This window comes from Ornithorhynchus anatinus, chromosome 7 (genome assembly GCF_004115215.2).
Source record: "Ornithorhynchus anatinus isolate Pmale09 chromosome 7, mOrnAna1.pri.v4, whole genome shotgun sequence".
NCBI classification, from domain to species: Eukaryota; Metazoa; Chordata; class Mammalia; order Monotremata; family Ornithorhynchidae; genus Ornithorhynchus; species Ornithorhynchus anatinus.
The window spans coordinates 8084014-8222244 of NC_041734.1; the positions used below are offsets into that span (position 1 = coordinate 8084014).

Below are 138231 nucleotides of genomic sequence, written 5' to 3' on the forward strand. Positions count from 1 at the left end.
TTCTGTGCTAAACCCTGGGTAGATACAAAACGATCAGATCCGATTTAGTCCCTGTCCCATATGTGGCTCACAGTTTCGGGGAAGAACAGTTTTAAATCTTTTAATCCCCATTTTACAGATGAGGAAACTGAGGCACAGAGTAGTCAAGTGACTTGTCCAAGGCCCCACAGCAGGCAAGGGACCTCAGAGTTTGCCACACTAAGCGGGTATTTCAAACTGAATCCCTCAGGGGTTGAGGGGAGAGTTTCTTCAGGCCAGGAAATCAGCAGACAATGACTCTCCCCACCTAAAAAGCCTTAGTGAAGGCACATCTCCTTCAAGAGGCCTTCCTCTTTTCCTTTTCTTCAGCTCCATTCTGCATTCCCTTCTGCATTGCCCCGATTTGCTCCCTTTATTCATCACCCCCTCAGCCCCATAGTACTTATGTGCATATTTGTCATTTATTTATTTATATTACTGTCTGTCTCCCCCTCTAGACTGTAAGCTTGTTTTGGGCAGGGAATGTGTCTGTTAATCATTGTATTGTACTCTCCCGAGCCCTTAGTACAGTGCTCTGGATACCATAAACGCTCAATAAATACAATTGACTAACTGAATGACAAAGCAGGTCATGTCAGAGCTGTGGGATTAGTGTGAGCAGGCCATGTCAGAGCTGTGGGATTAGTGTGCTATCATTTGGTTCTCACTTGGAAGAGGTGTCAAGAGCCCGGGCCTGAGAGCTAGGAGACTTAGGTTCCAATCCAGACTCTGCCACTTGTCTGCTGTGTGACCTTGGGCAAGTTACTAAACTTCTCTCTGCCTCAATTTTCACATCTGTAAAATGGGGATTAAATACTTGTTCTCCCTCTCCCTCCGACCGTGAGCTCAGTGTGGGACAGGATTGTGCCCAGACTGATTATCCTGTACTTAGCACAGTCTTTGGCACATAGTAAGCATGAATACCACAGTTATTATCATGGCTATTATCCTTATATTCTACTATTTTCCCCTAGCTGTCATTTATTTTAATAATCTGTCTGAATGCCCTGTGTGTCATCCCTTCCCTAGTCTCCCTTCAGAAACGGAATTCGTGGCTTCCTTGAAAACCTCCTCTCAACCTGGCACAAAAACAAGAAAGAAGCTTGAAAAACAGATCGTGAACAGACAGCCTCCCCCCCAGATTTCAACCCCCCGCCCCATCCGACCTTCAGTGTCCTTCTCGACGTTTCAGCGAGGCATCCTGAAACCAGGAGTCCTGATGGCCATCCCAGCTATGGGGCTGGGATGGGGGATGAATAAAGAGAGCAAATCAAGGCAATGGAGGGAGTGAGAGAAGATGAAAGGAGGGTTTAGTCAGGGAAGCCTTCTTGGAGGAGATGTGCCTTCAATAAGGCTTTGAAAGTGGAGAGAGTCATTGTCTGTCAGATGTGAAGAGGGAGGGCCATCCAGGCCAGAGACAGGATGTGGCCGAGCGGTCGGCGACTAAACCGAACAAGACGGACGTCCAGGGAGAAGTCTGGCGTTAGAGGAGTGAAGTGTGCAGTCTGGGTCTTAGTAGGAGAACACTGTAAGTGCTCAGTATATTGCTTTGTACACAGCAGGTATTTGGCAAGTAGCCCTGATTGACTGAAGCCATTAGTCACTGAAGCCAGTGGATAGAGCACGAGCCTGGAAGTCAGAAGGTCACGGGTTCTACTCCCGGCTCTGCCACTTGTCTGCCGTGTGACCTGGGGCAAGTCTGGTCTGGATGGCTCAGCTCTGGGCCTCATTTACCCCAATCTGTAAAATGGGGATTAAGACCGTGAGCAGACGGTGAGCCTCACACGGGACAGGGACTGTGTCCAGCCTGATTTGCACTCCTGGCTCTGCCACTTGTCTGCAGCGTGACCCTGGGCAAGTCACTTCACTTCTCTGAGCCTCAGTTACCGCATCTGTAAAATGGGGATTAAGACTGTGAGCTGAGACTCACGCAGGAGAGGGACTGTGTCCATCCAGATTTGCTTGTATCCACCCCAGCGCTTAGAACAGTGCCAGGCACACAGCAAGCGATTAACAAATACGATCCTTATTCAGATTAGTTTGGAGTCACAGATTTCAGGGCTAGCCTGCAACACGCCTTGGAGCTGGCTGACGGCCAGAAGGAAACGGACCCACAAGATGACAGCACCCTCTTCCATCCTGCCCATTTCCCCCTCTGCCCTCTTGCATTCAAAATGAGAAGTTGGCATTGGGGGCGACTATTCCAAAGTCATCTGCGTATTAGGTGAAGGCCTCATTTCCTATTCTAGGACCTGGGGTGCCCCCAAACCTACATTTTTTTCCCACCTCCGGGCAGCTGTCAGCAGCAGGAGGAGGAAGAAGGGAAGGAGGAAGAGGAGGAGGGGAAGAAGGAGGAGGAGGGGGAGGAAGAGGAGGAGGAGAAGGAGGAGGAGGAGAAGAAGGAGGAGGAGGGGGAGGAAGAGGAGGAGGAGGGGAAGAAGGAGGGGAAGAAGGAGAAGGAGGGGGGAAGAAGAGGAGGAGGGGAAGGAGGAGGAAGGGGAGGAGGAGGAGGAAGAGGAGGAGGAGGAGGAAGAGGAGGAGGGGAAGAAGGAGGAAGGGGAGGAAGAGGAGGAGGGGAAGGAGGAAGAGGAGGAAGAGGAGGAAGGGGAGGAAGAGGAGGAGGGGAAGGAGGAAGAGGAGGAAGAGGAGGAGGGGAAGAAGGAGGAGGAGGAGGAGGAAGGGGAAGAAGGAGGAAGGGGAGGAGGGGGGGAGGAGGAGGAGGAGGGGAAGAAGGAAGAGGAAGAGAGGAAGGAGGAGGGGAAGAAGGAAGAGGAAGAGAGGAAGGAGGAGGGGAAGAAGGAAGAGGAAGAGAGGAAGGAGGAGGGGAAGAAGGAAGAGGAAGAGAGGAAGGAGGAGGGGAAGAAGGAAGAGGAGGAGGGGAAGGAGGAGGGGAAGAAGGAAGAGGAGGAGGGGAAGGAGGAGGGGAAGAAGGAAGAGGAGGAGGAGGGGAAGAAGGAAGAGGAGGAGGAGGAGGGGAAGAAGGAAGAGGAGGAGGAGGAGGGGAAGAAGGAAGAGGAGGAGGAGGGTCCCCGGCTGCCGCGGTGGGGGGCGGTCGGAACCTCGGGGAGCCGGGCAGGGGCAGCAGCGCAGGGGTAGGGCGAGGGGTTAGGGCCGGGGCAGGAGCCGGGGCCGGGCCAGGGGCAGGAAAGCAGGGGGAGGAGAGGAGGGGGAGGAGCGGGGGCCGGACCTAGGGGGAGGAGGGCAGGGGGCGGGTCAGGCTCGCCGCTCCCGCCCTCCATCCGCCGGTCGGTCGGTCGGTCGGTCGGTCGGTGGGTCCCTCCCTCCCTCCCCCGGTCCCTCCCCCGGTCCCTCCCCCCGCGGTGGGTCCGTCCCTCCCTCCCTCCGTCCCTCCCTCCCTCCCTCGGGGCTGGTGGGAGGCGGCGCGGAGGCTTGGCCGGGGCCGGGATCGGGCTGGGGCTCCGGACCCGTCGCCCAGCACACCGTCAGAGCAGGGCGGGCCGGGGCCAAGGGGACCAGGAGGAGCAGGAGGAGGAGCAGGAGGAGGAGCAGGAGCAGGACCAGGAGCAGGAGCAGGAGGAGGACCAGGACCAGGACCAGGACCAGGACCAGGACCAGGACCGGCCCCGGCCCCGAGAGCGGAGAGGACCAAACTCGGCAGCCCCGGCTGGGCCTCCTGCCTCCCTCCGTCCCCCGGGCGCAGCGGGGCCGTCCGGCCGGCCGGCTCGGGCCCTGTGCGTCCGTGTGTGTGTGTGTCCGTGTGTGTCCCCGTGTCCGTCCCCGTGTCCGTCCCCGTGTCCGTCCCCGTGTCCCCTTGCGGACGGGGGTCCCGGAGGCGGGTCCCGGGCGGGGAGCGCCCCCGCCCCCGCCCCATGGCTTTCCTGCGGAAGGACCAGCAGCAGCGCCTCTGCTCCCGGGAGAGGTGAGCCCGCCCCGTCCCGCCCTGGACCCCCATCAGCCCCGCATCAGCCCCGCATCAGCCCCGCATCAGCCCCCTCCGTCCCCGGACCCCGGACCCCCGGCGGGGCGGCGGGCGGCGCGGGGCCGGGGACGGGACGAGGAGGAGGAGGAGGGAGGAGGAGGACCGGAGGAGGGACGGGGCGGGGCGGCTCCGGCGAACCCGGAAGACCCCCGCCGCCGCCCCGAACCCCGCACCCCCGGATCCCCGCACCCCCCATCCCGGGACCCCAGGGACCCCCGCCCCCCGGGACCCCTGCAGCCCCCCCCCCCCATCCCGGGACCCCCGCACCCCGGGACCCAGCAGGCGGAGGCCGAGCCCGAGAGGAGCACGTGGCCGCGGGGGCCGGACCGGGGGACCCTCCTCCCCCATCCCAGCCCATTCCATCCCAGCCCATTTCAGCCCAGCCCATCCCATCCCACTCCAGCCCATTCCATCCCATTCCATCCCATCCCAGCCCATCCCATCCCAGCCCATTCCATCCCAGCCCATTCCATCCCAGCCCATCCCATTCCAGCCCATCCCATTCCATCCCAGCCCATTCCATCCCAACCCATCCCATTCCATCCCATTTCAGCCCATCCCATCACATTCCATCTCATCCTATCCCAGCCCATTCCATCCCAGCCCATCCCATTCCATCCCATTTCAGCCCATTCCATCTCATCCTATCCCATCCCATTCCATCCCATCCCATTCCATCCAATTCTATCCCATCCCATTCCATCCAATTCTATCCCATCCCATTCCATCCAATTCTATCCCATCCCATTTCATCCCATCCCATTCCATTTCATCCCATTCCATCCAATTCCATCCCATCCAATTCCATCCCATCCCATTCCATTTCATTTCATCCCATCCCATCCCCGCCACCACGTCATCCAAAGGGAAAAGACCAAACAGGGCGGATGGTACTGCCACCCCCTATCCGACCTACAAACTTGGGTTGCGGCATTCATCGTCATCATAATAAGCACTTACTATGTAATAATGACTGTGGTATTCGTTAAGCACTTCCTATATGCTGAGCGCTGTTCTAAGCGCTGGGGTAGATACAGGGTAATCAGATTGTCCCACGTGGGGCTCACATTTTTTTAATCCCCATTTTTACAGATGAGGTAACTGAGGCACAGAGAAATTAAGCGACTTGCTCAAGGTCACACAGTATGAACATTCGTTATAATAATAAGTGCTTACTATGTGCCAGGCACTTTATTAAGCGCCGTGTTTACACATTTACACATTCACACACACATACCTGCCTGGACTGTGAACGATTGATGCAGGCCTGAACCCTGTGTTTATACATTTACATACACATACCCCTCTCCACCCGGGCTGTGACTGACTGTTGCAGGATTGAACGTGTGCTTATACATTTTTATATACACACCCCGTTGCCTGGACTGTGAACGTTTGATGCAGGATAGAACCCTGTGTTTATCCATTTACATACATACACACACACATACACACACACACAACTCTACCTGGTCTGTGATTGATGCGGGATCGAACGTGTGTTTATACATTTACTTACGCACACACACATACACACCCCTACACACCACTGCCTGGGCTGCAACTCACTGTTGCAAGATTGAACATGTGTTTACACATTTACTTACATACACACCTACACGGGGCTGTGACCCACTGTTGCAGGATTGAACGGGTTGGGTCTGTTTACGTGCACACACACTTACACACCTCTGACTGGGGTGTGACTGTTGCAGGATTGAATGTGTGTTTATACATTTACTTACACACATTCACACACCTCCACTCCTCTGCCTGGGCTGTGTCTGACTGTTGGAGGAGAGAACTTGTGTTTATACTTTTTTTTACATACGTACCCCATTGCCTGGATTGTGAATGATCGATGCAGGCCTGAACCCTGGGTTTACACATTTTCATACACACACACCTCTGCCTGGGCTGTGACCGACTGATACAGGATTGAACGTGTGTTTATACATTTTAATAATAATGATGATGGTATTTGTTAAGCTTACTATATGCCAAGCGCTGTTCTAAACTCTGGGGTAGATACAAGGCAATCAGCTTGTCCCATGTGGGGCCCACAGTCTTAATCCCCGCTCTTTACAGATGAGGTAACTGAGGCACAGAGAAGTGAAGTGACTTGCCCAAAGTCACACAGCTGACAAGTGTCGGAGCCGGGGTTAGAACCCGTGACCTCTGACTCCCAAGCCCTTGCTCTTTCCATTAAGCCATGCTGCTTCTCAACACACACAACTGCTTGGGCTGTGACTGATGTAGACTGAACGTGTGTTTACACATTTACTTCCACACGCACACACACCTACACACCTCTGCCTGGACTGTGACTGACTGATGTAGGATTGATCGTGAGTTTATACATTTACACACACCGCTGCCTGGGCTGTGAACAACTGACGCAGGATTGAACGTGTGTTTACACATTTACCCAAACCCCCACACATGTTTGTGTTGTGTGTGTGTTTGCGTGAAGCTGATCCCATCTTCTGGTTGTCTCTCGGAGCCCGTAGTGCTCTGAGCGCCGAAATTGTGGGCATCTTTACTTTAGCAGTTTTGAGCCAACGTGGGTTCTAGACTCTGCTATTTGCCTGCCAAGGTGATTTGGGGCAAGTCTCTTCTCATGGCCCGAGTTTCCTCATCGGTAAAATCAAGCAATCAGTGATATTTATTGAATGCTTCCTATGTGCCGAACAAGGCACTAAGCACTTGGGAGAGTACAATACAAAAGAATAAAATGAGGATTAAATACCAGTTCCCCCTCTCCCTTAGACTGTGTCTGTTCTGAGTGTGTCTGTTTATGGTTATATTGTTATTGTTTATTGTTGTGTTATATAAACACTCAATAGATGCGATTGAATGAATCTGTAAAGGACCTAGAGGTTTTTTGCATCGGGATTTATCGAGAGCCTCTTGTGTACAGAACACTGTATTAAACGTTGGGAGAGTGCACTAGAGGTAGTTCTTCCAGGTGTTCTTCGGTTCTTCCATGTCAGTTGCTATTGAGAGCTCTCAAAATGCAACTTTTTTGTTTTGAGGAGGGCACATGTATATGATGGGGAGGGAAATTTGAAAATCGGGGCAGGCAGACTTCAAAGAGCTATAGACTGAAACTGGGATTTTTCAGACTCCTCTTGGAAATTGGTAGTTATTTTCACTCAAGGCCTGCTAAGAAGCTCTCTGTCTTGTTAGAGACCTGGATTGAGCTAGGCCGCCTGTCCATTCCAAGAATAAAAGTTGTGGGGTGAATGGGAATCAACCTTGAAATAATGTTTATTGCGGCAACCCAGTACCTTTATTCTCAGCTGTAAAACAGTGGTGGTATTAGCCCCTCGTAATCCCCACTGAGTTGGCACCTGTGATTGAGAATAAACATCAGAGTTGTGTTGATCCTTTTCAAACAGCAGAGTGGAAGCTGTCATGGGGAGCGCACAGGATCAGCGCTTAAAACAGTGCTGGGCACATAGTAAGCGCTTAACAAATATCGTAATTATTATACTGGAGCCAGGAGACCAATCATCTTATAAAATTACCTTCTGTTGTCTGCTGCCCTAGTGAGAAAGTTGTCTGTCTGTGATCATTTGATGTGAACACAGCTGGGGCCTGTATGCAAAACGGAATCTTACTATTTCAAACGTTTTCCGGTGGAATGTTTATAAAAAGATCTCTTGCAGGTTTTGATTCTTCTCTTCCCCTCCCCTACTCATTATCTCAGTACATCCACATTTGTGCAGTCTAGAACTGTAAGCCCATCATTGGGCAGGTACTGTCTCTATCTGTTGCCGAACTGTACATTCCAAGCGCTTAGTACAGTACTCTGCACATAGTAAGCGCTCAATAAATACTATTGAATGAATAGAACCGTTTCTGCTTCCAGTCAGTGGGATCCGTTTGAATTTGCGAGATCCAAAACCAGAATTTGATTCCTCAGATTGTAGGGTCTGGGGGGAGAGTTTAAAATGAAGTCATTGTTTTGGACTTCTTTATCTAGGGAAAGCCCCTTGGGGAGGGGAAGAGAAAGGGAAGAAACTTCAAGGTCATAAATTAATTGAATATCGCTACTGGGAAGTTCCTTGGCTTTGTACTTTTTCCATTCGCCTCATAATGGGAAGTGGCTTGAGTGTCAGCTTTGTTGTATAAGCACATGATGACTCATGGTGTTGAAGCTGACAATAATGGGAATAGTACAGTTCCCTCTTTTGGAATTCGATCTAGGCGAATTAGCTCTCTCTGAGTTGACAGCCATTTATACCATTCCCATTGCTATTTGACCATAACTCCTGCAATAGGTGAAGTTTTCTAGCTAGGAGAAGGAGATGAGAAGCAGCGTGGCCTAGAGGAAAGAGCACGGGCCTGGGAGTCAGAAGGACTTGGGTACTAATTTCAGTTCGGCCACGTTTTTTAATGGTATTCGTTAAGTGCTTACTATGTGCAGCAGTATCACCCTGTGGATTCTGAGCCTGATCTCTTCTGTTGTTTTTCTGTTCATCTGTCCTTATGTGCCCATCCTCAAACCCTTCCCCTGCTTCTGTTTAGAATGCGTGAACCCCTTGAGAGTCGGGGTTTCCTTTGCATTTCTTCCCGGTCCATAGTATGGTGCTTTCAACACAGGATCGCTTAATATTATTGCTGATAAGCAGAGACTTGCCCCTTATTTACAGAGTCCTTTAGGCCGACTTTTAAGTATCCATTCTTCATTGCTGATGGTTTTGTGTTTTTTTTTAAGATCAGTACCTCTCCCAATTCACCATCTCAGCATAAACTGGAGTACTTCCATTGCTTAGCCTTTCAAATCGCATAGGTTCACAAGATGAACAAACCCGAAAAGCATCTCAGCCACCTTTCCCACACTAAGTTCGTGTCATAGCTGTGTTTGTGAGCATCAAAAGCCTGTAGAACTGTAGCAGTGCTGTGAGCTGTAATTTCAGTCTTTATTAAAATTCCTTCCTGCTTTGAGCTTGGCTTCTTTTAGATCTGGTCTGATATATCTGAGGCCTTGGGCCTGGAGTAATTGCCATAATTAGGCAAACAGCTCTGGGTTTGAATCCCAGGCAACAACTGGGAGATCTTCAGAACTACCCTGCCTCTGGATTTAGGTGGTATCTTTGAGTGTTTGTAGCTAGGAACTTGCATTTTGGGGAAGCAGCATGGCCTAGTGGAAAGAGTGCAGGCCTGGGGAGTCAGAGGCCCTGGGTTCTAATGCCGGCTCTGCCACTTACCTGCTGTGTGAACTTAATTTCTCTATGCCTTTCATCTGCAAAATGTCAAGCATATTGAGCATTTTGTTTGAGAAGCAGTGTGGCCTAGTGGGAAGAGCATGGGCCTGGGAGTCAGAGGATCTGGTTACTGATCCCAGCTCTGTCACTTATCTACTTTGTGACCTTGGGAAAGTCACTTAATTTCTTTGTTCCCCAGCTACCTCATCTGTAAAATAGGGATTAAAGCTGTCAGCCCCATGTGGGACATGAATTGTGTTCAACCTGATTCTGTTTATTGTTGTAGTGTACTCTCCCAAGCGCTTAGTACAATGCTCTGCACATAGTAAGCATTCAGTAAATATGACTGAATGAATCAATTACCTAGTATCTACACCAGCACTCAGTACAGTGCAAAGTAAGCACTTAACAAATACCACAGAAGCACTGTTCTAAGCGATGGGATAGGTAGAAGATAATCAGGTTGGACACAGTCACTGTCCCATATCGGGCTCATGGTCTAAGTTGGAGGAAGGAGGATTTAATTCTCATTTTTCAGTCGAGGTAACTGAAGTACAGAGGAATTGGCCAAAGTCACACAGCCGACATATGGTGAATCTGGGATTGGAATCCAAGTCCTCTGACTCCTCATGCTTATGCTCTTTCTACCAGTTCATGCTGATTCAATACCTGTTCTTCCCTCCTACTTACTCTGAGCCCTTTGTGGGACTTGATTATCCTGTATCTACTTGGCATATAGTAAATGCTTAATAAATACCATAATTATTACTATTATTACTATTATTCTTTATAAATGACAGGGAGGGAGAGAGAAAGAGGCTCTGTATGGGCTTGGCATATAGTAAATGCTTAATAAATACCACAATCATTACTGTTATTATTATTATTCTTTATAAATGACAGGGAGGGAGAGAGAAAGAGGCTCTGTGTGGACCTTTCTTATATTTCCCCAGGAATTTATACTCTTGGGCTCAGAGCCAGTGATAGGAGCTGTTCCTGGTATTAGCCCTTATGAAGCTGAGGGTTGAAATGATAGCTTAGTTATTCTTGGAACTTTGCCTGAGATCTCGACAGACTAAACTTATACCAGTCTGTGTGATTCAGAACTCCGTCTTGAGATTGTAGAAGATGAAAAGTATAGATTATCCTAGCAGGAGTAGTAACTTGCAACTGCAAAACCAAAACACATGCAAAACTAATCATCTCTTATTCTTTAGAGCCGCACTATAAATTTCAGCCAGTTTGGGGTGATGTAGGCGGATTGTTTTAAAGGTCTTAGGTTCATACCTGTGTTTGCACGTGCATATCCGTCCACACTTGATTGTAGTCTCTTGGATGCACCTCTGGGTTTTACCTGTGTAGTCTACGTATTGGAGATCTCCTCTCCCCCCTCTCCCACACAATTCACTGTCTTTGTATGGACTTGGCAGAATAAAGGGCAAATGAAGTAATGTGACCTAGTGGATAGATCATGGGCTTGGAAATCAGAAGGACCTGGGTTCTAATCCTGGCTCTCCCACTTGTCTGCTCTGTGACTTTGAGTCAGACATTTCACTTCGTCTCTGCCTCAGTTACCTCATCCATAAAATGGGAATTTTAAAAAATGGTATTTGGTAAGCCCTTACTATGTCCTGAGCAATGTACTAAAGTGCTGAGGTAGATACAAGTAGCAAGGGACAGCCTAATGACCTTGTATCTACCCAGCTCTTAGAACAATGCTTGGCACATAGTAAGCGCTTTACAAATACCAAATTATTATTATTATTGTACAAGTTAATCGGGTTGGACAGAGTCTCTGTCCCCCAGGGGTCTCATAGTCCTAATCCCCATTTTACAAATAAGGTAATGGGGATTAAAAGTGTGAGCCCCATGTGGGACAGGGACTGGGTCCAACCCCATTGTCTTGTATCTACCCCAGTGCTTATTACAGTGCCTGGCACACAGTAAGCACTTGATAAATACCATTAAAAAATTGACTATGGAAAAACTTCTGACTATGTAAATACGCAGACTCAGAAATAAATAGTAATGGATGTGAGAATGAGAGATGTGTCTTTGGAGAGTGCTGGGACTTTTCCTCTGCATGTAGAAGGAACCTTCTTATCTGTCCTTGAACAACTGCTCAGGTTTAGGATTTCTCTTAATCCTAGGATTAGGGAACAATGCAAAGTTTGTTTGCTTCTGCAAATGCTGAGGCTGGTTGCAGGATGCTTCTGGCAATTAGCTACCCTTTCGGTTTTTACTGCAACTTGCTGAAACTTTGAAAAATACATTTAAAATGCCTCTTGGTTTCACTTGCAGAAACCTCATTTTTGTTGTTTCCTGATCTTTTAATTTGCATGGTATTAATAATGCATTTCCTTTGTGTGTGAGGGGAGAGAATGAAAGCCAGAAAGGAGATAGTTTGGGAAAAAACAACAAACTTTACTATATACTGATGAAGTGAGTTTTGTAAACCCTGCCATGGTGTTTCCTATTCAGGAAAGGGATGGGGTGGGGGGTGGGGGGCAGTGTGTGTGTGTGTTGGGGGAGGGGGGGTCGTTGTATACGCATCTCAATCTGAAATCAAAATAGCCTCTACATGCACATTGACCCCAGCTCATTAATTGAACACCTAAAAATGGAAATCATTTTTGTCCTCTATTTTGGAATATTAACCAAGAACCCTCCTCACTGTGAGATCCTTGAGCACAGGAAACGTCTACCAACTCGTATTATACTCTACCAACTCGTATTATACTCTCCCCAGGGTTTAGTTCAGGGCTTTGCATACAGTAAGCGCTCAATAAATACCATTGATTCCAAACCCCTTTCTTGCCTCAAAATTGCATTCGACACGGACAGCCTCGGGGGCTATTTCAGAAAGTATTTTAAATATAATAATGGTGGTATTTAAGTGCTTACCCTGTGTTGATCATTATAATAAGGGCTGGGATAGGCACAAGGTAATTGGTTGGACACAGTCTTTGCCCTACCTGGAGCTTGCATTTTGGGGGAGGAAGTAGTTCTCTATAAAGTCTGAATGTATGCTCCAGTCATCAGAAGAGATGGCAGCATCTTCCTCATATTTACAAAGGTTGAATAGTAGCATATTTCTGAAACTACAGGAAAATTTCATACACTGAGCTAAAATCACCCTGTTTGATCTCTTTCAGAATGTATGTGGCAGGGGTCTTCAGATACTTGTTTCTTTTGAGGTCTAGATCCATCAGTGTGAGGAACCCCAGCCACTCCTTGTTCAGCCTCCCCCACTAGAAAGCTGCCAGCAATTTTTGAACACCATTTTGCTTGTCCCCTGTCTCTTTTGTATAGTGTCTATCTTGCATTATCACAGTGGTAGTGTAAACCTAGTGGAAAGAGCAGGAGCCAGAGGACTTGGGTTCTAATCCTGGCTCCACTACTTGTCTGCTGTGTGACCTTGATTGTCACTTCTCTGTGCCTCAATTTTCTCATCTGTAAAATGGAGATTAAATCGTACTCCTCCTACGTAGACTGTGAGCCCCATGTGGAAGAGGGACTGCATCCATCCAGAAGATCCTGTATCTACCCCAGCTCTTGCTACAGTGCTTGGCATGTAACGTTTAACAAATACTGTGCCGGAGCAGATTTTTCATTGCTCACCCTACGCAAACAGGAGAAGACAGTTTGTGGGAGTGAATCCTGACCGGCAGTTGAAGAACTGCAAATTGTGTGTTCTCCAGGAGCCAAACTTCAAAGGAGTCACCCTAGGAGAGGATGACCGCATTATATCCATAATGAGGCTTGGAACATTACTCTGTTGTGGCTTGTGACTTCTCAGTTGCCAAAACCCTGGCTGGGAGACCTCGTGATTCCAAGTCCTATTTTGGGCACCTGCATATTAGAGTGGTGAGGTGTGACCAGTCTTAAGTTTTATAAGCATATTGCCAACCTTGCAAATAGGATGCTTCAGAACACACACATGGTATTTTGTGTGTGTGTATTCCTTGTGTCCCTCAGCTCTAGCCTGGTTATCTGGAAGATTTTTCCATTTAGAGATATTAAATAGGGTTCCATTGAGTACGTTGGTGACTGACTGTATTTGAGCCACAAAGCTATCAGAATCATCCCAGACCAGTTGTTTCCCCACTGTGACCTTTGAGGTCCACGCTTGACCCAGAGAAAGGGGACTTTGTGAATGGGGGTTTCCTTGGGTTGCAGTTTTCATCATAAATTCTCTGTGGTCAAGGTGACAGTAAGATAAGTATATTTTGGTGATGACCCAGCCTTTTCCTTTAATTGAAACTAAATGTCTGGAGCTGGAGAAGGACAATTCAGCTTAACTAGAGGTCACATCTTACCCAACTCTGTATTTTTTTTAATGGTATTTGTTAGAGGTTACTATGTGCCAGGCACTGTACTAAGCACTGGGTAGATGTGGGCTTGGACACAGTCCCTGTCCTACATGGAGCTCACAGTCTTAATTCGTCATTTTACAAATGAGGTAACTGAGGCTCAGAGAAGTGAAGTGACTTGCCCAGGGTCGTGATGGAGCCAGGATTTAGAACCCAGGTCCAGGCAGCTGATAGCAGGATTCCTGCTGTTAATACTAAGAGAGGACTGTGTCTGCTAATGACACTTCCCTGATAAAAGACCAGTTGAATAGCAAGTGATGGAGTCTAACAGATGGCCAAAAAGCAGCTAGAGCCGTGGAGACATACCTGGCTTCGCTAGCTTCCAGTATATAGGGCCACCCCCTTTTATTATTGAGGGTTTCCAAATGGAGACGAATGGAGAGGGGTTGGAGGAGAAGAGAAGGACTGAATTTGTCATCACCCTGGAAGAAATTCAGGCATTGCCTTTTTAAAAAGAATGACTCCATTTATTTCTAATCCCATTTGGTTTATCTGAGGCCAAGCTTCAGGTCTTTTATGGAGCATCTGTATACAGGGCACTGTTCATAGGGTTTGGGGAGTACAGTGGAATTAGTAGTGGAAAGAGCACAGGCTTGGGAGTGAGGATGTGGGTTCTAATTCTGATCTGCCACTTGCCAGCTGTGTGACCTTGGGCAAGTCATTGAACCTCTCTGGGCCTCAGTTACCTCACTTGTAAAATGGGGGTCAAATACCTGATCCCCCTCCCCCTTAGACTGTGTCCAATTTGCTTATATTGTTCCTGTCCCGGTGCTTGATACATCATTAAGAGCTAAACAAATGCCATAGTTATTATTATAATTAGAAATGATACCTATCCTCAAGGAGTATACAGCCTAACAGTGGAGAAACCCTAAAATAATTTACAGGTAAGAAGAGTAATAGAATATAAAGTTATGTTTAGAAGTGCTGTGGATGGGTGTGACTATCCAAGTGCTTAGGTGTTGTGGAAGGGGTTGAGGTGGAATTGAAGTGGGTGAGGATAAAGTAGGAGGATTCTCTTCCTCATGCTCTCCCCATCTCCACCATAAGGCCTATTGCCAATTTCTGTCAGGCCTTTAAATATCATTTACCCAAATGTAGCAGGCTCCATGTCTGACCTGATTATCTTGTATCACCACAGTGCTTAGTACAGTGCTTGATACATAGTACATCCTTAACAAATACCATAATTATTAATAATTAGAACCATTGTGCCTCTGTCTCACCTTAACCGAATCATGCCTGGGTAGAAGGTTGAAGCAAGATAACTGTTGTGAGGTTCTAAAATGGCTCCGTCACTTGAATCCGCATGACCCTGAGCACGTCACGTAACTTCTCTGTGCTTGTAAAATGGGGCATAAAATACCTGTCCTTCCACCCCCTTAGACTGAGAGCCCCATGTGTACCTACCCCAGTATTTTGAGCAGGCTTGGCACATAGTCATCATTTATCAAATATCAATGATTGAACTTGTTAATTTTTTCCAGGGTTTTTATTTATCACCTGTGCCCAAAACTGACTTTGGGACACTTTTTTGCCTGCAGTTGAGGCTGACAGCTAAATTCCAACTGTGAGACGCTTCACTCAGCAGCTGACATGTTACTTGTTGAGGGGTTACTGTGGGGAGAGAAAGGGAACTCTTGGGTCATTGAAAGACTTTGTTACCATCTCCTGTGTCTTGTTCAGTCTGGGAAAAAAGTGGTAGGTCAAACCAGAGCATGGGTTGCTCTTCCCTTGAAGTGTGACCACTTCCCCTGAACAGTGACTGTATTGTTGGAAAACCAAATCGTTGTTTTAAGACAGAAGCAACTTTTTTTTTAACAAAAGCCCATTGGGATTTTTAAAATTATTTTATAATATTCTTACCCTTTTTCTTTGGAAACTTAGCCAGAAAAGCAGTTGGAAGGAAGAGTGACCTTTCTCTTAGAGCTGAGCTACTGGCTATTGGATGAATTAAGTCAGTGTTTGTAAAAAATAAAGCATTGTAGAATCTGCCCATTGAATTTTGGGATTATTGCGCAGTGAAGTTCATTTTAAATAAATCTTGGAGTAGGACACTCCTCCCCTGTCCCCCCCTCCCCCACACACACCTGGCTGCATCACTAGAGTAAAGTACCTCAGCCTAGTGGATAGAGCACAGGCCTGAGAGTCAGAGGACCTGGGTTCTAATCCCCACTCCTCCACTTGCCTGCTGTGTGACTTGGGCAAGTCACATAACTTCTCTGTGCCTCAGTTACCTCATCTGTAAAATGGAGCTTAAGACTGTGAGCCTCATGTGAACGTGGACTGTGTCTAACCTGATTAGGTCGTATCTACCCAAGTGCTTAGAACAGTGCCTGGCACATAGTAAGTGCTTAACAAATACCATAAAAAGGACTCCGGTTTTCAGTGGTTTTCCCAAGCCTTTTTGCTTTTCTGAAATGCATTACACTTCAAGTGTAGACCCTCGAAAGACCAAAGTGACTTCACATCCACAGTTCCTGCACTTTAGAAGGAAAATTAAAGCAGTGATAGCAATGACATTTTCTGGGTACCTGCTAGATATGATAGCTTATATTCCTAACCAGAGAGAGAGAGAGACATAAAAAGTATTTTCAAACAGTGTAAGTAGAATAAATAATTGGCTAAACAAGTAAACACAAGCGCTGAGGGTGAGTATAAATTAAAACACAAGTGTTAAAAGTCGCTATTAGGTTGATACAACTCGGAGTGTTGGGAGTTAATGAACAAAGACTAATCAGAGGAGGAGGATTCTGAGAGCATTTAGAAAGTGGGGAGAGTTATGGTCTGGTGGATTTTGGCAGGGGAGGGAGGACCAAAATAACATGGCCTGGTTCTAATTGGTTAGATATAGCAAACCTCATACACAGATCATCAAACGCCAACTATCCCAGAGTCTTATTGAAAAGCCAGGCCCCGAAACTCTGAGTGTGGGTGTTGGAATTTTAATAAGAATTGACAGTGTGGCCCAGGATTGCTACTAGGTTTCTTTTGGTTGTTGAGGCTCCTTGCTCAGGCAGTGTTAGCACCCTCCCAGTGAGCCAGGGGGTAACGTGAACTGCCTTTTGCAGGATAATCATGCTCCCAGGACCTATTATGAGTACAGCTGTCCCAGCTGAACCGGGGCTCATTTGGAATCAATCAGTCAATTATATTTATTGAGTGCTTACTGTGTGCAGAGCACTGCACTAAGCAGTTGGGGGAGTTCAGAAGAACAGAGTTGGTAGACTTGTTCCGTGCTCTCAATGAATTTACAGTCTGGAGATGAGCTTGTAGTCTAGAAGGAAGGGGAAAAGGGAGAAAGAGAAAGGAGAAAACTTTCTTGCGCTCTCTCCCCCGTAGACATTTTTTATGAAAGCACATCAGATGGAGCCCAGCTGGGTGGCTTTCGCAAACAGCCTTGGTGATAGTTGGGAGAAGGGAAGAGACACTTGTCCCTCCTCCTCCCTCCCCTTTCCCTGCCTGTATCCTCGGTCATGGTGGCTGAACAGGGACATACTGACAGAAATACATGTACCTCTCACTCTCATCCACCCTGGCCAAGGCAACTCGCATGAGACTCAAAGGTAGACACCCACGGTGAAACACATGTCCAAAATAGAGCTGTGTTCATTCCTCCTTGTCCTTTTTTTTTTTTCAGGTTTTCCCTGCTGTTGCTGAACTTGGAGGAATATTACTTTGAGCAACACACAGCCAATCACATCGTTACAAAGGGCAGCCAGACCGAAAGGTAGAGAGAACCAGTAGGCGACGTTGACTGTCTGCACTGAAGTCTTGGAAGGGTTCTGAAAATTGATCCATCAGTGGTATTTATTGAGAGCTTACCATCTGTAGAGCACTGAATTAAGCACTTGGAAGAGTAAAGTTTGTCTAGGCGAAGTGGGTGTTTTGGTGGGCTTGTGGGAAGGGGAGTCAGAAGAACCTGGGTTCTAATCCCTGCTCTGCCCCTTGTCTGCTCTGTGACCTTGGGCATGTCACTTCACTTCCCTGTGCTACAGTTCCCTTATCTGTAAAATGGGAATTAAGACTGTGAGTCCCATGTGGGACATGGGACTGTGTCCAACCTGATTGTTGGACACTTGTATTTATCTTGTATTTATCCCAGCACTTAGAACAGTGCCTGGCCTATAGTAAGCATTTAACAAATACCATTAAAAAGTGCAGGCAGGGGGTTATTTTTTACTTGTGAAGGTATGAAAAGTGGTAATATATGCATTACTACCTTGGTCTGTCATTTCTCCTTTGCATCAAGAACTTGGATCCTTTTTTTTTTTTCACTCAGTAGCATCAGGATGGCCCTTACTCTCTCCTGTTCTCTGATGGAAAACTCTCTTGATTTGGGGAGTTGGAGGGGGGAAGTAGTCTAGTGTTTAGACTAGATGCCTTGGTCAGTGAAGTCTTGTGTGTGTGTATGTTAAATGGTATTTGTTAGGCACTTACTGTGTATCAGGCACTGTTCTAAGTGCTGGGTAGATACAAAGTAATCAGGTTGGACACAGTCCATATACTGCACTGGGCTCACAGTCTTAATCCCCAATTTACAGATGCGGTAACTGATGCACAGAGAAGTGAGGTGACTTGCCCAAGGTCACAAAGCAGACACGTGGCAAAGCCTGGCTTATAACCTAGGTCCTCTGACTCCCAGGCCTGGGCGCTATACACTAAGCCAAGCTTCTCTCTCTCTCTTTTCTTTTTAAATTATAACTAGTAGATAAGCATTAACCAGAATAAATCCCAGCAGTTAATTCTGAGATGGGCACCCTGTTTGGCCTTCCTGCCCACCATCACGGGCATATTGAAGCAGAAAGGTCTGACAAGGACCAACTTTGTACTTTTTCCAAATGCTTAGTGCAGTGCTGTGCACATAGTAAATGCTCTTTGACTGATATCTTAGCCCCATTTTACTGATAAAGAAATAGGTCTAGAGACCTAGGTAACTTGCCCAAGGTCTACAGCAGGCCAGCGGCAGAATTGGGACTCAAGTCTCAATCTCTTGATCCCACTTCCATTCTCTCTCGACTAGAGACAGGTCATGCAGTTTTAGAAAGCAGATTAATTTTGGACAGAGGGATGGCATCTACAAAGAAAATTTCTACAGCTACACATGGGAAAAGTTAATTGAAAGATCCCCTTTAGTCTTTGAGTTTTTCTTAATTTTTTTTGTTTTGAACAAAATTGACTCTACTGGATAATTTGAAAGTACCAAAGGTACTTTTAAGAATGCAGGTCTGATAATGAAAGAAAATCCCTTCTGCTTTGATTCCTAGAAAAATCAGGGGGTCATTTAAAATCTGTTCAAAATCAGTGATTTTTGAACCCGATGAGAGCTCCCATCCCATCATTAAGGTAAAGATACCTTTGTTTTTACAACTAGCTTTGGAAGTTTTGTTTGTATTTTTAGAAGGTAAATTCCATTCACTTTTACTCTTTTTGATCCTCTCTAGATTCCTCTGAGAGATTGCCTTCAGATAGAAAAGCAAGAAGCCAGTGGAGCAAACAGCCTCTTCTCAAAGTACGTGCCTTGTTGAACCCCCTCTGGAAATTTGGTGTTATAGTTCAACTGGAAACCCTAAGTGTTCAATACCCCTCTTTTTTGCATTTTAGGACAGATCATGGAAGGATTGCTCTCATTTTCACTCAGGTAAGGGATACATGGGAATCTTTACACTGAACTAAAGGTTGGTCGTTGGCAAGATTTGCTAAAGCGTTGGAATTCTTTGAGAATTCTCCAGGTCTGTGTATCAGTGGAGAAGGGAACATTGGGATCAAATTCACAACATATTTTTATCTCCCCATTTGAGTTCTTGGCAGAGATATATGAAAATGAGGGGAAGTCTGGCAGAGACAAAGTGCGGCAGGGAGCCTGTAGCTCCGCCTAATGCTAGTGAATCCGCCATCGTGATGGGTGGAGCAGCAACTCCGCACAGCCCCTGTACAGATGTGGGAGAGATTAGGGACAGTTCCTCAAATTGTGCAGCATCACAGAGATCTCAGGTTGGGATTCCCCTGTTTTGTTTTTCTTTAAAGGCATTTAAGTGCTTACTAAGTACCAGGCACTTTACTAAACACTGGGGTCGACGGGTTGATAAGGTTCACGTCGCACATGGGGCTCAGTCTCAATCCCTATTTTCAGATGAGGTAATCGAGGCACAGACAAGTGTGGTCACCAGCAGACAAGTGGTGGAGCTGGGATTAGAACCCAGATCCTTCTGATTTATAGACCCGTGCTCTATCCACTGGCTTGTAGCATATGCGATACCAGTGTATCCCCAACATTTGCCCGCACCTCCACACCCCCAACCTTGCCCTCTAGCTGACCAGGGCACCACTTGGATATCTGACTCTCAAAGGTCCTGGGCTTATAACCAGTCCTTTGATTGCGTTTATTGAGTGCTTACTGTATGCAGAGTACAAAACAGTTGTAAAACCCAGTCTTGCCCTCATAAAGCTTGCAGTTTAGCAATACGTGTCACTTTACTTGCTTTTGCTGACCTTGTCCTAAGTAAATTACTGTCTTCCCTCAGATCAAATTCAGCACTCAGAGCATCAAGGCTCATGAATTTTTCATTCACTGAAATGGGGCACAAGCTTAGAATGTGATGTCTGTTCTCTAGCTGATCAGGCAGACTTTGGAATCAATTTAGGGGAAGATAAAGCTTAGGATTTTCCTGATAGAAATGAACATTTCCCCCTCTGGGAGATAATACATAATATAATATTTTTAATGATGGTACTGAGACATACCTCCAAGATTTTAAAATGAGAAATGGGATACTTGTTTCAGAAATTTAAATGAGACCAATGACCCTCATCTTTCAAGGAAAGATTTGGAATCATCTTGGCCCTTTGAGGCAAAGGATGCCCATGTCCTCACTTCTCAGAAACCGCCAACAGGTTTGCTTAAACAGAAATCTCTTACCATCAGCTTAAAAGTATTGTCAGCTCACCCCCTTCTACCTTACCTCACCAATTTCCTGTTTCGCCCAACCCATACACTTTGCTCCTTTTTTTTTATTTTTTAAGGTATTTGTTAAGCATTTACTATGTGCCAGGCACTGTATCAAGTCCAGGGGTAGAACAAGATAATCAGGTTGGACACAGTCCGTGTCCCACATGGGGCTCACAGTCTTAATCCCCATGTTCCAGATGAAGTAACTGAGGCACAGAGAAGTTACATGACTTGTCCAAGGTCACCCAGCAGACAAGCGGTGGAGCTGGGATTAGAACCTAAGTCCTTCTGGCTCCTAAGATTGTGCTCTATCCACTAGACCACACTGCTTCTTCTTACACCAACCTACTCTGTCTTCCTTGACCTTGTCTATCCTGCCTCTGACCCCTTGCCCACATCCTTAGGCCCGGAACTCCTTCATGTCTGACAGATCACCGTGCTTCCCATCTTCAATACCCTACTAAAATTACCCCTCCGTCAAGAGGTCCTCCCTGACTGAGCCCTCATATCCCTTATTTGCTCTCCCTTCTGCATTGTCTATGCACCTTTAAGCACTTTGATTTTTAACCCCCCTCCCCATAACACTTGTACATATCCATCTGTGATTTATATTAATGTCTACTTTGCTATAATGGTTCCTTGTGGGCGGGTCTACCCACTGTACAGTGGCTACCCACTGTGTTGTCTCTCAAGCCTTAGTACAGTACTCTGCACACAACATTTAATAAATACCATTGACTGACTGAAGTCCAATTGATCCCTGGGAACCAGAGAAAGAGATGCTGAAGGGAAAGGATATTGACCCTAAGGTTAATAGTTCAACGTTCTGCCCAAAGTAAGTGCTCAATAAATGCCATTAATTGATTGGTGAGAAGGATGATTCATGGGCTGGAAATGGACATTAGTTTCTTTGGGAAGCCAGACTATAACATCATTATCAAGCTTGACAACCAGCATAAATCCCCACCCCCACAAACATCTCATCTTGCTGGAAGGCGGAGTGGAGGGAAGAAAGCCTCCCTGATTTTGCAGATTCCGCTGCTACTGCACTGCTTCCCCTCCCCCACGGCCCATCGGCCCCGCTCAACCTAACAGAGTGGGAGGACGGATGGGCCGCTGCTGAATCCCAGCCCAGGTGGTGGGTTTTATGTCCTGACCCTGGCTTGTTGGTCCATGGGTGACTGGAGAGAGGGAAGTTTAGAGCATATTCTCGGTCTTGACTTCTTCTCCTACCTCTCCTTGACTCCCTCCACTGCTCCCAGACTCCAGAAGATGTCTCTCCCAGTGTCCTCCCAGGTTGGAGTGAGTTGCTATTGCGGTCCGTTAGGCAAAATCCATTATAAGGCTTAGAAACTACTGGGATAAGTAAATGAGAGCCATATCTAGATCAGCCTTTTGTTCCTTTGTATCCAGAGTTTCTTGCCAACTTTGACGTAACTAATGACAGGCAATTAAACAATCCAGGATATTTTTTTGTCAACTGGTATTTACTTCTGTTTTACTGGAAGACTATCCTAAACCTGCCTTTTAAGATTCACTCTCCGCCTGGCAAAAACCACTGATTTAAATCCATGCTAAAATTAATGTGTATGTGCATTTTAGGAGTGGTAATTATCTGAAGAGCGCTGCTGTGCATTCCAAAGCTAGAGGGAAAATCTCTTCTTTCTTCGAGACTCCCAGCCACAGATGTTTTTGACACTCATGGGAGAAAATGAAACAAAAGCATTCTAACTATTATTCACTTGCTTCCTCTCAGGTTTATTTCATTAAGGAGCATAATATTGTTGCACCATATAAAATTGAAAGGGTGAGTAGAATTTTAATCTCTTTGCAGTCTTTTTATTAGCCTTTTTGGAGTCTTTCCCTGTAGGAACAAGATTTGGTTGGCATTTCCTTCACATGCAGCTCTTCTCTAAAGTGTTACGTTCAGGAATGAAGTCCAAGTTCAAAGGAACTAATGCCAAAACCAAGATTTAAATTTGGAACCCATGTACTTCCTTACTTAGCCAGTTAGAGAGACTAGTTCACAAAAAGTTCAGGAAGGGGAGAGAGACCCATCAGGTGGATTTCAGGTCACTTTTGTGGGGGGATTTTTAGTGTGTGAATATACCAACATGAGATGACTAAATCTAACAAGGGAAAATTGGTCCTAGACAACCATTGATCACCTTGTTTATTTTGGAAGATTTAATATCTGTACTGATTGTTTTCATTATTATTATTATTACTATGATTAACGTTTGTTAGTGCTTCTAACCCCAGTGCCCTACTGCTTTTCTGGGGTTCTGAAAATGTCCAGTCTAACCCTCTCCTATTGACAGATGCAAGCTGAGCAGGAAGGCTTTGGTAGCACCCTCAGCTTTTAGTCTCTGAGCCTCTGACTGGCCAGCATCCTTGTCCCCCTTTCTCTTGGGGTTGAAAGGTGCTGGGGTTTTCCACCACATTTCCCAGGCTCCAGAATGGGGCCTGGAGCCATGCCAGCACATCTCAAAGAAGAGCCCAGGTGTGGACTCTGAAGAGGTGGTCCCTGGAGTGGGACCACCCCCCCAACCCCAGGGATTTCTGCATTGCTGCAGCCCTGTTCTGTTCTGCTTTTCTGGTGGTCGGTGTGATACGTTCTCAGGGTCATACCACCACCTACAATGTGGCTTACTCTCTGGTGGTGGTGGTACTAGTAGTAATAGTTCAATGCTCTGCACACAGTAACTGCTTAAAACTAAGCGCTGTGAAAGAATACAGAAGTGGCAGGTAGACGTGGCTCCTGGCCTTCAAGGGGATCACAATTTAAGCATAAAAACGGGGAGTGGGGACTGGTGGCGTACAATAAAGGAGAAACGAAACCCTCAAACTATGAAATAGAAGAAAATCGAGAAGCAGTGTGGCTTAGCAGAAAGAGCACGAGTTTGGGAGTCAGAGTTCATCGGTTCTAATCCCGGCTCCGCCGCTTGTCTGCCGTGTGATCTTGGTCAAGTCACTTAACTTCTCTGTCCCTCAGTTACCTCATCTGTAAAATGAGGATTAAGACTCTGAGCCCCACGTGGGACAACCTGATTACCTTGTATTTCCCCCAGCGCTTAGAACAGTGCTTGGCACATAGTAAGCGCTTAACAAATACCATAATTATTGTTAGGATTATTAAGAAAAGGACAAGAGAAAGCAGCAGGACGCTGAGGCTAGAGGAGCAGAAGTTCGGGCACCTCCAGCTCAGAGTCCAACAGTCACAAGGGCAGACAAGGTGATCGCCACCGTCACAGCCTTCCCAACATCCTAGGCTTTGCGGGGGCCTCCGCTATGGCTCTGCCCTTCAGGCCACAGGACAGGATGGGAATGAAACCCCAAGAGGGTCTGATGAGACAAGCTGACGGCGATTACCGGAGAGGCAACACGGGTGCCCGGTGAGTGAGGGATGCCAAAATCTAGCTGCCGCTGCTTCTGCCCTTCCTGCCACGTGTGTTTCCCTTTTCCCCCTTCTCACTCCAGCATTTTCTTCCTGGCAGGGCAAAATGGAGTATGTCTTCGAACTGGACGTAGCAAGGAAAGTGCAGGATGTTGTGGAGACTTTGCTTCAGGTAAGGAGTGAACTCGGCCCTAAACTGATTTTTTTTTCCAGAGAAAAGTAGTGGTATTCCAGGCCCAGCTTCTGGGAAGACAGCCCTACACGCTGTGAGTTTTCCCTTCCCCAAAGACTCAGTCACTTGTGTGGAAAATCACATTTAACTGTGTACGGGGGAAGCTCGGCCATCCAGGAGAGCAGGGCGTGAGACTGAGTTGACTTTTGGTGGCAGGAAAGAGCCTTTGAAGGGCTGTTGAGATCCCCAACCCTGAGGTTAGAAATCCAGAGGGATGGAGTCTCTTACCATAAAAAAGGGCCGCCGCCCCCCCGCCCTGCCCTGGTCCAGGCATGAAGATTTCAGGACCAAGGATCTACTGGAGTAGGTGCAGTGAGTTGAACAGTTGGGCAGGGCCACCGCATGTTGCAAAGTACACGCAGTACTTCTATGTACAAAACCTATTTGTGGTCAGAGTGACCGCAGCACAGTGCCCAGACTGTGGTCTAGCGTCTTAGACCAGCAGGCGCTTGCCAGAGTAGCCACCTCAGTCGCCCCCTCCATTCCTTTTTAGGCTGGAAATAAGCATATTGAGACTTGGTTATTCTTCACACTTGGAGCTTATGGGGTTACTGTGGGCCAGTGCTTCCAAGACAGTGGAAGGAGAAATAACTGGAGCAGCCGTGAGAGGCCTGATACGAATAGCTGTACGAAACCTAAAGGTGGGAAGTCCAACCACTACCCCAGTACTCTCAGGTCGTGAGGTCCGGAGGAAATGACACTGAGAACGGAGGGGCCGAGCGAGCCAGTTCGCAGGGATACCTTTTTAGTAAATGCACCGAGTATTGGGGGAGAAGTCATTTTGTATTGGGCAAACAGGCTGTGACTTAAGACAAGGTTCCTTGTTTTTATGCTGGGCCAAACTGGAGTCTGTTCTTGAACAGTCTTGGATTCCCAGGAAAAAAAATCAATATTAACTAGATGGTCCCTTACTGACCTCCACGACCAGAAGAGGAGCCACCTCTCACCTTTCCCTTTCCGTCTTTGGGACAGTCCTCCTCGAGGGTGGAAAGCCTCGCTGGTATAAACTATGTCGAGAAACACTCGGTCTGCCGGATGGGCCCTTTTTGTGGCGTCCCAGCTGAGTCTTAAATGATTTAATCTTTTGATTGCTGTTGAATAAATGTGGTAGTTCATTTTCTAATAGCATAGAATAACAATACAGGACCAAACTAGCTGGTTATTTTGTGCAATTTTATCTTCAATAGCTGCACAGAGCTTCTCGCCTTGATAAACTGGGAGATCAAACAGCAATGGTAAGGGCCCCAAACATATGTATATGAGGCATTTTGTTTATGCTAAAACATATGAACCATCACTTGATGTGGCAGTTAAATAAAACATGATCCCTTTGGTTTTATAGATAACAGCTATATTGCAGTCACGTTTGGCCAGAACATCATTTGACAAGAACAGGTAAGTGGAGTTTTATCTGGATCTGATTTAAAGTGGAACATTTCTTCAGTTTCCATTTTCTGTAATCAGAGACGTATTGCCCTGCGCGCCATTTTTATAATTTCCTTTCTTTTTCCCCGCCACCCCTCTCTGCTCCCCCAACATTATCTCTAGAGCCTTCTGGTAGCACTAGAGAAAGCCCTCCATTGTGAGACCAAAAGAATAACTTTACAAGGATTAGCTTCTCTTGACCTACTTAAAGCACGTTATTTGCCCAAACAGCGATTCAGAGTTGCATGCTTGGCCCTGGTACAGCTGTGTGTGACCATTAGCATGATTATTGTCCTAATTTAATCTCATTAGTTTATCTGGTTCTCAGAGCAGCACACCCTACTAGCATCTTGGCCTGGGGTTATTATGTGAAATGAGGGCCATTAGGCAGAAGGGTTGGCAAGAGAAATTTCCTGCTCCGAGCAGAGATGCCTGTTGTCCCGGGCCGCCCGCTGTTCCCCTCCTGAACATCCTCGTTGGAGCTCAGTTAGGATCTGCCGCAGGGGACTTTTAGAGAAGCAGCATGGCTTAGTGGAAAGCGTGTGGACTTGGGAGCCAGAGGATGTGGGTTCTAATCCCGCCTCCGCCACATGTCTGCCGTGTGACCTTGGGCAAGCCACTTAGCTTCTCTGTGGCTTCTCAGTTACTTCATCTGTAAATGGAGTTTGACTGTGAGCCGCACGTGCGACAATCTGCTTACCTTGTATCTATCCCAGCTCTTAGAACAGTGCTTGGCACCTAGTAAGCACTTAAATACCATCATCATTACTATTATTATTATTTTGCTAATGGGAGAATCGCGATGAGTTTGTTCCCAGCAGTCTGCTGCCAGCCACCCCCAACCCCTAAATGACTGGGTTGGTGCCCCATGAGGAGGCATCTCTTGTGACACAGTGGTGTCTGTCAGGTGGACATCTCCTCCCGGGCCTGAAGCAGCCCTCTGACCCGCTGTGTGGGTGTTGGAATCGGGCTTGATAGGCTTGTTGGCTCTGGCCCTCCAAACAATTGGAAATTTAGCTTTGGAGCGACAGAAGGAAGTATGATATTCCATGTCATTGTCCAGCAAAATTCAAATACGCATTGCTTTTCCCTCTAGACTCTAATCTCGATTTGCACGGGGAACATGTCTGCTAACTCTGTTTTATTGTATTCTCTCAAATATTTAGTACAGTGTGCTGCACAAAGTAAGCACTCAAATACCTTTGCTTTCCAAAGGGGGGACAAAGAGAAACAAGGAGACGAGGGATTTGTGTTGAAACACACACACACATTTGCGTTTTTCACTTTGATTTTTTTCTGTAGCTTGCTTTGTGTTTAACTCCCTCATATAAACTCCATCACCAGCTGGACAAAGCAGTGATTTCAACAGCCTCATTCTAATTTAAAACCTAGTGGAAAACAAGCTGCCATATAAATTGGGGATGGTGATGTCACTCAGATGTAATTAATCCATCACTTTTACTGAGTGCTTATTGTGTGCAGAGCATAGTACTAATCCCTAGGGAGAGTATAGTATAACAGGGTTGGTAGACATGTTCCCTGCCCACAAGGAGCTTACAGTCTAGAGGACATTATATACCCTAGATGCCACTCAAACCAATCTGGTGTCCAGTGGTTCCCATTCTTTGACTCCCTACACTTCACTCAGTCGTAATTATTGAGCATTTACTGTGTGCAAAGCCTGTCTAGGATGAGCTCACAGTCTAGAGGGGGAGATGGACATTAATATAAATAAATCAAATTACAGATATATGCATATGTGCTGTAGAGTTGGGAGGGAAGATGAATCAAGGAATAAGAAAGAGTGGCACAGAAGGGAGAGGGAGAAGAGGAGAGGAGAGCTTAGAGAAGGAGGGTTTAGTCAGGGAAGGAGGGCTTACTGAAAACTTCTAATAAAGGAGCCAAATAATAATAACAAGTAAGAAGGAATAGACCAGCCGGGTACCAGGAAATGCTCCCTTTTCAAAGGAGCAGTAATAAATTATTAATGTGAAAATTTCCAGAAACCAATAAAAATGAACCTACACATCACTTTACATAGCTGAGGGCACATACCTAGACAGATGAATTTAGTTATAACATTATGCATTTTCCTTTTCGTCAAGCTGTTCTGCAGCTTTATTTTCACCCTAGAATCAGGAAAATATAGTAACCTTTAAAATAGGGGCTACTTTGGGTACTCCTATACTTTTGTATACTTTTGTTTTTGCTTTTTGCTCTTAAGATGTCAGGAGGTTGGTGTTTCCTTGTGCTTATTTTTTTGTCCCTCGATCACTGAATAATTGTTGGTGGCCACAAAAAGCCTGCATTGGAATTGGTGTGTTTTACTGTGGCAATTAAGAGGTTCAACTTTATGTAGATAACTACCTCCCCCTCACCCTGTACCATGCTTAAGTATTTTGTGAAGGGCCCAAACACAGTATACTGGATCACCATATTGGAGGTGAAAGAAAACCTTTAGATGTGTTTAAATTTGGGCAGAAATGAACCCCAGCATCATTTGTTGACCTGAAAATACCGGTACCATATAGATTGAAGTAGTTTTACATTGCCCCTGATAACTAAAACAAAATATGTATGTTTTGGATATTATAATCTGCGGTACAGAGCTGACTTTTTTTATGGTATTTGTTAAGCAGTTACTATGTGCCAGGCACTGTACTAGGCACTGGGGTAGATACAAGATAATCAGGTTGGAACCAATCCATGTCCCACTTGGGGCTTACAGTCTCAATCTCCATTTTACAGATGAAGTAACTGAGGCACAAAGAAGTTAAGTGACTTTTTATGGTATTTGATAAGTGCTTACTATGTCTCAAACACTGTTCTAAGCACTGTGGTAGATAGAGGTCGATTAGGTTGGACTCACTCCCTGTCCCACATGTGGCTTACCGTCTACATAGGAGGGAGAACAGGTATTGAATCCCCATTTTCCAGTTGAGATTGTTGGCACAGAGAAGTCAAGTGACTTGCCCAAGGTCACACAACAAGCAGTTGGTAGAGCTGGGATTAGAACATAGGTCTTCTGACTCCAAGGTCCGTGCTCTTTCTACTGAGCCATGCTGTTCTTTTATGCCATCTTCTGTCTGAGTCCTCATGGGACAAACTGATCATTTGGTATCAAGTGCAGACGGGGACTAAATTTTGGAGTCCAGAAATAGTGGTTCCATTTCCAATCCCATCCTGGAACCCAGGTGTCCTCCTGTCCCTCTGATTGACAACTAGCACTTTCGCTTTTCCATCCCCACCCCTCACTCATCTGTCCCTGTCTTGTCTATACCCAGCCCCACCCCGTCTCCAACCCCCTACCACCCAGGTGGGCTCAGGGCAGTCTCCAGGGTCCAGGTGGCTGAGAGACGGGCAGTACAGAGCCACCGGCATCACAGAAACCTGCTTTCTGTCCATCAGGTAGACTGGAGTGACTAGCCAATCGGGAGACACCCTCGAGGATGGGAAAGTAGCCTGCCAGCATCAGTTCCACCTAATGGTGTCGGATTGCCTTTGCTGAAATGTGGCAGATTACATATCCTGCTAACCATTACTCTCCGTCTTGTGAAACACCAATACTGCCATCTGGATTCAGGCCAAGTCTGGGGAAAATCTTCAACCATTGGGGTTTCCCCAGGTAGACCCAGGCCTCTGTATGCCTGGAAACCAGAGGGCGCCTGACTGATTTTGGAATTTTGGGGAGACTTCCCTTTATGTCTTTTTTAAAATTACACTTAAACCTACCCCCCTTTTTTCCTTCCCCCCACCACCCCCGTCCCTCATAACTTTATCTCTGCAGGTTTCAAAGTGTTTCGGAAACTCTGCACATGGAATGTAAAGCAGAAATGGTGACTCCTCTGGTGACTAACCCCGGGCACGTCTGCATCACGGACACAAACCTGTATTTCCAGCCCCTGAATGGCTATCCTGTAAGTCCAAGCTTAGACCGTGAGCCCCATGCGAGACAGGGGCTGTGCTTTATCTTATTATCACGTATCTCTACCAATGCTATTCACTGTGCCTGGAGCATAGTAAGTGTTTAATAAATACCCTCATCATTGTTTTTACAAACGGAAGCACTACACTGGATTTTCCAACTTGCCCTGACCCAGGGTAGCTTCTTGTTAGGCTTTTTCCCCGACAAGCTTGAAGCTTCGCTCCCTTTCGGTACATTTCAGGAATTTAGTTTTTGAAGAGGCAGCATGAGTTTAAGAGAAATATCTAGCTAGTGGCCACTGTCACGATCATCATTAACTGCCCTTTATTGATCACCCACAGCATGCAGGGTACTAAACCGGACTCAGACCTGAGCCTTGCCCTTTAAGAACTCAAAACATAATGGAACTTTAAATTCTATGCAACAGAATTAAACCAGTCATTGCCTGGTTTCCATCCTTTTTTATCAGTCAGTAGTGTCTATTGTGAACTTATTGTGTACTGAACACCGTGTTAAACTCTTGGGAAAGCTTTATTGAAGGCACATCTCCTCCAAGAGGCCTTCCTCGACTAGGCCCCTGTTTCCTCTTCTTCCACTCCCTTCTGCCTCACCCTCACACTTAAATTTGCCTCCTTTATTCACTACTCCATCAGTACCACAGCCCTTAGGTACATATCTGTAATTTATTTATGCTAAGGTATCTTTTCCCCTCTAGACTGTGAGCTCGTTGTGGGCAGGGTACCTGTCTACCAGCTGTTAAATTGTATTCTCCCAAGTACTTATTACAGTGTTCTGCACATAGTAAGCACTTAATCATTACGACTGATTAATTGGGAAAGTACAATTCAGGAGAGTTGGTAGACATGATTTCTGCCCACGAGGAGCCTGCCTACATGCTTCTAACAAAAGAGTGCAAGGATCCCAGTAGTTTTCAGGAGTTGGAAATGGAATTCCTGCTTAGAACTGTTCGTCTAAGGATAGAAGGTTGGTAGTCGCTAACCAAGATTTGTGGGAATGTTGGATGGTTTCACTGTGAGCCACTTAAGAATTCGGAGGTTTTCCTGCAGTCTGTGGGTGAATGCTAGTATTTATGAAGAAGGGAGCTGCTTAAGCTACTGTGTGTGTTTAAATACAGAGTGGTCAGAGAGAGGCTCTGTTCATGTTTTTCCTTGTTCAGGTATTTGTTATATTTGAAAATGCAATCTTTTCTGCATTACACTCTCAGTAGATGCTTGGAACGAGCTGTCTATGCACCAGTTTACCTCCGGCTGAAATTTAAATCCTCTGTTTCAGTGTGTTTATGAACTGCAAGCTTCAGAGCACCCAATCACAACTCACCTGTTTCAGTCTTGGGCGAAGAGATCCTTTGTGGGTTCAATCAGTGCCTGGAATAACTTGTGCCAGGACAATGTGACCATAATTGCATATTTTTAACCGCCTCTCGGGAAATCAGGGAAGCTATTCCTAAAAAAACTCCACTCCTCTGTCGTTACCGGTTCTTCCTCAAAATAGTATCAACCTTTCTCAATTCTTCCTTAGCCAATAGAAGGCTCTGTGTAAATAGCTCCCCTCTACTGACTGATGAGGCTTTAGTTATCATAGGAGAAGCTGCTTCCTCCTTTCCAGACATAGCAACATCCCTTGGACAGGTCCTACAACCTTCCATTAGGCTGGAGAGCGACAGGGACAGATCAGCCTGAATGTCTCGCCTGCCTTGCAGAGATTTTTTTCAGCTGCACAGAGGTGATCCCATTTTGAGGCAAAATAAGTTCTGATGATGCAGTTGGGTCTCTCGAGGTGGCAGCCGGAAGAGCCTTCTTCTCTTGAAAACTCAGAAAAGCTCCAACTAGGAGGCCTTGAGACAAGTCTTCCAGACTAGAAGCTCCTTGGAGGCAAGGATCTTGTCTATCAATTCTGTATCGTACTTTTCCAAACATTCATTCATTCAATAGTAGTTATTGAGCGCTTACTATGTGCAGAGCACAGCAACAGAGACAATCCCTGCCCAGTAACAGGCTCACGGTCTAAACGGGGGATCTGATTAGCTTGTATCCACCCCGGTGCTTAGTACAGTGTTTGGCACATAATAAGCACTTTACAAATACTGTTATTGTATTACTATTAACAACTCTTAAATGGACTTTATTATTATTATTAGGACGATACTCTGCACCCAGTAAACAGGCAATAAATACCATTGATTGAATGAGTGCTTAGAAAAGAGGTTGGCACATAGTAAGTGCTTAACAAATACCATAATAATAATTATTATTAATGAGATTCCAGTGAAATTTTTTTTCCAGAATGGAAATTTCTGCCTCAAGGGTAACGTCCACTAGATGGCAGTTGGATAATGCGACTGTTCCTCTGTTGCTGCTTCTCCAGAAACTCGGGGAGTATTTACCAAGAACTTTGCATTAAGGAAAAATTGCTTTGTAGTATGTGAGCCTCGATTGTTTCTTATTGTATCGTAACGTTCTAGACAGATATTGTAATGTTCTAGAAAGACAGACGCGTGGAGATGGAAAAAAAGCTAAGTTTCTCTCTCCGTCAGGGTTCGAGCTAAAGTATGTCAAGAAAACACGTGCTCTGACAGAACTGAGTGTATTTTGTAGAAGCAGCCACAAGTTGAATTTTTGCTTTTAAAACTCACGAGAATAAAAGTAGTTTGGAGTCTGCAAAGGCTGGGTGCCTTTACACTGAGGCACTTAGGCATAATTCAGCGTTAAAGGCAGACCAGTAGTTGAAAAATAATCCTCATACAGGGCAGGTAAATGGAATCCATGAGGCGGGAAAGAAGTTCTCCCATACCATTCCTCTTGCATAACCATTTCAGAATGGTGGGATTCTGGCTTGTTCTTTATGTAGACACATGGATGATAGCCTTGGGGAGGGAGGGGGATTGTATTTTGTTTACCTCTGCTAACATGAGCTACTTTTTGTCTTGAAAGAAACCAGTAGTCCAAATAACACTTCAAGACGTTCGCCGGATTTACAAAAGGAGACATGGCCTCATGCCTATGGTGAGCTAGTTTTTTGTTTTGTTTCTTTCTTTTATGGCATTTGTTAAGCGCTTACTCTGTACCAGGCACCGTACTAAGCACTGGGTAGGTACAAGCTAATCAGGTTGGACACAGTCCCTGTCCCAGATGGGGCTCACAGTCTTAATCTCCATTTCACAGATGAAGTAACTGAGGCACAGAGATGTGAAGTGACTTGCCCAAGATCACACAGCAGACTAGTGATGGAGGCAGGATTAGAACCCAGGTCCTTCTGACTTCCAGACCCTTGCTCTTTCCCCTAGACCACACTGCTTCTTTTGTAATAATTGCTGTATCGTCTTCAGGAAGGGGAGAAGAATTAATTTGAAGATATAGGGAAGTACGTATTCAAACCAGGTAGTCTAGTTAGAGCTTGGTAATAATAATAATAATGTTGGTATTTGTTAAGTGCTTACTATGTGCAGAGCACTGTTTTAAGCGCTGGGGTAGATACAGGGTAATTACGTGAGGCTCACAGTTAATCCCCATTTTCCAGATGAGGTAACTGAGGCACAGAGAAGTGAAGTGACTTGCCCACAGTCACACAACTGACAAGTGGCAGAGCCAGGATTCGAACCCATGACCTCTGACTCCCAAGCCCGGGCTCTTTCCAGACCATAGCAGCGGCAGACAGACCAGCCTGGTGCTTGGCCATTAGGAGAAAGGTTACTGTCCTCAAGAGGATTCTTGGAGATCAGGGTACCAAGAGATGGGTTGGAAAAGAATGAGTACAAAATCCCCCAAGACAAAGGCCTCACTGTCCTTCAACTACCACATTGTCTGTCACTGAATCCTGCTGGTTTTTTCTCCACAACATTTCCTGAATGTTTTCTTCTCCAGCCAAGTGGCCACCTCCCCGATCCAGTCAAACTGCATCCGCCTCCTCATTGGTCTTCCCTCTCCAGTCCGTACATCACTCTGCTGCCCAAATCATTTTTTTAAATGTCCTGCATGGCTCTTCCCACTCCACCACAGTCTGTCGTGACTCCCCATTCCTTTTCTCATCAAGCAGAAACCCCTGACCCTTGGCGCTAAAGCTCTCAGTCAGCTCTCTCCCACTTACTACTTCTTCATTCTCTCCTCCCACTGGACTCCAGCTCCTACTCTTTGTTCTTCCCAAGCTAACCTCACTGTGCCTTGCCCTCAACTCTCCCCCCTCCGGTTCCTTATTCACCCCCTTTCCTCTGCTTGGTACTCCTTCCCCCTAAATCTCCCAGACCGCAGCTCTCTCCATCTTCGGAGAACTCCTGAAAACCCCCTTCCTGGAGGTCTTCCCGGATTCAAGTTCCTCCTTCCCAGTTCGAATCCATCCAAGAGCCACCCTTAGCACTTCTTTGTTAAACCCTTTAGCTCCTGTGCATATTCTCACTTCTCATATTCTCATAATTCTCGTATTATATTTGCATATAATCCCACGTTAATTTGCATTAAGTATACCTTGTAAGTTCCAAGAGAGCAGGAATCATGGCAACTATTTCTATCATCAGTCAGTAGTAGTATTTACTGGATGCTTACTGTGCAAAGTACTGTACTAAGCGCAGAGGTAATTAGTAGTAATAGCATGGCATAGGGGATAGAACACAAGCCTGGGAGTCAGAAGGTCATGGGTTCTAATCCTGGCTCCGCCACATGTCTGCTGTGTGACCTTGGTCAAGTCACTTTACTTCTCTGGGCCTCAGCTACCTCATCTGTAAAATAAGGATTAAGGCTGTGAGCCCCACGTGGGATAATCTGACTACCTTGTATCTACCCCAGTGCTTAGAACAGTGCTTGGCACATAGTAAGTGTTTAACAAATACCACAGTTATTATTATTTATGAAGTGCTTACTGTGTGCAGAGCACTGTACTCATCTCTGGGAGAGAATACACAGATGGGAGAAGGGATTGATTACAGATACATCGGGAGTGAAGAAACATTAAAACACAACATATTAAAGGGGGAGACAGACATTACAATGTGCCAAGCAACTGTTCTAAGCCCTGGGAAAGATACCAGTTAATTAAGTCAGACACAGTCTCCATCTTACACAGTCCAAGTAGGAGGGAGAACAGACATCGAATCCCCATTTTACAGTCAAGGAAACTGAGCCACAGAGAAATTAAGTGACTTGCCCCAGGTCACATGGGCAGGCAAGTGGCAGAGGTTGGATTAGAACTCAGTTCCTCTGACTTCCAGGATTATGCTCTTTTCCCTAGGCCATGCTGCTTCCCCAAAAGCTAATAATAATCTTGGTATTTGTTAAGCGCCGCTTACTATGTGCAGAGCACTGTTCTAAGCTAAGGTATAGCAACTCCTGCCTTTAATTTATAATCTAATGAAAACCACTGAACAACCCCAAACTTTACTAAATTTATGGGGACAAAGTAAGTCTTGAAAGTAAGAAATTGAAATGCTGAATTGAAGGAAGGGCTTTTAAAATTGTTCCATGAACTGAAAGAGGTTTGGCTTGTGACAGAGTTTCTTTGAATTTGCAGGGCCTAGAAGTATTTTGTACAGAAGATGACCTGTGTTCTGATATCTACCTGAAGTTCTATGAATCTAAAGAGCGAGATGAGCTTTATTACTACATTGCAACATATCTAGGTTTGAAGTCCACTATTTCCTATGTCCTTACTTTGAAAGAAAAGAGTTCTAGTCAAGGAACTAGAGGAGGGAGGGTAAAAATGTTCAAAACAACATCTGTGTCTGCTGCTTTTCTTCTAAACAATACCAGTAGTTGCCTTGATAACAAATTTCTACTCAACCAAGCTGGATTTAAACTGTTTTCTATAGCTGGCCCCATCACATTTGCGCCAGGGCTGACAGGATGTCACTGAGTGCATACTTTTTAATAAACTAATCTTGGTTGGTCTGATATTTTCCACTTAACTAAAAACCAAAGTTTCAGGTATTCTTTGATGATAGTTTTAAATGATCATGACCAAATAAGCAAAAGAAAAGGTGGATGAGGAAGTGGGTTTGTCCTGGCAAGGATCTCCCAATTCAGTGTCTCCCTTGATCGGAGTCTTGCTATTTTCTCTCTTGATCGGAGTCTTGCTATTTTTATTGCCTATGACCTCATTTCTGATGGTTAACTTTCTCAGACCAGTGGAAAGACTTCCAATCCACTCCTTTGTCCAGGCGCACAGAAGTGTAGAACGATAAGTTTTTGTTCTTTAAAAATAGAAATATTGGAAGAGAAAGATGCATTACATTGAATGGTCAGAGTAAATTATTCCTGCCGATGGGTGTTAGCAGTGGGTAACGATCGACTGTTTTTTCCCAAAGGAAGAAGAAGGTGAGCGAGAAGCTTAGTGACCTGGTGGTCGATTTAAATTACTGAGTTATAAAAGGGGTAAAAGAAGAATTAAATGAATATGAATTTCATCCTGGGAGTGAGGTCCTTCGCTTTTTTAGGGGAGGCTCTGCTTCTGTTATCCTACTTCACAAGATGGGATTAAAACCCTGATATTTTGTTTCAGTCTACAAACTAGTATTTCCCAAACAGGGCAGTGGTGTACCGTGGCTTCTGAGTTTGACCCTTCAGTCTAACCCCTTCCTCCCTGCTGTTTTTGGTCTTCTTAGTAATTGTGGTCTGTGATTGCTTACTATGTGCCAAGCACTGTACTAAACACTTAGGGAAAAGGCAAAACCAGATAAAAGAGTAGACACAGTCCCTGACCCACACGGAGCCCACAGCTTAAGAGGAAGGGAGAACAGGTATTGAATCCCCATTTTATAGATGAGGAAGCTGAGGCACAAAAATTAAGTGATTTGCCCAAGGTCACAGCAGGCATGTGGTGGAGTCAGGATTAGAACTCAGGTCCCCTGACTCCCAGGCCCATGCTCTTTCCATCTGGTCAGGCTCCTTCTTTTGACTCTGCGGCTTAATGGAGGTCATTTAAAGGGAGCAGCGCCAGTGCCCTTCTCCCTGCCTGATGCCGCTGTGACGATTAAGATGTGAGGGGCCACCAGCCAAAATAGTTTGGGAATCGTTGGTGAGGATTATTCAGATTGACTTAGATCTTATTAATGTGACTGTTGAGACAAGTTTCCGTGCCTCTTCTGGGCCTTTGTTTTCCTTCCTCGACTGATTTTCATTTGTCTTCTCATTTTATTTTTCTAAATAACAAGATTGCAACCAAAAACACAACTTTGATGGTGAGTCCTAATAACCCTTCTGTCCAGAAACTATGGATGAAAGTTATTTTTCATTCCATGCGCATTTATTCATTTCTTGACATTTCACAGGTCCTTTTTCCAAAACTAAGACCTCACCCTATTCATTTAGAGTGGAAAAAACATTTTTTAAGGAATTTCTTTTGCCCTATAAGCCTCTTTTGAATCCATATACTCATTGTTGTATCCAAGGCTGGTTTCTTTTTATTTTATTTTTTGAAGAATATTCACCAGCTTTAACAATCTGCCATATATTGAACCTGAGTCCTCTCCCTACCTTTGTATGGACATGTTCGTTCAGGACCCTGAATGTGCGCGAATTGTTGCCTGCTTCTCTGTGGTGCCTGCAGTCTTTGCTTGTCCTGCGGCTTCTTCCTCTCCCTCTTCCTCGTCCTGCTTCCCGGGGCACTTACTGCCGGGCCTGCTTGCTTGTTCCACTACTCAGAGGATCGAGGAAAAGATGAATGACACGTGGTCAAGCATCCCTTCTCCGGGCCCCAGTGGAGGAATCCGTCCGGTGGGGGATGACGAGGGTGACCTCTGTGGGAGTCTATCTCCGTTTTCCTTCTAGAGTGGGTTGCCTCTGTTTTCTGGACCAGTTCCAGGGTCCTGAATATTGCCTACCATGTCTGGGCTGTGGACTGGTGTCCCTCCTGGCCTATAAAAACACAGGGTTTCCAGACCCTCTACGTTCAGATCTCCAGGAGAGCAATTGCTAGTGGTCCTAAGAGCTCTATAAGGAAGGGGCTGAACAATTTGCAGATACCTCCAGTTCTTAGGGGTCAAGGCGGGGTTATTCATTCATTTATTCATTCGTATTTACTGAGTGCTTACTGTGTGCAGAGCACTGTACTAAGCGCTTGGGGAGAGTACAGTACCACAGTAAACAGACCCATTCCCTACCCACAATGAGCTTATAGTCTAGAAGGGGGAGACAGACGTCAAAACAAATAAATTACAGATGTGTACGTGTCTGGGCCAGACCTTCTGAACTGTGGCACTTCCCCCATTTGGATGCATTTGCAGTATCTAAAGGGTCTTGTTTACCCCTTCTCTCTGAATACTTTTTCCAGGGGATAATCCAGACACTTGGGGGACAGTAGCAGTTGCTTTGTGCAGATCACTGTACTAAGTGTCTGGGAGAATGCAGATGCCCCAATCACCCCCCACCAAGGCCCACCAGTTTCCTTTGTTACATATGGTGCCTGTTGGGCAGTATTTCCTACCTGATAGGGGTGGGTGAGGGGAGGAACCCCTCTCTCACTGACTTCTTTTGAAAGCCACTTTCTTTTTACTGCCTCTTGGCCCGGAGCAAAGGAGTTAACCTGGGCAGACCCAGCTCCCATCCCAGCAAAGAAAGCAAACAAGGAAATGCTGCTATTGTTTGTTTCCTTTGATTTTGCTAGCAATGGTATCAAATGCTTACCTTGAGGAGGAACTTTCTTGGCTCCTTTAGCTTTAGAGTCTAGACTCAGGGGATTCTCCACCAGTAATGTAACTTTGGAGTCTGATCCTGGATGTGGGGCTTGGTGGAGAGTTTCCCTAATAAGGAGAAGAGTTGCCACCCTGATTTGGTCACAATCCGCTGGCAACGCTGGTAAAGATCCTGCTTTTATGGGCTCCAGGTGATGGCATGGTGTTGTCTTGAAGAGGCATCTTTTATAGCCTGATGTTTATTTTCTTTCCCCTCTTTAGAAAACCACATTGCAGAACACACAGCAGAGAGTTACATGCTTCAGTGGCAGCGAGGGCACATCTCCAACTATCAGTATCTTCTTCACCTCAACAATCTGGCTGATCGCAGCTGCAATGACCTATCCCAGTATCCCGTGTTTCCCTGGATAATAAATGATTATACCAGTGCGGAGTTAGGTAAATAGCTGGAGTGTGTTCAATTCTAAGTGTGGGTTTCAAGTAAGAAGCAAAGCTTGGTGCAGTATTTGATGCTTCTTAATCAGCGGAATAATTTATTTTCCAGAGTTACTGCATTCATTCATTTGAGATGCTTTTTTTTTTGAAAAAAAAAGATTCTGGTTGAAGAATTTAATCTCCTTTTTAATTGGCCTTGGCCCAGCACTGGTCATCTGTGTTATATTGCAAGACTTTCATGGCAAGATGCACTTCTGCCTGTAAGGTAAACTTGTTGAAAAGTAGTGAGGCAGCAAAAATTTTGATGGCCACAGAGTACTGTGTAGTGCCCTTCTGTTTGTGAGTGAATTTGAAATACTGTGGTGGCTGGGGACGGTTTATATTAACAGAAAGAAGATGCTGCAAATGATGAAATTCGCTTGTGAGGTATGAGAGAGGGAGAGACTGGGACCCTTGTTATGAAGTCATGTTTTAACGTTTGCAGCGCCTTGTATTGACTTTGTCCTCCTTGCCTGTCAGTCCTCACAAAGCCTCTTTTCAAAGAGAGTCTCTCTTTTCTCGATTGCAGTGCTCCCCTGCCGGTCCATCTGAGGTGACCTGTTCCCAGCCTTCATCTGGGATACAGCATTGCCTGTATCTTCCCTTAGCCCTAAAAACGTTTGTCCTCCTGTTTTCCGTTGCCCGGTTTCAGTTCACAATACTGCAGCTGTTTGGGTGTTCCGATCCTCAAAGCAAAACCCCATTTAGGGTTGTCCTGTTGTGTCGGACCATCATTCTTTGTTACCCAGTCTGTCTACTTAGATTCTGCTTATGTTGCTCATTTGGAAAGATGAGTGAATTTCCACAAGGCGTTGTTAGTTCACCTCTGAAATCCAAACCTGAAAGAGAGGCAACTTCCTCAAGAATATAGCTGTTCCAGATAATTTACCCCCCAGAGGTGCATCCGTGCAAACATCTGTAGGAGGAATCATGGGGAGCAAATGACTGTTAAATAACCCATCCTGCCCTTAAAGAACTGGAAGCAATGTTCTCTGCCTGGGGTCCTGGTTCATGGCAACCCTTTTTGTGTCCCCAAAGGACATGATTTAAAGTGACTGTTGGTTTGGGTGCAGCCATCCCAACTGGGAGTGCTATCCAGAGGGAATGTTTTCATCTGCAGGGTCTGCCTGGCCTTGACCTTCCTTTTTGCAGGAAGCAGAGGAAATGGGCATGCCTTTATGACATGGTTTTGCTCGGCAGAAGTAAACTCAGAGTACAAGCCAAATTTGTATTTTGTATTTACTCATTTTAGATCTGTCAAATCCTGAAACCTTCCGGGATCTTGGTAAACCAGTAGGTGCACTGAATAAGGAAAGGCTGGAGAGGTTGTTGGTAAGTGGAGTCTGGGATCCTTGGTCTCAGAATGGTTTCTTGAACTACTTTCTCCGTTTTCTGCCCTAGAAAGCTGGCCACCGAGGGAACAGGGAGAAATGGTTGGGCGAAAAGGCATGCAGAATTTCCGATTTCTCCCTCCTCCCAGCCCTGTACTGCATTATGTCTGCTCCACTTCTTAAGTGGAAAGAGCCAGAGGCCCTAAGGGGGTTTTTTTGGTGTGTGTGTTTGTTTTTGGAGGGGGTTGTGGGGGCTATTTTCAAGGCTGAGTTTTGAGGGAAGTCTAGGTATTTGTGCTGCCCCCAGTCTTCGAAGTAGAACACTTGGGAATCAAATGAAATTTGGAAAACTTTGGCCTGTACGGTTTTCCCTGTCTCCACCCCCATTTCCCATCATCCCTCCTCTTGCCCAACTGCCCTCATCTTTCCTGTCTCCCATGTTCCTCAGTGAGTACAGTATCTGCAGAAGCAGAGGCCCACTGGGCCCTTTAAAGCCCACCACCAGACCTGTGTATTTTAGCATCAACCATGCTTGTCCCTTGTCATAGATGACTCCAACGACGCTGTCTTCCTTCTGTTACAGACTCGCTATCGGGAAATGCCGGAGCCAAAATTCATGTATGGGAGCCACTACTCTTCTCCCGGTTATGTTCTTTTTTATCTCGTTCGAATCGGTATGGTTCGTTTTTTATCATCTCTGCTTAAAGCGTACCAGCCCTTGGTCTTCCCCACTGATGCTCTGATTTGACCATCTTACCTTTCTCCTCAGCCCCCGAATACATGCTCTGTCTACAGAATGGAAGATTCGATCATGCAGACAGAATGTTTAACAGGTGGGGTTTGAATGCTTGCCTCTCCCTAAGCTTTTTTGGTTTTTTTGCCAGGGTGGTGATAAAACATTTAGACCCCACCTGCTCCTAAATGTTGGCTTACCCCAAATCTAACGGATTCGAGTTCTGACAGGTACATGGCTTCTCAAATGTTAATTCCCTTTACTCTGTCCAATTTAGTATTGCAGAAACATGGAAGAACTGTTTGGACGGTGCCACTGATTTTAAAGAGGTGAGAAAGCGAATGAAATTAACCATTTGTCATCTGTATAGGCCTGATTTGCCCGGGACCCGAAGTGTATCTTGACAGGAATTTCATTTACCTCTGCAAGGTAAAGCTATCTCAAACAGGGAGCGATCTCTTGAAAGCAAACAAGATGGATGTTTCTGGAGCCTTGTACTGGCAGTCCTATCCAGGAAATCTGATCTCTGATGTATGGCTAATTCTTAAGCACTACCTTCTCCTCCACCTTGTAATAATAATGTTGGTATTTGTTAAGCGCTTACTATATGTCGAGCACTGTTCTAAGCACTGGGGGAGATACAGGGTAATCAGGTCCCACGCAGGGCTAACAGTCTTCATCCCCATTTTCCAGATGAGGTACCTGAGGCACAGAGAAGTTAAGTGACTTGCCCAAAGTCACACAGCTGACAAGCGGCGGAGCCGGCATTAGAACCCATGACCTCTGACTCCTGAGCCCATGCTCTTTCCACTGAGCCATGCTGCTTCTCTGATAGTATAGTATATACTGGGCCTAGCCCCTCATATTTGACAAATCCTGTTTTCATACACAATGATGTGCTTATTCATAGTAATTTTTAAACTCATATGGTATTATAAAACAAACACTGTTATAGTTTGACGTCCACACTTTTCTTCTTAAAGGAGACAGGCTGCCAAGGGCCGAGAATTAATCACGTTTTGGCCAATTAAATCTTTTTTCAAATTCCATAAAACGTAAGAGAACCCAATAGAGGTTTCTGTTCCATAAAACCAGTGACTTACTTCCATCTTGAGGGAAGGGAACCGAAGCTTCTGACAAAATGGCTGGGTTGGCTGGGTTGGCCGAAAAGGCTGTCTGAGCCTGGAGGAAGAAAGAAAGAGAAATGCCAATGACCACATCAGAGAAGCCTTGTCACAGAGTACAGGCCGGTTGAACCCGGCAGGGAAAAGGGGAGGGTCGGGAAGTGGGCAGGTCACAATTAGAAGGTACCTGGGCCAATAGGAAGGCCCTCACAAAGATGTAATTTTACAGGAACAATAAAAAACCCCTGTCAGCCTGGCCCAGCATAAATGCTTCATTTCGTTCATGGTGAATTGTAGTAAAATATAACAGTAATAAACTGCCCTATCCTAGGGGAAAGAGTACAGGATTGGGAGGCAGAAGACCTGAATTCTACTTCCGACTCCACCACGTGCCTGCTTTGTGACTTTGGGCAAGCCATTTAACTTTGCTGCGCCACAGTTTCCTCAACTGTAAAATGGGATTGAAATGCCTGTTCTCTCTCTCCTTCAACTGTGAACCTCATGTGGACAGGCACTGTGTCTGCCCTGATTAAAACAGCGCTTGGCACATAGTAAGCATTTAATAGATACAATAATAGTAATGACAGAATGCATTTATCTTTTAAGGAAATCAATCAATGGTATTGATTGATTGCAGAGTACTGTAAATGCTTGGGTGAGTACAACAGAAGAATAGGAGGCACAATCCCTACTGGTAAGGGATAATAAATACAGATAAATACAGATAGGGGAAGCAATGTAGTATAAGGATCTGTACATAAATTCTTTGGGGTGAGTACCTTAGTGCTTGGGGGTAATGATAATGATGGTGGTATTTGTCGAGCACTTGCTACGTGCCAGGCACTGTACTAAGCGCTGGGGTGGATTCAAGCAAATCATGTTGGATCCAGTCCCTGTCCCATTTGGGGCTTGTGGTCTTAATCCCCATTTTAAAGATGAGATAACTGAGGCCCAGAGAAGTAAAGTGACTTGCCCAAGGTCACCCAGCAGACAAGTGGCAGAGCTGGGATAGGACTCAAGTGCATAAGTGATGCAGAAGGGAGGGAAAATAGGGTGGGGAGATGAGAGATTAGTCAGGGAAGACTTCCCGGTAGAGTTGTGATATTAATAGGGCTTTGAGTCAGCCAAAAAATTTTCTAGTTGACATAGTCCTGCGCGGACTTGGCCAGGATCTTTGACTGCCCCTAAGATGTGGATGTTTTTTCCCCCCTCCTTGAAACATTGATTCCAGTTGATTCCGGAGTTCTATGGTGATGACTTCAGCTTTTTAGCCAATCACTCAAAGTTGGATCTGGGGAAGAGGCAAGGAGGAAAAATGGTCGATGATGTGGAACTTCCGCCCTGGGCTTCAGGTAAACGGCCCTAACCGTATTTGGAAACGGAAATGCTTTGCTGAAAGGATTGGTTTTCACAAGGGCCTCACATGAATCGGTGTTCTGGCTTTTCCCGAATATAAGGGCGATTCTCTCATCTTACACCAGGGGTGGAAGATATTAGAGCCTTGTGCAAAATCTGTGGAACTCCAGAATGGACAAAAGTGACGGACAGTACCCTGGGAGTTGTTTTGCGGAAGGGATTCTTGCTCTTTGTTTTAGGATGGCTCCTTCGCTGACTGCCTCTATACTGTAAGGTCACCGTGGGCAGGGAATGTGTCTGTTTATTGTTGTATTGTACTCTCCTGAGCACTTAGTACAGTGCTCTGCACACAGTAAGTGCTCAGTAAATGCGATCGAATGAATAAGGCGGTATTGGGAACAGTGGAAAGGGGGATGACTCTTCTCTGTAGCTGCCCTTTTAGGGAGGTGGAGAAAGAGAGAGAGGGAAAGAGCAAGTTTGAAGAACCAATTAGACTGTTGTTTATCCTCAGGCCCCGAGGACTTCCTTCAGAAAAGCAAAGATGCATTAGAAAGCCCTTACGTGTCAGAGCATCTTCACGAATGGATTGACCTCATCTTTGGCTACAAGCAAAAAGGAAGTGAAGCGGTTGGGGCCCGAAATGGTACGTCACACACGGCTGGGTAGAAACTAATGTGAATGGAAGCCGAGGGAAGAAACCTCCTTTCCGAAGGGCTTCTGGGGATTGGAAGAATGGTCACAATACCATCTCCCACCTTCATATCTCTCTCTCTCTCCTTTCAGTATTCCATCCCCTGACCTACGAGGGAGGCGTTGACGTGTACAGGTACTGACATCTGGGGAAAGAATTTCTGCTCGGAGAACTCACTGATACTCACAGGTGACCCCTCCGCCGGGAGGCGAAGCTGTGTTCTTGTAATCGTCTCATGACCACTCAAAACTCAAGTTCAGGAATAAATCTTTAGCCCAGGATTGGGAGTCAGGAGATCTGAGTTACCGATGATGAAGACCATAATAGTTGTGGTGGTTAAGCGCTTACTATGTACCGAGCATTGTGCTGAGCACTGGGGTGGATACAATCAGATCAGACACGTAGGGGTCACAGTCTAATGGGGAGGGAGGCCAGGTATTTTATCCCCATTTTGACTGCCGAGGAAAAACGGGTACAGAAAAGTTAAGTGACTTGCCTAAGGCCACTCAGCAGGCAACTGGCGGAGCTGGGACTATAACTCAGGTCTCCTTACTCCCAGGCCACTGGGCCAGTGCTGTTTCCACTAGGCCACGCTGCTTTACAGAGCAGCTTCTCAGACTGCTTTTAGTCCCACCTCTGCCACTTGCCTGCTGTGTGACTTTGGACAAGTCACTTCTCTGTTGCCCGGTTTATCTTGTGCGTAACCCATCTTTTATCACAGTGCCTGACACATACCAAGCACTTAATAAATGCCGTCATTTTTAAAGGGTTGGTTGAACATCACTGCGTGAACCCAGTTTCTCATTTGGTTTTGTGCTTTCCCTGGAAGCATCGAAGACCCCGACGAGAAAGTAGCCATGCTGACCCAGATCCTGGAATTCGGGCAGACACCCAAACAGCTGTTTTCCATTCCACATCCTCGGAGGATCACCCCAAAGTTCAAGAGTTCGTCCCAAACGTCCAGTTACAACACTTCCATTGCCGATTCCCCCGGTGAGTTTGCAGTGATTGGCTTCATGCTCCATTTCTTATTCCAGCTGGTTTGGGCGCAACTGGCAGGGGGAGCCCATGGGGGCAGCGAGGGAAGACTCCCTAGGTTCCTTAGGAGATCAGAGGGCCGTTGGTTCATGGCTGGGTTGGGGTTGTGTCTTTGCCGACACAGGACGTAGTCAGTCAATCAATCAATAGTATTTACTGAGCACTTTCTGGGTGTAGAGCACTGTAATAAGGGTTTAGGAGTATTTTCTTTACGCTGGGCTGCTGGTTCGGATCTTCGGATCCCCCTGTGTTGGGGTTAGAGCCTCCAATGGCAGAATAGTCTTTCAGCTCAAACAGGCACGCTGAGGTTCAGGATTTCCAGTTTCCGGCCTGAGAAACCAGTTGAGTTTGGGCCTACTCGGGCAGCCCCACCCCCCTCCTGCTGCCCGCCTGCTCTAGACTAGGCATTGAGTGGGAAGGAGGAGGAGACTAAATCCGTGTTTTCTTAGTTCTAGTTCCTTCCCCTTCAACCTCAGTCCAGAGGAGGAGAAGACCGACCTACAAACCAACAGGTCCAGCCAGTTCTCCGGGAACACGGGGGTTATATTCCTGCCTTGCCCCTCGTTAAGGAAAACCCATGCTCCAGGAAGCCCATCATCCCTCCCCACATCCATCAATCATATTTGTTGAGCGCTTACTGTGTAGAGAGACATCCGCCTTGTGTTCTAAGGTTCCCTATGCCCCTAAAGCGTTCCATCCCAAACAGACCGTTCCATCCTTCTAGACTGTATAGCTTTTTGTGGGCAGGGAACCTGTTTATTAACTCAGAGTATTTTATTCTGCCAAACTCTTAATTTAGTACAGTGCTCTGCACACAGTAAGCGCTCAGTAAACACGACTGAATGAATACAGTGCTCTGCACACAGTAAGCACTGAATAAATACCATTGTTGGGGTGGACGAGGTGAGGTGCCTGTCCATTTATTTACCTCCCCTTCTGAGTGCCGCTGCCCGCCCCGGGGCCGGGACTGGGTCGGCTGCTCGAGGAGCCAGAGCTGCTCACCCTCGGTTACCATCTCGGCCGCTTGGTCAAGCGAGTCTTAAAAAATAAGAATAAAAAAATAGGACTTGGGCAGTTTGAATGCTAGGCTTTTCAAAGCCATCTGAGTTGGTCTGCCTCTGAAAGTCTAGTGCCGGCAGGGTGCTCAGGAAAGGCGAGGAAGGTCCGTCTCCTTGCTTGTGCCTCTATTTCCGCTTTTTTTCCTCAACTCTTCAAGAGCCCTTCAGGGGTTTCCAGACAGTTAAATGCACAGTGGATAGTAGCCTTTCTGACCCATGGGCTGCTCTCTTCTTGCAGGTGAGACGAGCCTCTGATTTGCTTATTTCGGTTCAATTATAGCCTTCTTCATAAGGAAACTGTGGCTAACAGTAATAACTGATAATGGTTATGGTATTTAAGCGCTTACTGTTTTAATGGCATTTCATCCATTCATTGTCGTATTTATCGAGCACTTACTGTGTGCAGAGCACTCTACTAAGAGCTTGGAAAGTACAGTTCAGCAATAAAGAGAGACAATCCCTGTCCGCACTGGGCTTACTGTGTGCCAGGCACTGTACTAAGTGATAAGCTGGGGTAGATACAAGCCACTCAGGTTGGACCCAGTCGATGTCCCACGTGGGACTCACAGTCTTGATCCCCATTTTGCAGACGAGGTTACTGAGAAGTTAAGTAACCTGCCCAAGGTACAGAGCCAGGATTAGAACCCAAGTCCTCTCATTCCCGGGCCCGAGCCCTAACCGTTTGGCAGCAGTGCTTCTCACTGTGGCTGTATGTGCCAAGCATTCTACTAAGCACTGGGGTGGATACGAATTAATCTGGTCAGACAGTCTCTGTCCCACATGAGCCTCACGTTCTAAGTAGTGGGGAGAACAGGTTAAATCTCCATTTTACAGATGCGGAAGCAAGCCCAGGGAATTAAGGGACTTGCCCGAAGTCACTTGGCCAACAAGCAGCACATCCGGGAGTGGAACGCAGGTCCTCTGACTCCCAGGCCTGTGCTCTTTCTACTAGGGCATGCTGAGACACCGAAGATCAGTAAAGCAACAGTATTACCCTTAATACTGTTCTCTTACAATGCGGCGGCGAATTTCCTGCAGATCCCCACGTTGGAGAAATCTCAGGCGGTAGCACTCGCGGGGCCCGACGCCGCCTTGGCAGCCGATATCCGTTGCCATGGCGTCCGATATCCGGACTGGCCAGCGGGCCTGGGAATGCCCTGCACCAGTGCCCTGCCCTCCTTCCAGTGCAAACACAGAGTGAAAGCCCGAATATGGCGAGAGGAGTGGGGGACTTCACCATTCCTGTAACCCCATGTCAGAGTGGTTTACCTCTTCCTTGCCCCATGTTCGCAGTGGCTCTGAAACATTGTCCTCACCCCTAGGAAAAGGCCAAGGGAGCCCGCTGAATAGAAATCCAAGGCAAACCAAGAAAACCGGCCAAGCCGAAAGCCCTTCCAGAACCCCTAACCAAACCTTTCATCCCGTGGCATGCGTCCATCTGTCTCCACAAGTTCCTTCTAAAGCAAAATGGGCTATTCCCAAAAAAACAGCCAAGCTCCCCGGAACTTCACAACTGCGGTTGCCACATGGTGGACAGAAAGACCCTCGTCAAGAGTCTGCGGGTTCTGGGCTTTCTGCCCATCTGGGCAGAGATTGGGAGTGGGGGTAGATGATTCCCTTAGCAATTGGGTACTGGACTGGAGCCATCTGGCGTGAATACGGAGTTTGGCCCCAGACAATTAGGGAAAACCCTGTTTTACCGTCTTTTTGTCTTTATAGTTTGTGACTCTTTTGGCCTTGGTTTGTCTCAGTCTCTCCAGGGGAAGAGTCTTTTGAAGACCTGACTGAGGAAAGCAAGACACTGGCTTGGAACAACATTACCAAACTGAAGCTGCAGGATCAGTTCAAGATTCACAAAGAGTAAGATTTGCATTCCGTGAAGACTGTCCTCTCGGTTATCCTAAACATCCCCATGTAGCTGAGGGAGTTGGGGTCTGCCAGATGTCCGGGGGCCGGTGGGGAAGAGGTTTCGGTTCAGGGCTCTGTGGCTGCTATCACTTTCCCCCGAAAGGAGGCCGTGATCATCAAGTTTGTGGAGGGCTGACAGGAGGAAATCCATAATGATAAAAATTAATAATAATAGTAAGAGTATTTGTTAAGTGCTTACTATGTTCTAAACACCGGGATAGATACAAGATAATCAGGTCAGTCCGTCATTGTCCCATGTGGGGGTCACAATCTAAGGGGGTGGGAGAACAGATATTGACCCAGGTCCTCTGACTCCCGGGCCCAACCTCTTTCTGGTAGGCCGTACCGCGTCTCATAACAAAGGAACGTAGCGTGAATCAAGAGTGCCAAGGTGATGGTGTGACTGATTTGAGTGGTGGGGAGATGAATCCTAGAGGGCTTTCTGCAGGAGGTGGGTCTTTAATAAGAGCTTCAGGTGGTGGGGCGGAGCAGCACCAACAGGCTGGGTGTGGAGGGAAAATCAGTCCATCAGTCCACTGTACTAAGAGCTCGGAAAAGTATAATACAGTAGAGTCAGTGGATGCACAGGGAGCTTACAGTCTCCAGGTGGAAACAGACACTGAAATGAAATGTGGATTGGAGAAAGAATAGAGTAGATGATTATGTACATAAGTATTATGCGGTTGTGGTGAGTAATAAGAAAAATAATAATGTTGGTATTTGTTAAGCACTTACTGTGTTCTAACTTACTGTTCTAAGCACTGGGGTAGATACAGGGTAATCGGGTTGTCCCACGTGAGGCTCACAGTCTTAATCCCCATTTTAGAGATGAGGGAACTGAGGCCCAGAGAAGTGAAGTGACTGGCCCACAGTCACCCAGCTGACAAGTGGCAGAGCTGGAATTCGAACCCATGATCTCTGACTCCAAAGCCCGTGCTCTTTCCACTGAGCCACGCTGCTTCTAGTATCAAAGTGTATAAAGGATCCACAGCCAAGTTGGTATCGATGCAGAGGAGAGGCCAGATAGGGGAGTTAAAGGGCATAGAGAAGCAGCGTGGCTCAGTGGAAAGAGCACGGGCTTTGGAGTCAGAGGAAATGGGTTCGAATCCCAGCTCCGCCACTTATCAGCTGTGTGACTGTGGGCAAGTCACTTCACTTCTCTGGGCCTCAGTTACCTCATCTGTAAAATGGGGATTAAGACTGTGAGCCTCACGTGGGACAACCTGATTCCCTTGTGTCTACCCCAGCGCTTAGAACAGTGCTCTGCACATAGTAAGTGCTTAACAAATACCGACATTATTATAGTCTGGGAAGGCCTCTTGGTGACGTGCTTCAGGCCCTCTAGGACACTCAGCTAAGAGCATCTTGGGGTGCCGAGAGGGCAGACTCGCGTCACAGTGAACTCCTAGCTCGAGGACGAGGACAGTTAGGTAGCAAGAAGGCAGCTCTCGATACTAAGCCCCGCAGGCACCGCTCAGGACGTCTGCTCATGCGGTGGGGTTTTAACGGAGGCTTTTGAGGAGGGGACGACGTGCTGGGGTCACCATTTCAGCGGGCGAGACGGGCAGCTCCGAAGCACCGGTCTGCACTAACTGCTTCTTTGTTTTGCATCAGGGCAGTTACGGGGATAGCGGTGTCCAGCAACGGCTCCTCCATCTTCACGACATCTCAAGGTTGGTTTGTTCAGTCTGTCAGTGAGATTGAGTGATGGCTCTTTTCAGAGTACTGTACCTCACGCTGGGGCGGGTACAGTAGAATTGACAGGCGTGATCCCTGCCCTCGGAGACCGTACGATCTAGGGGGAATTTCGGGAGAGGCTGGATGTAGTCAGAGACGCACGGAGCTTGGCCTAGTGGAAAGAGTACAGGACGACTGGGAGTCAGACATCTAGCCGGACATCCCGGCTCTGCCGTTGCGTGCGTGAGACCTTGGGCAAGCCCCTTCGTCTCTCTGAACTTCAGTTTCCTCATCCATAAGAGGGGGATCGACGCCTCTTCCTCCTCCTCCTTCGATTGTGAGCCCCACGTGGGTCAGGGACTGTGTCTGCTCTGTATCTTTATCTATCCCAGCACTAAGTACAATGCTTGGCACGTGGACAGTGCTTAAGAAACACCACAGTCATTATTCTTGTGGAAATGGCTTTTCCTGGTCTCTCTCTCTTCCCAGATATTGGCCCCAGCACAAGACCACTTGGCTTGCAAGCGAGTGAGCTGTCCTTGTTACTAAGCTGTGGAGCTTGTTGTGCTTTAGGGGGGGCAGGTGCTGGCATAGAGATTAGGGAAGGCAGTCATGTGATGGAAGCTGATAATCAAAACCTACAAACTGTTGACTGCCCTCTAGGTTATAAACCCCTAGTGGGAAGGGAACGTGTCTATCAACTCTGTTATATTCCTTTTATTATACTCTCCCAGTGTAAGCGTTCAATAAATACGATTGCCTTTTTTTTAACCAAATGAGTGAGGAGATCCTCCCACTTCGAACATTTTTTAGTGGCTGTCAAGCCTTCTAAAGAAGGTGAGCTATAAAACTCATTTGTCCCTTGAGAGGTCTCTTAACAGTGTTTTCTGCATATTCCAGATGGGCAGAACTGAAGCACCAGTGCAGTCAGTGGTTTTCAGCCAGGGCAAGAACGCACCTCTGAGTCACAGCCCAGGGCTCAATCTCCTAGAGTTTGCTTCCATGCTGAATAGGAACCATGAGCAGAGAATGAATGAACTCCTAGCATCCACTTCTTCTACTTTGTGCTAGGGACTGTCAGTGAGTTGAGCTGAATTCCCTAGGTGAGATTTCTTTAAGGTTAGATGTAGGCTGCTAGGAGCTAAGAAGCGAGGTTCTGTTATGCTGGTTTCACCAACATCTATTTATTTTTGTGACTGATTATCGGGCTTGCTATAATGGAGATGGGCTTGGGTTCCAAGTAGAAATCATCATAATGATGGCATTTTTAAGCATTTACTATGTACTGAGTGGTGGGGTAGATAGAAAATAGTTAAATCAGGTGCAGCCCTTTTCCTACATGGGACTTTTAAAGGGAGGTCGAAGAGGTATTTTATCCACATTATACACATGAGGAAACTGAGGCAACAAAAATATAATACTAATGGTGGTATTTGTTTAGGCATTCACTATATACCAAATGCTGGGTAGATGCAATGTAATCAGATCAGACAGTCCCTATGTCCCACAAAGGGCTCACCGTGTAATAAGGAGGGAGAATAGGAATTTTATTCCCATTTTACAGATGAGGAGAGCAGGACACAGAGACATTGTGTCTTGCCCAAAGTCACCTAGCAGGCAAGTGGCAGAGCCAGGAATGTAAACTGGGTTTTCTGAGTCCCAGGTTCTTTCTACAAGACCGCATAACTCGTAGGCTGCTTCTCTTTAGATGAGATTGGCCAAGTCCCCCAGGTCCTGTAATTTGTGATCCATGTGTTAAGGGAATTGCTTCTCGGGAAATCTGACAGTCAGCCCGAGATGGCCCAGAGCCAGAAAAACAAGCGGCCCAGCATTGGCGCACACTTCGACTGCTGAATCCAGTAACCCACGTGACCAGCAGTACCACAGAGATGTCCTCTCTTCGGGCCAGTGGCCAGTGACCTCTGTACCGGCTTCCCACTGCTGGAGTTGGAGATCGAGTGGCTTTCACTCTTCAACTCCCAATCCTGCTCCATCCCAATAATAATAATTGTGGTCTTTAAGCTCTTACTGTGTGCCCGGCGCCGTACTAGGGATACCAGCAAATTGGGTTGGACACCATCCCTGTCCCACATGGGGCTCACAATTTTAATCCCCATTTTACAGACGAGGTAACTGAGGGGCAGAGAAATAAAGTGATTTGCCCAAGGTAACACAGCAGACAAACGGTGGAGCTGGGATTTAAAAAACCCAGGTCCTTCTTACTCCCAGGCCCGTATTCTATCCACTAGGCCATCCTGCTTCTAGGAAGTATGTCGGGGATTCAGGCACTGGCCAAGATAGCAGCTAGGCTTGAAGGCAGATTAAAACCTGGCACTTTGTTCCAAACCCGTTTTCATATGCACCGTCCCTAAAGCCCTTCCTCCTGCTACCAGTTGGACAGTCTTCCCTACCTCCCACCTTCTCTTCCCTATTCCCACTTCCCACTTCCCAGGCCCCAGGGCACATCCACTGATCTCTCTTACTACAAGCCAGTCTGCTGCATACTTGAGTGAAACAGCCATCATCTGGTCTACAAAATGATCTTCTCGATGTTTTCTCTCCAAATGACGGCATTAGATTCTACCCTGAAGATGTTTTCTAAAGAATCAAAAGCACTCCAAAGAAGTGTGTCCTTTTCAAACTTGGTGAGTGTTTTGGGGATCATCAATTGGATTCTGTGGAAATCTAAGTTGAGCCAGTAAATTGAGTTTGATTGTGATAAGCAGTGCAAGGGAGGGGAAGAAAGGAAGTGAATCCTGTTATAGAGAAATAAATGTAATTTGTATATATACATTTTGGGGCTAGAGTTCTTTTCAACTGCCTCTCCTAGTCATACTCTTGTCTTTTTAGCCCCAGATCAGAGCCCCTTTCTGTTTGAGTTGCTTTCCTTCCTTGTACTTTGGCTTCCTTAACAAAAGCATTTATTGAGCACCTGCTGTGTGCAAAGTGGAAAAAAAAACAAGCACAAGGCACCAAATCAAGAGCAAAGAGACTTTTGTTCATAGATTGTGAGTCCTTCAAGGGATAGGTCTGTTTACTCTTTCCCTGCACTTTGCACACAGTAAGTGCTTACTAAATATTAATACTAGTAATGTCTTTATCCGCATTTCCGATGTCTTTCTCAGTCATTCTTTATAACAAGTGGTCGTGCTGTGTCTCCTACAAACTAACAGGAACTTTTTAGTCTAAACAGATTATCGATGTGTAAGAATTTTACTTATTTGTGTATTACCCTTGCCTTGGGGACTCAGCAATTCTTTGGAGACTGGTCAATCAGTCATATTTAGTGAGCGCTTACTGTATGCAGAGCACTGTGCTTAGTGTTTGGGAAAGTACAGTGTGAAAATATAACAGATACCCTGCCAAAAAGGAGCTTAGAGTCTTGAGGGGGAGGACAGACATTAATATAAATGAGAATAAATTAGGGATGTTAAAGAAGTGCTGTGAGGCTGAAGGAGGGGTGAATGAAGGGAGCAAGATTGATGTAGAAGGGAGTGGGAGAAGAGGAAATGAGGGCTTAATCGGGGAGGGCTTCTTAGAGGAGGGTTTGAACGATGAGGAGAATAATGGTCAGATACGAAGACGGATGGCATTCCGGGCCAAAGGCGGGACACGGGCGAGAGTAGGCAGTGAGATAGATGAGAGCCAGGTAAAGTGAGTAGGTTGGCATTAAAGAAGCAAAGAGTGCAGGCTGGGCTGTAATAGGAGAGTAACGGAGTAAGGTAAGAGGGGACGAAGTGATCGACCGCTTTGAAGCCGATGGTGAGGAGTTTCTGTTGGATGACGTGGATGGTCTGTGGCTGACTCTGCCCCGCTGCCTTCAGAGGCGGCCATAGACGTGGCCGTAGTAAAACCATGGAAATAAAACGGAGCCAGTGAGCATCCGGCCACAGGCCGAGGGGAACTTGACAGCGGCCGCTCTCCTCTCCACCTCACGTCTCCCAGTGGACTCTGAGGCCGATGGCACGGTGCTTTCCTAGCCGGGGAGTTGGGCCGGGGGGGGGGGGGGCGGAGGGGGACGGGGCAGGCGGGACTGGAGCTGGTTTTCAGGCCACGTCAGATTGGTGGACGTGGTGGTTTTTGAGAGTTTGGCCACCCAAGAAGGTGAGAACTGGAAACTCTTCAAAATTGGAATCTTTTCTTCTGTATCTTTCAGGCTTTATCATCCTGTTTAATCCTACCAGGAGAATCCACTGTCGCCTGTTCCTCGTGGGACAATAATATGTATGTATTCTCGGCATGTGGCTTTTGCTCAGGATATTAGCAACTGCAGCCAATAGGGCAATATTTTCAATTCAGGGCAAGTTTTCTCACTCTTCCTCCTCCCCCCTCCCCCTGCCTCACCAATCCTGCTTAGCAATACACCAGTGCTGGCTAGTAGATTGACTTAAACGTTTTCCTTTTGAACCAGCAAATACATAAAGATGGAAGATGAATTTGAAATCCTGTCTGAAAAAAGTGAACACCACCTGGCGTATACTTGCAGATTTAGACCCCTGAAATATTGGCTCCGGCCCCCAAAAGAAGCCACCTTTTAAGGAGTTCTACTTCCTGGCTATAATCTAGAGTTGGTATATTTGATGGGATTATCACCAAGGGAATCAATTATGGGAACTAGGGTTGGTTTTTTGAAACCACTTTGCAATTGCAGTACTCAACGAGATAGAATGATGCTTTAATGACTCTTGTTCTCTTCCTCAGCTATTTTTACTCTGTAGCATTTGGAAGATGCCAGGACACACTAATGGGGCATGACGACGCGGTTAGCAAGATCTGTTGGCATAACAACAGGCTCTATTCTGCATCCTGGGACTCTACGGTGAAGGTTTGGATGTAGTTTTTGAAACGCTTCTTAGGAATGTCCAGTGCTTGGGACTTCTCAGTGCCCAACAGCATCTCGTGCAACTAGCTTGGCAAAAGCTACAACCTGGAAGCAAGAGGCAGTGTTGTCTAGTGGATAGAGTGTAGTCCTGGGAGTCAGAAGGACCTGGATTCTAATCCCGGCTCCACCACTTGTCTGCGGGGCAACCTTGGGCAAGTCACTTCACTTGTCTATATCTGTTACCTCGGTGCCTGGCACAAAGTAAGTGCTTAACAAATAAAATGGTGGTATTTGTTAAGCGCTTACTATGTGCAAAGCACTGTTCTAAGCGCTGGGGGATACAAGGTAATCAGGTTGTCCCACATGGGGCTCACAGTTTTAATCCCCATTTTACAGATGAGGTAACTGAGGCACAGAGAAGTTAAGTGACTTGCCCCAGGTCACACAGCTGGCAAGTGGCGGAGCCGGGATTCGAACCCATGAACTCTGACTCCCAAGCCCGCGCTCTTTCCACTGTACCACGCTGCTTCTCTACCATTTAAAAAAAAAAAGAGGCATCCAACATGGTAGCTGTAGGAAGAGTTCTATTTATGGTATTAAAGTACTCACCCTGTGCCATGCTCTGCAATAGACAGTAGATGATCAGATTGGATGCAGGCCCCGTCCCCCTCAGAGTTTCCAGTTGAAGAGTCGGAGAGAGCAGATATCTTATCCCCATTTACCAAAGAGGAATCTGAGGCCCAGAAAGGCTCAGTGACTTGTTCAAGGTCACACAGCTTACAGTGCCAGGACCGGGATTAGAAGCAGGGTCCCTTGATTGCTTTCTATTAGACCATCATTGTTGTCAGTGGGCGGACGGTACCCCCGAGGACAGTTCAAGGCTGTAGAGTTGGGATCGGGAAAGGTCTACCCCTTGTGGGAAAGAGAGAACCTCCTGATCGCCCTGGTTCTAAGATGATGGTGAGATTTGGGTCCGCTTCCCTGTAGGTGTGGCTTGCTGGTTCCGCAGAGACCACAGGGACCAGAAGACACAACTTTGACCTGTTGGCTGAGTTGGAACATGACGTCAGTGTGAGTACAACCGTAACGTCTTGCGTTTCTCCAAACCGCACCATCCCCTTCTATGGAAAACGCTCTGGGAATTTCACTGGCATCTACCAGGGCGACCCCCACTTCACACCTACCTCAGCAAGCAGTCGCTCTCAGCCCCCGGCTCGTCAGAGGTGGGTTGGTGGGCCTCCTTCCCGTCTTTCCAGCTTCCGCCCGGCCCACTTTGGATCGCTTCTCCGTGCCTGTTTCTCAGAGCAGAGGAAGGACGAATTAACTCAAGGCCCACGCAAAAAGGCCTAAAGTTTTAAAAGCATTTTCTACGCTTTTTTCCCAAGCGGTCCCATCTGTTACTGCGTTTTGCCCGCATGACATCCCAGTGAGGTAGGGAGAGACAGGTATTCTTTTCCCTATTTTTACAGATGAGGGACGGGAGTCACCCAGGAACCAGTCTAGATCCCGTGACCGCCAGACCCCTGCTGCCTCCCCCACACCAAACCATCGCCCCAAGCCCTTTGCCAGACAGTGAGCCACAGCCAGAATCCTACTCACCCCTCGGTGGCGGCTCTGGATAGCGGATCACCGTCTTCCCAAGGGGGAGTTTCTGTACTGGCAGATAATGGCCGGTCAGCTCACGGTTGCGTGGTCGTGTCCTTAAGTGCCAGGAATTCGCCTCCTCTGCTGGGCCAAAGCTTTCCCCGCTCACCCCAGCCGCTCCACCGGACTCCTCGCCGGCACACCCGTCGACGCAGGTGGTTTCTGCCGGTCCTTTTTTCTCCCCGTCCTCCGCGAGGGGAGCGGCGGGAGGACAACTCCTCGGCTTCCCTGCGTCATCTGGCGTGGGCAGGCCCCGGCCGGGAACCCAGAATCCTGCGGGGGCTACGGGGAGAGAGCGTCGGCCGCGCCAGGTCCGGCGGCGTCACCCCTGGGCGGCCCCGCGGACGTCCCTCACCAGGCTTCCTCCTGCAGGTGGACACGGCCAGCCTGAACGAGGCCGGCACGCTGCTGGTGACGGGCACCCGGGAGGGCTCCGTCAACATCTGGGATCTGTCTGCCGGCACGCTGCTGCACCAGCTCTCCAGCCACACGGGGGCCGTGTGCCAGGCCGCTTTCAGCCCCGGTATGTACCACCTCCGGACCCTTCCGGAGACGCTGCCGTTGACTGTGGCCCCAGAGACGCCAAATATCTCGAGGCCATAGTCACATCAGGCAGCCTGGAGGGAGAGAATCAATAGAATATTCACTTTTGCTGGACGTTTACTGCGTGCAGAGAGTGCTGGGGAGACTGTGATAAAATAGAGCAGGCCAGGAGCTTACACCCGTGGGTCTGAAACATACCTTTTCCTTCTCTTTCCTTCGCCTCCGGCTGTGCGCCTCCCAGGGAGGGCAAGCCACGGGAGCAGGGGAAGATCCGCCAGACCCTGGGTATCGTAGGTCAATCATTGGCTCCCGCCCGGCCCCATACTTCCCACTAGCTGTCCTGAAATCCTGGCCATTCCTCTCCTACATATGAGGGCGGGGAGGAGGTGAGGGGAGTGGCCGTGCCCTGTGGGAAGACAGTTCCCCACACGGGCTCCTGGCCTGGGCAGCGGGCGGGGGAGGCGCCTGGCACGAGCCCAGAACGGCGTCCTGAGCGTCCGGGTGCGGATTTGCCGAACGGATTCTTGCAGACAGTCGCCACGTGCTCAGCACAGGAGAAGACGGTTGCGTGAACGTGACGGACGTGCAGACGGGGACACTCATCTCTTCTCTGACGTCAGAGCGGCCCCAGAGGTGAGGCCTGGGCTTCGCCGGGAGGTTTGGCGGGCGGGGGCTACTGCCGAGGCTGGGCCAGGCAGCGGGGAGCAGTTGACGCCCGAACGTGTCCTTTTTCAAAGATGGAGAAGGGAAGCCACTGGGGTGAGACTTGCATCACGATCCCATGCTCTGAATGTTTAGGCGGCATTTGAGTGCTGACAAACAGCAAGCCAAGTGATTGTTCTGATGGGCCTTGTGGCAGGGCGACAAAGTGAAGCTCAGTCCCGCCACCGCGGGGGTTTGACTTACGTGGAGGCCGTGCGTCCCCAGAGTCTCGTTCAACTTGGGCGTTGGCCTAAGTCTGCCTGGAAGGTTCCGATCCCGTGGGCTCGAATGAGTCAGAGGAGAAACCAGTCCCCGAAGACGGTGGCCCACACAGGGACCTCAGAGGGGCTCCCCCAGCCGGCTCGGCGGTACCGGGGCCTCATCCCACAGGCCCCGCTCGCCCGTCCGCCTGCCCACCCCTGCCGCGGGTTGCCCGGGGAACGCCCGCCCCTTTCTCCTCAATCTGCCGATTTTGCCCCAGGTGCTTCAGCTGGGACGGCGACACCGTGCTCGCCGGAAGTCAGTCGGGCGAGCTGCTGGTGTGGGATCTGCTTGGAGGCAGAGTGAGCGACAGGATCTCGGGTCACACGGGTGAGCCGGAAGGCCGGAGGCTCCCGTCGGCCTGTCCCGGGTTTTCCGCCTGAGGGCTGGGTGGGTTGGCGGCGGTCAGTCGCTCGAACCTGCGGGTTTCCGTCTCTGAGCCCCTTTGGCTCCAGGCTGCCCCGACCCGAAGTAGCCTTCCTGGGCAAGCGGGGAAGCCTGGAACTCCGCTGAACCGAAAAAGGTTTCGTGAGTGGCCGAATGACCCTCCAGGAAGGGACGGAGGAAGGGAGATCTTGTTTTCCAGCCCCTCAGCTGGAATAGCCCCCTTTCAAATAAATTGTGGTAATTTGTTAAGCGCTTACTATGTGCAGAGCGCTGTTCTAAGCGCTGGGGGATACAAGGTGATCAGGTTGTCCCACGGGGGGGGGCTCACCGTTTTAATCCCCATTTGACAGCTGAGGTAACTGAGGCACAGAGAAGTTAAGTGACTTGCCCCAGGTCACACAGCTGACCAGCAGTAGAGCTGGGATTAGAACCCGTGACCTCTGACTCCGTGCCCGCGCTCTTTCCACTGAGCCACGCTCCAAGGAGTAACTCTGTCCCCCACCAGGTGCCGTGACATGCATGTGGATGAACGAACAGTGTAGCAGCATCATCACGGGAGGGGAAGATCGACAAATCCTGTTTTGGAAACTGCAATATTAAGTGCCTCTTCCTCCCCGGGATCTGGTGACAGAAACTCGCCTCAGAGCCACTTTCTTTTTAAACCAGACTTTTTAAACAGATTTACAAAATGTGCAATGATGGACGCGGAAGTTGTACCCGTCGGGAAGTCCGTCTAGCCTTAAGGCTTTCTAAAAGTAGGTGACTTCCCTTAAACAAAGATATTAACTCTCATCTTGATGGGGTGAAGTCCTCAACTGGACTTACAGCCCGAGTTTCTGGGAGAAAGTTACAGCTTTTTCTGGCAGGGCATCCAAGCCCCACCTCCTTCCCCACCACGCAGCGGGTGCTACCAGCAGACACAGATGGGAAATCCTCACCCGGGTGCAGGATCCTCCCGGGTAAAGCGCGTGCGCAAGGATGACATCTCCTCCCTGTCCTGTCTGCGGGTGGCTTCCAGTCTGTCTCCCCTCCCACCATTTGCTGCCTCGGATTTTTTTAACGTGACTGTTGAGTACTGACTGCGCCACCAGTCCCTTGAAGCAAAGGATCTGGGGGGGACATCAGCAGCCCATAATAGGGTAGTACTGGTTTGCATTTCATTATGGCTGTCTTCGACTCAGCTTAGAATGCTTGTCTTCATGTCTTTTCTAAGATGACATTAAAGTTATTTTTCTTAAAGAAAAGCTGGCGTTTTGCAGTCCTTCTGACCTGAGATAACTGTATGGTCGGGTGCTGTCTCATGCCCGTGAGTGACCTATTAACTGCAAAATGAGAGCCACGCCACCACCCGTCCCCCAAAAGTTTCTGCAGGTCCGTCCCCGTGCCGGAAGCAGAAACAAAATGCCTCGGTCCTTGGCCTTCTCTTCTTCCAGGGAAACAACAGACGGGAAATGAACAATTGCAGGGTGTCCTCTTTGCCGGTAGGAGAGGATCCTATAGGTCACCTGACAAACTTTTGTAGGGTCCCGAGCAGCACCCCCCTCCCCTCCTCCCGTCCCCAAATCTCCGACAGCAAAGTGCAGCCCTCCAGCCCACAGGACCACAGGCTTCCGCTCTGCTGCACTCTTTCAGGGTAAGTGCTCTCTTTTTCCCTAGCTGTTAGGGGTGTCCTTTAAAACATGGCATTTTGTGGGGATCACTATTGCTCTTCTGAAGTTCTTTCTAAGCTCCAGCTACAACCAGGGAGAGTTGAAATTAAATTTTTATTCCAGGACTTTCCAACACAATTTCGGCATCGGTTAAAGCATGGGAGGTAGGGGTGGGCGGTTACATTCTCAAAGGGATAGTACGAAAGATAATCATGATGGGGTTGTGCAATTCTACCTTTTAGCAAATATAATAATGCACATATGGAATGAAGTTTACTTCAGGCATTTTGTAAACAGATGGTCAGAACTAAGACTAGCTAGCGCTCGACAGTTCTAAATATACTGTAGCAAAGCATTTAGGATACAAATATCCGAAGAAAAGTATAAAGAACAGCACTACTTCTAGATTATCTAGAAATCTTAAATACTTGCATTAGTTGTCTTAATAATGGCTTATAGAAAGAGTAGTTGGACTACTAGATACTTGGTGCTATGAAAGTCATAAATCTCTCTGAGTTTCACATCTGTAAAAACCAGTATAAGGCTACAAATACACCTGGCGGCTCAATCGCGAGGTGCGTCAAACAGTAACTTCCCAGCCATAATCAACAAGATGAAGGTTTTCATGCAGCATTAATGCTTCTCGACTCCAAGAGAGGTGAATGTGCATAATAATACAGGAGTTGCCGGGATCCTCGAGGGAAAGGATAAGAGCCCACTCTCGGCCTACACCTCGGGGATAGTGTGATCCATCAGCGTCTTCATGATGCTCGATGCCATCCTACAAGACAACGGCACAGACCTGTTACACCCCGCTGGCAGCCGGCGACGCGAGGCTCGGCTCTACGGTAACGTGGAGCTATGAGTCCCCGTCCGCCATACCGTTGTTGAAAAACCCTCATGACAAGAGTATCCTTTTCTTCATAATAATAATGGTGGTACTCGGTAAGCGCTTACTATGTGCCAGGCACTGTTCTAAGCACTCGGGTAGATACAAGTTAACCAGGTTGGACACGGGCCCTGTCCCACATGGGGCTCACGCTCTTCATCCTCATTTTACAGATGAAGTCACTGAGTCCCAGAGGAGTTAAGTGACCTGCCCAAGGTTGTACAGCAGAATGATGGCACCGGCAGACTCAGACACCAGGTACTTCTGACTCTCAGGCCTGTGCTCTGTTCCCAACAGGTTCCGTCTTAGCTTAAACCCCAAAACCTGTTCTCCCTCCTGCTATGAGGGATGGTGCTTGTATTTGAGTGCCAGAGGGAAGCAGGGATCGTGTCTACCTACTCATTTTTTGAAAATGGTATTTAAGTGTTTACTGTGTGTCCAACACTGTTCGAAGTGCTGGGATGGACACAAACAAATTAGGTTGGACACAGTCTAAGGAGGAGACAGAGAAGTGTGACTTGCTCCAAGTCAACCAGCAAACACTTGGCAGAGCCGGGACTAGAACCCAGGTCCTCTGACTCCCAGGCCCGGGGTCTTTCCACTAGACCGTACTGCATCGATTGTGCGTGCTCTTGAGACCAAGCACTTAGTGTGTGCAGACAACTGTACTAAGTGCTCAGTTGGTTGACTGACGCTTTGGTGTTGTAAGGACAGACAAGATTTCTTGCCCTTGTCATCTTGGGAAAAGATGCTAATCCATAAAGGTCTCTCCACCATCAACTAAAGATAACTCAAGTCTTTTCAGAATTTTCTACTCACTACAGTACAAATTATAGACTAAAACAGCAACCAGAAAGGGGAAGGTATTGAAATTTTTTGTACTGGAACATTCCATTTATGAAAAGGTGTTTCCCCTGCTTACCTTTTAATTATGTGCTCAAAGATGAAGGCGGGCATGATGGTAATGGTTATTACATTCCCCGCTGTTGACAGTATGTCTGCAATTTGAGGGTCCTACAAACAGGAAAGAGAACAGTCTGTTTGAGCGGGGATGCAGAATTTCTCCTGGAAGGGAAAGATGAAAATCCTGCCAGATGTAATTGTTTTCGTCATCTCGAGAGTATCCTTGGATAAATGGACTGGGAACTGGGAACACGTAACCCAGTCCAATCGTTAGGTCCTGAACAAGATCTGGCCCTGGGCTACTCCAAGTTGGTGGGTTGTCCCGGGGCCAGTGATAGTGATAGTCCACTGCAGTCAGTGCAAGCTTAGGTGACGCTAGCATCCCATCACTCCTCATTTCAGGGCAACTAACTTGCTGCTAACTTCAGTGGCTCCCACCCTTCATTTCCACTCCTATTGGGCCAACAGGGTCACCTCCCCTCCGAGGGAAAAACGCACGACACTAAAATCGCCAGAGGTCCCGCTCCACGTTACCTTCAATCCTATTACATTCTGGCCATTGATTTCACAGATGTTGTGCTCGGTGAGGAGGCCGTTTCGAGCCGCAGAGCTGTCCTTCACGATTGAGGTTATTTTTCCGTTTTTAAATATGAAACCAACATGTCCTGTACTATCCTTGTGCATAGTAATAGTCCGTTCGAATGGTCTGTAAGAACGTTTGAGGGGGAGAAAGGGTGAATACCACATACCAAGGGTCTCTTGGATTAAACACTAGTTTGACCATGCAAATCCCCAATAGAGTGAGGAATCATCAAAAGCTTCGGTATTGCACACCGTATATTTCTTTTTTCTGGTCTCGGAGGGGCAGTGGATGCTATTTAGCTAACGCCTTATTTAGAATGAACTTGTGCTCTGTCTCTAACACAATGCTTGGGGAACTAAGTGATGACTGCCCTCCTCAGCTGACAGGCATCTGATACACTCACTTAACTTCCTCGCACCACCCTTAAGCTTACCCTTCAGCAACCTTGGCCAGACTACTCGGGAACCCACTGCTCTTTTTGGCCTGGGAGCTGGGAACCCGTAAACTCTTTTTGCTCTTTCTGTGTATTTCCTGGGAAAATACAATCTCTACAGGGCTGAAACTCTTGGGTAAACATTCTTTACTACTGTAGTAGAAATTAAGTTTCCCAAGACCACATACCCAAACTCAACCCATTAATGAAACAAAAAGTGAGTTGCCTGAGTCAACTGTACTCAGTCATTTGAACGGTTGGTGCCAGCTTGCCTCAGTTACTTTGGATAATTAGCTTTCTTATACAGCCGAACAGGGTTAAGTAACTTTATGATCTCAAGAATCCACGACTTGAGCCAAATTGCCACACAGCATGGAAGAAGTTAAATAAGCTGGGAAAGGTGGTAAGGAATTGCAACCAGTGAGATTCCTGTTCTCCCTCCTATTTAGACTGTTAATCCCACGTGGGACAGGGATTGTGTCTGGCATGATTAACTATATCTACTCCAATGTTCTGAACCGTGTTTGGCAAATAGGACCGGCTTAACAAATACTACTTAAGAAAAAATGATAACAAAACACCCCACAGCTAGGCAGCGACACGGGTCCATGATATGGAATTTATCTGTTGTCTTTCAAACAGAAAGGGAGTAAAACATTAGAAGTGAACGATTTTATTTTCACTTTGGCCGCAGAACATACCTGTCTCGTATAGTCATTGTAATCTTCTCCCCAAAAGCCTGCTTGAGAACTTTGTGGGATTTATCAGAGCTCCATCCTGCACAGTTTTCCCCATTAATCTGCAGAACTTGGTCCCCAAATCTCATTCCAACCAAGGATGCTGGAGAATTGGCCTGGACTAACTGGACAAATATGCCCTAAACACACAAAGCAAGAGTTTTAATCATTTCTTTGTTTTATTATTTGTCTGGCAAGAACAAGTAAATCAAAAATTAGTCAGAAAATGGGTCAGATCACCACGGGAGTTGAAAGGGGTTGCGAGGAAACAATCTTGGGGGCTTTGGGGATCACTGGGGAAGACCTACCCGCCCCCCCCCCCCCAAAACACACACAAAATACAAAACACACCACCACATTCCGCACACAGATAACTTTCAGACGTCGTCGAATGAACACGCTGGGCACCCACATAACTCCGATTCTAATAGGAGAGGGTTGTTCAAATTGTTTGAGTAGACTAACGTAAGCCCTTGGAGAACTGATGACTCCAGATGTTTGGTATGTTCGGCTGAACCCTTCAACGTGGGCTTGCTATTTTAGAAACAGTCAAGCACACTGTTGATTTACAAGTGATGCCCAGCTTTCATTCTGTCTCTAGTGTTAGAACTTACACCTCACTTATTTCCAGGGGGGGAAAAAATCCCCCTCCCATTACCTTTAACCATCTCATCAATCTCTCAACACAAGCAAGTTACCTTGGCTGAATATTAGCTGACCAAGAGTAGAAGAAGTGAAGTTCTATTTCAGATCATTTGGACACTCAATCTTCAGGAATAGTCCTAATGAAGATTGAAGCAATAGTCATTGCACTCCTGACCCTGGAGTGGAGGGGTCTGCTCCCTGGGGCGAGGCTGAAAGCCAGAGAAGCTCCCCCTTCCACTCACTTCAGTGGGAGAGGGGTGGAGTGTTAGAATTCAGCCTAGCAGACCTGTCCTAGAGCAACGACCCATCCACTCTGCCTCACAAGCCAGTAACCTTGGCGTTATCCTCGACTTATCTCACGTTCAGTCGGTCGCCAAATCCTGTCAGCTCTACCTTCACAACACCTCACCATCCAAACTGCCACTCTGCTGATCTCAGCACTAATCATATCCGACCAACTAGTGCCTCGGCCTTCTCACCGACCTCCCTGACTCTCCCTACTTCAGTCCATACTTCGCTCTGCTTCCCATATCGTTTTTCTAGGGGAAAAAGAAAATCACTCTGCATCTCCCCACAAACCTCCAATGGCTGCTCATTCAGTTCCACAAACAGCAACCCCTTAAAATTGGTTTTAAAAGCACTTAAACAGTTCTCTCCCTCCTACTTACTTAACTGATCTCCTACTCCAATTCGACCTAGCACTTCACTCCTCTAAGGCCAACTTTACTCCCTGTACCTACGTTTCATCTTTCTCATCGCCGATCCCGTCTGTGTCCTCTCCCCACCCTTCATATGCCCTCCCAAGCACTTAGTACAGCACTCTGCACAAATAAGTACGATTGAAGGAATGGACTACCGCTCTCCCTATCCTCCAAGCCCTTCTAAAATTATATCTCCTCCAAGAGGCCTTCCCTACCTTTCCACTTCCCATATTTGCCCTCCCTTCTTAACTGCCAATGCACTCATACCACTTAAGCACTTTGATTTTCAACCCACCTCCATAGCACTTATGTTCGTAACCAAACGTAATACTCTAATGTCTGCCTCCCTGCTCCAGTCTGTAAGCTCCTGTGAGGGCAGGGATCGTGTTTTCCTACTCTATTGTACTGTATTCTCCCAAACTCTTGGTACAGTGCTCAGCACACAGTAAGCACTCAGTAAATACCCTTGACGAAAAGCCTCGTCACAAGGCTGCCTATTCCAACCAGCAGTCAGCAGGTACCTCTGGGCTCCAGTTTAAAGATCTCCGTTGGAAAGGGTTTTCTCGGCCACTTACATTATCTATCGATTTGAGCCGAAGTCCAATTTTTCCATCTTGATCCTTACACAAGATGACTTCACGGATGCCCTGTTTAATTTCAGCCCGGCGGATTCCAATGTCGTTTCCAGTCACGGGGGCCACCATGTAGTTCCCAGCAGGCCTTCCCATCAGCTGCTGTTGGTTGAATCAAAAATACTTCATCAGAGTGGAAAACCACTGTGACGGATTAAAAAAAAACCCAGCACCCGGCAGGGAGACGACAGGGGCACCAGTGCCAAGTCACGGGGGAGATCGAGGAAAACCGGTCCCCGAGCACATGTTCGCAGGGCTGTCGGCAGGAGTAGTCGGAGAACTCCTGGTGATTCCCATGGGGTACTAGGGATTGGTCACGTGTTCAAGAGTTTAGGGTCCCCACCAGTTTTCCCTCCAACCGGTGTGCTGCTGGACTCTGGCAGCTTAATGGTGCAGTGATGAAAAAGCAGGAAGGAGCCTCTTGACACAAAGGAAAACAACCCCCGCCCGCCCATCCTTGTCACCCCAGGAAGTGGAGTGTTGGGAGGTGGCTGAAGTGAGGGGGAGAGCAGTGGGCGACTGAGGGAAAATGAACAGGCACGGTTCCGTTTAAAGGGAGAGAAATGTGTGAGAGGAAATCTGTGTGACTCTTATTTCCACCATGCTTTCCCAAGCAATTAATAGTCATTAAGGAAAAAGGGATTATGTATTTGAGAGAAACTTTCGGGAAAAGGTACGTAAAGAAAGTACATAACTGCTCCAGGAGGTCATGAGTATACATGTGGTGGCAATTTGGGAAAAGAAAAAATTTAATCGAGGAGGTCGTGGTGCTAGGAGGGTTCTGCATACTGGTAGGACAAATTAGAAGGGGGAAGGAGTTCCAGGAAGGATGAAGGTTGTGGGCTAGAGGCCAGTGATGGCTAGAGGCCAGCAAGTCTGAGCAAAGTGTGCAAGCTGGGTAAGTAGTAAGGAGAGAGAGCTGTTGAGTGCCTTAGGAACCACAGGTTTGCAGTTTCTGCAGAGAAATGGGTTACTTCAGAAGATTTTTGAGGAGTAGGAAGGTGAGTGCAGAATAACATTTTAGCAGACTGGGGTGTGGAGTGAAGAGGGGGGGAAGAAAGGAGACCGGGAGATCGGCAAGGAGCTTGATACAGTAGTCTAACTGGGATAAAACCAATGAATACACTAAGAAGCGGTGGATTTTGTAAATGCAATGGAGGAAGAACTGAAAGAACTTGGTTAGACTGAATATGGGATTTTAAAGGGAAAAGGCAGCCAAAGATAATGCAATGGCTATGGGCTCAGGAGACAGAGGATGTGACACTGAAACCTGCAAAGGGAATCTTAGGTGGAGGAGAGGATTGGGAGGGAAGGTGAGGGACACTCAGTTTCAGCGGATCCTCCATTTAGCGATGTCCTGGAGCAAGAGGAAATGTGAGATTGCCAAGGAGAGAGACCGAGGCCAGTGACGGAGATTGGGGGGCCGGGGGTGGGGGGAGGCGGACTCCCAGGCCCATGCTCCTTCTACTAGGCCACGCTGCTTGTCGATGCAAATGATCTAGGGTTATGGGTTGGTGGTGGGAGAATGACAGACTTGGCAGTGTTCAGGACATGAACTTGTGCATCAAGGGGGGAGGTTGGACAGGGAGTCCTGGCAAGGCATGATGGTCCAGGATAAGTGGAGGTGTTGCGTGAGGGGACAGTACAGAGGTTGGAGGTCTTGGGAGAGGCGGAGAACAGTATTGCCAAGGTGGTTGTGGGGAGGTTGAGGTCAGAGGGTGGGATTTCAGCATCTAAAGGCACAGGGTCAAGTACTGAAATTCAACATATGGCCATGCTGATGTAGAAGCAGGGGTCTGGGGAACTGCAGGAAGGAGGTGGGCAGGCTGTCAGGAACATCTATGTTGAAGGTCCCAAGGCTCGGTGTAGGGATAGAAAAGGGAGGACAGAAAAGACCTCAAAAATCACTCGGAAAGAAGGCGGTAGCAAATCATGGGGACTTCAAAGAAAGTCCTTAATCTTGGGCTCTGCAAATACCATCCCGTGCACTCCAGATGGGGTTTCTAGACCGCTCTCTGTCCTCGGGTGGGCTCTCAGCTTCAGCGGTATCAGGTGTGTACGGTTGTAATATCTTGAGGGATTTGTGATTTTTCACCAATTTATGAAATTCTAAATGAATTGCGTTATACCTACCCCCTGAGGTGGGCCTCCAGGAACCATGGCCATGTTTGCACGTATTTCTTCTTCATTTAAACTCAGGCCCATGTACTGAGACAGTTCAGGATAGAGTTTAGGATACAGGCCTAAGAAAAAGGGACTAAGTCATTAAAAGGAATAGCATGTGACCATAACTACGCAATTAGCAATTTTAACTGGAAATATCAATGCTATTTTCCCCCAAACCCACCCAGGAATGAAATCTCACCACCAATGGGATCTTCTACAAACACAAAGAATGTGTGTGTTTGGGGCGGGAGGGTGGGGGGAGGGTATGGAGGGGAGAGGGAGTGTACAGCGTGATTGTGTGTGGAGTTGTGGACACTGATGTGACCGGCTCTTCATATTACTCATTTTGCAGAAACGGTGGGAGTAAAGAACAATAATTTTGGGGGTAAGGGAGAGAAGGCGGTAATGGTCGGTCATATATGGGGTGGGATGGGGGGGAGCACTTTCAAATCCCAGATTTCTACATTTACTAAAGGTGGGGTTTACATGGTAAGAGAAGATAGGATCGTGGCCTTTGCAGCGCCAGGTCACTTCAAATGCTTTAAAAACATTCTTGGCTGAAATCACATTGCTTACTCGTGCCAATGGGCCAGACAGGTAAACCCGTCCTTCCCCTTAGAAACAGAGAGGAAGGTAAAGGGAGGGAGACACAGTCTCTACTGCTTTGAACCCTTTCCTATTCTGTTTCTACCACGAGCAGGAGAAGAGGCCTCTAAAAGATCTCAAGGAAAAAAATTTCACAAAGAGAAATAGTATATACTGGGCCTAGATGATGGTGATGATGATGTTGGTATTTGTTAAGCGCTTACTATGTGCCGAGCACTGTTCTAAGCGCTGGGGTAGACACAGGGGAATCAGGTTGTCCCACGTGGGGCTCACAGTCTTAATCCCCATTTTACAGATGAGGGAACTGAGGCACAGAGAAGTTAAGTGACTTGCCCAAAGTCACACAGCTGACAAGTGGCCGAGCCGGGACTCAAACCCATGAACTCTGACTCCAAAGCCCGTGCTCTTTCCACTGAGCCACGCTGCTTCTCTAACCCCTCGTATTTGACAAATCCAATTTTCATTACACATGATGTGCTTATTCACAGTAATCTTTAAACTCATATGGTATTATACAACAAACACTGTTACAGTTTGACGTCCACGCTTTTCTTCTTAAAGGAGACAGGCCGCCAAGGGCTGAGAATTAATTACGTTTTGGCCAATTAAATCTTTTTTCAAAATCCATAAAACGTAAGAGAACCCAATAGAGGTTTCTGTTCCATAAAACCAGTGACTTACTTCCATCTTGAGGGAAGGGAGCCGAAGCTTCTGACAAAATGGCCGGGTTGGCTGGGTTGGCCGAAAAGGCTGTCTGAGCCTAGAGGAAGAAAGAGAAATGCAAATGACCACATCAGAGAAGCCTATGGAAATGACTACTTCACTTAGGGACCTCATTCTCCAGTTCCAAAGGAGAGCTTTTAAAGCCCTATAACTAAGTTTTTCGGTTCAGTTAATACATGAATGTTCCAAGGACGAAGGATAAAGGCTGGTTTATCTGGGGTAGCAGTAAACCTTATCCTCCAGCCCCAAACACAGGCAAGAGCTACAATGGTTCTATGTGAAGATGCTGATGCTTTAAATGTCATCATCGATCATATTTATTGAGCTCTTTACTGCGGGGAGAGTACAATACAACAGAATTGGTAGACCCGTTCCCTACCCACAAGCTGAAAGATTAAGAAGTGCTAAAATAAACAGAGGCAGTGACTACACATTTTTTTTAACATCAGAAAAAGGTCAGGTATTACAAAGATTTATAATATGGAATCGAATGAATGAGTGCACCCAAAAGAGACAGAGTGAATAAGGCTAAATAGAAGAATTATGCCCTCTCAAGCCACTACCCTCTGTCCAGATACTCTGAACAGTTTCTATTCAGGACAACCTTGAATCTCCTCTGGATAGAAGCATCAGTGCCCTCAGCCTGCCATTTGAAATAATAACCACTCAAAAAGTATAACTTCTTGCTGGTTTTCATTTACTAATCCCTGGCAGCCCTTCACTTAATTTGAACAATTTAAATTATTCAATGACTCATCCTTTGAAGAAAACAACGTCACAAATCCTAAGATCTTGGGTCTTCTGTCTCAGGCAAAGTGATCAATCTGCAACCCTGTCTAATTTCCCCACTGGGTTACTGCAATAGAAGGCCCCACTTTGCCTAGTTTGATGCCTGGGTTAGAACATGTGGGCCGAAATCGGGCCTTCCAATAATCTTCCTTCAACTGGGCCCTCTGGGACAATCTCTAGGGGAAGGGGAACTCTTCCAGCACTTGCACCTACAGAACACTGGCCTCACACTCAGGGAAATCAAGGCAGCACATCAGCTGCCTAAGCAGGCATGGCTGAGGACATCGCAGAACAAGCCAGTTCGAGGAGATGGCAACATGCAACTTTGGAGGACCCTGAGGGATCCTCAAACCATTGTTTGGAAAACAGCAATATAAAAAAGATCTAATGTCTTGGCAATCTTATTTTAATAATAATGTTGGTATTTGTTAAGCGTTTACTATGTGCAGAGCACTGTTCTAAGCGCTGGGGTAGACACAAGGGAATCAGGTTGTCCCACGCAGGGCTCACAGCCTTAATCCCCATTTTACAGATGAGGTAACAGGCACAGAGAAGTTAAGTGACTTGCCCAAAGTCACACAGCTGACAAGTGGCAGAGCCGGGATCCGAACTCATGATCTCTGACTCCAAAGCCCGTGCTCTTTCCACTGAGCCATGCTGCTTCTTTTAATGCAAAGGTTTGATCTTGAAAACAGACTTTACCAAAGATCACTGGCTGGAAGTTACTTAGAATAATACTGAAATAAGGACTCTCCTAATGGGTACGTCTCATTGGCGATCAGCAGCGAAAAGAAAAGTGTTTTGCAAATTGGAAATCCTGACAAATTGGTCCAGAACTAAAACCCAGGCATCCATCTGAATATACAATAAAATTGCGCATCAGAAAGCACTCTGTTTAGGCCAGTTAAATAATGAGTCAAGAATGTGATTATTTGAGCCCATTCTTTAGCTGTGAATTTGTTTCCAAAAAAATACCCATGTATTCCCAGCAAAATATTGGAAATCTGATTTCCCTCATCAGCTTTCTGCCTACACAGTCAATTACTAATATCTCCAAGTTTCAAGAAATAAAGGGAAAAAGGAGGGTTCAGGCTCAAGGAGACCTGCTAGGACCTTTTGGGACCTACCCAATGAAGAACAGAACCACCAGAAGAGACCCCATTCTTCGGGTTCCCAGACCAACTAGGATTCCTTGAGCCTGGGGCAGATCCCCTAAGAATGAATGCGGACAGGAACCGCAGACCCTCAACAGGTATCAGTTTATATCAAACAGGAGCATTTCTGTGAAGAGCAATGATTAAACTAGAGTTTCCTGAGTAGTAATTTAAATTCACTGCAGAGGCGAGTCTAATTTATTTCAGGTTCAGTGCCTTATTTCTTGGAAAATACTTATTTGCTAAGGTGTACTTACCCTGTTGCCTTTATTACGTAAAAAATCTGTCCTCTGCAGCCAAAAGCTGAGGGATCTTTTAAGACTGAGCTTTTCTAGAAGAACTAAAGGAAACAGAGCCACTAGGACCAGGGCATCGACAAAATAACACAGAGACACATTAATGACATCTGGAAAAAATCCTCTTACAGGTATTCAATGACCAATTTACCCAGAATACTTCCATCAAAATTCCCAAGGTAGTGAGTTTTATTCCCAAGAGACATGCCAGACTAAGGTCTATGGGAAAACACACCAAAGTACAGCTAATACCAAGCAACTTTCTGTATCAACAGGCTAGTTTTGGATACACCCCTTGTCACCAGCCTAGAAGGGTCCCACTGTACAATTTTTTGGAGGAAAAGAAACCAAAAATCAGTCTTCCTGAATGTCTGCACAGTTGGCTCTGCCAAGTACTGTCCAGAACCAGTGGTAAGTGGAGGTTAATGAGCTAGTACTTGTTGGCAACACTAAAAATAAACCATTTCCCCCTCCTGAGTTAGTTATCATGGCCCAAAGTTCATACGCTTTCAGGAAAGCAACCCTTCATGTACAAAACATAAAAATTGAGCAACTCAGGAAGTTGTATCATACTGACAAGGATTGCATTAACATTCTTTCATCTGGCTAAATGGCAAGGTGTCTTAACAGAAAAACGGATGTACCGGCTATAGAAAGTTTCTACTAAAGCAATAATTGTGAAACTAAGAGCTTATTATGTGCCAAGCACTATATTAATCCCTAGGGTAGATACAAGTTAATAACGTCAGACACAGTCCCTGTCCCACATGGGGCTCACAAAGTAGAAGGAAGAACAGGTATTTAATCGCTGTTTTACAGCTGAGGAAAGAGAAGCCAAGAGAAGGTAAGTGACTTGCCCAAGGTCACAGCAGGCAAGTGGCAGAGCAGGGATTAGAACCCAGGTCCTCTGACTCCCAGGACTGTGGTCTTTCCATTAGGCTGCACAATGCAACTGACTCCACTGAAAAAGTTTTGACCAATCACCAAGCTGCATTTGGGAAATTGGGATAATTTGAGAACACCACATCTTCCAACCATGTCAAAAAGGCCAAAATAGAAAAAAACCTTTCAGTTTCCTAATGAGCAAGAAAGTGGGCTGATTATAGTTTCACGAAAGTGTTGGCCTGTAAACTCCTAGGCATTGAAAACCTCACCCACCCTCCCTATGTAAAATGGATGTTGCTTGGTCTGCCCAAGTGACAAATTCCCCCAAATGTAAATACACTCAGAATATGATCCCTTGAACAGAGAAACTGCGTATATTCACAATAATTAGAATGGAGGAATTGGGTATCAGCTCAATGCAGACAATACTTGTATGGACCCTAAATTGTACAGCTACTGTCAGGTGTAAATTAAGTTTCTATATGTCCTTGCCTAAGGCCAAGATCCAGAGAGGAATCTTCTGGAATTATTCATTAATTTTGCCAACTGTTATACTAGCAGGTTGAAAGATTTCTGAAATCTATTGGCGTCAGTAACTTTTTCATTATGAATATGCTGTTAAACGAAACTGAGGATTGATTACTAAAGCAGATAAATTCAAGTGCATTGGCTCATGTAAGGGCAAAAGTAGAACAGAGGTGATTTGGATGTTAATACCACACATTTAGGGTAAAATTACACACCGTTCAGAATAGAGGTGAATCAAATGGGCTCTAGCATACCTGAATTACTTTATCTACCTTCAGGTCTTCGAGGGATGGATACAAAGACATCTTGACAGGATTTTACTAGAAGAGGGGAAAAAAAAAAAAAGAACAAGTTACACACCTGGTCAATTTTTAAATGCCATTAACATCTAAATGAATTTAAATAATTTGGTAAATACATTTATGTACTACAAAAGCAAAAACGTTTGTTAAAATACTCTGCTGCAACTTTCTAGAAATGTGCTTCTGAACTCCCTCAAAACTCATAAAAGTGTGAAGATTAAAATTTGAAACACCCTGCACCCCAGAAGAGTTTACTGTTGCTATCATTTGGTAAGTGGAATTCGCTTAGCATTTATAGTGTGTAATCACTCTATTAGATGCTGGGGAATAATTCCATAAAGGAAAGACAGGACTTCATCCCTGGCCACAGGGGGGTTCACCCTTCAAAACGGGGGCTGGGAGGAGGCTGGCGATGGGCATGTGAAACTACTGGAGCCATTTACAAGCTTCTGACTGCCCGGGCAGACCACAGGCTAACAGTCTCCACCAAACCTCCCCAATGTTCTCTTAGGCTTATACTGCCACAACTTCACTCCCTCCCTCTGCAAAGCAGAGCAAAGCCCGAGGATGAAGGGGTCAAAGGGCGGGGAGGGAGTCTGCCGGAACCCAGTGTGAAAAGGCAGAAACTACTCTTTAAGCCCACAGCGACCAGCAGAGGGTTCTGGAGCCAAGTGCAATAGTCCAAGCTCCATAGACAATATCACTACTCTCCCAGTCCCATAATCCTGCAACTTTGGGGTCACCCTCAACTCTTCACTGTCTCCTGCTCTCACACTAATGAGCAAATCCTGCCGCTTCTTCCAGTATCTGCCCCTTCCTCTCCACCCAAAAAGCCAGCACCCCGGTTCGAGCTCTCGACGTGGCGTGACTAGGCGGATGCATCCGGCTCCTCACTGGCCTTGCCAACTCCATCTTCTCCCACTTTCAGTCTACTACACCAACACCCCAGAACATCTTCTTCAAGATTTCATTCTGCACAAGTTTCTCTACTCCTCCAAAACCTCCAACGCCTGCCCATCTCCCTCTTCAGGCAGCAAAAACTCCTTCAGTTGCCTCTCAACTTGCTACCTCTCTGCCGCCTTTGCTCATCCCAAACTCACTTTTTACCTGTATCACATTCATGTCTGTGTCACCTCTGAACACTATTTCCCACTTCCAGGAACTCCCTCTCCTTTTAAATCTACCAACCCACAGCTCTCTCTCTATGCTGAAAGTCCTCCTGAAATCTCAAATCCTCTAGGAAGCCGTCCACGATTTATTTCCAACACTCCAAGTCTTGTCAACCCAAGGACCGCCCTTAGCATTTATTCAATTACTAATTCAGCTATTGCATCCGGACATATTCGTACTCTTATCTGTATCGCCCTTTTTCCTCCTGCTCCCTACGACCTGTAAATTATTTGCATCTGCTTACCTCCTCCATTAAAATTCTAACGATCTGGAAGACACAAAATATGTTCCTGTTGTACTCTCCCAAGTGCTTATACAGCACTCAAATACCAATGATTGGAAAAACAGGTTTTGCAGTGGCATCTTGCAGCTGATCACAGGGTAAAAAGGCTGAAGCTAAGAGGCAAACTTGTACAGGCCTAAGAAGACTCACGCCTGGGGCCATGAATTTGGCAGGAAAAACTGCTTAATTAAAAAAAAAAAGGGACAGATCTCGGGGTTATTGCAGAGGCGACGGCGGCATGGCTTGCTGATTGTTGGAAGATGGACAGAGGACAGTGAGAAATCAAGGATTATTTGGGGATTAATACAATAGGGAAGCAGGATGTTGGTGGTACATCCCAAACTGACTGCAAAGGTGGACAGGCTAGCAGGAGAAACTGAGAAGTTTTACCTTCACTGTGTTAGCCTGAAAAGGGGAAGACAACATGCATATTACCTAGGAGTGCCAAGTGTCAAAAAGTACCAACAGGAATCACACATCCAGGCCTAGGGATACCGATACTAATGAGAGGAGAGTCCTCATGAGAACAGAGGACAAACCTCAGTCCTGAGACTTCCATTCATTCAATTGTATGTACCGAGCGCTGTGTGCGGATCACTGTAGTAAGCGCTTGGGAGAGTATAATACAACAATAAACAGACACATTCCCTTTCCACAGAAACTTCAGGACCAAGAACCCGCTCAGAGCAATTGACTAGAGTACTGGTGGTTTGTGCCAGTCACCCGCTCTCACCCCTGCCAGTCACGTTCCCATGAGGACCCAAATTGCAATGAGCATGTAGGCAGGCAAGAAGAAGCACCCTCAAAGTGCCCGTGGGGTTTTCAATGAGCAACTTCGTTTATAGCCAAATGTGACACAGCTAGGGTGGAATCATGACCCTGCAGGAGACTGCTGGGCAGCCAAAACACTACTTAGTAGTGCCAAATACATATTAATCATCTGAGACTTAAAATCAAATAGCCCCGGGAAAGGTATAATACACAGATTTCCATCAATATCACGGGAAATGGCTGAGATTTCCCCAAAGTGGGGAATCTACGAGTAAAATGAATCTCCGCTCCAAAACTCTACTGCTTTTTCATTTCTTCTCACTCCTGTACCCAAACTTAGTACATGCTTTGCACAGAGTAGATGCTTAGTAAATACTAATAGAATACTAGAATAGTATTGCAGTGACTGCAATGAATCATAAAGAGCTTCTAAAGGAGATACTAGGGGGATGAATCAAAAAGGTGACCTTCAGAAAAGGGTACTTCACACACAGGAATTTTTTTTTATGATGAAGTTGTACAGGTGAAAAATATCAATAGTTTGGAGAAGCAGCGTAGCCTATTGGAGGGAGCATGGTCCAGTGAGACAGAGGTACTCTGCTCGGCCAGGTACCTGCTGTGTAACCTTTGGCAAGTCACTTAACTTCTCTGTGTCTCAGTTTCCTAATGTGCAAAATGGAGAGTCAATACCTGTTCTCCCTCCTACTTAGACTGAGAGCCCTGTCTGACACCCGATGACCACGTATACACCCCAACATTTGGGACAGTGCTTGGCATATGGTAAACACTTAACAAAACCACTATTATTATTATTGGTTCAGGTGAAGTTAATGAAGACAGTTACAAATTGAGTGATTAGAGGTTACAACCTTAACAGTGAAGACAAACTTCACGAAGGGTGTATTTTTGTGAAATGGAGGCATCACTGGTCTAACCCAATATGGCAATTCTTATGTTCTTAACATGAACAGAATGAAGAACTCTGTTTCAAACTCCAAAGACTTTATTTTGAAGCAGTGACAGACCAACTATCAGATGAGAGGTTGAGAAGAATACAGATAGGAGACTGTTCATGTGACATTCAAAATATGGCAATTGGAAACCTTAAAAAGAGCTAGTTCTGTGAAATCGTGGAGACAGAAACCGAGACTTGTGTATATTTGCTAATAAAAGAGCCAAGAAGATTTCCTGAGGGTGAAACAAAAAGCAGGTTTTGGGACTCAAAGTATCCCTGCCTCAACCCTGCAATCTCCCTCTTAAACCAGTAGCCTCTTAACCAATGAATCAATGGTATATATTGAGTGCTCATTGTGTGTGGAGCACTGTACTAGAGACTTGGTAAAGTATAATAAAAATAGAGTTGGTCGAAGCAATCCCAAGATTTCCTGAGGGTGAAACAAAAAGCAGGTTTTGGGACTCAAAGTATCCCTGCCTCAACCCTGCAATCTCCCTTTTAAACCAGTACCCTCTTAACCAATGAATCAATGGTATATATTGAGTGCTCATTGTGTGTGGAGCACTGTACTAGAGACTTGGTAAAGTATAATAAAAATAGAGTTGGTCGAAGCAATCCCGGCCCCGGCCGCCAAGGAGCTTATAGACTAGAGGGGGAGACGTACATTAAAATAAATTACAGCTAGGGGAAACAGTAGAATAAAAGGATATGTACATAAGTGCTGTGGGGCTGGGGAGACTATCAAAGTGCTTCCGGTTGTACATAGATAATGCAGAAGGTAGGGTGGATAAAGAAATAAGGTTTTCCTCAAAGGAGGTCTTTTGGAGGAGAATGAAGGTGGGGAGATTGAGGACTGTCAGATATGGAGGGACTGCGCGTTCCAGGTCTGAGGAACGGGTGGGGGGGGAGATAGACAAGATGGAGTACTGTTATTTATATTGATGCTATTGACGCCAGTCTACTTGCTTTGTTTTGTTGTCTGTCTTGCCCCTTCTACACTGTGAACCCATTGTTGGGTAGGGATTGTCTATATTTGTTGCCAAACTGTACTTTCCAAGTGCTTAGTACAGTACTCTGCACACAGTAAGCACTCAATAAATATGACTGAATGAATGATTGATTGGCTTTAGAGGAGCAGAGTGTGCAGGCTAGGTTGTAGTAGGAGACCAGGGATGTAAGATAAGAGGGGACGCGATGACTGAGTGCTTTAAAGTCAAAGGTAAGGAGTTTCTGTTTAATGCAGAGAGGATGGGCAGCCATTCCATGTTTTTGAGGAGTAGAGAAATATGGGCTGAACTTTTCAGAAAAATGATCAGGGCACCAGAGTGAATTAAGGGCTGGAGAGGGGAGAGACAGGAGGCAGGGAGGTCAGGGAAGAGGCTGATTGCAGTAGTAAAGGTGGGAAATGACAAGTGTTTAGATCAGTGTGATAGCAGTTTGGTTGGAGAGGAAAGGACAGAGTCTAGAGATGTTGTGAAGATAAAACCCGACAGGATTTTGTCGTGATCTAGTGGAAAAAGCACCATTTGTCTTCTGTGCAACTTGGGGCAAGTCACTCCACTTCTCTGTGCCCCAGTTACCCCATCTGTAAAATGGTAATTAAATCCTATTCCCTCCTACTTAAATTGTGAGCCTTATGTGGGCCAGGGACTGTGTCCACCATGATTAATTTGTACCTACCCCAGCGCTTAGAATAGTTGCTTGGCACGTTATAAGCGTTTTACAAATACCAGAAGATGAGCTGAGGAAAATGCCAAGACTATGGGCTTGTGAGACAGGGTGGATGGTGGTAATATCTAGATGGGGGAGGACTGAGTTTGGGTGAGAAGATGAGTTCTGTTTTGGACATGAGTTCTCCCGTACACGTTTGTTTCCTCTTAACTAGGAATTATCAAACCCTCCAGCTCTGCTGCCTAGTACATTTAACTCTCAATCAACGGGTCCACTCATGATGACAATAACTGAAATAACTAATTAAACCGATTAAATCCACATGATTACTATGGTGTTGTAACAGAATGGTACCTTCTTGGTTTCAACAGTCCTTAGTACTTTGTAGAACTTGTCCTACAAATATATCACGATACTCTTAATAGCAGCTAGCTATTCTTCATCTCCAGGATTTTAAACTGTTCTGAATCCACAACTGTGACCCTGCCACTCGATATTTAGCCTTTGCTAAACAATTCTCATTTCAGAATAGTACTTGTATATTTTTGTCCTAAGGGGCTTTTGAACCCACTTGAAGGTCATTCTTTAAATTCTCAGACTTGGCTACATATCTAAACTACTTAAGCCCTTAAGATGACCTTTAAAAAAAGGCAAAAAACTACAACTGATCAAAATAACCCTTTCCAACACTGTGGAATTACAAACTGAACAGTTAACAATGGGTGATTTTAAACACATTTCTCTTCTAAAGGCACTCTGGTTCCCAAATATGTTGCTTTTCTTTCATTCTTTTTCAACTTTTCAACTTTTAACAAATGCAACCAAAATCATCCTCCACATAACATTATTATCTCGAGGTCAACACCTCAAACTAATTTAGGGACTCTCTATAAAGCCACCCAACCCAAATCCAGCCCAAATAAATAAGAATTTCTGACCTCCAGGCCAAGGTGACTGTAACAATTTAGACATCTGCATCAAAAGGACAATCCGTCAGATAGCTGTTCAACTGTCCTCAGAACTTCCCTGGACCCAAAGGGGTCAAGACCCTGTGTGAGCAACAACTACCGTTCCTGGAAGAACAGCCTTTGAGTATCCTGAATTTGCCTTTCTCTTCCCTTGTGCACCCACCTACTTTTCTCCCAGATGATTTCCCAATTTCTATCAAACTAAGCATTCACCAAGGCATGCAAGAAATTTTAATGCAGGTGAAACCTGGGATCAAGCCAAGTCACACAATTAGGAACAATGCTAGAATGAGCAGCTCAATCCAGCAGCTCAAAAAAAAATGACCAAGAGGTCTTCGGATTGCTTGCTCCCGGTTTTGCTGGTGACTAACATCTATTTCCCCTCCACCCAAAGTCTCTCTTCCCTCTGGAGCAATCATTCACCTCCTGCTGTTTTAGTCAGCCCAGAGAAAAAGGCAATCACTTAGCAAACGACTGTAAACAAAGCAACTCTCTTTGCTTCCCTTTGTTATTCTGCTTCCCCTTAAGCTCCCCACAAGCAGCATTTTCAATTTGGTCTTTATTTTGTATCACCATGAGGGGGGCCCTTCCTATTCTCCCCAAATCCCTCCTATCTCAACATCCACTGACTCATCCTTCCCAGGTCCTTCCTGCTTTGAGGCTATCCCCCCTCCCTGGGCCTCTGAGCCCCCAAAACACTCGCTCCCACCCTTTACCCCCTCCCTAATTACCATCATCAAACCCACCCACCTACCGATGGCCCTTTCTCCTCTGCTTTAACCCCTACACTAAAGAAGCCTTTAAGAAGCCTCCACTGGCTCCCATTTCCCTGCCCCTATTCTTGTCCAAAGTCCTGGAATGAGATATATCTGGCTCACTACTTCCAAGTCCTCTTCCCCAGCTCCCTTCCTGACCCACTACGACCTGCTTTCTGCTTCTTCACTCCACTGGGACTGCACGCTGACTGCATTCTCCAAGGTTACCAACGATCACCTTGCCAAATCGAACCAGCTCTACTCTAATCCTCCTGGGCCCTGAGGACCACTCCCTCATTCCTGGATACAAGATCTAATCTTGGTTTTACTGACCAAGATTTTTTTTTTTACTGGGTTTTACTGAGATCTTCCCTGGTTTTCCTCCCACATCTCCAACTGTGCTCTCTTTTTTCTGGCTTTGCTTTCATCTTTCTCACCCCCTGAGTGACCCTCAAGGCTCTGTTCTGGGCCCTCTACTCTTCTCCCCTTCCTCGGGGCTTCAGTACCACCTCTATCTGGTATCTATTTGGAACTGCTGACTTCCGAATCTACCAGCTCTCATTTCCTCGTGCCCGCGGGATATCTCGACACGGCTAACCCACTGGAACACAGACTCAATAAATATAAACCTGACATCTTCCCTCTCAAATGCTCTCCACCTAACTTTCCTATTACAGTTGACAACATCACCTCCTCCTCCTCTGAAGCTTCTGATTCCCAGATCTTGTCAGTAAATCTGTCCAATGTCAGGGGAGTGCAATGCCTCGCAATGTCATCTTTTCCTCAAACTGAGCCCCGCAAGTGTCTTGGATACAAAAGACAAAAAGCTCACCCTTCCCCTTAGTCCCAGTAGTTTAGAAGAAACCCACCGAGGGAATATCCCACCACATAACCCACTCCCTTTTCCAGATCACTCCTTTCCTGGACTTCAACAAGTCTCTTAAGGTTTACCAAGATCCTCATGTGAAAATATTATATAAATGATGCATATAAAATACAACCACAATTGGTCACTTCGGAAAAAACGGGTTAAAGTGCCTGAAAGGGGTAATTCCACACAAATCAGATAACAGGACAAACTTTAACTTTGGGGCCGATTGTAAAAACATCTCAAATTACAGCTGTTTGCTGACGGGACAGCTGGAACAACATAAATATGAGTAGGGGGAAAACCAGTTTCTTGGAAGAAATGACTGGGCCTGAAAAGAATGTACAAGAAATATTTTCCTTCACCCTATGTCCCTTTTGGCATGGATTTTTTTTTTTTCAAAATTTTCAGCACAATAAACATGAACTTTTCTGGCCAGTCTACACTGATATCTAATCCAGTGAAAGAAACGAAATGCCTGAAATACCAAATTCTAGCAAAGACCAGAGATTTGCTGGTGTCACTATTTTGGGGATGTTCCCTTTCGGTTTGAACTGAGCTTTGCTTAAAACAGGAAATTTGCTTTCCGCGTGTGTGTGTGTGTGTGTGTGTGTGTGTGTTTAGTTCTGATTAATCTCACAGTAAATGGACTTTTTAAACCACAGTTAATCAGATCTCCTTCTTTATTTTCAGTTTAAGACCTAGAGTGATTTCCAATATGTGTTATGCTGAAAACAGGTAAACTAGTAAGATGTCACCTGGGGAAGTAAGAAACAAGCTTATCCCCAGCGGCAAAAGAGAAAATTATAACACCCCTCTCCCTTACAATCAATCGATGGCATTTATTGAACGCTCATACTGTGCAGAGATCACTACAACAAGCATTTGAGTAAAATACAGTCTAATGGTGACTGGGTGATTTCTCTGTACACCGTGACTTGGTGGAAAGAGCACGAGTTTGGGAGTCAGAGGTCAATGGCTTTAATCCCAGTTCCGCCACTTTAGCAGCTGTGTGACTTTGGCCAAGTCTCAACTTCTCTGTGCCTCAGTTACCGCTTCTGTAAAATGGGGATTGAGACCGTGAGCCCCACGTGGGACAACAGGATTACCTTCTGTCTACCCTAGCGCTTGGAACAGTGCTTGGCACACAGTAAGCGCTTAACAGATGCCATCATTGTTATTATTACTATTACAGTGCACCGTACCGAGCGCTTGGGAAAGTACAACTTAATGGAGTTTGTAACCACGATCCCTGCCCTCCCTGAAACAGGCCACATTATCTGTCACAAAAAAAAATAAAATCCAAATCCACGGGAAAATGGAACGAATCCCCTTGGGATGGAAAGGCACTTAGTAGGCGGGTACACGTCACTGATGGGGCGTCTTTCCCTCTAGGGTGGATCGAGCCCCCCGGGAGGCACTTTTCGGGGTACTAAAAGGGGACCACTTAAATAGCCAGATACACCTGAGCATCCTATAAACTTCCATTACAACTCAGGGAACGATGCTTCGGGAAGAAGATTGGGCGAACCCTGTACTGAGCCCCTCCAGTTGAGACTGAGACGGCTGAGCCCCGCGTGGGACAGGGGCTGTGTACCATCGCCATTTGCTTGTCTCCACCCCAACGCTTAGTACAGTGCAGGCCAGGGCCTCCTCCCCAGCCCCGGGAAACGCCTGCTTCGCAACCTGAATAATAGTGACGACGATGGCATTTGTTAAGCGCTTACTTTGTGCCAAGCACTCTAAGCGCTGGGGTAGATACAGGGTAATCTGGTTGTCCCATGTGGGGCTCAGTCTCAATCCCCATTTTAATAACAATAATGTTGGTATTTGTTAAGTGTTTACGTATGTGCCCAGCACTGTTCTAAGCGCTGGGGTAGATACAGGGTAATCAGGTTGTCTCACGTGAGGCTCACAGTCTTAATCCCCACTTTACAGATGAGATAACTGAAAATAATAATAATAATGGCATTTAAGCGCTTACTATGTGCCAAGCACTGTACAAAGTGATCAGGTTGTCCCACGTGGGGCTCACAGTTTTAATCCCCATTTTACAGATGAGGTAACTGAGGCACCGTGAAGTGACTTGCCCAAAGTCACACATCTGACAGGTGGCAGAGCCGGGATTAGAACCCATGACCTCCGACTCCTAAACTCGGGCTCTTTCCAGGGAGCCACGCTGCTTTTCTACAGATGCGGTCGCTGAGGTGCAGAGAACAATAATAATAATAATGATGACATTTAAGCGCTTACATTGCGCAAAGCCCTGTTCTAAGCGAAGTGAAGCGGCTGGTCCAAGGTCACCCAGCAGACGAGTGGCGGACGCAGAATTAGAACCCACGTCCTGGGACTCCCAAAGCCCGGGCTGTTGCCGCTAAGCCACGAACGGCAGGCAGACCCCCGGGCCGAGCCACGGGGAAGAGGGGAAGGAGGCGGCCAAAGGGCAATGCCTCAGTGGAAAGAGCCCGGGCTGGGGAGTCAGAAATCATGGGTTCGAATCCCTGCTCTGCCACTTGTCAGCTGTGGGACTGTGGGCAAGTCACTTCACTTCTCTGGGCCTCAGTTCCCTCATCTGGAAAATGGGGATGAAGACTGGGAGCCTCACATGGGACAACCTGATGACCCTGTATCTCCCCCAGCGCTTAGAACAGTGCTCTGCACAGAGGAAGCGCTTAACAAATACCAACATCATTATTATTACTCTGGGTGCCTCAGTGACCTCATCTATAAAGCGGGGATGAAGACTGTGAGCCCCACCTGAGGACAACCTGATCACCTCGTATCCTCCCCAGCGCTTAGAACAGTGCTTGGCACATAGTAAGCGCTTCACAAATGCCACCGTTATTATTATTCTCGGGGCCTCAGTTCCCTCATCTGTAAAATGGGGATGAAGACTTGGAGCCTCACGGGGGACCACCTGATCACGTTATATCCTCCCCAGCGCTTCGAACAGTGTTTGGTACATAGTAAGCGCTTCACAAATTATTCTTCTTCTCGGGCCTTAGTTCCCTCATCTGTAAAATGGGGATGAAGACTTGGAGCCTCACGGGGGACCACCTGATCACGTTATATCCTGCCCAGCGCTTGGCACATAGTAATAGCTGCACAAACGCCATCATTAACATCGGGGCCTCAATTCGCTCATCTGTAAAATGGGGCTGAAGACTATGAGCCCCACGGGGGACAATCTGTCACCCTGCATCCTCCCCAGCGCTTAAAACAGTGCTTGGCACAGAGCAGGCGCTTCACAAATGCCAGCATTATTATCATTATTCTCTGGGCCTCAGTGTCCTCATCTGTAAAATGGGGATGAAGACTGCGAGCCCCACCTGGGGCCAACCTGATGACCCTGTATCCTCCCCAGCGCTTGGCACAGTGCTTGGCACGTAGAGCTTCCTAAATGCGACCATTATTATTATTCTCGAGGCCTCAGTGCCCTCATCTGTAAAATGGGCATGAGGACTGTGAGGCCCCACCTGGGGCCGCCCTGATGACCCTGCTTCCTCCCCGGCGCTTAGCACAGCGCTTGGCACATAGTAAGCGCTTCACAAGGGCTACCGTTCTTATTTTTACTTTCTGGGCCTCAGTTCCCTCATCTGTAAAATGGGGATAAAGATTGTGAGCCCCACCTGGGGCCACCCTGATGACCCTGCTTCCTCCCCAGCGCTTAGCACAGCGCTTGGCACAAAGTAGGCGCTTCAAAGCGGCACCATCATTTAATATTATCATTATTAGGGGAGGGGGGCGATGGGGTCGTCCCCCCCTCCTCCTCCTCCTCCTCCTCTTCCTCCTCCTGCTAGAGGGGGCGGGGGCGCTGAGCACAGCGCTGCGCACAGAGTGAGCGCTGAGGAAACACCGCGCAGCGAAGCTCACCTCAGCCTCCTCGGGACGGCGACGGTTTCGTGGCGCCCCGGCGGGACGAGGCAGCGCGAGGCCCCGGCGTGACGTCACCCCCCCGTCACCGCCACCGCCCGCGCAGGCGCCCCAGCCCCGCGGGGGCCGGCCGGGGACACCGCCCTCTCCCCCTTGCGCATGCGCGCGTCGGCCAGGGACCCTCCCCTCCCGCCCCCTCCTCTTGCGCAGGCGCGCGTCGGTCAGGGACCCCCGCCCCCTAGCCTGGCGCATGCGCGCGTCGGCCAGGGACCCCCCCCCGCCCCCTCCTCTTGCGCAGGCGCGCGTCGGTCAGGGACCCCCGCCCCCTACCCTGGCGCATGCGCACGTCGGCCAGGGACTCCCCCCTCGTCCCCCTTGCGCATGCGCGGGTAAGGGACACCGCCTCCTCCCCTTGCGCATGCGCGGGCAGGGGACACCACCGGCAGCACCACCACCCCTTGCGCATGCGCGGACAAAGGACAGACACACACCCCTTGCGCATGCGCGGGCGTCGGTTGCCCCGGCAACCGCGGAGACCCCAGTCCTGGGCCTGGAGGAGGAGGAGGCCCCTTTCGGTTGCCTTTATTGAGCGCTGATTAGGTGCAGAGCACTGCCCTAAGCGCTTGGAATGGACACCTCGGCCACAGAGACGAGGAGAAGCACCTTTCCTTCGTGGCAAGAGCCCGGGCCTGGGAGTCGGAGGTCGTGGGTTAAGAATAATTCCAAGCGCTTAGTCCAGTGCTCTGCACGTAGTAAGCGCTCAACAGATACTATTGCATGAATGAATACAATAAATACTAATGATTGAATAATAATATTGGTATTTGTTAAGCGCTTACTACGTGCAGAGCACTGTTCTAAACGCTGGGGAAGATACAGGGTCATCAGGTTGTCCCACGTGGGGCTCACAGTTTTCATCCCCATTTTCCAGATGAGGTCACTGAGACACAGAGGAGTTAAGTTGGTATTTGTTAAGCGCTTACTATGTTCTAAGCGCTGGGGTAGACCCGGGAATCAGGTTGTCCCACGGGGCTCACAGTCTTAATCCCCATTTTGCAGATGAGGTCACTGAGGCCCAGAGAAGTGAAGTGACTTGCCCACAGTCACACAGCTGACAAGTGGCAGAGCTGGGATTCGAACCCATGACCTCTGTCTCATCTGAATAAATTTAACCCAGTGCTTAGCCCATAGTGCTCGGTCCACAGTCTAGCTCCTCTAATCTGTGAGCTAGTTGTGGGCAAGAATCTATTGTTATATTGTACTCTCCCAAGCGCTTAGTACGGTGCATTGAAATGGTAAGTGCTCAATAAATACAATTGAATGAATAGTAAATGCTTATTATTACTACTAATAATATTACTAATAAAACTAATAACTTGGAGCAGCAGATAGTTCCCTCTGCATAGTGCAGAGTGCATAAAGTGAGCACTTGATAAATTTATTGATTCAGTGATTAATTATAGTACTTATACGTACTTATCGTATTATCGGCACTTATTAAACGCCTACTAAGTATCAAGCACTGCGTTAAGCACTGGGGCATATAAAAGGTAATTAGTTCAGAAGACAGTTCCCCCAGTCCCACCTGGGGTTCATAATCTAAGACGGCGAGCAGGCATTCCCTTTTTACAGCTGAGACGCTGAGGACCACAGAGGTTAAGTGACTTGTCCAAGGTCATAGGGCAGGCCGGTGGCAGAGCTGGGATTAGAACCCGGGCCTCCTCACTCCCATGATCTTTCTACTAGGCCAATCCACCACTACTTTTGGTGTCTGTGTGGCCCCGGCTCCCAAGGCTCAGGGAAACATTCAAAGCTGCCCCTTTCAGGGCTTCTCATCTCCCGCCCACCCGCCTCAACCTCTGCTCAGATGAGTGGGGCACCCCGGGGCTCCTGGAGATAGCAGCCTGGCACTTGAGAGTTATGCCAGCAATGAAGGCATCACAGTCCCAGCTTCCACTTCCTGTGAAACCCCTCTGGGATCAGTGTAGCAACTGGAAAAAAAGAAAAGTTCTGCTGTTGGAAATAGCTGCTTTCCCTCTCACAGACCAGAGCCTTTCATTTTGATTTTACTCTGTCCTACAGGCAGGAGTTAATTACTTTTAAGTCACTTGCTCTGAAGGCTTGCATAACTTCCTCTTCTTTCTTTAAATCCCAAGCACATGACCAGTAGCAATCCAACTCCGCTCCGCCTGTTTAATGTGAAACTTTGTTGTGGCACATTGATTTTTTTTTTTTTACTGTGCAATTGTATTTCCAAAGAATTATGAACAGTTTCTTGTTTGGCAGCCTGGCGGACCTTAGAGGCGTCTCAGTGGATTACCGCACCAGGAACTTCAGAGCGTGCCTTCCGGATCCCGGGCGGTGAAATGTAGATATCACCAAAGGTGCTGCCACTTGGAAAAAGACTCTGTTTTCTAAATTTTCCAACTTCCCTTGGCTCATCCTCTGCAGGGAGGTCGGGAGTGAGGGGGTCAGCTTTTCAGATGAGTCTGCCCCTTCACAACTGAGAAAGGCTCCTTACTCCTGCGGGACCCCTTTTGTGACAATTACTTAAGTTATACTTCCCCCATTTTCTGAACTTTGCTGGCCACTTAAACCTATCCGCAAGATACGAAGGAAATCAAGCTTTATCCATTTGTTATCAGAAGGGGACCCATGATATGAGATAGAAAGATTTTACTTCCTCAGATTTCGAGCAGTAGCTGAGTCAAATGAGATGCATTACTACCTAAATAAGGGACTATACAAATCTGCTGAAAATGCCATCAAATACCTCGTTTGGAGAGGGTGGCAGGTATTCGAATCCCAGCTCTGCCACTTGTCAGCTGTGTGACTGTGGGCAAGTCACTTAACTTCTCTGTGCCTCAGTTACCTCATCTGTAAAATGGGGATTAACTGTGAGCCTCACGTGGGACAACCTGATTCCCTGATTACCCTGTATCTACCCCAGCGCTCGGCACATAGTAAGCACTTAACAAATACCAACATTATTATTATTATTTGAACAAACACTAAGGCCTGCTGCCCCAATCCTTTGGAACAGTCTCTCCCTCTGAACCCTAAGCTCGTTGTGGGCAGGGAACGCGACTACTAACTCTGTTACGTTGTACTCTCCCAGTACACGGAACATTCAGTAAGCACTCAATAAATGTGATTGAATGATTGACTAGTCTCCTGCAAAGCCACCCCTTAAACCCAACCCTGCCAGCTGACTCACTGTCCAGACCACAGTGGCACAAAGGACCTAATCACACCCCTTTCCTTAGTTCTCTCATTCAATAGTATTTATTGAGCACTTACTATGTGCAGAGCACTGTACTAAGCGCTTGGAATGTACAAATTGGCAACAGATAGAGACAGCCTCTGCCCATTGATGGGCTTACAGTCTAATCGGGGGAGACAGACAGACAAAAACAATAGCAATAAATAGAATCAAGGGGATGTACATCTCATTAAAACAAAACCAGTCCAGACGGCTATGGGATATACTGAACCCAAAGCCTTTAAACAAGTCAAAGCGAACATAAACCTCAAACAGATGTGGGGAAAGTGGCTTCCTAATTTGCATTTTTCTCTCCACTTATCTCTTTTGAAATTGGAATTGCTACAGTGACCATCTTGTTTCATATTTCCTATTTTCCTTGCAGTGTGCTGTTGCCCAGTACATAGTACATTGGGTTTGCATGCTCATACATTCAGTTTCAGTTTCTTGAATAAGGAGTGGAATTCATAAACCCCTGAACAGGAACTAAATGGGCTATTCCAAGTGGGTAAAATGACAGCACATAGTTCTGAAACCAAGCCCACCAACTATGAATACAGCACAGGTAAATTGGCCTGGTTTCTAATCTGTAGTGGTTTGGTTTCACTCTAAAGATATGTGTTCACCCAGTAACTTAAAATAGTAACGATTATGGCATTATTACTCACTTGCTAGGCCAGAAGTAGACTGAAGGTTATAAGTTTCTTTAGTGTGGATGAAGACGTGTGTGAGATATATGATCTTCTTGATGGAATAACTTATTTGAAATAATTTCTTTGTTCATTAACGTATTGTCCTCTACCTTGGCAAAATCTGACCCAAGAAGAATGAAAGTTTATTGTGTTGACGGTTGAAAGTGGCAAGATAAAGTAAGTAGCCGGAGAGTGACTAGATTTCTCAGTAGCTCAAAGCAGACCGGAGAGTAGGTTGAAGATGAACTCGAGTCTCCCACTGTATGAACTTCCTCCTGGAATACGTTTGGCTGTTGGGTTACTTCTTTGAGATGGATAGGATGCCACATACTAATTGATATATGGTATTGAGGATAGAGTTGTCCTTCTTTGGAAGTCAGTGTTACCGATGGGGAGTGCTGATGACAGTATTCATATGGATACATAGAGTTGTACTTCACATTCGAAGATGACAGACACAACGCATTGTGAGATTTCATCCAACTGGGAACATGGCCAAAAAGTCCATTCCATACTGTTCACCCAGAAAGATAGCGGGGCTGACTTTCTACCTCCCTGCTCAATTAGGATGAGTTCCTAAATATAGCCTGTCAGAAGCCCTGGTGCCACTGCCTTTTCAGGACTGAGACACTTCGGTTTAGGGCAGTGTGAGACAGGAAAGGGGCCCTTTAGAGCCAGCAGCTGTGCGTAAACTTGCTTTGCTTTTCCAGGATTAGTTCTGAGAAAAGTCATAAATTATCTCTTCATTGCAATCAATTGAATCCCAGTGACCTGAAAGAGTAAGTGAAGATGTTCAATGGTTTAGCTGACTTGCAGTGAACAGTTTATACTTTTGGAGAATCAGAATGTAAAAGAGAAAAAACACAACTGTCCTAACAAAATTAACATGGCCCTCCGGTCACGGTTCCCATTTCAAATAGCCGAACAAGATAACCAGTACAAAATATGTGCCTAAGTAAAAGACCCTAGGCTTTTTTTGAAACTGGAGAGTCAGCTAATCAATACACAGAAAATGCCTTTGTCAATCCAGTGTTAAAAGGTCTGGAGGAGGGGCTTGATTGCTCAATTCTTGGTTCTCCCTATTTACATAAACCAGGAAATAGCTCACTGAGTCATCAAGTTTTACTTACCTACCAAATGTTCAGTGATTTTAGAGAAAATTTGGAAAGTTTCTAACTCTCCTGATCTCATTTCCACTCTCCTCATAATGGCACTGAACATTTTGGCTACCTCTTACTTCAATTGTATCGTGTCAGATTAAAAATTTAGCATCAATAAAGCACTTCAAAACACTTTGGGATTAGAGTTTCAAATGCAACAAACATTAATATTAACAATAATGACAATATGAAAATAGATTTTCAAGGGTTCTAATTCCCAATAGGAGTTTATACAAGGTTTGCATTTTTTCATATTTACGACTTTTTGGAGAACTTTGGATCTGCTTTAGCCACATCTATCCTGTCCCATGTGCAAAAAAAAAAAATAAATAACAATTCAACATTTGCGGAATGACACTTTCTTTCCTACTGGTCTCTGTTTTTACATTCTTTACCTTATACCCCACAACATGAAGCTCATACTTTCACTCTGAAGTGAGTGACCTTTAGTTCTTATAGTGGGTGTTTAAAAAGGAGGCACATGTTTTCAAGCCTACCTTTTAATTGGCTTTGATCTGCTTTCCCCACCCTAGCACTGGGAGCCTCTCAATCCCACCACTCTATCTGGTGCCAAGAATTTCCTTTCATGAGTTTTGTGGGGAATCTGAGCAAAACAAATTCACTCTTTCAATGCCAGGACCCAGGGAAAGCTTCCTGATGGCCTCCAGACGCCCATCTCATCTCTCCAAACAAGAAAAGCCACTCACCGTATCCCAAACACCAGCTCTAAGAGAAGGGGTGACCAAGCAGTGCTGATTCTGTAATTTCCTCTATTTCTTCCTCAGACACTCTAGAGCAGTTCTGAGTGTTTATATTGCTGTTTCAGAGTAGCTAAACACAAATGGGTCTTGATTGCTGTTGTCTGCTGAGAAATGGGGAAAGGGCGCGAGAGTTAAGGAGATTTTTCTCACAGCAACCCTAATCCCACACACCTCTGGGTTCTGTGCTTCCCCTGGTACCTCTCACACAGTCCCACATTAGGTTTACAGTCTTAATCCCCATTTTACAGATGAGGTAACTAAGACCCAGAGACGTGAAGTTAGACAAGTGGCAGAGCCCTAGATTAGAACTCATGACCTTCCGATTCCCATGCTCTATCCACTCGTCCATTCTGCTTCTCTGTTGTACTCTCTCAAGTGCTTAGTACAGTACTATGCATAAAGAAGGTGCCCAAGCATCATGGCGTAGTGTGACCTTGGGCAAGTCACTTCATTTTCTGGGCATCAGTTACTTCATCTGTAAAATGAGGATTGAGACTTGTGAGCCTCATTTGGATCAGGGAAAAGGTCCAACTCGATTTACTTGTGTCCACTCCAGCACTTAGTATAGTGCCTGGCACATATTAAGTGCTTAACAAATGTCACAATTATTATTATTATTACAATAAACAACAGATTGATTAGTATTGGAGCAATGCAAATTTGTCCCATAAGAGCTTTTAGCTCAAATTCTATTAAAGCGAATGCCCTTTGGTCACTTTTCGTACCAAAAAAGAGTCCCCTGACCACAGAACAATCCGAAAAAGTGGTAGGTATCTGTATACTTTTGTTTAATATGAACACCACAGCTCCCAGAAATCTAAAGTCAGCCACACTTAAATGAATTTATTTTTCCAATTTCTAAAAAAGAGGCCAATGGCAAGCTTTTGGACCATGACCAAGATGAAGTGGGGAAGGAGTTAAACGGGATGATAAAAGAGAATGACCTACCCATACCACACCCTGAAGACCAACACATTCTGTCCTGATTCACTGTGCAAAGTGATGCCAGGAGTAAAAAAAGATCCTCTCTTAAAAATGTTCTAAGAGGCTAAAAGTCCACTTGTGAGAAATAGAAGAAACAATCAGGGTAGAGCTGGTTTCTTTACGTTACTACCACTAATTACACTGGATGGGATGAAGTGTTTTTGTTTCCAGTGCTAACTCACCAGGAAATATGGCCACCATGAAATTACCAACCCTACTTCCTGTTGCTTTGTTTTTGCTTGAAGACCTTGGCTCTGAAGCGACACCAGCAGCAGAAAGAGTTGTGGGAGGAACTGGAGCGGTAGCAAGAGAAGCACATGAAGCCAGGCACCCAAATCACCTGGGGACCTGCCACAGACTGTGACTGAGAAAGAGCCTGGACTAGAAACATCCCCCCCGCTACCGTAAATGTCCTCTGCCAACCAGGGATAGGGTAGGGGTGATAGAGGGGGTCTGGCCCAGGCAAAGGATTGCTCCCCTGAACAATGGGTGTGAAGGGCTCAGAGATAGTAGGAAACCAGTCATCTCCCCTCGTTACTGGCTGCTACTTCCACACACTCCCTTTGCGCTGGCCCTTTCTGGGGTGTGAATGGCACAGGCAAAGACAGCAACAAAAGACAGGGGAAGCACATATTGTTAGCGTCCCAGTCTAGATGGGGCAGATTGAGGGGCAGCAATGAGAGGAGAGTTGCCCTGGGAAGTGGCTTGCCCCAGCCCTGCTTTCTGTTTCCCTCGAGTGACTAGAAACTGTGGAGAAACCTGAATTCTTTGAGCACAGACGTCATATAAACCCTGGGGAGGAGTCCTGTGTGTAGCAAAAGCAGCATGGAAGGCCCTTGGTCTCAAGGAGAGCATTCATTCATTCATTCAATAGTATTTATTGAGCGCTTACTATGTGCAGAGCACTGTGCTAAGCACTTGGAATGAACAATTTGGCAACAGACAGAGACAATCCCTGCCCAATGGCAGGCTTACAGTCTAATCGGAGGAGTCAGACGGACAAAAACAAGACAACATAATCACGATAAATAGAATCAAGAGAGCAGAAGCACCTGAAGTCCCAAACCTATGCTAAACTGCTAGTCACCCTTTCATCCTCTTCCTCTTTCTCACTGGGTGTTAACACTGTTACTAGGAGTGTGGACAGAGGTTAATCAAAGACAAGTTCCTCACCCTTCTCCACCTCCTGGCACCAACCCACTGACAGAGACACAGGCAAAGCAGAAGGACACAAGGGACTGAATAAGAACCACCCACAGACCAGGAAGTATTTTTGTCCGTAGCTCCTGCCCAGAATATTAGATTTGTTTTCTTAAATTAGAAATGTTTTGCTAATTCTCAAAACTTTTCTCTTTTGCTCACAGCCAGCAAAGCCAGCTGGAGTGAGAAAAGACAGGGAAAGATGGGCTTACAGAGCTGATGAGAGGATGATACAGTGGTGATCAGAGTGAGTTGCAGGAGTTTGTCAACTAGGAAGGCCACGATTGAGTGAGTCAGCAGAGCTGCTGTTCATGCGCAGCTGATTTTTTTTAAGAGTTAGAGCTATTTTTACACCTGCTTAGAGCATGAGTCTTATCTCTTCCCACTAAAGGAAGCTATGCTATATTTTCCTGAAGCTTTGGGGGTTGGGGAGATAGACTACTCATGATTTTACTTTTTATTCAGCTGATCATATCTCCTAGATTTCTGTTGGTTTCCAAAAAACAGTCTCTAAAAGAAATTTGACTGCATCTGAGTATAAAACTGAATTCAACCTGTTTCCATTACAAGTTTTTATACACACACAACACACTCACATATATAATAATGGCATTTGGTAAGTGTTTACTATGTACCATGCACAATACTAAGCATTGGGTTAGACATAAGATAATCAGGTCCCTCAAAGGACTCACAATATAAGTAGAAGGGAGAACAGGTACTGAATCCCCACTTTACAGATGAGGAAACAGAGACTCAGAGAAGTTAAGTAACTTGCTCAAGATCACACAGCAGATGTGGCGGAGCTGGCTTAGAACCCAGAGCTTCGGACTCTTAAACCTGTGCTCTTTCCACTAGGCCACGTTGCTTCTCATATCTTTTCTTAAGTACGTCAAAATGCACATTTCCTGGCTCCTTAAAAACCCCCATTCAGGTATGCATCAAGCAGAAACTCCTGACCATTGGCTTTATGGTTGTCAGTTAGTTCCCTCCTTTTAATTTTCCTCCCTCCTCACCTACTACCCTCCACCGCACACCCTATGTGCCCCTCAAGTCAACCTATTCACTGCTTCCTTCTCATCAACCCATCTCTGAAACTCCCTCCCGTGTCATATTCACCAGAACACAGCTATCTTCATTTTTAGAGCCTATCTGAAATCCCATGTCATCCAGGAGGTCTTTCCCGATTAATTAGAAGAGGAGCAATATAGAGTCATTAAGATGTTATCATTAGGCAATGATAAACTCTCCAGTGGAGTGTGGCTTTACTTGGAGAGTGCTCAGTCTGTTTCGTTATTTTTGGTAATAAATCACAGCACAATCCTAAGCAAGAAAGAACTACAGGTCTAAAATGCCGGCTCCAGCTGAGCAGCAGGAAAGGCCAGCTGCTCCCTAAGAATGTTAGAAGATTTTAAGTTTATTTCCCTTTTTTAAAAAACTGGCATTTTACAGCAGTTGGAAAGGTGTCTTTCTTTCTGGGGTTGCAGCACAGCCCAGTGGACACAGCATGAGACTGCAAATTAGGAGATTCAGGTTCTATTCTAACTCCGCCACTGGCTTGCTGTGTGACCTTGGACACGACACTGAACCTCTCTGGACCTCAGTTTCCTTATCTATAAAATGGGGGATAAGATACTCGGTCTCCTTACATCTTTTACTATAAATCCAAGGTAGGACTGTCCTGTGTCTGATCTGATCATTTGGATAAACAAATTTATCACTGTGTTTTGGTAAAACCTTAATAAATATTATAATTACTTAATATTCATGTCAGGCTCTTCCTTTTTAAAATGGCTTTTTAATATATTTGTTTCATTCCAGATGAGATAAATCTGAAATCAATAACTTAGAAATTTGGAAGATTTCAAATACTTTCGCCTAAAATATATGACCCGAAATGCTTTCGAAGGATGTAAAACAAACTTGGAGAGATTTTCATTCCATTTAACAGAGCAAATTTCAACCAAACAAGTTGTTGTCACCCGCAGATGTCCCTCTTAACCCAGGAGGACAGAGCAGCAATGCTGAGGGGAAGACGAGAGTCTAACTGATAACCTCATTAAACTAGCAGAAGGGTGCTGTGGATAGAGCACAGGCCTGGGAGTCACAAAGTCATAGATTCTAATCCTAATCCCGGCTTCACCGCTTGTCTCCTGTGTGATCTTGGGCAAGTCACTTCACTTCTCTGGACCTCAGTTACCTCATCTGTAAAACGGGAATTGAGACTGTAAGCCCCACTTGGGACAGGGACTGTGTCCAACCCCATTTGCTTGGATTCTCCTCAAGTGCTTAGAACAGTGCCTGGCACATACTAAGTACTTAACAAATGTCATTATTATTATTATTATTATTAGTGGTTATAACCACTATTCAAGAACCATTCATATTTCATTCAGTAGTATTTATTGAGCACTTATTGTGTGCAGAGCACTGTATTAAGCACTTGAGAGAGTACAGTATAACAAGAAGCAGAAACATTCCCTGTCCACAATAAGTTTACAGTTTAGAGGGGGAGACAGACATTAACATAAGTAAATACTTCAAGATTTGTGCTCAATGGAGCTCAATACTTTTGCTACTAATAAAAATACGAGTGGTAACTGGTATTATCAGTGTGCAGGGGACAGGTCCTAAGAATAATGATGCCAGATTGAAAGAAGAGCACCACCACACCATCTTGCATCTACTTACATGGCTCAGTGGAAAGAACCCGGGCTTGGGAGTCAGAAGTCATGGGTTCGAATACTGATCTGCCACTTGTCAGCTGTGTGACTATGGGCAAGTCACTTAACTTCTTGGTGCCTCAGTTTCCTCATCTGTAAAATGGGGATTAACTGTGAGCCTCACGTGGGACAACCTGATTACCCTGTATTTCCCCCAGCGCTTAGAACAGTGCTCTGCACATAGTAAGCACTTAACAAATATCAACATTATTGTTATTAAACCTTATGCAGCCAAAGCTGAAGACGTTCTCTCACAAATGATCAAGGTTGCTAAGACCCGTATATCCCAATTTCGATCTTGAAACCAAGCAACGGCCCAGGAGTGGCACCATCCGACTGCATCAACCAAGAAAGGCCAGGCTTCCGCTCTCTGCTGGTGAACTTCAGGCCGCTGCGTTTTGAGGCCAAAGATGACAAACCGCGTGCACACTTTGCATCAGATTATGTCATATGAGTGACATACGATTCAAATGAATCAGCTCCCTTAAACAGAAACCAGAGGACATGGCTCATTAGAAAGTTGTAAACCATCCCTTCAACTAGGTGGAGTAGATCAGATCAATGATGGCAACCATGACTCAATCCTTCCCAGCCCATCCCATCGCACCCTACCCGCCCCTCTCGCCTGGATTCTCCTTGTCTGCCTGTAGCCAGCAGCAGTTGATAAAGGCCAGACTAGATACCGCCAATTTTAATTCATTTCATTTCATTTCATTCATTAATAACATCCGGACAATTGGCTATTCTGCTGGGAACCTTTATCTACTTAGAGCTTTGAACATTGCTTGACACATAGTAAGTGCTTAAGAAATACCATAAAAAACCCCTACTATGTCAAAAATATCTGGTCAAAATGGTTTTAAGGTTGCATTGGAATGAGTGAGCCTCAAGCCAATTTCTGCCCACAATAGGCACTCCGGAAATCTTATTGATGACTATAAAGGAAGAGCAGCTGCCACTTGCCACCTGGCAAACAGTGTGGCCTAATGGGAAGAGCATGAGCTTGAGACTAAGGGGACCTGGGTTCTAATACCGGCTTTGCCATTTGCCTGCTGTGAGACCTCGGGTATTCTGGGCCTTAGTTTTCTCATCTGTAAAATGGGGAGTCAACGCCTGTTCTCCCTCCCCCTTAGGCTATGAGCCCCTAGTGAGGGAGGGACTCGTGTTTAAGTTGATCAATTTCTATCTACCAGTTAATAATAATAGTGAATAAATAATTGTATTTGTTAAGCACTCAGTATGTGCCAAGCATTGTTCTAAGTGCTAGGGTAGATACAAGGTAATCAGAATGGGCATCAGCATTTAGAAGAAGAAACTGGTCCATCCCGTAAATCTGAATTTGAGGCTTCTACCTACAAACACCAAACATTCCCAGAATCTCTACGCTCAAGTCCCTAACACCCTATCAGCCATATGGACAATGCAGATGGATCATGGTCAGACTGACTGAAGATCCCTGAATCTGAAAAAAAAAAATCAGTGTGAAGAGATGCTGTGCCATTTTGCAAATACATCTCTGAGGAATTTCATTCACTCACTGTATGCTTACTCTGTGCAAAGCATAGATTTATAGCATGTTAATGACAGCTTGGAAAACTCACAGGGATTTGCTAAAAGAAAATACTTTGCTCTCAACCCATTAGTAGTATTCACTGAGCACCTACTGCGTAGCACACTGAACTGAGTGCTTGGCAGAGTACCTTGTAAGTAAAAGACATCCTTACTTTCAAAGAGCTGATGATATAACGGGTAAAACAGACAAACACGGAATTATTTACAGTTCAGAGAAATGAAATATACAGCTAGAAATGATGACACCAAACACGTGGAGAGATGGATATATGCATAAATAGTATGGTCTGGAAATCAATCTGGACATTAGAGCTATCGGTGGTTGAGGTTTCATAAGTGTTGGGGTGCTAGTTGAGGTGATACCACATGGGAAAAACAATATTAATTGGGGAAATCTTCCTGGCACAGGTTGGGTTTCAGCCGGACACTCTGAAGCTTAGGCAAGCTGTAGTGTGGCAGTTTTCAGGGGGGATGAATTACAGGCAATGGAATGGAGAGAAAGAGGAGGCCAATTTTCTGTCGACCCCTTTCAAAAATACAGCATTCAATCACAAAGCTGATTTGTTCAAAACAAAAGCTCTTTACATTGCAAAAATTCTTTTAAATATTTCCAATTTTATTTCATTTATGTTTAGTCCAGAGTCTCGGGTTCTAATCCCTGTTCGGCCACTTGCCCGGTGTGTGATTTGGGGCAAGTCACAGAGTTTCTCAGTGTCTCACTTTCCTCATCTGTAAAATGGGGATTAAATACCTGTTCTCCTTCAGCTTCGACTTTGAGCCCCATGTGGGATACAAGCTGTGTCTGGTCTGACTGTATTGTGTCTAACCCATCACTTATCACAGCACTCGGCACATAGGAAGTGCTTCATAAATACCACAATTATTATCACATTTCAATTTCACCTTTGCTCTTCAGTGTCAACACACATCACCATGCCAGACGGCCTTTCCCTAAGGCTTTTTGTTCCTCCCACAGCCTCGCTCAGGGTACTGATCCAAAAAGGCATGGATTGGAGATTCTTGGAGTTGATTTAATGGCCTATTTCCAATTTATTTAAAGGACAATTGATGTAGACTATACCCATTAGGTGGCGCTGAAAGGCTATTAATGGTTCGAGAAGGGCCGCCTGCTGAATTTCGAAGCAGGTATCACAGTCCTTTTCATTTGGATTTTTTTTAAAAATTGGTATTTGTTAAGTGCTTACTATGTGCCAGGCACTGTTCTAGTCCCTGCGGCAGGTACAAGATAATCAGGTTGGACATGGGATCTTAATCTCATTTTAATCCCCATTTTATAGATGAGATCACTGAAGCACCTGAATTAAGAGCTCACCTCCTCCAAGAGGACTTTCCAGACTGAAGCCCCCTTTGCCCTCCGTTCCCCCTCCACCCTCTGCTCCTCCCCTTCCCCTCCCCTCAGCTGAGCCCCCTTTCCCTCTGCTTCCCCTCCCTTCCCCACCCCACCCTTTGCTCCTCCCCCTTCCCCTCCCCTCAGCACTGTGCTCATTTGTATATATTTATTTTGTTAATGAGGTGTACATCCCCTTGATCTATTTATCGTAATAATGTTGTCTCGTTTTTGTTTTGTTCTGTTTTGCTCTGCTGTGTGTCTCCCCCGATCAGACTGTTAGCCCGTCACTGGGCAGGGATTGTCTCTATCTCTTGCCCAATTGTACATTCCAAGCGCTTAGTACAGTGCTCTGCACATAGTAAGCGCTCAATAAATACTATCGAATGAATGAATGAAGCACAGAGAAGTGACTTGCCCAAGGTCAATGAGGAGACAAGTGTCTGAGCTGGGATCAGAACCCAGTCCTGCTGACTCCTAGCCCCGTATTTTCTGACTGCTTTGGTACTCAGCTCTCTAGAACAATATTAAATTTTGTACAGACACAAATTGTGGGAGAGCGATATTCTGATCTAAAGAACCACCCAAAACTAATTTGAGATTGAACTATTGTTTATAGTAATTTGACTGTTCTCAGTATAAAAGAAAAAAAAAAGGAACTTTATTTTTAAAAATGGGGTTCTGACCAAGATTGTTTCAAAGACAAAATTTACATAATCAGTGAGTTCTGGTTGGGTCATTTCTTTCTCCCTGTTTTCTGGAACTTTTAATATTGTATTCATCTGCCTGTTTGGGGGTTACTGCTTCCAAAATTTTAGGCAATTGGTGGTATTGGAAATCAGCAGTCCAGTCTGCAGTGGTGGAGGTTTCTTTTAATTCCAAAAGAAGATGATTTTATTCTCCCTTTTAAGTTCCAGAGGGCACACTGCTACACTGTAAGCTCCCTGTGGGCCGGGAATATGTCCATCAACACCTTTTTCAATAGTATTTGCTAAGCACTTACTACGTGCCTGACACCGTACTAAGCTCTGGGTAGATACAAGCTAACCAAGCTGGACACAGTCTATGTCTCATATGGGGTTCACAGTCTTAATCCCCATTTTACAGTTGCAGAAACTGAGGCACAGAGAAATTAAATGACATGCCCAAAGTCACAAAGCAGACAAGTGGAAGAGGCAGGATTAGAACACAGGTCCTTCTGACTCCCAGGTAATAATAATAATACTAATGTTGATATTTGTTATGCACTCACTATGTGCAGAGCACTGTTCTAAGCGCTGGGATAGACACAGGGGAATCACGTTGCCCCATGTGAGGCTCATAGTCTTAATGCCCATTTTCCAGATAAGGTAACTGAGGCACAGAGAAGTTAAGTGACTTGCCCACAGTGACACAGCCGAACCAGAATTCGAACCCATGACCTCTGACTCCAAAACCCGTGCTCTTTCCACTGAGCCACGCTGCTTCTCCAGGTCTGCCTCTATGCTCTATTCACTAGGCACAATGTTTCTCAACGTCATTATATTGTACTCTCCCAAGGGTTTAGTGTGCTTTGCACACAGTAAGTACTTAATAACTATGATTCAATAATTGAAAGAGCAAAACTGGATAGGATAATAAAAAACAATTGCCGTTGGAAAACAAAAAAGTCAGGGCCATTTTAATCCTAAACAACTGGTGTCCAAAATTAGATTTTCAGTAACTTCAGGCAGAATTTTGAGGATAAATTTGTAAGCAGCTAAATCAATAAAGCTTGCTCGCTTCCAAAAGCAACACCAGATCTGGACCACAAGGCTTGAGGGCAGCTTTACTGCAAAGGTGGGGTAGCTGTCATTTTTTAGAGAATCAGCATGGCTCAGTGGAAAGAGCCCGGGCTTGGGAGTCAGAGGTCATGGGTTCGAATCCCTGCTCTGCCACTTGTCAGCTCTGTGACTGTGGGCAAGTCACTTCATTTCTCTGTGCCTCAGAGATGAAGACTGTGAGCCTCACGTGGGACAGCCTCATTCCTCTCTATCTACCCCAGCGCTTAGAACAGTGCTCTGCACGTAGTAAGCGCTTAACAAATACCAACATTATTATTATTATCATTTTTAGGGATCCTCCAAATAGGCCATCAGTCTTGAGTGGAAAGGTTTAGAGTCACTTGGATGTTCCTTGGTACTTTTCAAAAGCAATGAAACATCCCTAGACAGTTCATGCTGTTCTCTCCAGGAGCCAAAAAATCAATACTATTTACTGAGAGCCCAGTGAGTACAGAGAACTCTACCAGCTGTTTGGGAGACTGGTCAGTCGTATTTATTGAGTACTTACTGTGTGCTGAGCACTGTACTAAGCCGTTGGGGGAGTACAACACAACAATATAACAAACACACTCACCTCCCACAAGGAGCTGATAATCTAGAGGACTGTCCTGGAAGCAGTCGATACGAACTCTGGCTTCAAGGAATTTAAAGTGCAGTGGAATAGAAGAAATAATCAACACTTGGCAAACACCAGGGACCCTTATATCTTTAGTTCAGTGCTTTCCGGGATGATTTTAAGTCCTGGAGTCTTGGGAGTCTGGGGTCATGAAGGAAGCCTCACCACCCACAGGTGCTTCTGCTCTGCATATCCGGGTCTGTTCAGTGCCTAGGTTTCCAGGGCTATTCTTATCCTTTAGTTTTAGGACCAGGTTTGCACCCATCAGAAACACACAGTGAATAAAGGCTTCTCTGCTCTCCTTTCACTCATTTCTCACTTCAAACATTGATTTTTAAGGTCCCTCTGGGCATCAAAGTCATATGACTGCATGCTGCCATCTGACTGGTTGAGGGTGTTCAAACCTAGTCTCCCAAACGCTTAGTACAGTGCTTTGCATATTGTAAGTGCTCAATAAACATGATTAATGGATTGACTGATTGAATAAAGGGGAGGCCTCACACCTGTTCCCAGCCGGTGTTAGCTTCACCACATTTCCAAGCTGGTGAATATTGCCAGAATATTCACCAGGTTCAATTCTCTCTTGCTATTAACTCACCATCCTAGACACAGAAGACAGCTTGAACCACACACCCATAATCTCTCTCCTCCCCACCCCATTCTTCATCAGGTGAGGCTGCCCCAGCTGTGCAGCATCCAGAAGAGATTGACACTTTGCACGAGTGGCGCGGGTGTGCTCTGGACTGACTTGCCCAATGCTAGTGGAAAACCCTGGATGGGGAGGCACTAGTCCTGTCCAAAGTCCACCCCCGGAACCTCGACATCAGCCTGAATGACTGACCCACGGATTAGATTTACTGTATTTGTGGCCGGTCCATTTGACTGGTTGATGATGTCTCTGCTTTGGATTTCTTAGGTGTGTCCCTTTCTCTTAGTTGAGCTGGGGGGCTTTTAGTTCTTTCTTTGGAGTTTTTCTCTATTTCAGCTTCCAGGGCAGGGGGAGGAGAAAGTGGCAGAAGTGACGAAGGATAGAGAGAGGGAGGACCAAGCCTCTAAAGGAGGGGAAGCGTGAACACAAACAATAGTATCAGAAAAATAAACAACTTCTTTAGGCCCAATTACTCTTTATGGCAGGGAGACTGCTGCTTGACTGGAGAGGGGGGAGATTGGGCTATATCAGCTTAGTGCCTGCAATTTGTGAAGCACTGTTCTTTGAATGGAAAATGAAGTTTGGGTTACATTTCCATTTCCCATGTCAGGAGGATCGATTGAGGAAATCACGAACTGTTAACCAGACAGATTGTTTGGAAAAACAATCCTGAAGCATGGATGCTTGCATGCCGGTTTCTAGAATACATGGTTACAGAATACAGACCTGCTGAAATGCTGGACAAACTCAACCAAGGCTGATATGGCACCATATTATTGCAACATGCACCATTTCTCAACCGTCTTTGGCTTTGAACTAAAGCAGACAGGATTTCTGGGACTTTTCTGGACTTTTCCAAAGGAGGCAACCCTAAGGAATCGTCAAAAGGTCCTCCAGAGCTCAGGGTGCTGAACTGAACCTAGAACCTAGCAGGAGGAGCACAACAAACTAGAAAGTGAACGGGATGAATTTTCATTCGAGGACTCCTGCCGGCTTAGCCAGACTTTGGGCCGTGACCAGAGGCAGAACAACTGAGTTAGGACTCCTGTGGCAGTTCCCTCTAACAACTGACCAAGGTCCTGTCATCTATGGGCCCATTTAGTGGCTTTGGAACTTTTTCATTTTCCACTGAATGTGGCCATTAATCATCTATTATGGGCCTCTTGTCCTGGAAGTTTGTTTTTGCTTTCAGTTTTTCTAGTTTAGCAGACTTGGGTGGCACCCTTTGCTTTCAGCCACCATTTGCCGCTGACATACTCTCGCCAAACTGAGCCAGTGCTCCTGAGCTAATGGGATTGGCACGATGGTCCAAGGATCCTCCCATGGCCAGAAGAGCCATCCTTTCCCTCGTCTCCTGCCATGGGACCACAGGACTTGCCCAGGCTCCAGGACATAATGACACATCTGGGAAACTGAATGGCCATCCAAGCATTCACTTGAATTCACAAAGAAATGCTAGTTAAAGCAGCTGAAACAATTCATCCAGGGGTCTTGCCTCGAGAGGCAGCAAGGCCTAGAGAAAACAGCATGATCCTGGGAGACAGGAGACACGGCTGCTAGTCCCCGCTCTGCTACTGGCCTGCTGTGGAGTCACTTTAACCTCTCCGGGCCTCAGTTTCTTCATCTGCAAAATGGAGATCTCCCTGAAAAGCAAAATGGACCAGCCTGCTCCCTCTCCTTGATAGACTGAATAAGTAGTTCAAATAAGTCGATTAGGGAATCTATTGTGTTTGCACTGATTGCTCCACTTGTACTGCAAACGATAGTTGGTAAACCCAGTTGATAGAACAAAATACATGCAAGACCCTCAAATAATCGACGACTGCAGCTTTTTGGTTGTTTTGGACCAACTCCCGATTCTTGTGGACTCAGCTCAAGGCCACTTCTGAACTGTCTGGTTCACATCACTCTTTTCTGAGAGAGTGAAAACAAATGGTTAATTAATAGTTTGCTTTGGGCTCTTAAGTTCAGGTTAATGAATCAATGCTCCTACTGTATATAAAAAGGAGCCATGGGCCCCGGTGTTCGGTATCTGACTTACTTAAGCACAGATACCTCATTTTCTCTGGAACTTCACTGCAAAATTGCAGAATGATGACGATGTCTTTAATCTGGGGAGTCTTGGTGGCAGTGTGCTGTTGCTTATGGCTTATCACAGGAATAAGAAGGAGGTAAAGAATACTAAATTTGCAAATTTCTGCTTGGCTCATTAACCCTCAATATTGTAAGATTATTGTTGGTTCATCTGTTTTGTGGAAGCTGACCCTTCTCTCCTTATGTGGCTGTCTCAAGTGTTTGCTTTCTCCTCTCCTGCTCTCACAGCTATTAGGGTTAAGGATCATTTTGAAGAATATGAGTTCAAAGGATTGTATCTGTGTCGACTGAGATTTATCGATATCAACTGAGGAGGGTGCTGATGAAGGGGTGGAAAGAAGCGGCAGCAGCAGGAATTGCGGCAGGGGTAGGAGCATCTTGCCAGAGCAAACCAGCTCAAGGGAACTTGGGAATGTGGTGAGGGAGAGAGGCAGTTAGCAAGGAAAAGAACTCTTGTCTCTGCTCCTTCAAGTGCCCCCTGGATGATCATCTCTCTCCCTCTCCCTCTCTCTCCTTGCAGAGAAGCAGCGTGGCTTACTGGAAAGAGCATGGGCTCGAGAGTCAGAGGTTGTGGGTTCCAATCCCGGCTCCGCCACGTGTCTGCTGGGTGACCTTGGGCAAGTCGAATGACTTCTCTGGGCCTCAGTTACCTCATCTGTAAAAATGGGGATTAAAAATATGAGCCCCATGTGGGACAATCTGACTACCTTGTATCTACCCCAGTTCTTAGAACAGTGCTCAGCACATAGTAAGCGCTTAACAAATTCCATAATTATCATTATTATTTATTATTAGCGCTGTTAGGTCAGAAAGTTCTGCATGCCGATCAATCAATCGATGGCATTTATCGAGCACTTACTATGTAAAGAGCACTGTTCTAAGCACTTGGGAGAGTGCAATACACAGAATTAGCAGAAACGCTCCCTATAAAAAATCTCACCGGCCAACAGATCTGCTGCTTTTCTGTGGACTGGTGGGCTGATTGGGAGAGAACCGGCTCGGTCGATGGAGGAGCCAGAGAAGCGGTGGTTCTCTCTCTGGCTGGACAGAGGGGGGAGAATGAGATGATCCCTTCACTTCCATTGGGCTCCCACGGCCAGAGAAGTCAATCTTAGTCTTACAGGTTGGGGGTGGTGCTGGGGCAGGCTGTCAGTTAGAGAGGAACAGTTCAAAATCCAACTGGACTGCTGCCTTAACTCTTTATTGAAGGTTGCGTGGTGTATTTCTGGTGGAGGCATTTTCCTAGCTTGTTGAATCCATTGGTTGCTCTTGGAGAAACCTGGAGAATCTTGGAGAAACTCTTTCAAAGAGTAGATGCTAGTGTCATACTCCAGGTCCATCGAGGAACTTGGTTGTAGATAGTGAATGAGGGGATTTCTTATTTCGAAGGCTTCCCACACACCACAGTGAGGCTTAGTGGAAAGATCAGAGGACCTGGATTCTAATTCCGGCTCCACCACTTGCCTGGGGTGAGACCTTGGGCACATCACTTAACTTCTCTGTGCCTCTGTTTTCTCAAATGTAAAATGGGGATTAAATCCTACTCCCTCTTAGTACATTAGAACATTTCTTGACACACACTAAGTACTTAACAGATATAATAATAATAATAAGTGCATTTATGAGTCTAGAATAATCTATTTTAATAGGCATTGTGTTGTGACTTTGAAGAGATAATAATAATGACGGTATTTGTTAAGTGCTTACTATGTGCCAAGTTCTGTTCTAAGCGCTGGGATAGATACAAGGTGATCAGGTTGTACCACGTGGGGCTCACCGTCTTGGAATCCCCATTTTACAGATGAGGTAACTGAGGCACAGAGAAGTTGAGTGACTTACCCAAAGTCACACAGCTGACAAGTGGCGGAGCCGGCAGTAGAACCCACGACCCCTGACTCCCAAGCCCGTGTTCTTTAATGCCTTGCTTTTAGGTGGCTATACAATGCTGTTTTCTATTATGTTTCTATTCTTTTGTCCACTCAGAATTTACAGTTTTGTCCCTATCCTTCATTACTAATGCCCAATATTTTAGGCTATGCTACTCTGTCACAAATTGCCCAGAAAAAGAGGAGGCTTTTCAATTAAAACTTGCCAGGCAGATAATCAGGTTAGAAGGTAAAAAAATGTAGTTGTGTTTCATAATAGAATTAAATAACATGAATAAAAATCGAATAAAAATAAATAATAGAAAGAGGGAAAGAAGCTAACCAGAGCATGAAATAGTATTGTAGTTTAATTGGCACTTGACTCATCATCCGACTTAATCTGCTTTACTGCTGGGTCCAAACAGTCTCTAACATCTCCTCAGTTGAAAGTGGGCAGTGGATCCAGAAGCTGGAGTTGAATTGGAAATCAGGTGTCCTGAGTTCAGCTCACAAGACCTCTGTAGCTTCAGCTTCCACCGTCTTTGACGCGGGAACAATCAGAAGGAGATCAAGACAGCTCGGCCTTTGACTTATCTTGCATTTACCCCAATGCCTAGAATGGTTCTAGGAGCATAGCGAGTGCTTAACGAATACCTTGTTTACTATTGTTATTATTATCATGAAGCAATTTGAGGTTCTTGTGCATTTTGAAGTTCTCTAGACGGTCAGCTCGTTGTGGGCAGGGAATGTGGCTACTAATTCTTTTGCATTGTGCCTTCCCAAGAGCTTAGTAGAGGGCTCTGCACTTAGCAAGCACTCAATAAATACAACTGATTTATCAAAAAGGTATATCTGCTCCTCCCACAGAGCCTGGTTTGGGCAGGCGAATGCCCCATCGACGGACCACGCTCCACAGGTCATTCCAAATCAGTGAAGACTTGCTAAGCAGGCAGGCCCAGGGGCTGATCCCAGCTGACAATTCCAACCACCCCGACCGTGACTTTCTGTCTTGCAGGCATCCTGGCGAACCACCCCTGGACAACGGACCCCTCCCGTACCTGGGCTGTGCATTGCAGTTTGGTGCCAATCCTCTTAAATTCCTCAGGGCCAAGCAAAAGAAGGTCGGGAATATTTTCACCTGCAAAATAGTGGGGAAATACGTCCATTTCCTGACCAACCCTTTCTCATTCCACACGGTGATGCGCCATGGAAAACACTTTGACTGGAAAAAGTTTCACTTCACCACCGCTGCTAAGGTATTCACTTGCGACATTTTCTTTTCTTGGGACTGTCCACCCACCCATTCTTCTGTCTCTCCCAGGGCTCTTCTATCGAACAAGTACACTGTATTTATTAGAACAGCCATCTATCTAATTTAGAAGGCTCGAAATGAATGTTGAGAATGTTTAAGAATGGAATTTTTGTCTCATGATCAAACTTATGGCAAAATCTGATCTACTATGTACTTTAATCCTCATTACCTGAACGAACTGTCCTTGTATAATTATGAAACTTATTAACCTCTTGCTTAAGTGTCAAGCTAAAAGATGGTGTGGACCCAAGATAAACATATCAGACACAGTCCTTGTTGCACCTTGGGTGTCAAAGAGTAAGAGGGAGGGAGGGTGCAAGTATTATATCCCCATTTTACAGATGAGACAACTGAGACACAAAGACGATAAGTGACTTGCTCCTGGTTCCACAGCTGACCAGTGGTAAAGTTGGGACCAGGTAGAACCCAGGTTTCTTGACTCTTTGTCTCAATCCTTTTTGCTTAGGCCACTGTTACGAGTTAAATCATCATTCTAAGCGGAAAATTAATCTTGGCGTAGCCCTCTTTTGGTCCCAGTTACACAGCTGTAACAGCCTCTCCCACTAAACAACATGTTACCGCACTTTTTGAAGGGTCACTCGCACACATCCCCCTACTCCTCAAAATCCTCCAGTGTCTACCAAACACTCTCTGCATCAAGTAGAAACTCCTTGCCATTGGCTTCAAGGCTCTCCACCAGTTTCTTCACTGGCTCAAAGATCATATGCTTTGCTATTCCCAAGTCCACTCTTCCACTTCCAAACGCTCATTCACCCTATTCTCCTAGCCTGGCTCTCCACCCCCTCCACAAGTCACCCATTCACCCTCTCTCCAGCTTCAAAGTTCTCCTAAAATCCCACCTCTTCCATGAAGCTTTTCCCACTTAATTCACAACATCCCTGATCCCTCGAGCTCACCTTTAGCAGTTATGAACTTTATCCCTATCTTCACATATGCCTACTTTAGTCCCATATCTATTTTTGTATTTGTATACTTATGTATATACTCAATTCTTTGCTCCGTTATTTCATCCTGATATTTATGTAGTACTTTCTGAATATATTCTTGTTCTTCCCTCTGCTTTCACTATTTGTAAATAATTTTTGCCAGCTGTTTTCCCCTAAGTAGACTGAAAGCTCCTTAAGGCTCAAAAAGTTGGGTACTCCTTCTCTTGTACTCTCCCAAGCACTTAGAGTACTTTGCAGTTGGTACATGCTTGGCAAATATTACTGATTACTAAAATTTAATTGAATACATTACTGCAGTTCTCCCCCATCTTGCCAACATTAAGGAGCAGTCTGTGGATGGAGGGAACAAGGAGCGGAAGGATTCACAAGGTCTTTTATGTGTGATGAAGTCTGTTTTGGACATGGTGCCATCCTTGGTTTACTAAAAATGAGCCTGGGGACAGCTGAGTGTGGCTAATAATAATAATAGTATTTGTTAAGCACTTACTGTCTTAAGCACTGGAATAGATACAAGCTTATCATTTCAGTCACAGTCCCCGTCCCACACGGGGCTCACGGTCTAAGCAGGAGGGAAACAAGTATTTTGCTCCCATTTTAAAACTGAAGAACCTGAGGCATAGAGAAGTGAGATGACTTGCCCAAAGTCACACAGCAGACCAGTGCAAAAGCCGATATTAAGACCCAGGTCCTCAGACTCACAGGCCCAGGTTCATTCCAACTGGCTAAGCTGCTTCCTGCTCAGATGTCCTGAACTCAAAGATAGTGGCATTTGGAAATTCCCAAGCACAACATGGAGGGCTCCCAAGTCAAACCTCTGGATTATTCATTCATTCATTCATTCAATAGTATTTATTGAGGGCTTACTTTGTGCAGAGCACTGTACTAAGCGCTTGGAATGTACAAATCGGCAACAGATACAGTCCCTGCCCTTTGACGGGCTTACAGTCTAACTGGGGGAGATGGGCAGACAAGAACAATGACAATAAATAGAGTCAAGGGGAAGAACATCTCATGAAAACAATGGCAAATAAATAGAATCAGGGTGATGTACATCTCATTAAACAAAATAAATAGGGTGATGAAGATACATACAGTCGAGCGGATGAGTACAGTGCTGAGGGGGTGGGACGGGAGGAGGAAGGAGAGGGAAAAGGGGGAGAAGAGGGTTTAGCTGCGGAGAGGCGAAGGGGGGGTAGAGGGAGCAGAGGGAAAAAGGGGGGAGCTCAATCTGGGAAGGCCTCTTGGAGGAGGTGAGCTTTGGAGGATTAATAATAATAATAATAATAATGTTGGTATTTGTTAAGCGCTTACTATGTGCCGAGCACTGTTCTAAGCACTGGGGTAGATACAGGGTAATCAGGTCGTCCCACATGAGGCTCACACTTAATCCCCATTTTACAGATGAGGTAACTGAGGCACAGAGAAGTGAAGTGACTTGCCCACAGTCACACAGCTGACAAGTGACAGAGCCGGGAATCGAACCCATGACCTCTGACTCCGAAGCCCAGGCTCTTTCCACTGAGCCACGCTGCTTTTTAGTGCTCCAGTGTTATGAACACAGGTTCTCCTGCAGCTCTCTCTTTCCTAAAGGCAGTTAACTCCTTAAGAGGGATTTGCTTTGTTGGTCTCGAGATATTTCGGGCTCCTCAGTGGAAAGGCTGCTATAGTTTGACAAACATTTTTGAAATGTATGTGGCTTTTGTAGTTTAACTGGGACTTGTGCTAACCTCCTGCTAGTTTGTGAGGCACAGACTTTACTAGTTTCCTTTCGTGTGGGCAGGGAACGTGTCTACCAACTCTGTTGTACTCTCCCAAACGCTCAGTACAGTGCTCTACACACAGTCAGTGCTCAATGAATACCACTGATTGATTTCTTTCAACTCTAATCCACCGTGATGGGCCTTGGTTTTATCTTGGCAGGTATTCGGCCATAGAAGCATCGATCCGAATGATGGAAACACCACTGAAAACATGCATCAGACTTTCATCAAAACCCTCCAGGGTGACGCTTTGCATTCCCTCACTGAAAACATGATGGAAAACCTCCAACACGTCTTGAAGCCGTCGGTCCCGCCGCAAGAAAACCCCGCCCCGTGGGTGACGGATGGGCTGTACTCATTCTGCTACCGGGTGATGTTTGAAGCTGGCTATTTAACTCTATTTGGCAAAGAGCTAAATTCCAACAAAGATCTCCAGAAGCAGAAAGCTCAGCGAGCCATTTACCTTGAAAACTTCAAAGAGTTTGACAAGATCTTCCCTGCTCTGGTGGCGGGTCTCCCGATCCATGTGTTCAAGAGCGCGTACAACGCTCGTGAGAAGCTGGCCGAGGCGTTGCTGCACAAGAACCTCCAGAAGCGAGACAAAATCTCAGAGCTGGTCACGCTCCGCATGTTCTTGAATGACACCCAGTCTACCTTCGATGATATGGAGAAGGCCAAAACCCACCTGGCGGTTCTTTGGGCGGCCCAAGCCAATACCATTCCTGCCACTTTCTGGAGTTTATTCCAAACTATTAGGTGACTATCCTCTTTTTGAAAAAGCTCCTAAGGGAAAACGGTGTTAAGAATGCAGTCACTGCTAATATTTTTCAATAGTAATAATAATAATGTTGGTATTTGTTAAGCGCTTACTATGTGCCGAGCACTGTTCTAAGCGCTGGGGTAGATACAGGGTAATCAGGTTGTCCCACGTGAGGGTCCCAGTCTTAATCCCCATTTTACAGATGAGGTAACTGAGGCACAGAGAAGTTAAGTGACTTGCCCACAGTCACACAGCTGACAAGTGGTATCTGTAAACACTGTCTAAGTGTCAAGTACTGTTCTAAGCACTGGGGTAGGTGCAAGTCTCAGATCGGACCCAGTCCCCAGCCCACATGGAGCTCACAGTTTAATTAGAAGGGAGAACAGGTATTGAATCCCCATTTTGCAGATGAGGAAACTGAAGCACAGAGAAGTGGTGACTTGCCCAAGGTCACACAGCAGGCAAGTGGTGGATCCGGGATTAGAACCCAAGTCCTCTGACCCCTAGGGCCCGTGCTCTTTCCTTTAGGCCATGCTGCTTCTCTTTATTGCTTGTTGATGATGGAGTTGCTTCCTCTTTTCTAGGGTCCACACACATTTCTAAAAACATTGCACTCCTGTTACTTCTGGGATAGCCTCTGGTATTAGTCCAGCTTTACAAAAAGGCATCCCATATGGATTTTTCACATGTGGAAATCTCTACCAAGCCTTGTGGTAATCTGAGGAACCTTTCTAGGTAACCCAAATTCAAGCTCATCTCAAGGGAATTTACACGGCAACCGAAAAGTAACACTATGTAAAATTAATATCTCTCGCCCAAAAACAATATACTTGACTACCCTTCCCACCACCTCCAACCACGCCGAGACTAAAGTGGGACGTCTTTAATTTTGCCTCGGCTTGCCGTTATGGACAGGAATGGAGGGGACGCAAGGTGGGACACACTGAACTCTATTGGACTCAGCTTTTTGGTGCCTACTCTCAGAGTTGGTCCAGAGGCTGGTCAGTGCTGCTCTGCTCCCCTCAACAGATCCAAGCGCTCAGTACAGTGCCCTGCACACAGTAAATGCTCAGTAAATATGATTGAATGAATGAATGATCAGCTCTCCTGTGGGGCTTGACGAGCCACTTGGGAGGGAGGAGAGAGGCCAGGTAATATAGCCAACAGCTGCCTAGGATGCACATCGTAAGTGCTCAATAAATACCACTGACTGATTAATAGTCAGGAATCCTCCAAATGCAGCAAACACCTGTTTTAAATCAAAAGAAAGTTGAGCTCTCCTTTGGGGTCCCTGAGTGTGAGTTGCTGAGACTGCAGGAGTCTGAGAGGGGAAAGTTGGACTCAGTAATGGCAGTTAAGGAGGATGACAGATATCGATAACTCCATTCTCCCGGAGATTCCAAGTGTTTAGCAGGCAGATCGAAGCACACCGATGCACCAATTAAGTGGGACTCAGAAGGACATGGGTTCTAATTCTGGATATTCCTAGTCTGCTGAGTGAGCTTGGGCAAGTCACTTCACTTTTCTGTGCCTCAGTTACCTCATCTGTAAAAAATAGGGATTAAGACTGTGAGCCCCATATTGGCCATGGACTGTGGCCAACCTGATCAGCTTGTATCTACTCCAGCACTTAGTACAGTGCCTGGCACATAGAAAGGGTTTAACAAGTACCATTTAAAAAAAAGAAAAAAAATAAACCTTTCTGGGGCGTCAAAGCCATAAGTTTTGGCCAAGGCCCTGAGGTGTGGTGTTGAAACCAGTGGAGGAATTTTAACAAGTGATGGAATCCTCCATTTGGATTTTCCCCGGTTCAATCTTGTACAAGGTAGCCATAAGCCTTATCGAGATTTTCAGCTCGAGGCATCTTTTCTTAATGAAACATATAACAGACCCACTAGAGGTATTCCTTTGTAGTAATCTCGCAGGTTTATTATATGAGTTGTGAGCAGCAAATTACCAGTTCCTAAACCCCAGAACCAGGGCCACCTGGAAAAGCACCAAGGCAAGTCTAAATAAAGAGGGTTAAAAATAATTTGGACCGTTCCTCATTTTCCCAGATTTCATTTGTATATTGATCAGACAGAGCAAAAGAAAAAAGATCAATCTGCTTAGTGTCAGCCAACTAGCCACTCTGTTTCATTATGATTCTAGACTGTAAGCTCCTTGTGGGCAACTAACATGTCAACCAACTCTGGTATATTGTTATCGACCAAGTACTTAGTACAGTGGTCTGCATACAGAAAGCGTTTGATAAATATGATTGATTGATTATGAATAACTCCATGCTATTGATTTCTGCTCTGCTGCATCCAGGAGCCCAGAAGCACTGAAAGCGGCAGTTGAAGAAGTACACAACGTGTTAAAAAATGCTGGACAGAAAGTCAGCTTTGACGGCAAACCCATCGTGCTGACTCAAGCCCAGCTGAACGACATGCCCGTGCTCGGTAAGGTCCCCAAACTGCACAGCCGAGCATTCTCACCCTTGTCAGGCTGGAAGGGAGAATTCATTAGGGGGCCATAATTAGCCCCTCTGGGGCCAGTGGTGGGGATTCCAGAGCAGCCCGGAAGACGGGTTGACTGCCAGAGGTTTTCAATTCCTCACCGGCAAATAAGTGGGGAACTGAGGCCATTAGCCACATAATCCAAGCTAAAATTCCACTTTGGCCTTAGTTGCTCAGTTCTTGCCAGCTTCAGAGAGTCCAAATGACCTAGATAATGACCTTTGGGCTTCCCTTAATTAGGGTGTTAATAAGGCACTTACTGTACGCTAAGGGCTAGGGTAGAAATAGGATAATTAGATCGGACACAATCTGACCCACACAAGGTTTAAAATCTAAGAGGGAGGAAGTGCAGATGTGTTCTCCCCATTTTATAGATGAAGTAACTGAGGCACAGAGAAGTGACTTGTCCTTGGTCACAAAGAAGGCAGAGACCCAGCTGGCACTAGAATCCAGGTTTCCTCACTCCCGGGCCCGTACTCTTTCCACTGTCAGACTGCTTCTAGGGAAATCCCAGGCAGGCGACAACTCTATTCTCTGGGCTTCTGAACTTCAGCTTTATCTGACTCTGTTTTCTCCCTCCCCGGGAATCCATCTTATATTGTCATTTCCTCATGGTCTACTCAGACAGTCTCGCGTCACTCGGGACCTACCCCTGCTGTTCACGTGTGAGCGCATCTTGTTACCCTGAGGAATCGAACGCAGGTCTAGCGGGCCCATTCGGTCCAGGAGCACGGCCCAGCCGCTGTCTCATAGAACGTTGGAGAATTCATTTATTTATGCCGGCGTTCCTCCATTTTAGCTAGGATAGTAGAATTCTGGATGTGTCTGTCCTGGAGACCTTTCCAAAGGGGAGGTCATTTTTCAGAAGACAATAAGAGTGCTGCCGTAATTTGGCTTGAGGCAAGCCTTGCCAGATGGCCTTACCCACCTAATATTAACAAGAAAAACCAACACTGATGAAGCCAGGTGGCACCAGCTTGACCTTCCCCACCCCCAAGTCCACCTAAGAAGCCCGTCATGAACGGCTGCCTGACCGAGAAAAACACTTTGGACTTCTACCTCTGTGTCTCCTCCAGTCCTTTCTTCTGTCCTGCTGCTAATATGAGTAACCTCAGGGCATTTTCTCCATCCACGCAGGCTGGCACAGATCACGTAGTGAAGGGCTGCCAGCACCTGCAGGCTGCCCTCGGTAGGTCCAATCAGAAAGCACCTGGAGTGCAGTCCCTGAGCAATCTTACCCTTTCACTATGAGCACCACCTAGGTGAGATGGAAAATATCAGGTTTTTTAGTGGTATTTGTTACGTGCTTACTATGTGCCAGGCACAGTACTGAGCGCTTGGGTAGATTCAAGATAATCAGATTGGACACTGTCCCTGTCCCACTTCGGGCTCAGTTTTAATCCCCATTTTATGAGGTAACTGAGGCAGAGAAAAGTGAAATGACTTGCTCAAGGTCACAATGCAGACAAATGGCAGGTCCAGGATTGGAACCCAGGCCCTTCTGACTCCCAGGCTCGTACTCTAGCCACTAAGCCATGCTGCTAGTTTCCCTTCATTACTTGGTCAGAGTTAGGGCCTGTTAGTTCCTTCCTCCCCAGAGACCTCTCACCCTCAAAAACTGTAGGGTCGGTGGCCAAAAACCTAGTTTTCTCCCCACAGCTCTTCCTACACCAACTCGGCTAGGAATCATGGAGTCTTTCAATTGAGAATTGTAAGGAGATGACCACCCGTCATGGACTTATCGATGAAGAACTGTTCTCTCCGCCATATCTCATTTCCATGGCATAGTGGCTAGAGTACGGGCCTGGGAGTCAGAAGGTCATGGGCTCTAATCCTGGCTCTGCCACTTGTCTGCTGTGTGGCTTGGACAAGTTGCTTCACTTCTCTGTTCCTTAATTCCCTCGTCTGTACAATAGGGATTGAGGCCGTCAGCTCCCACGTGGGACAGCGACTGTGTCTAACCCCAGTGCCCAGTATAGGTGTCTGGTACATAGTAAGCACTTAACAAATACCACGATTATTATTACTATTATCTCCAGCTTCACTTGGTTTTTTGTCTGAGCTGAATTTTGAACAACCGTGTGGTTTAGTACCTTGATCGGTTAAATTACATTTTAAAGTGTTGCAAATAGCATATTTCTAGTAATCCTCTACAGCAAGTCTGACTGAATACAATTATGGAGCCACGGATGTGAGGGAGTTTTTATCTCTTTTAAGCATTGAAAGACTACAGATTTTCAGATTAGGCTCCCCAAATCAATTTTTATAATAGTGAAGAATAGTAATAGCTAAATAATGATAACCACAACAGTTAATAGGAAAATTTTCTCCATCACCCCATTTTCTGATTTGGTTATCAATCTTTAATTCCCCTCTTCTATTCTGGTTTACCATGTACTAGAGCTGATTATAAACTAGGAAATTTACCACCCCTTTAACAATCCTTCTACACCATCTTCTACTCTGCAGACAGTATAATCAAGGAATCTATACGGCTATCGAGTGCATCCATGAACGTCCGGGCCGCAAAGGAAGATTTCATTTTGCATTTGGAGGATGGCTCCTATAGCATCCGTAAGGACGATGTCATAGCTCTTTATCCCCCGTTGGTGCACCTGGACCCAGAAATCTATCCTGACCCTTTGGTAAGTGAGGAGCTCCCCATAAAAATCCAGTTTTAGTGTACACCCAAGAGAGCTTGGTCAAGCAACCAGGCTTTCATCCCTGTGAACGTTTCACACAACCTTTGAGAGACTTGGATTTAGCAGCCAAGCCCTGCCTTTCCCCCTACTGACTATAAAGTGCATCATAGGGTCAAAAACCTCTGGACATATTTCCACTTACCATGGGGTTCATATGCACACGACATGAATACTGGCCTTATCTTTCTTCCCTCAAAAATCCTCTCCAGTTTCTCTTCTTTTTCTGATTAATAATAGTCCTAATCAAAAAGAATTCTATCACCTGCCTGGAGAAATGTTTCCCCCCCAACAAAACCTCTAATGCAAATCCATTGTCCATCCTGGTTCTTTGAGAGCCACTCCTGTGCTCTTTCGATAAGGTGCACGGTGATGTTGAAGCAGAAGACCCTCATCTTTTTTACATTCTGTAACATTGCCGGATGCGGGGCCTAGGTGAGGTATTGATAAAGAGATTGCCACCTAGGTTTTCCTTACAAATTTCCGTCCTCCCTCCGTGCAGGCTGAATTTTGTTCTGGACCCACTGTTCAGGTATCAACCTGGAGGCATCAGTGGGGCCATTTTTGATTCTTGGCCCTGCTCCCTAACCCCTAACTTCATGGAAAACATACCCTTTCTGCACAAGATTAATTTGACGCCTTAAAGTCCTATGAAAAAAAGAACTCTTAACAAATCCTCTTACCAGCTAATGTGAATGAATATTACTTTTTTTTTAATATTTGTTAAGTGCTTACTTTGTGCCAGGCCCTGTACTGAGCGCTGGGGTAGATGCAAGCTAATCAGGTTGGCCACACTCCATGTCCCACACGGGGCTCACAGTCTTAATCTCCATTTTACAGATGAGGTAATTGAGGCACAGAGAAGTTAAATGAATTGCCCAAGGTCACCCAGCATTAGAGTTAGAATTGTAACCCACAATCTTCTGACTCCCAGGCCTGTACTCTATTCACTAGGCCATGCTGCTTCTCCAAACAATGATCAGTGGGGCTATTGAGGGATATATTGTTTTAAATGTTTTCAATTTGGGTTTTCCCTTGGGCAGCCATGGCCATGGATGGCCTTTCCTCTGAACTTGTACCTAGGAGAGGAAGAGAAAACAAATGGTCCCCCCCAGAAAATTTAGGACAGGAAAAACTATCTCAGAGAAACCTCATCTTAGTTCTAACTAACCGTCTGGGTTTATTTGCCTTTTTCTGGTTACAGACATTCAAATATAATCGTTATCTGGATGAAAATGGAAAGACAAAGACCAACTTCTATTGCAATGGCCTCAAGTTAAAGTACTACTACCTACCCTTTGGTTCGGGCCTAACAAAATGCCCTGGAAGAATATTCGCTATTTATGAAATCAAGGAATTTCTCATTTTGATGCTTTCCTACTTTGAATTGGAACTCGTGGACCGTCAACCCAGATGTCCTCCCTTAGACCAATCTCGGGCAGGACTGGGCATTTTGCCACCCACAAATGATATTGATTTCAGATACCGGTTAAAATGTCTATGAACATCGCACCTTGGACCTAGAAGAAAAGAATCCACCGTGATGAAATGACCCTAACAAAAAGGGAGCCGTCTAACCCAGGGACCCCGTGAAAGGTGACTGAAAAACAACAGGCAGTGCTAGTTGACCTGGCTCTACATTTCTGTTTTAACTCCCTGGTGACATGGGAAAGCTGGCCCACATGAGAAAACGGCTGAGTACGGTCCAAACTCTGATATTGAAAATACCCCTTTTTTAATTGGCCCAGGAGTTTGGCTCCTTAGGGTGAACAGATCAATTACCCATTAAATAATTAAGGACTATTTATTCTTTTCATCGAGAGAATGGGCCATTTTTCTTGCAGGCAGGCTGCAATGGACAGGATTTTTTTCCCCCCTGAGGAAATTGTTTTATTTCAGGAAAAAAAAAGTCAGCCAAGTTTTTGTAGCAACATCTCAAAATGATTCACGTTTTAGTGAAACTTCACCAAATTTGCTAACATGGTTTTATTTTGACCATGAGGATGGCACAGCTTTCTCGGGCCTTTAAATAGTAAGGAAACAAGCTTTAGCTGCTTATATAACCACAGCCCCCTTATATTCAGTCTTTCATAGGATGATACTGATGTCTGGTTAATGCTGGGCTTGGTTGAAATTTCTACTATTATGTATTATTCTTACAGTGATATGTAAATGAAGAGTTTCTAACCACACATCTTCTGATTCAGTTTTCAGATTATTCTAAACTTCTTTGGAGATCAGGAGGCAGGGTCATGGCTATTTAATTCCACTCTAGACTGAAAGCTTATTGTGGACAGGGAACATATCTACCAACTCTGTATTGTACTCTCCCAAATGCTTAGGACAGTGCTCTGCACACAGTAAGTGCTCGATAAACACCATTGATTGATTCAATGAGAAGAATCTCTGGATTCTAATAATAAGTTTTGAAGGAGTAATTTATTTGAGCTAGATAAAAGCCCATCAAACATACAAATAGTTTATTTCTTTCAACCTCGCCTTTCGGTTTCATTTAATGATTTTTCTGTTCTTAAATGAAATTTAATGCAAGTAAAAAATGACAGTTTCTGTCTGTACCTATAATAGTGTTTTAACTATTGAGAATAGGTTTGATTTTCATATTTTAAATATGACAATGTTAGAAATATTTATGTATAATTTATATTTACTACATATATTTCTTATCCAGTGTTAAGACTATATTTACAAATATTGCTGGCTACCACTATTCAAGTTTTCAAATGATTCCATTCAATGTAAGTGTAGTTTTAAAACCTTGTGAGTTCGTTGTTTTGTTTTTTTTTTCATTTTAGAAATTTCTAAAATTTCTAAACCATTCATTTAATATCATTTTGCTGCTGAAAACAAACCGAAGCACTAATGATCCACAGTAGGTGACTCTGTGGCATCTCCCAAACTCTTCAGTGCCCTGTTCAGTTCCCTCCACAGAGTAAGCAAATATCACTGACTGAGAGACTGTGTTCTTTTAGCTTACAGTTTATATTACAGCTATTAAGAATATCTTCATAAGTCAGAAATAGACAGTGACTTTCTCTGGAGGGAAAAAAGTTTTGAATGCTCTTATCTTAGCAAAGTCAAAGCAGTGAGAAAGGTCCCTCCTTCATCCCTAAGGACTTATTTTGAGAAGAGGTGGACCTGTAAGGCTGTTTCTTCAAAAAAAATTGTAAAACATAAAGACTCCGTCCACCCCCGCCCTCCCAAAAAACACACAGCTCTCCACTCCTAGTTGGGACCAGTCATTTTCAGCCTAGGACAGATGCTTGATTGCTCACTTTACCACCAGACACTTTCTTATAGCATCACAGCTCATTTCCCTACGGAAGGAGGAGGAATGGAGTCTTGAACTCTGCTCTTTCTCAAGGCTTTGCGAGTCCTGGGACTGCATCGATGATGGTGGTGGTGGTGAACATACAAAAGTATAAGATGTGGCTCCTGCCCTTGAGCATTTTACCATTAGTGAGGAGTTTACAATCTAATCCACTTGGCTTTTGATAAGCTCAAAAAACCACAAAATGCCAAATTTAGGTGAGATTTATGAAAAAATTCTACCAGCAAAAGTTGTGAAATACGTTAACATGGTTCACCAAAGAAGCTTGTGGCATGTCATTTGGTGAAGATCTTTAATTCTGAGCACCTTAGAAGAAAAATATTCTGTCAACTCAGAGAACGGTACCCTGGCTGGATCGGACTGGATCAGTTTTAGCGCTCGTGGTTTGTCTGGGGCCGCTTGACCTCTTTCATCCCTGCCGGTCATGTTCCCGCTGGGGCGTAGAGAGGAAAATAAGCATGAGCCAGTGGCATATGCCAAGATACCATCCCCTGTTGGACTGCTGCACCAGTTTGCGTGCAGCCCCTTGGGGCTATTCTGCCTTAATCTCACACGCCTCTTGGTGTTTCTGTTCACAAAGAGACCCTCCTTTCTTGACTGCTGCGCACCAGGCCTATCTGATGTCACAGCCTCCCTCCCACCCCTCCTCAGCTCTGATGCAGACACTGTCCGAAGCTGCACTCCTTGGCATCTTTAAGGCCTTTCCTCTGCCTCTCCTTTCAATCACTCCGTTTCAGCTCACCATTCACCAGCCGCTTGGCTGTCGGTGATTCTGGTAAATGTCTCTGGCTTTTTAAAATGTCCGCTTATTCCTCCATGGACAGATATCAATCGATCACATTTATTGAGTACTTATTGTGTACAGAGCATTGTACTAAGCTCATGGGGGAGTACATTATAACAGAGTTGGCAGACACGTTACCTGCCCACAATGAGCTTAGAGTCTAGGGCAATGCCAAAAAGGCGTACACTCCTTCCTGACCCTATTTACTGTGTGAACTGTGAGAGGTAAGTCCTGCCAATCGAGGCCTTTCCAGGTTTTCTTTCGGTGCTGCCGCCTACCATTTTCCTTTTGTCAAGAGATCTAAGCCACAGTTAATAATGACAAGCAGAGTCTTCACCATGACTTTAGGCCGGTTGAAATTATGCAACTTTTTCAGCACCTTCGATGAAATAGGCAGCCCTTGGACCAAAATTCGCTTTAGGGCAAAGCCGATACTGACTATTCTCTGAACCCGAGCTCGTCCCAAGTCTCACTGCTGAAATACCGTACCCTCCTTTCAGACAAGAATCTCAGGGTCTGCAGGTAAAACTAAGAGCCCAGATAGCTTTTCCCTAGCCTCTGTGTTCCCTATTTCTCTTTTCCTGAATAAACTTCTCTACCCCGTCATCTACTATCCTTGGCACCACACCCTCTTCTCACTTTAAAAAGGGGGTGCCTTGTCTTAAAAAAACGCATTACATTTGGGCATTGTCCATTTTGATCCAAGATATAGCAACGGTTATGGAATTCTGGCAGATCTAAAGTCACTGCAAACACCTTTGCAAGTCATTACTGACTTGAGAACTAGGCTGTCTCCTGGTGGAAATGGAAATGCTATGAGATAGCACTAAAAGGAAACTTTCTATTGACTGGGGAGAGGGGGAAGGGGAGAGCGATCTCAGGTCTGGAGGAGGATTTGAATTCATTACTGCTCCTGATTTTTAACTAAAAATCTTTCTGGGAGAAGAAGACTGCATCAAAAATACATTTTTTTTTCAAAATATAAACAATGCCATGTTATGAAATTGATAACAGAGGCAGAAAGCCCGGCAAGATTTTCTTAGATTACACTGCCTCAGGCAATTAGAACTTAGCCTTCATTATTTGCATCAGGTTTGAATGGGGAGACTGAGAAAAAAGCAAGTTCAGAGTCTTGACCTAAAGACGGACTCTTACTAGTCCACTGCGAAAGCAATTTCTACAGAGACACCAAAATGAAATAGCAGAATTGACATTTTACCTTGTGAAAGATTCTCTTGACTGGGGACAGCTCATTGTAATGATGAAGGTGTGAGTGTGTGTACATAAACATGAGTATTGCAAATTAATTTTTCATCATGTCCCAAGGTATGCTAAAAATTCCATCTGTGTATGGGATTTACTGGTCAACAAGCTTAATTAGACATGGAGTTATCTATGGGGTTATCATCTCTGCTAGACTGTGGACAGGGAACTTGTCTATCAACTATGTTATTTTGTATTCTTCTAAGTGTTTAGTACAGTGCTCTGCACACATTAAGTGCTCAATAAATATGGCTAAGTGAATGAATGAGTAGATCATCAAGAGTGGTCAAATTACACTTCAGTGTTTCACATTGGTCTTCACCCAATTCTAGGTAAATATTCAAATTACAGAAAGGCCAAAGGTTTGTCAGGGAAAGATATTCTTCCTTATTCTCTTTGTACTGTTCCATTCTGGATTTATCCAAGAGATTGGATTGTTCTGAAAATCAGTCAGAAAAAGGTACTAATATGGACAAAGCGGTCCTTTGGCATATTAGTAACTGCTTAATACATACTATCATTGTTATTATTAGTGGAATGAAAGACACCAAAACTCTCTCCTTGAAGATCTCTCACTAAATGTGGTTGATTTTTTTCTCTCAAAATTCAAGGCAGCCATAGTTACATCTTAAACCCTAAACTTTGCCCAGATCCTTCATATGTTAATCATATAGAGCAAGGCCTTGGAAATCATGGCTTGCTAAAGTCTCTTTCTGAGCTGAAGTTTAGTAGAGTTTTCTTTATCAGTTCTTGGTTAACTGACAAGTCTAGCCATACTCCCCTGTGGAGTTTTTGGTCTTCAGGGATATAATCAGTCTTACAGTGTTATCTCTGGTTTCCTTCTTTTGTTCCCTTATAACATTAAAACAATTTTACTGCTTTCACAGCCTTCAGCCTATAATCCTCTCTTTGGGACTGGGCAATATATGTTTTCTTAAAAGGGGGTTTTGTGAAGAGCACAGCTCAGTGCAAAGAGTACGGACCTCAGCATCAAAGGACCTGGGTTCTAATCCTAGATCTGCCACTTGTCTGCTCTGTGACCTTGGGCAAGTCAAGTATGCCTCAGTTACCTCATCTGAGGCTGTGAGTGCCATGAGGGACCTGGACTGTTTAGGCTTCAAGGCTCTCCTCACTCTAGGCTTCAAGGCTCTACATCACCTTGCCCCTTCCTACCTCTCCTCCCTTCTCTCTTTCTACCACCCACCCCGCACGCTCCGCTCCTCCGCCGCCCACCTCCTCACCGTCCCTCGGTCTCGCCTGTCCCGCCGTCGACCCCTGGGCCACGTCCTCCCGCGGTCCTGGAACGCCCTCCCTCCTCACCTCCGCCAAACTGATTCTCTTCCCCTCTTCAAAACCCTACTTAAAACTCACCTCCTCCAAGATGCCTTCCCAGACTGAGCTCCTCTTCTCCCTCTACTCCCTCTGCCACCCCCCTTTTACCTCTCCGCAGCTAAACCCTCTTTCCCCCCTTTCCCTCTGCTCCTCCACCTCTCCCTTCCCATCCCCACAGCACTGTACTCGTCCGCTCAACTGTATATATTCCCACTACCCTATTTATTTTGTTAACGAATTGTACATTGCCTTGATTCTATTTAGTTGCCATTGTTTTTACGAGATGTTCTTCCCCTTGACTCTATTTATTGCCATTGTTCTTGTCTGTCCATCTCCCCCGATTAATAATGTTGGTATTTGTTAAGCGCTTACTATGTGCCGAGCACTGTTCTAAGCGCTGGGGTAGACACAGGGGAATCAGGATGTCCCACGTGGGGCTCACAGTCTTAATCCCCATTTTACAGATGAGGTAACTGAGGCACAGAGAAGTTAAGTGACTTGCCCACAGTCACACAGCTGACAAGTGGCAGAGCTAGGATTCGAACTCATGACCTCTGACTCCAAAGCCCGGGCTCTTTCCACTGAGCCACGAGCCCGTCAAACGGCAGGGACCGTCTCTATCTGTTGCCGACTTGTTCATTCCAAGCGCTTAGTACAGTGCTCTGCACATAGTAAGCGCTCAATAAATACTACTGAATGAATGAATGAAACTTGATTAGCTTGTATCTACCCCAGTTCTTAGTACAGTGTCTGACACATAGTAAGTGCTTACTATGCTGACTTCTCTGCCTCCTGTCTCTCCCCTCTGTCGTCCACACTTCACTCTGATGCCCAGATCATTTTTCTACAAAAACGTTCAAGACATGTTTCCCCACTCCTCAAGAAACTCCAGTGGTGGCCAATCCACCTCCTCATCAAATAGAAACTCCTTACCATTGGCTTAAAAGCAATCGCCTTGCCCGTTTCTGCCTCACCTCGCTGCTCCCCTACTACAACCGAGTCCTCACACTTCGCTCCTCTAATGCCAACCTACTCACTGTACCTCCATCTGATTTATCTCACTGCCGACCGCTTGCCTACCCCCTGCCTCTGGTCTGGAATACCCTCCCTCTTCATATCCAACAGATAGCTACTCTCCCCATCTTCCAAGTCTGATTGAAGGCACATCTCCTTCAAGAGACCTTCCCTGACTAGGCCCTCATTTCTTCTTCTCCCACTCCCTTCTGGGCCTCAATTTGCTTCCTTCATTCCCCACCCTGCAGCACTTATGTACACATCATCCATAATTTATATATATTAATGTCTGCCTCCCCTTCTCGACCGAAAGAGCATTTTGGGCAGGGAATGTGTCTACCAACTCTGTTATATTGTAATATGATACTCTCCCAAGCACTTAGTACAGTGATGGGCACACGTTAAGTGCCCAATAACAACAATTAACAACTCCCATTAAAAAGAAAAAACTAATTAAAGCCTGAAATTACAAGGATTTTGGTTCTTATCTTAGTGTCTGCACAATCCACAAAGTCAAAAGCAGGTATCAGGCCACATCCCAGAGATGACAACACTGAATTCAGCAGCCTAGATCAAGGCTATGTGCTGATAAGATTCGGCCTTCAAAAGCTCCTGTGAAGGTCTTTCCTTACTACAGCTACCTGGGAACATCGAACCCACAAACTGCACTTCTATTTATCCTTGACCCTTTGTGCAACCAGTTTAGAAAAATATACTTTTGGTCTTCCAAAATAGTAAGCCAGAGGTGTCACTGAGAATTTTTTTTCTAATATAGGCAACTTACATCTAAGGGTGAACAGTAACACATTCGCTTTTAAAAAAAGATCTAGTTCCTAAATCATTAACCTGATGCAATCCTGCTATTCACACACTCCCTTTGGGAGTTGCTGTGCATCAAGCTTGCAATGAGGATAAAAGGTTAACTGGTTAAAGGTGAAAGAAGTGTTAGGGGATTGGCTTAGGATGAAAATACAATTTTCTTCAACCGTCAGCCATCAAGGACTCTGGTTTTCCCCCATAAGAGTTGATGACATTGATCCACAAGTCCTAAGCTTCAAACGGACAGGCAGAGACCCGATGAAATTAAGAAATGTATCCAGAAGCTATTTAATATGAGACATACTAAAATTCCCTTTTCCCTAGGCCTTATGACGTTGGGTTCATGGGAAAATCAGCAGCACAGCATTTATGTACATATCTATAAATGTTCTATTATAAATTGTTTATATTCATGCCCATTTCCCCCTCTAGGCTGTAAGATTGTGGACAGGGATTGTGTCTACCAATTCTGTTATAGTGTAATCTCCCAAGCGCTTAGTACAGTGCTCTGTAGACAGTGAGCACTCAATAAATATAATTGACTGGGAATATGAGGAATTCTGTTTTGCACCTGTTAAGTTGGAGGTGTTGGCAGGTCACACAAGTAGAGATATCCTATAGGCAGGAGGAAATGTGAAACTTCAGAGAAAGAGAGAACGGGGCCGGAGAGGTAGAATATAATGAAATCACTGTGTCACAATATTCCACGTCTTGGACTTGAACTATAGTGAAACTAAGGAATATTAAAGTCTCTTTTTCATGTGAAGTCAAGAGTCTCACTCTCTCAACAATTCAGATCTGGATGAGACGTGGATTACTTTAATCCACCCCTGCTCGTAGCTCAGGGCTTCTGGGGGATGCTGGACATGACAAGACCTCATGTCTACCTGTTGGGTCAAGTGGTTTCCGTGGAGTGAATGGCTCCTTGGCACCAGAGTCTAGACTGTAAGCTCCCTGTGGACAGGGAAGGATTCTATCAATTACACCTCCGGTGTGGTGAGGCACAGAGAAGTTAAGTGATTTGTCAAAGGTCATTCATTCATTCATTCAATTGCATTTATTGAGTGCTTACTATGTGCAGAACCCTGTACTAAGCGCTTGGGAAAATACAATACAACAATAAGCATGACACATTCCCTGCCCCCTATGAGTTTAGAGGGAGGAGACAGACATCAGTGCAAATAAATACATTACAAATAGGTACATAAGTGCTGTGAAGTTGTGAGGGGGGAAAAGGTCACACAACAGACACATGGTGGAGCTGGGATTAGAACCCAGGATCTCTGTCTCTTAGGTCCATGCTCTTTCCACTAGATCACACTGCTCCATGATGCCTTCTAACTTGAACAAATGGATTAGATCTATCCACACGCAAAGAATTCCTGAATTTTCTCATATACAAACGAAGTTTGACAACTCTCCTGATCACTGTTGTATGATCATGCAGCACTTACATACATACATGCAATTTATTTTAGCGTCCGTCTCTCCTTTTAGACTATAAGCTCCTTGAGGGGAAGGGGACGTGTCTACCAACTCTGTTGTGTTGTAAACACCCAAGTGTTCAGTACAGTGTTCTGTACACAGTAAGTGCTCAATAAATACCATTGATTGATTGATAGGTTCCGGGTGTATGCATGGAGGGTTTCCTCAACTCTTCTTTAGTACCCCACATCATGGCCCCTTCTTTATGGTGTCCCACACCAAGCAAACACACCCAAGTCTTACCCTGATTTCTTAATTTCTCTGTCCCCTAGCTCTCCATCACATCTTTCATCATGGGCCTCCCAATGTCCACGAAGCTATGCTAGCCTCATAAAAATCTGCTAAGTACAGTGCCACGCAGAAGACTTACAGTTAGGTCCTGTTCGCTGATCTCCTAGCATATACCCGACAGCAAGACTATTGCTACACCGCAACTAAGCGGAGAACGGCATGTCTCAGAAGGAGGGAATCAACCTGTCAGTGGCCATAATCCAGGCAAGAGTGAACAGTCTAGAACCAGGTTTTAGGCAGTAAGCATCCAGAGGCGTGAAAAGACTTGGAAGAGACCTGGAGGAAAAAGAAGCCAAATTTGACCACACTGAAATGTGGGGGTGGAAAAAGAGGAGGACATCAAAGCCCTCCCCAGTACGGCCCACTTAAAAGAGAGGAGCAAAAAGTCTAGAAGAGAGAGTAACGTAGAGAAGAGAGTTTAAAGAGAAAGATCCCAAGATCCAAATTTCCCAGGTAATTGACCTGCCTTGGGGGAGAGGGCTGACATGAACCTCCAAAGGAAAAAAGAGGTGTAAGTTTCCACCCCACAGCTTTCTGGATGGGGAGAAACACAGGAGGTGGGTCTACGAGAGAGGGCAGCTGAGGTGGCTGAAGCAGACGGAGAGGTCTCAGTGAGGGACAGGGGAAAGATTAGTGGATTTCGCCAGTCCTGTCAAGGCTGGCGAAATCCAGGATTATGCTGACCAGTCACCGATGTTAACCTGAAACCTCTGCAGGTTCCCCCACGGTGCCTCCTAAGAGGTTTTTACAAGGCAGCAATCATTTTTTACTCTGTTGCTCTTTCCCAAGCACTTAGTCCTCTGTTTTGCACACAGTAAGTGCTCCATAAATACCGTTGATTATAATGCCTCCGATCCTATTCAACTTCCTATTCCTCACCTTCCATTTTATGCTACCGCAATTCTCTTCTATCCAAGATAAAGGCAAAAAATAAGCATAGAATTTGTCAAGCATTTATTACATGCCAAGCGCTGTACTAAGTGCTAGGGTACAGGCAATACAAGTAGAACGGACACAGTCCCTTTCTTACTTGGGGCTCAAAGTCTCAGGGAGTGAGAGAACAGGCATCATTATTTTATATGTGAGATAACCGAGGCACAGTGAAGGTACGTGACTTAACCCTGGTCACACAGTAGATAAGTGGTAGAGCTCAGATAAGAGCCCATCTTTTGCGCAAAGATGGAAAACAGTGTGGCCTAGTGAATAGAGCATGGGCCTGGGAGTAAGAAGGACCTGGGTTCTAATCCTGGCTCCGCCACTCTTCTGCGGTATGACCTTGGACAAGTCACTTCACATCTCTGTGCCTCGGTTACTTCATCTGTAAAATGAGAAGTAAGGCTGTGAGCCCCAAGTTGGACACGGACTGTGTCAGGCAATCAAACACTCGTATTTATTGAGTCTTACCATACACACAGCACTGTACTAAATACGTGGAAGATTACAACAGAATTAGCAGACATGTTCCTTGCCCATAACGACGTTTTATTTTCTGCCCGACACATAGTAAGGGTTTAACAAATACCATGTAAAAAAAATAAAAGAACAGAGAAAAGCCATCTACCTCATTTAAACAGCTATAAATACTTAGACAAACAAGAAGAACACTACGTGCAAATGATCTGCATGTTCAACAGGACATTGAACATTGAACATGAACATGCTTAGTACAAGTGCTTATTATAGTTCTTTGCCCACAGTAAGCGCTCAAGAAATACCACTGAATGAATCCCTCTCCCCTGTCTAGCCCAAATGTTATAGGAAATTTCTAGAGACCACAGCTTTATATGAGGATTGTTTTTCCGCCTCTATCTTTGCTGCCTTATTCTCCCACTTTCCAATTTTGGCTGATTGACTCACCCACTACATGTGCCATGTGCCACTGGAGTGCAAGAGAGTGGATTCCAAAAGTTATTCCAGTTTGTTTATTCATGTCACATAAGTCCTGCTGACGATACCTTCACCATCACCATCACCAAAGTCCTCTGTGATCTCCAAGATCAACACACAGAGAGCTATTTGTTTGCAGACCCAACTGATAGGCTGCTATCCAAGTCCCCACGGGCACCTAGATGTTGGAGAGTCATGGAATGATCCCGGCATCCCAGAGGATTGGCAGGCCCTGATGTAAAATTCCTGCGCTCTATCCTCCAGTGACCTCGAGATTGCTTTGGGGATGACAGCAAACACACCCTTTGGGAAGAAATTAACCATTCTCACTAGATCCAAGCTTTATGCTCCCACAGAATCCAACCCACCCCAAACCACAGTATGGAGGTTAAGTAACTAGATTATTTCTAGACTGTAAGCTTTTTTTTAAAGGTATTTGTTAAGCACTTATGTGCCAGACACTGTGCCTCTAAGTGCCTGGCACATTTGTTAAGTCTTACTATCTGCCTCTACTAAGTGCTGAGGTAGATATGAAGTAATCAGGTTAGACACAGTCCCTATCCTACATGGGACTCACAGTCGCTGAGGTAGATATGAAGTAATCAGGTTAGACACTCCCTATCCTACATGAGACTCACAGTCTTAATCCCCATTTTACAGAGGAGGGAACTGAGGCCCAGAGAAGTTAAGCGATTTGCCCATGGTCACACAGCAGACCAGTGGCAGAGCCGGGATTAGAACCCAGGTCCTTCTGACTCCCAGGCCCACGCTCTATCCGCTAGGCCATGCTGCTTCTCCTTGGGTGCAGGGAATGTGTCTCATCAACTCTGTTGAACTATACTTTCCCAAGTGCTTAGTACAATGTCCTGCACACAATAAGCGCTCAACAAATACCGCTGGTTGAGAGTGCCTGTTGGGGCTACGGAGGCCACAGAGGAGACCAAAGAACCACCTTACGGTTTAGTGGAAACAGTATGGGTCTGGGATTAAGTCCCAGCTCTATCTTTGGCCTGTGGGGTAACACGTGTCCTGCCATTCATCCTCCCTGGGCCTCAGTTCTCTCATCCATGAAATGGGGATCAGGCACTTGCTCTCCCTCCTCCTTAAGACTATGAGCCGGCTGTGGGTCACAGACTCTCATCAATCTGAGTTTCTCGTATCTACCCAATTGAGTAAGCGGTTAAATGCTATTATATTATTATTAATATTCAGGTGTCTTGTCTAGGGGAAAGTCTCCATACGATCTCTGAAAATAGCTGCCAAATGTGAGCAGCAAAATCTACATCTTCTATCAGGGTGTTTACCCTGGCAACTCCCTAATGGTCTACAGCATTATGGCACATCAGAGCTCTGCTGCAGTTGCTTTGGTCATAAGATGACATAATAATAATAATTACGGTATTTGCTAAGCTCTTACTATGTGCCAGGCACTGCACTAGGAGCCGGGGTGGATACGAGCAAATCATGTTGGATACGGTCCCTGTCCCGCACAGGGCTCACAGTCTTACAGATGAGGTAACTGAGGCACAGCCAAGCGAAGTGACTTACCCAAGGTCACACAGCAGACAAGTGGCAGAGTCGGGATTGGAACTCATGACCTCCTGACTTGGTATGTAAAATGTTTCCATTCACTTGGCCGAGTTCTGGATCCCCGCCCACGTGTTTGCTGCCCTAGGAGGAACAGGACTGGCCAAACTGAGAGAGTGAACATGGCACCGGGCAAACCACTAGCATCACAAACAATTCCGTCACACAGATTCTCAGTCAGTCAACGGTATTTACTGAGCACTTACTATGAGCAGAGTACTACACTGAGCTCTTGGGAAAACAAATTACCACAGAATTAGTAGCCACGTTCCCTGCCCGGTCCTGAGGTCTTCGTGACTGGACCGAAATTCCCCTGCCTGTCATTGACAATGGGAGATTCCATTACCACCGAGTCGCCTGGAAAAACTGCCTTCTGACATGCAGACCCGTTCTACCCTGCAAATGTCTTTACATTGGCAAGGCCCGTCACCCCAGGGGGAGGTGCCAAGAAAATAAGCCTTCAGATTGGCCGTCAATTAGCCACTCCGGTGGCTTCACACTGGCCTTCTCTTTAACACCCGCAATCTCTCTGAGTCAGCAAACAAGGCAGAGGGAGAAAAATACTTTTAAGGCCAAACAATACAATGTTTTGAAAATACAGACTTCAGACTTGGATTTAGGTTAGATTTTTAAATGAGCTCTAGCCTAAAAGCTTTCGGTCAGCATCCGAACTGACCACCTAATTGAGACGACCCTGGGGAGGAGACTGATCTGGTTCCATGCCACTTGCTTTAAAAGACACTGCAAATTGGTTACACTGAATCTTACCTGCATCTAGAGCAGCAGAGAAAGGGGCTGAATTTTCCTCCAGGCACCTGAGGTGACCATTGTGGTTGAAGGCCAGTGGCTTGGGGGTTTCAGCCCATTCTCTCCCCGCTCCCCGAGGCTTGGGGGAAAGCACATTTGGCCCAGATGAGGATGGCTCATCGCCGAACCGGAGCACATTATCATTATTAGAGAAGCAGCGTGGCTCAGTGGAAAGAGCACGGGCTTTGGAGTCAGAGATCATGGGTTCGAATCCCGGCTCTGCCACTCGTCAGCTGTGTGCCTTTGGGCAAGTCACATAACAAATACCAACATCATTATTATTATTATTATTATTATGGTATTTATTAAGCGCTTACTATGTGCCGGGCACTATACTAAGCGCTGGATAGATACTGGAGTTCAGCTTCGGGACAAAGGAAGTGCAAATAAGGGGGGAAAAAATTGGGGGTGGAAATGCTAATATTCAGTCAGGATTCAAGAGCACGGCCTCTCAGCTGGGCTCTTGTATGGCTACTCCATTCCTCAGGTTAGGAAAAAAAAGTTTGAGAAAGAAAAAAAGTATATCCTGAATACTTTGCTACCCATAGAGAAGTACATGTACAAAATGCACACTCCAAACACCAGGACGAGTCCTTAAAGGTAAGAATTTTCACAGTGTTCCATTTATAAATAATCATCTTTAGATTTGTTGAAATCTTACCATGCGCCAAGCACTCTGCTAAGCCCTGGAGTAGATACCATATAGGCAGATGGGACACAGCCCTGTCCCGCGTGGGATTCACTGTTGAAAGGGGAGGGAGAAGAGTGTTTTTCTACCCTCATTTTACAGATGAGAAAACCGAAGCACAGCGAGGGAGTTGCCCCAACGTCACCCAGCAAGCAAGTGGCAGAGCTGGGATTAGAATTCAAATCTGCACTGTTTCCTGCCTACAAGGAGCTTCAGAGTCTAGAGGGGGAGACTGATTTTAAAATAAATTGCAGATCCTTACATAAGTACTGAGGGGCTGGGCACTTCGGCAGTACCCTACCACCTAAGCATATAACACACCCCACCACCTGAACATATAAGTACTCGCTACCTGCCGACACACAAACAGCCCCAGAGCACGTGTGTCCCTATCCATAAATTATTAATTATATTAATGTCTGTATCCCCCTCTAGACTGCAAGCTTGTTGTGGACAGGGAATGTGTCTGTTAAATTGTTGTGCTTTACTCTCCCAAGTGCTGAGTACAGTTCTCTGCACACAGCAAGCGCTCAATAAATACGATTGGTAAGTGCTGTGGGAAAGGACTCTTGGAGGAGCTATGCTTTCAATAACGCTTTCAAGTTGGGGAGAGTAATTGTCAGCTATGAAAAGGGAGGGCCTTTCCTCTCTTCCCACTCTCGACGAGCAGGTCTCCGCTCTCAACTCCACCCTCTCTACTCATCTCGACTCTCTCGCCCCCCTTTCCCTCCGCCGCTCTCGCTCCACTAACCCACAGCCCTGGATCACCTCCTCCGTCCGCCTCCTACGCTCCTATGCTCGAGCTGCTGAGCCCTGCTGGCGAAAGTCCAAGCACCGAGCCGACCTCACACACTTCAAATTTATCCTTTCCTGCCTTAACTCCGCCCTCTCCTCCGCCAGGCAAAGCTTCTTCTCCTCCCTCATCGACACCCATGCCCGTCACCCCCGCCGATTGTTCCGGACCTTTAACTCTCTCCTTAGGCCCCCTGTTCCTCCCCCTCCCCCATCTCTCACCCCCAATGATCTGGCCACCTATTTCCTCACGAAAATCAACACGATCAGGTCTGAGCTCCCCAAAGTCACCCCTCCGCCTCTCCCCTCCCCCCCAACAACCCCCTCCCCTACTTTCCCATCCTTCCCTGCAGTATCCTCAGAGGAGATCTCCTCCCTCCTCGCAAGTGCCACCCCCTCCACCTGCGCCTCGGACCCCATTCCCTCTCACCTTCTTAAAACCATCGCCCCTGCCCTCCTCCCTTCCTTAACTTCTATTTTTAACCACTCAATCTCCAAGGGCTCCTTCCCCTCTGCCTTCAAACATGCCCACGTCTCCCCCATCCTAAAAAAACCCACTCTTGACCCCACTTCCCCCTCCAGTTATCGTCCTATCTCCCTACTACCCTTCCTTTCCAAAATCCTAGAACGAGTCGTCTACAATCGATGCCTAGAATTCCTTAACTCCCATTCTCTCCTAGACCCCCTCCGATCTGGCTTCCGTCCCCTCCACTCTACCGAGACTGCTCTCTCTAAGGTCACCCGTGACCTCCTTCTTGCCAAATCCAATGGCTCCTACTCCATTCTGATCCTCCTTGACCTCTCTGCTGCCTTTGACACTGTCGACCGTCCCCTCCTCCTCCATACCTTATCTCACCTTGGCTTCACGGACTCTGTCCTCTCCTGGTTCTCCTCTTACCTCTCTGGCCGATCATTCTCGGTCTCCTACGCTGGAGCCTCCTCCCCCTCCCATCCTTTAACTGTTGGAGTTCCTCAAGGGTCAGTTCTTGGCCCTCTTCTGTTCTCCATTTACACTCACTCCCTCGGTGAACTCATCCGCTCTCACGGCTTTGACTACCATCTCTACGCAGATGACACGCAGATCTACATCTCCGCCCCTGTCCTCTCCCCCTCCCTTCGGGCTCGCATCTCCTCCTGCCTCCGGGACGTCTCCACCTGGATGTCGGCCCGCCACCTAAAACTCAACATGAGCAAGACTGAGCTCCTCATCTTCCCTCCCAAGCCCGGTCCGCTCCCAGACTTCTCCATCACCGTGGATGGCACGACCATCCTTCCCGTCCCGCAGGCCCGCAATCTCGGTGTCATCCTTGACTCGTCCCTCTCGTTCACCCCACACATCCTATCCGTTACCGAGACCTGCCGGTTTCACCTCTACAATATCGCCAAGATCCGCCCTTTCCTCTCCACCCAGACGGCCACCTTACTATTACGGGCTCTCGTTATATCCCGGCTAGACTACTGTGTCAGCCTTCTCTCTGACCTCCCTTCCTCCTCTCTCGCCCCGCTCCGGTCTATTCTTCACTCCGCTGCCCGGCTCATCTTCCCGCAGAAATGATCTGGGCATGTCACTCCCCTTCTTAAACAACTCCAGTGGTTGCCTATCGACCTCCGCTCCAAACAGAAACTCCTCACTCTAGGCTTCAAGGCTCTCCATCACCTTGCCCCTTCCTACCTCTCCTCCCTTCTCTCTTTCTACCGCCCACCCCGCACGCTCCGCTCCTCTGCCGCCCACCTCCTCACCGTCCCTCGGTCTCGCCTATCCCGCCGTCGACCCCTGGGTCACGTCCTCCCGCGGTCCTGGAACGCCCTCCCTCCTCACCTCCGCCAAACCGATTCTCTTTCCCTCTTCAAAACCTTACTTAAAAATCACCTCCTCCAAGAGGCCTTCCCAGACTGAGCTCCTCTTCCCCCTCTACTCCCTCTGCCATCCCCCCTTTACCTCTCCGCAGCTAAAGCCTCATTTTCCCCTTTTCCCTCTGCTCCTCCACCTCTCCCTTCCCATCCCCACAGCACTGTACTCGTCCGCTCAACTGTATCTATTTTCGTTACCCTATTTATTTTGTTAATGAATTGTACATCGCCTTGATTCTATTTAGTCGCCATTGTTTTTACGAGATGTTCTTCCTCTTGACGCTGTTTAGTGCCATTGTTCTCGTCTGTCCGTCTCCCCCGATTAGACTGTAAGCCCGTCAAACGGCAGGGACCGTCTCTATCTGTTGCCGACTTGTTCATCCCAAGCGCTTAGTACAGTGCTCTGCACATAGTAAGCGCTCAATAAATACTATTGAATGAATGAATGAATGAGGGCGTTCCAGGCCAGAGTCAGGGATGTCTGTCTCCCCCCTTCTAGACTGTGAGCCCGTTGTGGTCAGGACTTGTCTCTATTTGATGCTGAACTGTACTTTCCAAGTGCTCAGTACAGTGCTCTGCACTCAATAAGTGCTCAATAAATATGATTGAGTGAACGAACATGGGTGAGAGGTCGACGGCAAGATCGAGGTACAGGTCAGCATTGAGGAATAGCGTGGGCTGGGTTGTAGTAGGAGAGTAGCGAGGTGAGGTTGGAGGGGGAGAGGTGATTGAGTGCTTTAAAGCCAATGGTAAGGAGTTTCTATTTGATGTGGAGGTGGATAGGCAACCACTGGAGGTTCTCGAGGAGTGGGGAAACGTTTTTGTAGAAAAATGATCCAGGCAGCAGAGTGAAGTACGGACAGGAGAGGGGAGAGAAAGGAGCCAGGAAGGTCAGCAAGGAGACTAATGTAGTAATCAAGGCAGGATAGGATGGGTGGTTGCATTAACGTGTTAGCAATTTGGAGGGAGAGAAAAAGGATGGATTTTAGCAACGTTGGAAAGGTTGAACAAGCGAGATTGAATATGTGGGTTGAAAGAGAGGAGTCAAGGATAAGGCCAAGGTTCTGGGCTTGTGAGACAGGAAGGATGGTGGTGCTGTTTACAGCGATGAGGAGGTCCCTTTCTTCTCTAGCCTTTCCAGGCCTGGGTCTGGGCCCGGGGAGAGGTGCTATCCCTGGCCAGGGAAAGGGAGAAAAACAAGAGAGTTGAACCTCGAACTCTGCATGGGATTAGACTCGGGTCCTAAAGGCTCAAGCCAGGTAGACCTCTTGCTGGACTGACTTCAGATATATTCAGCAATATTTGGACACCGCATTGCACTTCTTCAGGTCCTTATCAGTTGGCAATGAACCGCTGTGTACTTAAATATTCTAAACTCTGATTATGATTAATAGGGCACGGGTCACTTAACCCAGACCTCTGTACCCATTTGTTAGCCAGGCTTCCAAATCTCTTCCAAATTACAACCATACCTATAAGGTGAACTGGAAGCAGGCTACACTGTCTTCATTAAATTAATGTCCACGGGGTGCCTGTCACTGGCTCTAGCTATTAGATGATTAGACACACTTTAGAGCATGGGCCTGGGAGTCAGCAGGTCATGGATTCTAATCCCGGCTCTGCCATTTGCCTGCTGTGTGACCTTGGGCAAGTCACTTCACTTCTCTGTGCCCGTTACCTCATCTGTAAAATGGGGATTGAGACTGAGAGTCCCGTGTGGGAGACTGTGAGCCCGACAGGGAGTGTGTCCAACCCAATTGGCTTGCATCCACCCCAGCGCTTAGTACAGTGCCTGCAACATAGTAAGCGCTTAACAAATCCCAAAATTATTATTATCCTAGATTACCGACGGCAGAAACAGAGAGACGAAGTGTGTTCTAAAGGTAACACCAGGTTATTGGTGGACATTGACACAACTCTCTCTGTTTTCCATGTGGTTCTGCTAGTTTAGAAAAGAAACAAACAAGTGCAGGTATCGTGTCTACTTCGTTGTACTCTCCCAAATGCTTAGAACAGTGAGTTGAAGAGAATAGAGAAGGATGGGGGACTGGAAAGGGTGGATTTTAGGGAGATCATTCCCGATGACTTCAATTTTGTTGATAAAAATATACGGCCAGGTCATTTGGGGAAAGAGATGGTGGAGGCTTGAGGAGAAAGTTAAACGTCTGGAACAGCTGCAGGTGAATTGGAGAGGTTAGAGAATATATAGTTACTAGAAATTAGAGGATCAAGTGCGTGCGTAAGTATGTGAGGTGGGGTGGAGCAGGATTTCACTGGAATAGAGAGCGAGAGGAGGTGGACAGTGGAAGGATCGTCGGGGACAACCACATGAATACTGAAGTCCCCGAGGTTCAATATAGGGATGGAGAACGAGAGGAAGAATGTGTCTAACGACTCTGTTATATTGTAATAGTAAGCGTTCAGTACCATTGATTGATTAAGGAATCAAAATGATTAAGAAAGTAGAGGGCGATCCTAGAGGTAGGTGACCACGACTAGTGATTGGAGTGGGTGGTGGAGGCGAACGATATGGGCTTCAAAGGAAGGTAAAGAGAGGGATGGGGGAGGTGGATGGTTCAGAAGTGGCACTGGGGAGTGAGAAGAAAGCTAACTCGTCCCTCTTTCCCAGTGAGTCTGGGGAGTGGGAGATGAAGGGTCCTCTATAGAGACTGTCAGGGGAGACGAGACCGTTATCTGGGGAGAGCTAGGTTTCAGTGACCACAGAAGGAGCAGTGAATGAATCAGGAAGAAGTCAGTGTTGAAGGAAAGCTTTCCCCTGATGGAGTCGGGGGGTTCCTCAGGTCACACTTGGCTGACGCTGTGGGGAGAGTGTACGGGTGGAGATGGTGCGAGGGATAGAAAGAGGTTGAATAGGAGTGAGCTGGTGGCGGCCAGTGAGGTGGGGAGGGGGTTCAGGGGCACAGCTCTGGACAGGATGACAGGGATGGGGTGGGGGAGAGGGGTTGGATGGATGGGAGTGAACCGAAGAGGGCCGGCCTATGGCGGGGGGGTGGGGGGGTGGAGGGGTGGGGGTGTGTGTGGAGCAGGGTGGGAGGACCAGAGGGAAGGGACTGAGGGCACACAGGAGGGCTGGGGGGTAGGAGAAAGAAAGTCCAGAGCTGCAGCAGTTGATCTGCAGACCCAATGGCCAACAAAGCTTTCCCTAATAAGCGGTGACTCGGCAGCTCCCAGCTGGGGAAATCCCTTCATTCTGAGCTACGATTAGCAGCCTTCCAGAGCGAATGGGTGGATTTAGGGAAAAGATTGGATTCTGAAGGTGGAGAATGAGGTGATTAGAGGGGAAGGAAATGGGGGGAGTGGGGAAATAGGGTCAAAGGGACCGAAAGAGACAAGAGAAGACTATGGCAAAGTAGGAGATTGGCCTGAAGAATGGAAAGGGGAAAAGAAACATCGAGAGCAATGAGAGAGTAAAGAGAAAAGCAAAAATCTGGGGAGGCAGGAGATGAACTTTTGATGGACAATTTTGTCCTGGGCCCTGCAATTTTTTTAAGGTTACCTTTAGGTCAGTAATAGGCCCTGAATTCAAATCTAGGAAACTTTCTTTCTAATCTAACTATATGTATATATATACTTAAAAGGATTGACCACAATAGGTTTTTAAAAGCGGGGGTGGGCTAGTAGGTATAGTAGGTACCCCACAGACATATGGTTTTGAGATGAGTATCCTGTTCTGGTTATCCTGGGTTTAACAAGTTAACTCACCGGAGAGAAGCAGGAGGAGCTGCAGGAGGGCAGCTGCTTCCTCCTGCCAAGAAACAAAGCTGGAGAGAGAAAGATTCATTTAGAGACTCCTGGGAGGAAAAGGTGGTCCCAGACCCACCCAAGCCTCCCAACAGATTAGCCCAGAAGCTCTTGCAACTGAGTCTTCTGGCCACCTGAAGGGAATATATTCACTCAAAAACTGATTGAGACCCACCCCCAAACACACCAGTCACTTTCCACCTAGCTTCTAAGCAATTACTGTTAGTTGCAAATTACAGCTATATACAGTATTTTCACAGAAATGTTAATAGCTAAGGACTATTTAATTTTTATACTTAAGACACATAGGTAATTGTTAGGGGAAAAAAATCACTAACTTGTAGCTTTGGATTTCTTTCTTCTGTTTATCTGAGGAAACATTTTAGGAAAAGTACTTACATGAACACCCATGCCTGTGGGCCTTGTCCAGTAATGAAGGTCATTTGGCAAGCACTAGCTCTAGTTTACACCTGCCTTCAGTGTTTGCCCAGATGATGGGATAATTGAGCCAATTCAGAGAGCAATGGTAAACAAATGACCATCTGACAAATAATTTTCATAGAAGCAACCAAATTATGATTTCAGAAAGCAAATATTGGGCTCATACTTATTTGACTTCAGGGCTATGAGACTCGTGATTGGATTTTCATTCCGTTTTCCGACATTCTTCTGTCAACAGAAATACTGACACTTGTACTTTACTGAACTTGTTTAATCACCTGCACCAAATTTTCTAAGAGTATCCTATTAATTTCTTCCAGAAATCTAGGCAAAACATTACACAAAACTCATTATTCTCAGTGTTTCTATTCAAATTAGCCATTTAGTCCAAGGACCTTTTCAAATGACCAGGGGTTGAAGGGAACAGTAGTCTGGGGCAGCAGAAGATGCTACTGGAAAAAGGTGTTATGGAAAGTTTAGGTACATATGTGGGAAGGGGAGAGAAGGACATTAGGAGAAAGCAGGGAGGCTCATTAAGAATCTCGGGTATGAGGCCAGCTCTTCCAGTCTTTCTCTAACTTCCCCTGACAATAATAATAATAATGTTGGTATTTGTTAAGCTCTTACTATGTGCAGAGCACTGTTCTAAGCGCTGGGGGAGATACAGGGTAATCAGGTTGTCCCACGTGAGGCTCGCAGTTAATCCCCATTTTACAGATGAGGTAACTGAGGCACAGAGAAATTAAGTGACTCGCCCACAGTCACACAGCTGACAAGTGGCAGAGCCGGGATTCGAACCCATGAACTCTGACTCCGAAGCCCAGGCTCTTTTCCACTGAGCCACGCTGCTTCCCAAGCAGCGTCTTCCTAGCCTCCTCCACAACCCCCAATCCAGCTCTTCCTAAAATCTCCTTCCTACCCTTCTGAGGCAGGAATAGAGACTCATTGGCTATAAATTCTTTGACACATGTTCAGGTTATTTCTGATAACCAATACCTTACTTTGATCTCTTGAGTGTAGGCTCATCAAGGTCAGAGAACATGTCTGCTAATTCTGTTGTATCGTACTTTCCCAAAAAGTATTATGTACTTTTTGCACATAGTAAGTGCTCGATAAATACCACTGATTGACTGATTTAGGAGATGGTTTAAACAATACATTTGACTAAATAAAGTTTCAATACGTGTAAATGTTACCAGTAAAAGAACGATGTAAAATGGCAGAGATCCACTAGCCCAAGGCTTAAAGAAAATCCTAGTTCATCAAGTAAAATACAACCTTCACTGATTTGGATTCCACTGGTTGGGGCAGAGGCCTGCTCTGAGAGCAAACCCCCCAGCAGGGGTTTGGAGTCAGAGAGCGAGGGCATGGGAGTCAGAAGGACTTGGGATCTAATCCTGGCTCCACCACTTGTCTGCTGTGTGCACGGGAGCAAGTCACTTAACTTTTCTGTGCCTCAGTTACCTAATCTGTAAAATGGGTACTAAGACTGTGAGCCCCAGGTGGGCAGGGACTGTGTCCAACCCGATTACCTCGCATCTATCTCGGCGCTTAGAACAG

The 138231-nt window shown here is 46.2% G+C and overlaps 3 protein-coding genes and 1 long non-coding RNA gene across 6 annotated transcripts; 2 read left to right on the forward strand and 2 right to left on the reverse strand.

Annotated features, from left to right (window-relative positions):
• The first annotated feature begins 3549 nt into the window (after nucleotides 1-3549).
• Nucleotides 3550-59100, forward strand: NSMAF (neutral sphingomyelinase activation associated factor). 3 transcript variants are annotated; one of them, XM_029068568.2, is made up of 32 exons: nucleotides 3550-3898; nucleotides 17185-17274; nucleotides 18812-18890; nucleotides 18989-19056; nucleotides 19149-19185; nucleotides 22250-22300; nucleotides 23991-24062; nucleotides 25310-25357; nucleotides 25465-25517; nucleotides 29335-29464; nucleotides 32424-32495; nucleotides 34990-35098; nucleotides 38369-38545; nucleotides 39834-39913; nucleotides 40496-40586; nucleotides 40682-40745; nucleotides 40923-40974; nucleotides 43001-43121; nucleotides 43637-43768; nucleotides 43909-43951; nucleotides 44646-44809; nucleotides 47664-47772; nucleotides 49435-49493; nucleotides 52075-52142; nucleotides 53654-53721; nucleotides 54199-54322; nucleotides 55307-55390; nucleotides 55789-55891; nucleotides 56336-56486; nucleotides 57037-57139; nucleotides 57690-57799; nucleotides 58362-59100. In XM_029068568.2, exons 1-32 carry the CDS (start codon nucleotides 3849-3851, stop codon nucleotides 58396-58398), a joined length of 2799 nt encoding a protein of 932 aa, XP_028924401.1. In that variant the 5' UTR covers nucleotides 3550-3848; the 3' UTR covers nucleotides 58399-59100. The 3 variants fall into 3 exon arrangements, with proteins under 3 accessions (XP_028924401.1, XP_028924402.1, XP_028924403.1); XM_029068569.2 differs by lacking the exon at nucleotides 55789-55891 and adding an exon at nucleotides 36629-36655 and having other exon boundaries at nucleotides 3551-3898; XM_029068570.2 differs by lacking the exon at nucleotides 55789-55891 and having other exon boundaries at nucleotides 3551-3898.
• Nucleotides 59101-59600: 500 nt separating this feature from the next.
• Nucleotides 59601-83894, reverse strand: LOC100079360 (syndecan binding protein). The gene is made up of 9 exons (XM_029068572.2): nucleotides 83792-83894; nucleotides 72430-72495; nucleotides 68482-68560; nucleotides 67162-67271; nucleotides 64972-65130; nucleotides 63015-63190; nucleotides 61832-62003; nucleotides 61317-61408; nucleotides 59601-60286 (listed from the first exon to the last, which is right to left on the reverse strand). The coding sequence occupies exons 2-9, from the start codon at nucleotides 72478-72480 to the stop codon at nucleotides 60232-60234; spliced, it is 894 nt and encodes a 297-aa protein (XP_028924405.1). The 5' UTR covers nucleotides 72481-72495; nucleotides 83792-83894; the 3' UTR covers nucleotides 59601-60231.
• An 18688-nt stretch (nucleotides 83895-102582) lies between these two features.
• On the forward strand, nucleotides 102583-117297 carry LOC100079392 (cytochrome P450 7A1). The gene is made up of 6 exons (XM_001514350.4): nucleotides 102583-102731; nucleotides 105535-105775; nucleotides 108720-109315; nucleotides 111633-111763; nucleotides 114290-114465; nucleotides 115724-117297. Exons 1-6 carry the CDS (start codon nucleotides 102652-102654, stop codon nucleotides 116021-116023), a joined length of 1524 nt encoding a protein of 507 aa, XP_001514400.1. The 5' UTR covers nucleotides 102583-102651; the 3' UTR covers nucleotides 116024-117297.
• On the reverse strand, nucleotides 104862-105659 carry LOC114813336. The gene is made up of 2 exons (XR_003761058.2): nucleotides 105578-105659; nucleotides 104862-105059 (listed from the first exon to the last, which is right to left on the reverse strand). It is a non-coding gene; the product is annotated as an uncharacterized LOC114813336 (long non-coding RNA).
• Nucleotides 117298-138231: the final 20934 nt, after the last annotated feature.

Coding starts and splice junctions, on each gene's coding strand:
- NSMAF (XM_029068568.2), top strand. CDS start 3,849: ATGGCTTTCCTGCGGAAGGACCAGCAGCAGCGCCTCTGCTCCCGGGAG. Junction 39,914..40,495: donor AAAGGCTGGAGAGGTTGTTG/GTAAGTGGAGTC, acceptor CTTCTGTTACAG/ACTCGCTATCGGGAAATGCC. Junction 44,810..47,663: donor TTCCATTGCCGATTCCCCCG/GTGAGTTTGCAG, acceptor GGTTTGTCTCAG/TCTCTCCAGGGGAAGAGTCT.
- LOC100079360 (XM_029068572.2), bottom strand. CDS start 72,480: ATGTCTTTGTATCCATCCCTCGAAGACCTGAAGGTAGATAAAGTAATT. Junction 68,561..72,429: donor AGGTAGATAAAGTAATTCAG/GTATGCTAGAGC, acceptor TTCTTCCTCTAG/GCTCAGACAGCCTTTTCGGC. Junction 62,004..63,014: donor ACAATGACTATACGAGACAG/GTATGTTCTGCG, acceptor ACGTTCTTACAG/ACCATTCGAACGGACTATTA.
- LOC100079392 (XM_001514350.4), top strand. CDS start 102,652: ATGATGACGATGTCTTTAATCTGGGGAGTCTTGGTGGCAGTGTGCTGT. Junction 102,732..105,534: donor ATCACAGGAATAAGAAGGAG/GTAAAGAATACT, acceptor TCTGTCTTGCAG/GCATCCTGGCGAACCACCCC. Junction 109,316..111,632: donor AGTTTATTCCAAACTATTAG/GTGACTATCCTC, acceptor TGCTGCATCCAG/GAGCCCAGAAGCACTGAAAG.